Source organism: Nannobrachium achirus (assembly GCF_963921795.1).
Source record: "Nannobrachium achirus genome assembly, chromosome: 16".
NCBI classification, from domain to species: Eukaryota; Metazoa; Chordata; class Actinopteri; order Myctophiformes; family Myctophidae; genus Nannobrachium; species Nannobrachium achirus.
The window spans coordinates 58,728,436-58,844,479 of record NC_137823.1 but is presented as its reverse complement, the minus strand read 5'-3'; the positions used below and the strand labels follow the sequence as shown (position 1 = coordinate 58,844,479).

The window sequence follows — 116,044 nt, the reverse complement described above, 5'->3', positions numbered from 1 at the left end:
ACAAACACGAGGTCAATGTAAAATTCTAGTCAAGGGTACATTCTTGCATAAGGAGTGCAAGGCATGTTTAGAGTAAAGTCTTAAAAAATATTATTTTATTTAAACTGATCATAACACAATGTCACTTATATCTCTCACTCTAGCCACAAATAAATACATTTATACAAGTGGGTCAGCTGAGTTGTAGTTTGTGTTTCCCAATACAGTGTGCCCTGACTTCATGGTCATCTGAAAATGTAAGATTACCAGTCCAAATTACCATAGATTTTAAATAGCCTAATATAAGGGCTGTAATATAAGGGGCGGCAATGCGGCATAGCTCAGGGGTAGAGAAACCGTGGGAGGCTCTCTCCATTCCGACATGTCGCCACTCCAAAATTGACTTCTTATTGTCGGAGTGGCGACACTCCCATGGGCCTAAGGTTTAGGGTTAGGGTTAGAGATAGGGTTAGTGTCGGAATGGAGACATGTGCACTAAGGGTTCCCAGTTCGAATCCGGGCTCCCCCTGAGTTAATGTCGAAGAGTCCTTGAGCAAGACTCTGAACCCCTAGTTGCTCCCGGTGAGCTCTGCCACCGGTGTATGAATGTGTGTGTGGATGGGTGAATGTAATGCACAATCTATGTAAAGCGCCTTGGATAAAAGTGCTATATAAATGCACCATTTACAATTTAAAACCATGACCACAATGGAAACAAGACCCCCAGGGCTTTTTGTGTACTTTTAACAATCATTCTAAAATCGTACCTCTGTACTATTTGCTAACTGTAAATAAAGTATTCATTCAATCAATCAATCAAAACAACAAAACAATAGACCAATAGAACCAAGGCTACATTATCGAGAACAAAATCAAGGGAGGTATCTGTACAATGCAACACATTTCAATGCAACAAGTATCATTTTCAGTGTTTAGACAGAACAATCATACACAACTCATGAAACAATATAAATAAATACTATGGTGATGCAGCCAGAAATCAGACTTTTTTGTTGCTTGTTCCGTTGCTTGTTCCGTTGCTCTCGGGCAGAAGTACAATACGCTGCTGACTCCTCAGAGCATCCTTCGCTTCTTTTTTCTCTTTGGCCCTGAAGAGAAATGAGAGAACACATTATGAGACAAAGCACGCCTGATAATGCATGTCATGTATCAGCATGCATGTTATTCAGCATGTGTAGTAGGTGTTGATAATGAATGTCTTTAGTAAAACCAAAATGTTTTCGGGAGACTTTAAAGGGCCGTGTATAGTTCTGTACGTTTGATTTTGTGTTGGACCGCTACTCACTGAGTAGCCCCCATCTCTCCAATCTGGTGATTAATCAATAACCAACAGGATTTAATATTTTCCGTCTTATGTAGACAATGTTTACATAAAAAGGAAACTATGATGGGGTCTTTTTCAACATGTTAGGCTAGACTCCATCGAGGCTCACTGCCGTTTCACATTACCATGGGCTCTTGATGAGAACGCTGTTCACGGAGCTTTCCATGTTTGTACCATTAGAGGTATGGCTGATATTTACAGACGTTGAAGAACGACATTTTTCCACTCTTCTTTTACAGAGGAAAAGTTATTTTCCTCACTACTGGCCCCCGGGCCGCGATTCTGTTTACATCGGCCCGTAATCGGGTAACGCCGCCGCCGCCGACTCCAATACAAACTCACATCTTTAGAGACCTTTTTCTCTGAACTGTGTTCCCAGGGCAGCGACAACGTTTTTTTGCGGCTAAATAGCTTCAGATCGGGCTTCTAAAAAATAAAGAAGCCGATAGCTAACTGTTAGCTAACTTCCTCCGGTTCACTCTCATAACACTCATTGCAGTAAAAAGCCAAGCCAGTTCTGCCTGGATACCCGGATGTGATAGTGAAGGCTTATGGGAGAATGTCTGGCACTCTAGCGGCACCTTGTGGCCCCTGGCATTAAATCAGTTAATACATCGGTTGGGTGTTGTCCCACGGACAGGGAGAAAGAACGGACAACAAACGGACCAAACGGAATGAAATCTCTCTCCCCTCCGTTTCTAGTGTAGACCTGCGGTCTTTGTGTATTACTATGCTTGGTACTTTACCTCTCAGGGTTCTCAATGTCGTCGATGGTGTCGGGCAGTGGGACTCCTCTGGTTTCAGGAAGCAGCAGCACCATCCCTCCTGCCAGGATGGCCAGGGAACCTGCACAAACACAAACAGTTATTTGCATTGCATTAACTCCTAGTTTGTTATACCATAGTGGTTCTCAAACTTTTCAGGCTGCGACCTCCAAAATTATCCTATTTTAACTGGGGACCCCACCACCCCAACGAGTACTAAGAGTTGAGGCATTACATTTAACACGGTTCTATTGAAATTGTGAAAATAGCAGATCTACATGGTCACAACGCCTTGCGTTGCGAGCATGTAGATTGTCTATTTTCACAATTTCAGCCTCTTAATATTTGACAATTTGGCCAATGTTTAATTTGTTATTTTAGAGGTATTAAAAAGTCCTTAAATTGTCACTTTAGAAATGTGCAGATACCCTCTATACACTTAAACTTTATGTTGGTTTGTTTACAGTTGAGTGAGAAAACAATGTTGCACATTAAGTTAATCATCTGGGGACCCCCCAAAATAATTTGGGGACCCCCCTGGGGGTCCCGACACACAGGTTGAGAACCACTGCTGTAGACCACATGGTCTCATGATGGAACCCTGTAGACCACATGGTCTCATGATGGAACCCTGTAGACCACATGGTCTCATGATGGAACCCTGTAGACCACATGGTCTCATGATGGAACCCTCACATACTGTAGACCACATGGTCTCATGATGGAACCCCTCACATACTGTAGACCACATGGTCTCATGATGGAACCCTCACATACTGTAGACCACATGGTCTCATGATGGAACCCTCACATACTGTAGACCACATGGTCTCATGATGGAACCCCTCACATACTGTAGACCACATGGTCTCATGATGGAACCCCTCACATACTGTAGACCACATGGTCTCATGATGGAACCCCTCACATACTGTAGACCACATGGTCTCATGATGGAACCCCTCACATACTGTAGACCACATGGTCTCATGATGGAACCCTCACATACTGTAGACCACATGGTCTCATGATGGAACCCCTCACATACTGTAGACCACATGGTCTCATGATGGAACCCTCACATACTGTAGACCACATGGTCTCATGATGGAACCCCTCACATACTGTAGACCACATGGTCTCATGATGGAACCCCTCACATACTGTAGACCACATGGTCTCATGATGGAACCCTCACATACTGTAGACCACATGGTCTCATGATGGAACCCTCCATACTGTAGACCACATGGTCTCATGATGGAACCCTCCATACTGTAGACCACATGGTCTCATGATGGAACCCCTCACATACTGTAGACCACATGGTCTCATGATGGAACCCTGTAGACCACATGGTCTCATGATGGAACCCACCAAAGATGATGAGTGGGAGATCCAGCCAGATGACTGCCAGCCTGTAGAGCATGAAGGGAGCTACGATCCCTCCCACGTCACACAGAGTGGAGCACACGGACACGCCAAAGTTCCTGGATCAAAGAAAAGAGTTGAGATGTTTCATTGGTTCATTTTAATTACCGCATACATACATACATACATGCTTTCAAGATTGCATTATAGTTATATGTTTTGATAGGGGGGGCATAGCGCTATCGGTAAGTGATAAACACAATTAATCATCCAGCATTGATTGTTACCCTCATATCTCTGCTGTCTGGCCGAAACCTCCTAACTCCAAAATGTTCATTTTCGGGGAAAATGAGCTCAAGTGGAGTTAAGAGGTTTTGACCGAAGGGCTTTTTACTACTTTTCATTGGTTCAATATTATTTTAACCAACACACAGACGTAAAGGGTCTTCAATAGCACATATTTATGAAAAAAAGGGTCGATTGGGTGGAGTTAGCTGGCTTGGCAGAAAGTGTGGAGTTAGGAGGTTTTGTCCCAAGCACTTTTTACTACTTTCCATTGGTTCAATATTATTTCAAACAACACTCAGATGTAAAGGTTGTTCAATATCCCTGATTTATGCCCAAAAAATTAAAAACCTCATAAATGGAGTTAAGAGGTTTTGGCCAGACAGTGATGATATCCGAACTCTGCAAGGACGATGCCCACGTTCACATCTATACAGTACGTCTCTCACCTGATGAAGGTGGGGTAGAGTTCAGTGTTGACAAACACCACCATCTCAAAGGTCATTGTGATCCCCAGCCGGCCGATGCAGGCCACTGCTGTCTTGAACCAGAACATATCTGATGAGCAAACAGAGAGAGAGGTGGGTTTGTAAAAAAAAGTAGGATGTTGTTGCCCCTATAGATGCATCCGATCTGCACTGATTAGCTTCTAGGCCTGGGGTCTTCAACTTTTTCAGGCCAAGGACCCCTTAGTTGAAAGAGAGATGAAGCAGGGACCCACACAACCTTTTCATAGATTCCATATAGTTTCATTGTTTCATGACAATTTGTGTTTTCAGATATTTAACCACTTGAACTGTCAATGCTTAATAAAGTTGACCTTTCACTCTATACTTAGTCTGCTCTTTTCCCCCTCTACACTAAACTCTTTCTCAGAATAAGGACACTAGGGTTGAAGTCGTTAATATAAAAAAGGAGACATATTTTCTATTATTTGGAGGACCCCCTATAGTAACTCTGAGGACCCCCTAGGGGTCCCGGACCCCCTATTGAAGACCCTTCTTCTAGGCTGCTTTCCAGAGAATTCAGAAAATTGTTGACACTTGTTGATTCTGGACTGAGACCTGTGTTGTCTTTACCTCTTTCTATCCTTGGTTTCTTGTCTAAAAATAAAATCCCAAAGCGCCAAGGGTTTTTGGCATGTCACAGGTTTGTGAGATGAATGGAAAGCTTCTTCGTGATCCATCTTATCTGATCTTTAGGCTCACCTTCGGGAATTAATATGATGATGAAGCAGGCGGCTCCGGCTACGAAGTTGGCCGTGGCAAAGGGAAGACGGCGTCCGATGCGCTCGATGGTGAAGAGGATGAGGAAAGCAGCGGGGAACTCCACCAGCCCTGCGATCAGGAAGTCTACGTAGACGTTACCCCCGAGGATGCCCAGTCTCATGATCAGGCCCTGGTACACCACAGCACTGGTGAACCTGGAGGAGGTGCGGAGAGGAGGAGCGGATCGCAGTCAGGGGCGTCACAAGGGGGGGATGTGGGACTGAGTTACTAGGGCCCAATGTGGCCTGGAATTATTTTATACTTTAGCTATTGAAAAATAGCAGATTTACAGGCTCATAGCGAGCTTGTAGATCTGCTATTTTTGAAAAGTCGTGAAAATGTGTGCAAATCTTTGAATATAATTATGTATTTTTTAAGTGAACATTTGTAACTCAAATTTTGCTTCAGGGGGGTCCCTGGAACTACATATTTTGAGATGGGGCTCCGAGGCCAAATACATATCATTTTGGGGGTCCTTCACATGAAACAGTTTGAGAACCACTGACATAGAAACATAGTCTTTTCAAAAAACCTTAGAATGATTTGAAATATTCAAAAATAGCAGTTTTACAAGCTCGCGGCGCGGCACTCTGTGCCGTGCTGTGAGCTTGTATATCTGCTATTTTGTAATAGTTAAAGCACAAAATAATGCTTAATAATGCGTTCCCAGTTCCCCCTATGAAGATGGGGCCCACAGTGAATCCTTGTACCCAGGGCCCAGCATTTGGTGCGACACCCCTGATCGCAGTTATTTGAGATAATCACAATCGTTCTTGTACTCATAATCGCTTCAATATTGAAAATGGTGGGACCTCGGACAGAAACGCTCACCAGTTGAAACTGAGAATGAAGGTGTGTTTTCTCATTTTGGGAGTTCTGATCAGGTCCATGAAGGAGGCTCTGGAGGAATCCCCCTCTGCGTTATCGTCTGACATATTCTGGAAGCACAAAAGCATTACTTGTTTAGGGTATGGTTTTTTTGTGTCTATTTTGGTCTATTTTCTGTAATTGATAGCTGACCGCTTTTGCCTCTTGAAAATCATTAGCCTATTAAATAGCTAATAGGTGTGAAGGTGTTTAATCAGAATGACTGTAGTGAATATTGTATTATATAATTATGGTCAACTTTTTGCCCTTTTCATTCACCAGTGACTTCAGTTGCTTTTGAGAAAGCTGACACAATATTGTGTTAGCAAACTCCTCGTGTGGACAAAGAAACCGTGCCTGTGTTTGAACTGGCATGAGGTTTAGTGACAGACAGGATGATTAATGTTTGGAGGAACTACTGGTATGTCCTCAACCTCAATGTCCTTGGAGAGGGTCTTCTTGTTCTCCCTGGCCATGTCCTCAGTGATCCTCACAGCTTTATCAACCTGGTTCTGAGAGAGAAGCCACCTGGGAGACTCTGGGATGAACCTGTGGGACAACATTTAGCAGCGCTAAAATACTGCATGAACCTTGCAGACTGAAGATTGAAGGTTAGAAATATAAGGAACTCTGTCTGTCTGTCTGTCTGTCTGTCTGTCTGTCTGTCTGTCGCCCGCCCAACCACACACATACGCACACACACACACACACACACACACACACACACACACACACACACACACACACACACACACACACACACACACACACACACACACTAGAGCTGGGATACCCGACCGAAATCCGACGGGACCCGACAAGCCCGACGGGCTCGGGCTCGGGTCGGACGCATTTTCACAATTAATTGTCGGACGTCGATTCGGGTCGGACATAATTTTGATTCATAGAAAATAAAGTGTAAAACGATACAACTATCGTCTCTGTGTGTGCTATTTCCTTGTCTTTGGTGCACTGCACGAGACTACGCTCAGTGCGTTGTCTTGACAACCATGCACATGTTCATGGGGAAAAGGAAGGAGTGTCATATGTGACAGAGAACAAACAAACAAACAGATACACACGAGAAGAAAAAGCGAATGAGTGAGAGATAATGTTGCCGCCAGCCGAGATAAAAGTTAACTTGTCTACGGGAAAGTTTAAAGCAATTGAAAACGAAAGAGGGAATCAGCGGTATGGACGCATTTCAACGTAGTTGTCAACGCAGACATAATTAAAAAGTCCGATGTTGAATGTAGCCTAAGCCTAAAACCTATAAACCATAATGGTTGGATTAATAATAGTTTTTGATTAAGAAATACGGCCAAGGCCGCTGTTACGTGGACTGGAGTTTGTGGACGCTGGATATTAAAAGCAGATGTCAGATTTGTCTATGCTGGTAAGACTATACTTTATTATAGTCTATACTGTGAATACTTTATTAACAGTTTGTAAAAGAGGATTTTAAGTGTGTGACTGCAGCGAGTCACTGACTGCAGTCAGACCAGAGTCACCAGACGCGCAGTGCACGTTATACTGCGCTACTTAGTGCAACTTAGCCTACTTTAATATGTAATTATCTAAAACACTTTCACAAGCCACAATGTGGCTTAACATTATTAAGGGTAACAAACAGGCACGCTGCATGCACTCACTGCACATTATAACACGTTTGCTAGTGAGTGTAAATCAGTGGCTTCCTCAAAGAAAAAGAAACGAGGCGAAAAAGCGTTGAAAACATAAGGTTCGGGCCTCGGCTCGGGTCGGACGCTTTTTCATCATAAATGCTCGGACGTCGACTCGGGTCGGACAGAAAACTGTCGGCTCGGACAGAAAAAATGGGCCCGATCCCAGCTCTAACACACACACAAACACACACACACACACACACACACACACGCACGCACGCACGCACGCACGCGCGCACACACACACACACACACACACACACACATCGTCATAGGACCCCCTTTTTTCACTCTCTGAGACCTAAAATAATCTGAATAATCAATACACTATTTTTTGTGATTTCACTATTGAAGCAATAAGCCACGCAAGGCATGTGGTTACCTGGTATTTTATAACTGCTGAGAGGCCGTTATACAGGTAACCACATGCCTCGCGTGGCTTATTGCTTTTCTAAAACGGTTACAATATGGCAACATGGAAAATCATAGATATGTACCAATTAAAACTGTTCTATTTCACAAAAGATTCACAATGTCTGCAAGAAAGTAGTTCCCTTCCCAGCTACAAGAAAGTAGTTCCCAGCTTTTTTGCCAACAACACAGGTGCAGATAATTGGTGCACTGTGGAACACTGTGGAAAGAAATAACGCACCTGGGTTTGATATAAACTGCTTCAAGGTGTGGATTATTGTCTCATATACCACAGTAATTAAAGGGAAACCAGCCAATCAGAATCAAGGAATGGAACTAGCTGTTTTAGAATGATCAGTTTACAGCAGGTCACTATATTGTCTTTCAAAAAAGAAGGTGTTTGCTCACCAGTAGTACGTCAGGAAGACAAAGTAGGGTGCAGTGATGGCTACGTTCAGCCAACGCCAGTCAGTGATGAAGTAGGCCAGGAGAGGGAGGAGGAGGATACCAACGCTGAAGAACATCTGGTACAGGATGCCCACCGTCCGTCTGTACTCCACCCCAACTAACTCTGTGACTAGACAGAGAGAGAGAGAGTTAAGCCTCTATCAGAGTCCAGGGTGAAGAGCTATTCACTTCACCGCGGTGTAGTTTTCTAGCTATCACCTAAAAATGTATAACAAAGCCTAGGTGATAGCTAGGAAACTACAACGCGGTGAAGTGAATAGCTCTTCACCCTGGACTCTGATAGAGGCTTAAGTCTGTACTCCACCCCAACTAACTCTGTGACTAGACCGAGAGAGAGAGAGAGTTAGAAAATCAAAGAGGAAAATGAATGGGGTCCAGTGGAGAAAAGATCTTTTTGGTACCTCGCGGGGGGAAAACAGCGCAACTAGCGGCCAATCACAGGATCTTTCTCTTCCCGGGAAAGCTTCATGAATAATCCGGCCAACAACACCCCTGGTTCTGTCTGTTTGTGTGTCAACCTTTTCATGTCAAGGACCCCCAAATCGACTCTAATTAGTGTACAAAGAACTGGTCCATTTGGTTCCATTTGTACACTCTCCGAGTTATATACCCGGGGGTCCATTTGGTTCCTAACTATCATTTAGCTCCCTCAAGGAACCCTGGGGTCCCCAGACCCCACTTTGAGAACCAATTATGTATGTCACTCTGTCTACCTGGAGTTCAACTACTCAGCTGAACCATCCCCTGCTCTAGGTTGATGAACATATGAAAACAGTGTGTTTACTCAGCACGTATCCGGCCACCCAGCCTCCTTTGACGCCGAAGCCGTAGAGCGCTCTGAACACCAGGAGGGTCACGTAGTTGGGAGCCAAGGCCACCATGATGCCTGTTATACCGTTGAACAGGTTGGACATCAGGAAACTCAACTTTCTGCCGAACCTGCAGACATAGATGCAACAGTATTATTTTTGGTTTTTTGTTAAAGGAGTAGTTCACCCCCAAAATGACTTTTTTTCTATTGATTACTCATGCCATGGAGAGTAGAGTTCAATAATATTTTTAGTTTTTTGTCACATTCCTAAGACATAAATGTGATAACTACCAGTAAGACTCCCTAATCGGGAGATAAGCGACCGTAGGTGGCTTATCTCCACAAATAGGGCAAAAATGTGTTTTTCCAAAATCTTCCTGATCCATGTTGATGACATGAGTGTAGACATGCTGTGTAGTGATATTCGTGATTTTAGGGCAAAAACTGTAGGAGCAGTGTCCAAAAATGTGTTGTAAAAAAAGTTACGGCATTTTATGTGCGCTGCAGTGGCAGGGGTCCTCCACTGGGGGCGCCACCACTTTTGCATCCGTTCTGGAGCACCAGGAGTCGGTGGTCCCCGGGAATTCCCCGTGAGCAGCCCCGTTGGGGTGGTCATTTGGTCATTTTTGCACATTTGGTCATTTTTTACATCTGGGGGTCCCGGGGTCCCTGGGGCTCCGGGGGTCCTTGGAGGTTGTAGTTTGGCAGGCAAGGAGTGTGTGTGTGTGTGTGTGTGTGTGTGTGTGTGTAAAATCTGGCATGGATCGGGTCAACGGGTGCGGAGATATAAGCAGGGAAAAAGTGTGACGTGTGACGCGTGAGCACATTTGGTCATTTACATCTGGGGGTCCCCCAGGGACCTGGGGGTCCCTGGGGCTCCGGGGGTCCTTGGAGGTTGTAGTTTGGCAGTCAAGGAGTGTGTGTGCAAAATTTGGCATGGATGGGGGCAACGGTTGTGGAGATATGAGCAGGGCAAAAGTGTGACGGACGGACGGACTGACTGACCCACGGACAGCCTGTGGAGGTTTCTACAGTAAGTAGCTCCCTACGGTCGCAATAAATTTACCCCCATTCATTTCGGATGGTGACCCGTTTCGAAACGGGTCACCATCCGGAATCAATGGGGGTAAATTTACTGAAATCAAATTTTTGTCTTAGGAATGTGACAAAAACCAAAACATCTTATTGAACTCTACTCTCCATGGCATGAGTAATCAATAGAAAAAAAAGTCATTTTGGGGGTGAACTACTCCTTTAAGCCAGAAATTGTTTGACAGATTTCATGTCCAGGTGATCAATAATAGTGCTGCGAAATAAGGAAGTTATGACATTTTACACGACGATTAATTGTCCCTCAAATAATTGCGATTAACGATTTGTGTTTTTATCGTTGACAATTACATTTCTGTTTGGCTTTTAGGCTTTGAAGTTAAATATATATACCAGTAAGACTCCCTAATCGGGAGATAAGCGACCGTAGGTGGCTTAACTCCACAAATAGGGCAAAAATTTGTTTTTCCAAAATCTTCCTGATCCATGTTGATGACATGAGTGTAGACATGCTGTGTAGTGATATTCGTGATTTTAGGGCAAAAACTGTAGGAGCAGTGTCCAAAAATGTGTTTTAAAATCGGCCTGAAGGTGGCGCTACAATAGGGCCATGTGAGAAATGAGGGGTGGGGTCTCCGCGTTGCCTTGGCGGACGAATAGGTACCGGCCCCGGCTCTCCCGGACGCTCCTAGCCCGAGTTACGGCATTTTATGTGCGCTGCAGTGGCAGGGGGTCCTCCACTGGGGGCGCCACCACTTTTGCATCCGTTCTGGAGCACCAGGAGTCGGTGGTCCCCGGGAATTCCCCGTGAGCAGCCCCGTTGGGGTGGTCATTTGGTCATTTTTGCACATTTGGTCATTTTTTACATCTGGGGGTCCCCCAGGGACCTGGGGACCTGGGGGTCCCTGGGGCTCCGGGGGTCCTTGGAGGTTGTAGTTTGGCAGGCAAGGAGTGTGTGTGTAAAATCTGGCATGGATCGGGTCAACGGGTGCGGAGATATAAGCAGGGAAAAAGTGTGACGTGTGAGCACATTTGGTCATTTTTTACATCTGGGGGTCCCCCAGGGACCTGGGGGTCCCTGGGGCTCCGGGGGTCCTTGGAGGTTGTAGTTTGGCAGTCAAGGAGTGTGTGTGCAAAATTTGGCATGGATGGGGGCAACGGTTGTGGAGATATGAGCAGGGCAAAAGTGTGACTGACTCACTGACTGACTGACTCAGCCACGGACAGCCGGTGGGAGGTTTCTACAGTAAGTAGCTCCCTACGGTCGCAACAAAGAACTTACTGACATATTTGACTTTATACTTAAAATCGAACATTGATAGTGGAAATAGACATACCTTTTGAAAGTGTTTGAAACCATATTAACATTTCTCAACATGGAAACGATTATGACGATTATGCAAAATAATTGCGATTACCTCAAATAATTGCGATTAGACGATTATGTAATAATTGTGACAGCCCTAATTCAGGAAAGGTTTGGGATGCTCATAGGTCTGAATCATCTGGTTTGTCCCAAATATGGGGGAATTTTATTCAGTATGTCAAGGGAAACAATCTTTCCTATCTGATGGAGGAACCAGGAGTAGGGTAGTTGCTTTTTCTTTTGGATTTTTTTTCTCTCTACGGTCATTTGGCTGGCCTTGTGGTTTATGTATCGGGATGTTGATGTGTTGTATGTGCTCTTTGTGTCATGATTGTTTTGTGTTCTTCGGGTGTTTTTTTGTTTTGTTTTGTTTTGTCTGAACTTTGATTTTATTGTACTGTATATGTTTCTTTGTATGTCTAAAAAAGAAAATAAACATATTGTTTAAAAAAAAAAAAAAAAAAAAAGTCAAAAGTGGAGGAACAGACAAATAAAGATAGAAACCAATCCTGGTCCTACCTGTCAGCCAGGTAACCAATAGCGACGCTGCCAACTAGGAAGCCCACATTGAGAGTGGCCTGGAACATGTCCACCCACCAGCCGTCTGCACACACCAGGTTAAACTAGGAACACACACACCAGGTTAAACTAGGAACACACACACACACACACACACACCAGGTTAAACTAGGAACACACACACCAGGTTAAACAAGGAACACACACATACTGTAACGTGTGCCAGGAACAAAACATGTAGAGGATATTCTGTATGTAATATGAAATATCAGTGTACTGTAAATGTAACCAAGGAGAATGTAGAGACAGGAAACCAAGGGCAGAGAGAAGATTGGGGTTGGATTTGAACATTTATTAGGAGCATAGAGTATTGTCTGTGGACTAACTGGCCAAACCACCAGGCACCACCCAGGGTATTATTCATCTTACCAGTACTTATATTTCCTCCTGCCAAGGTAGTGTGTTTTGTAAGAAAAACATACTCTAGTCTAGAATGTGTACTGATTTGTATGAGTAAAAAAAAAAAAAAAAAAAAGTATGTAAGAGTAATAGCAAAAACTGTGTTTTGAAGAAAACACAAAGGCACAAATGGCTGGGCTCTATATGGGAGTTGTGTCTTGATCCAAGGAATAGAGGGGGAATAAAATGATGACCATAAAGGCCAAAGCATGAAGCGATCTGTTATAGCACCACCATGAGGTGGATTTGAAAAGAATGGGGGGGAGGTTCTTCCTTTGCTTGCTGGGAGAGTTTGTCCAAAGTTTCACTCTGATTTGACCAGCGGAGCCCGAGATTAGCAGCTCACAGATACACAGTCAGACGGGCACACAGACACGCATACAGGGGGAAAAAAATCATAATCCCTGCTAATAATCTACAGCAGGGGTGGGCAATTATCTTTTCCATGGGGCCACATGAACAATATTGTGGGGGGCCGGGCCATAAGGCAGTGCTCCCCGCAAGGTTTGCTCCCCACAAACTAAACACACGGCTTTACCTCCGACTTCAGTTTTTTTGATGAAAACCCGGCATTCATCATCGACTTTTCTTTTTTTAGTCACTTTAACCATTTTTGATGGGTAAGGTAAGTCAGGTCATCTTGACTTGTGACCAGTCTGACCACCTGCTTGTTATTGAGAGAACATCCAATGATCACGCGGGTGAGTGTTTTCTGCTGGTGATTCAGTCAGAGTGTATCAAAGGGTGCGTTCATAAATGCGCACCGGGTGTGGTTAGGGTTAGGGGTTATGGTTAGGTTTAGGCATAGTTTTACTGAGGTTAAGGTTAGGGTTAGGGTTAGGCATAGTTTTACTGAGGTTAGGGTTAGGTTTAGGCACTCACTCACTACACTGAGCACACCCGGTGCGCATTTCCGAACGCACCCTTTGATACGCTCGGACTGAAACACCAGCAGAAAACACCATCCCATGATCACGCACACATGCTGATGTACACATTGAGTCCATATGTACGTGAATAAAAAAACGTAAAAATAAAATAAATGCAACTTTAGTCCATGCATGAGGTAAAATTAAAAATGTGATTATTTTGTAATTTGCCATTAACCCTACAAGGGCCAGTCAGAGTGAACCAAAGTGCCGCATATGATCCCTGGCCGCACAATGCTTAGGTCTGATCTACAGTGTAGCTCTGGCAAGTAAAAGGGAAAACATTAGACAGCCCTGTCTTGATCCGTATTGTGATGGAAGTATCAGGAGTTAAAGCCATTGGTGCGTACGTAGATACTCCAAGCCACTCTACCTAGTCATGCAATATTTTGTGGATATAGCAGAAAATAAGCAGAAAAAGTCCACCAAATTGGAATGAAGAACAATTAAAGCTCACACGTCCTCACCTCGGTGACAAATGACTCCCTTCCTTCATAGTCGTACTCCCAGCCGTTCTTGCAGGAAGCCATGGGTGCTCTGCTCAGGTCCATCTTCTGCGTGTCGCAGGTGAGTCCGGTGGCGTTCCAGTCCAGGTCGTACTGCTCACAGGTGCTGTGGAGCAGCTCTCCAGAGGTGTTGACCAGGGGGACGGTGAGCCTGCGTGAGTCCGCCAGGCTCCAGCCACAGCTCTGCCTCATGTCCGCCACGGCCGGGTCACGGCACCAGTGCTCCGGGGTGAAGCCCTGGAACACGATGCCAACGTACACGCCCGCCCAGGGCATGGAGACCATGCACAGCAGGAGGAAGATGCGCTTCTGGCAGCGGCCGAACTTTCCGGCCTCCTCCAGGATGTCATCGAACGTGGTCATGGTCGTGCTGTGGAGCTCTTTAATGCGTGTGTATTGTGGCTTGCCGGGTGTGTGTGTGTGTATGCGTGTATGCAAACAGATTCCTCTCTGTCTATTCCTCCTTCATTAAGTGAGGCTACGGTATGTTGCCGTCTTGGTAATGTGTGTAAGAGTGTGGAACCAGTGTGTGCAGAGACAAAGGACTCCAGGGCGGATGCTGAGCGGGGGTCTCTGCTGTGTGCCCGGTGCTGCTCACAGAATTTATAACAGGCCCATGTGGGGCCCATGTGGGGCAAAGGTCCACCGTCCGCCGTCAGAGCTGACCTTGGCTCAAGATCTGACCAGCGATGCGTTAAGATGTCGCCATCACCAATTCAGACGTCAGACACAAACGCACTCAAAAGACCAAAAAATAGTGTGCGGACGCCTATACACACTCACACCCTCATTCAATTATTGACTGACATCCTCAGAGAAGGATCCAACAAAGGTCAAGTTTTAATGGTTTTTGTCTGATTCACGTTTCAGCATGTTTCTAACACACCATGTGAGACCAGTGGTTATTTTAACTCTAGTGCTCCTTCAGTTCTTGCATTTTTTACAGAATAATTGTGAAGTTGACTGTATTCACCAAACAGAATGACATGTATATGGTCACTTGTACCAGCATTGTTCTATTTCTATCATCATACTGTATACCGTATGTGCTTGAAGTAAATTATTATACATTATTATATGTATGATAATACATTTGTACACAAACAAAAACAGCGGACATTCCACTAGGAATGCAGGGTGAAAGGTCGACCTGGGCCTCAGTGAATAAACATGTGAAGGGAGTCAGGACATCTGGATTTCGCACGCACACGCGCGCGCACAGCCACACACACACACACACACACACACACACACACACACACACACACACACACACACACACACACACACACACACACACACACACACACACTCTTGATTTGTTTAGGTTACTGTAGACAGACTAACGCACACACCTCTCATGCACAAACTTAGAAGATGCATGCATGTGCATAGACACTGGGTATAAAAGCTAACCCAAATCTCTGCACTTTGGTCTGTTGTAGTCAGCTCTCATGTGGAGCTGTGGAGCTGGGGTCTGTTGGAGGGATCACCATGGAAACTACATCTGTCTACCCTGAACTCCCCGTCTCTTCAATAAAACCAACTATTGATGGACAAAGGACTGGACTTTTACATTTGTTTCCGTGGGCGCAGAGAGGCCCCAAAACCCCCCACAATACACAACATGCTTAACAGGTTGAGATGGTTTCAAAGATTTGCATCTAAGTGTTATCCAAATAATGTATCCAAGTAAAGCAACAATCATGTTAATAACTTTTTTATTTATTATTCTAAAACGGCTAGTTCCATTCCTTGATTCTGACTTGCTGGTTTCCCTTTAATTGCTGTGGTATATGAGACTATAATCCACACCTCGAATCAGTTTATATCAAACCCAGGTGCGTTGTTTCTTTCCACAGTGTTCCACAGTGCACCAATTATTGTTGTTGGCAAAAAAGCTGGGAACTACTTTCTTGCAGACCTTGTAGTGAATTATTAGTGAAATAGAACGGTTTTAATTGGTACATGTCTATGATTTTTCATGTTGCCATAGTGTAACCGTTTTAGCCACGCAAGGCATGTGGTTACCTGTATTTTATAACGGCTGAGAGGGTTGGAGACACTCGGCTTCGCCTCGTGTCTCACCACGCCTCTCAGCCGTTATAAAATACCAGGTAACCTCATGCCTCTTATTGCTTCATTAAGCTATAATCCTGCTGTTTGGTAGAAATAAAATACAAATCACATCACTTTTCTTTTTAACTACATGTTTACAAACTGATGTTTGGGTGTTAGCCTTAATTGAATGCTACTTATTATTATTATACGATCAGTTGCATTAGTAAAATGTGTCCTGACTGTTTAACCTCAATGAGTTCAGGAGAATGCAATGCTTGTGTTATGAGACGCTCAAAAATCACAAATAACGGTGATTACTCTTTATGTTTACCAGTGAACCACAACCTAGACAACTGCTGATCTTCTTATTTATTCAATAATAATGCAATATTTTGTACATCAACATTTTCTATAAATAGGAAAACAGGCAAAAAAGCAGTAAAACAAGAGAACATAACTTACACCAAATAAAATAAGTATGAAATGAACAACAAGTAAAACAGGATGGCTTCCCAAGAGTACCCAATTCACAGAGAAGCTCGGATGCTCTTATTTTCACACTGCTTCACAACCAGCGGCCATGAAGGCCTCATCTCTCCTGCCATCGTCTTAAGTCTGTTAACCTCACCAGTGGTTCTCAAACCTTTTCATTTCAAGGATGCCCAGAACTCACAGAGTACAAATGGAGCATTTGAAGTAGGGCTGTCACAATTATTACACAAACGTCTAATCGCAATTATTTGACATAATCGCGATTATTTTTCATAATCGTCAAAGTCGTTTCCATGTTTAAAAATGTACATATATACTTTTTTGGAAATAGCCGTTCTACAAGCTCATAACGCGTGAGCTTGTAGGTAAAGTAATTTCTTTGTACATTTAGGTTATGTGTCATATCTGCCATGTGCAACTTCAAAGCCTGTAAGCCAAACAGAAATGTAATTGTCAATGACAAAAACACAAATAAATCGTTAATCGCAATTATTTGAGAGAAAATTAATCGTCATGTAAAATGTCACAATCGTGACAGCCCTAATTTGTACACCTCTCACATACAGAGCTGTAAGGGTCCATTTGGAACCCCCTTCAAGGAGCCCTGGGGGTCCCTGAACCACACTTTGAGAACCACTGCCATAGATGTTCAGTGAGGAAGACTAATTAATGACAAGTAAAGCCTGATTTGTACTTTTGCGCGTGTCTTGCATAGAAACTGGCAGATCTACTAGTCTCATGTAGCCAGATGATCAGAGTTGTCCATCTACAGACACTGTACTGTACTGTACTGTACTGTACTGTACTGTACTGTACTGTACTGTACTGTACTGTACGTATAGGGATATCTACATTCAATGAATGGGGCTTGGACAAAGAAAACCAGTGCTGCTAACCAACCTATGCCAACTGAAAAGCAATCCTGAGACCAAAAAAATTAATAAATCCAACATATATAAGATCAAAAGGCAGTTGCTGCTCTGAATAATCTTAAATGTGCAATCTAGGAGAGACTAGTTTGCACAATAAAGATTATTCGGAGCAGCAGCAGCTGCCTGTGTAGACTTTTATTATTATACAGTGTATCATTGAATAGAGATGTCACCAGGCTATCTCCGATCGTCTGGCTACGTGAGACTACAGAACTACGAGCTCACGATGTCTCGAGCTCGTAGAACGGCTATGTTTCGGGCGAGACCTGTGCACGACAAAGTATAAATCAGGCTTCATGAAGAAGAGGCCTTTCTAGATCAAAGGCAACATAGCGCAGCTGAAATCACTCAGCCTCTGACGCACGGACAAGAAACGGAGCACTGGAAAACCTGGCCGTGACTGAATGGTAATGTACATACAGTACCCGGTGCTTAGGTACTCCATACAGCAGATATAGACATTACACATTAACGAGCAAAGGAGCGGGCATTCACACACCAAGCATGACGTCTGATCTCTGTTATCCACTCACTCATGTACACATACTGTACATACAGTAGATGATGAATCTACGGTTTCATTCTCAACATGTCCCAACATGTAAGATCATTCAATTGTTTGCCAGTAAAGGGCCTCGTTTATCAAGTTTACATGGTCTGGGACATCGTTCTTTGGACTGACATTTGCTTCCATCGTGACACTGGACCATTTGAAGATCTCATCCTTGACATTCCATTGGAAAGTTTTCTCTCACTTTCTCAACAACTTGACTCTTAGAATTATTGAATGCTTTAACCAGTGAAAAAATAGCAGATATACAAGCTCACAGCGCGGCACCGAGTGCCGCGCTGCGAGCTTGTGGATCTGCAATTTTCGTGAAATCTGCAAAAAAAAGTCGTGAAAATGTGTGCAAATCTTTGAATATATGTATTTTCAAAGCGAACGTTTGTAACTAAAATGTTGCTTCTGGGTGGTCCCTGGAACTAGATATTTTGAGATGGGGGTCTGTGGCCAAATAACAATAATTTTGGGGGTCCTTCACATGAAAAGGTTTGAGAACCACTGACATAGTAGTCTCTCAAGAACAGACTAACTGAGCTCCAGTTAAGTGAAAAGGACCTTTTCTTTGACGATGGCTTGCCAGATTGCTGACATAGAAACATAGGGTTTTTCAAAAAAAAACTTAGAAGGATTCAAAAGACACTTATAGAATCGGGTCAAAATTCTAATTTTCAAGATTTTTCAAAAAATAGCAGATCTACAAGCTCGCAGCGCGGCACTCGGTGCCGCGCTGTGAGCTTGTGTATCTGCTATTTTTCAATAGTTAAAGCATAAAATAATGATACACAATAATGTGTACCCGTTCTGAATGGGTTATAAGAGAGGATTCTGTCCGACTGGGGAAGGACGCATTACGAACAGAGAGGTATACTGTAGAATCAGATGTCTTGCCCAAGAGATGCAAACAACTGACCTTCACATTCAAAATCAGTATCAGTCATCATCTTATCCCAGATTCATCACAGAACAACACATGAACAAGGCTTCATTCCACAATTAACACACACTGTCGCCTTAACTCTTTCACCTCACACAACAGAAATAAGTCTGAGATAAACCTCATCATTATGATCTCACACACAGCGGATCTCAGTTCATTTTGTGATCTCAGATACACGGAAATTCAGGATGAATTAATGAGGTTATATTTATAGCAAATGGATGGCAAGTGATTTCAGTTTTCATAATTATCAACTCAAAACGTTTTTTTTTTTTCCAACCCGACCAGCCAGTTCCTAATCGTGAAACAAATGCATTCTTTTTTAGTGAGTAGTGATGATCGAGGATCTCCGTGTTACAAAAGCTCTCATCTTGGTGTAACAAATCTTGTGTACAAAGCTTTATTTAGAAATACCCTGAAAGGAGAAAACCTATTTTTTTTGTGTTTCTTTTTTTTTAATTGAATACCTATGGCTGTGCCTGATTCAAATCAATAATTCATTTTCAATGACATCGCGTATGATTTAACATTTCTTCAGCACAGACTGCTATAAAGCGGTATGAGTTCAACTCAAAGAGAGAGAGAGCGGTGGTGATATTGCACAAAAGCGGTTAAAGATGTGCTGATATCCATCAAGTGCCTGCGGGTTCTATGGTTCTATAAATCTGTTCTCACAACAACTTCCTTCCAAGCTGCTGAGGATTAATCCCTGAATTCTGTGAAATCACGTCACAGAATCTGCCTTCTTTTACCTCCTCGTTTCGTACCGTAGACATTCACAAAAGCATTATACGCTCAATGGAATAAATAATTAGCCAGCAATTTGTGGTGCTACTTCTGTGCAAGAATGTCAAAAAGAACATTACAGTTACATAAAAATGAATCTATTCATTTCAGCAGAGAGGCAATTAATTAATACTCACATAGGGATGATTTATACTGCGTAGGCTTAATGACACTGCGAATACACCTAGAACTAAATTATTGGAAGATTGGAGTCGGTTTCACATGTAAAGAATCAAACGACATGTCTACAGAACATATACCTCTGCTGAGATGTAAAACCGATCGATATTTGACCAGTTTGTAAAACAGATCGAGTGTACTGTATGTAATGTACTGAATGTAATGCGAAAGTGACTTGGATGCATTCTAGATAATATTCATGGCACAACAGCAGTCATGTACATCTGTTCAACTATGACATGCATTTGGCAAAAAAAAAGGAGGAGGAAAAAAAGTGTTTCAACAGTACAAACAAGATGAGATTGTATTGCCTGACATGTCCTACTGTACAGTCAGGCAGAACACTGAAGCATGAAGCTATGTTGCATAACTAAGCTTGCAGATGGAGCTGTACTGTACTGTACTGTACTGTACTGTACTGTACTGTAGGGGAGTGTGAATGGACGACCAACATGACGACTTCATACATCTGTGGTGGTTTCTGTCGTATAAATATGGCTTTGCCTGGATTGGGGGAGGGGAGGGGGAGGGGTACTCAAAAAACTAAACAACCACAAACAACTTTTTGTATCCAAATTATATGGATGAGAACAACTTAGAAGCTCTGTTCTGATTGGCTACCCATTCATACTTAAGGCCATCTTTGAGTCCGCTCATTGCACTCATCATTACCAGAACAGAGATGCACATCGTGGCCAGTCAAGCTCAAACAATTAAATAAGAAATAACAAATAAAAAAAGAAATAAACAAGTACGTGAGCAATTCATCATCATCGAGGAGGACAGGAAACCACATTAAAAAGTCCACTGAACAGAACATCCTCTGTGTGTACATCATCATCATCACCGACACTCAAAGCCAGACAAAAAAATATCAATCCGTCAGTTAAAGTGATTCGTTGAAAAAAAGAAGAAAACTTATGTTTGTAATCAGGAAGGCAACGCGCTTTCTTTTCGGGGGTTGGAGTGGCGTGGGGCGGTGGGAGAGAAAGATCTGTAAACAGCACTAAAGAACCAACTGTGTCCTCATTCCCTTTAGAAACCGCAGAAGCTAAGAACACCTCGGGCTGCCGGCGTCCGCAGGGCTAAGCTTTCTAAACTGTTCTGATCAACAAGTAGATCGACGAACCATGCGCTAACGTCCACCGTTGTGCATTTTTACGGAGTTTTGGTGAGTCCATTTTGGTGGACCTTTTGGAGGTATCAGCGGCGGCGGCGGTCGACGACCTGGTGAAGGTGTAGTCCAACAAAATAAAGTCCAGAAAAAAAGGGGGGGGGAGGGGGGGGGGGGGCCGTACCCGCGTTCGTCAAGTAGTCGCGGCGGTCGCTGCGCGGGTTTTTGTTTTTTTTCTGTTTTCTCACCGTTGCCGTTTGCTGCTGTGGAGACATTCACCCAGAGATAGCAGGGAACGAGTTCTGATTGGACGGTGTGGAGGAGAGAAGGAGGAGGAAGTGACGTCACACCCTGAGGAGGTCCTCGTCACTGTCGTCCTCGTCTGGTTTCTGATTGGCTGCCGTGTCGCTGGCGGTCGGCCATGATTTGCTTTTCCTCTTCCTGTCGGAGTCGTCCAGGAGGCCCACGAGGTCTTCATCGCTCTCCTCCTGCAACAGAGCACAGCCAGTTAGATAGTCCTTAGTTAAGTCTTGATTCCGCAGAGAAGAATCATGATTCTGCGGAATTCTGCGGAGAACAATTCTTGATTCCGCAGACATCAAAAAACAACCTAAAATGACCAGTTAATTCTAATAATCAATTATAACACTTCATGAAATATGAATTAATTCTAATCAGTGGTTAGAATAATCAATAAATATTCAAATAGTTTTTTGGGGAATAAAAATCTAATAATAAATCTATCATTGTTTTTAATATCTAATTTTTGTTGCAAAGACTATATTGTCATCCAAACCACGCCCATGGTAATTACATTTTAGAGGATATCTAGTATGGGTGTAATATTTATTCTCTTCTGCATTAGCGAATAGCAGAGAAATTTCCCCGATCACGGAATTGCGGATTCCTGGGGGGACTAGTTAGTAGCCGTTTCATCAAGTTTTTTTTGGATAAAGGAGACCCTGATCTACTACTGTATCTACCTGTTTATCTAAACGTTATCGACCGTCTTTCGCTACCTTTGCTTTCCCAAAATACTCTTTAATAAAGCAAAAATGTCTCGGAAAACATTTAATTACATAAAATGCATGCAAAATACACCAGCAGTTTGTCTTCTCCGCATCGCTGTAGGATCCAGACAATCAACCCTGCTGTACCCAATGCTTCGCTCTAACCGTCGCAACTTTCTCAGACTCTGAGAGACCGAGACCCACCTGCAGGAATGCGCTACGGAGCGCTGAGGAGCGGGCAGAGCCCCCTCCGGTGGTGCTTCTGGGAGGTGCTGCAGACGAGGAGGACTTGACCACGCGCACCCCGGGCACGCTGAGCACTTCGTCCTCACTGTCGTCGTCCTCCGGGTCGGCCAGGGAGAAGGACCGCAGGCCGTCCGCGTTCACACGCTTGGTGGTGATGTGGCCGTTGCCATGGTGACTCTTCTTGCCGCGGCGGGAAGAGCCGGAGCTGGAGGAGGTGGGCGGAGCCTCGAGTTCCTCCATCAGCCACTCCATCTCCTCCTCGCCGCCCTCCTCGTCCATGTTGACCTGGGAAGGCATAGGAGAAGTGTCTGGTTGCTGAGCCGCATGGTTGGAGCGTTCATACAACAAGTCTCTGGTTGTTGCTGAGCGCATGGTTGTAGCGTTCATACAACAAGTCTCTGGTTGTTGCTGAGCGCATGGTTGTAGCGTTCATACAACAAGTCTCTGTTTGTTGCTGAGCGCATGGTTGTAGCGTTCATACAACAAGTCTCTGTTTGTTGCTGAACGCATGGTTGTAGCGTTCATACAACAAGTCTCTGTTTGTTGCTGAGCGCATGGTTGGAGCGTTCAGACAACAAGTCTCTGGTTGCTGAACGCATGGTTGTAGCGTTCAGACAACAAGTCTCTGGTTGCTGAACGCATGGTTGTAGCGTTCATACAACAAGTCTCTGTTTGTTGCTGAACGCATGGTTGTAGCGTTCATACAACAAGTCTCTGTTTGTTGCTGAGCGCATGGTTGGAGCGTTCAGACAACAAGTCTCTGGTTGCTGAACGCATGGTTGTAGCGTTCATACAACAAGTCTCTGGTTGCTGAGCGCATGGTTGTAGCGTTCAGACAACAAGTCTCTGGTTGCTGAACGCATGGTTGGAGCGTTCAGACAACAAGTCTCTGGTTGCTGAGCGCATGGTTGGAGCCTTCCTTAGCTGAAGACACACTGTTGCAACTCAAGAGTCAAAGCCCTTCAAAACTAGCCTGGCGTTGCTCATACTAATTCCTCACTGCGTGTCGGATATTAGTCTGGACTCACAAGCAGAATTTTCATTTCCAAGGGGTGGGTTAAAAAATGGCTCTGGACAAAATTGGTTAGACCAGACCAATGCTGGGCCCTGCTGATTGGTTCCCCCAAATTTTGGGGGAGAGGAAATGGATTCACAATTGCCCGGGGCCAGACCCACCAAGGGCAAGTTTTTTTGCCCAGACGGATTGGTCTGGTTCCAGGCTACTTCAAACCAACACATTAAAATGTGTTGTTTTGAAGGGCTTTGACTGTTGAGTTGCAACTGTGATTTGATTACATTTTCATCAAACCTGACCCAGAGAACACAAAACTATAATCTACAGCCACTGTTTTTTACACGAGATCAAAGCAAAAATGCTAAACATTTATTCAGTTATTCATCCACTGACAAATACATACCTTGGAGTATTTATATGAAACCTGGCTGCCTCGCTTGCAGCAGCCGGCCACTTTCTGAATCACCAACTCCCTGCAAAATGAAAAGATATGTACTATTGAAGCTGGGTGATGGGTGTGACGAGCTACAAAAAAGTTGAGCTGGCTTCAAATTTGTTCAGCACTCCAATGACGCAGTGAAGTGTCAATCAATCATATGTTTTTGTTTCATCATTTCCACTCCCCTTCTCTCTCCAATTCCTGCTCTGTTCTGCATAATGAAGAAAATTATGTTGTTGCAGTTAACCAGTTCCTTAGGATTTTTAAACCTTCCCTTTTCATTTACATATAGTGTGGCTTGAGCAAATCTTCAATGGCTAAGCGGCTGCAATGCTGCTGGCCACGCTTGTTTCTTTTCTAGTTTTTCACTTACAATGTGAGAGGCCGTTTCTCCCATTGACAAGGTAAACTCAAACCACCAGGCCACTTAAGTTATATGGTAGATATTAAATACTGTCGGCTGGTTTCTCAGACTCAACATTCAATGTCAACATTCAGAATAAAAATGAATAAAGGAATAAGGACGAGTGAACAGCTAAAAGGCATAATCATGGGATGAGAAGGATTCAGAGGAACTTGAAATGGAATGGGAAAAGATTTTGTTCAAACTTCAAACAGGGGTAAAGTTCCTGCCCACCACCACTTGGGCTGGGCGTTCCAACAAACAAGTCAAAATAACCAGCAGTGATGACCAGGGACGTGCTGGCCATTGGGAAAAGTGGGACAACTCCCGAACGGCCGGTTCATTCCCGGCCGGTCCAGGCCGGCAATTAAGAAAAAAATCTAAATAAAATGTCGGCCTTCGTTCCATTTTGGGGGCTGGGCAGCCAACAAAGTAAATCGTCACTGTTGGGCAGAAACCTCGTATCTCTTTCGCAAAGCAAAGCCCTGCTTCACCATACAAGGCCGTTGCACAAAAGTAGTGAAAACAGCCGATCTACAAGCACACAACGCCTCGCGGTGCGAGGCGTTGTGTGCTTGTAGATCTGCTGTTTTCACTAGTTTAAATCATTTTTAAAATGATAAATACAAAACAAACGGTTTTGGACATACAAGGTTTCCACCCGACAATGACGAAATATAACTCATGTAATTGGCCCACTGGCTTGTCACTTGTCATGATCTGAAATGGCAAATCTTTGAGTAGCAGCAGCGCTATAGAGAGATCTCTCTCTATAGCACGCAATGAGGGCCTCTCCAACTATTTTTCCCGGGCTGAATCAGGGGCCCAGCACGTCCCTGGTGATGACTCTGCTAGTGATGCTAGTGATCCTCACCTCCTCTCTCTCTTGTGCAGGAGCAGCACCAGGAGACACAGGCTCAGGACCACCAATAGGAGCACTAGCACCGCCCCCACAGCCTGGCTCCGCCCAGACAGAGCCTCCCCCTCCCCTCCGGTGTCAAACGTCTGTCCGCCAGTGTCCACAGTGCTGCAGAGAGAGAGAGAGAGAGAGAGAGAGAGAGAGAGAGAGAGAAAATGTCTTACTTACTTATACGATGCTCAATGCATTCTCCTGATACAGAGTGGTTCTCGACCTTTTCAGACCGCGACCCCCAAAATAATCATATTTTAACCGGGGACCCCCCCACCCTGACAAGCACTAAGAGTTGAGGCATAACATTTTGCCAGGCGTTGTGAGCATGTAGATCGTCTATTTTCACAATTTCTGCCTCTAATATTGGACAATTTGGCCAATGTTTCATTTGTAATTTTAGAGGTATTAAAAAGTCCTTCAATTGTCACTTAACACATGTGTAGATACACTCTATACACTTAAACATTGTGTTGGTTTGTTTACTGTTGAGTGAGAAAACAATGTTAATCATCTGGGGACCCCACAAAATAATTTGGGGACCCCCACAGGTTGAGAACCACTGTGATACAGTGTCACTTTGTGCGTCATCCAAAAACAAAGACACCCTGCCACTGCGCTCCCTACTCACGTCAGACCACACACAGCGTTGGTGTGCCAGATGAACAGATACTCACGTCAGACCACACACAGCGTTGGTGTGCCAGATGAACAGATACTGGCATCCGTCCGTCTCCAGCATGAACTCTGGGATGCCCATCCCCGCCGTGGGGTTGCAGTGGAACATGATGGTGGACGACACCGTCTTGGTCTTCTCGCGGCCGCACACCGACTCGGAGGGCACCGTCACGTCCAGGTTGCCTCCTGGCAGAGGGGCCAAAGCAGGCTGTCACTCAACAGCTCAGTGGTAGGCATTAGGAATACAGTAATGAGTAGTAAACGGCCTTACAGGTAGTACTTGGCTTTGCTAGGGGAGTGTGTACAGTACCTCTGCTTGTACTTGATGGAACTAAACTCAATGTTCAGCAATGAGTATTAGGCCATGTTTACACCGTAAGACGACAAAGTGCCGTTGCGTTCTCACTTTTTATTGTGTTTACACGGAGACAACAAAGTGTGTATGCCACATAGACTGTAAAAAACTATGGACAGTGGGAAGCCATTGGTTTCTATGCTGGGCAAATGAAGCTTTTCTGGCCATTGTATGGGTGCCGCCATCATTGTAGAAATCAACGTTCATTGGTAGAAATGGTAACATCTCGAATGCAATTGGCTGCCAATGGTCACGTGCCACCGCAGGGATACATGGGACATTGTCTTGAGCTTGCCGAAAATAAAGCACACGAAGAAGAATCACAAGCCCACTGTATGATCACAAGTCCCTCCTACAGCATACCCTGCTATAACATCAATATAAAATAAATTGGACCATATTCTTACAAAACGCCTTGATGATTGAAACGAGGCTTTAAACTAGCGACAGGAACCATAAAGTATTTATGACAATGTGTATTAATGTAAGAAAATCAAATGTCAAAGTTTGGGGGAATAGAATGGAATCCTATGGAGAACATGTTGCTTCTGGTGCCAGAACAGCACAACTAGCGGCCAATCATAGGAACTTTTAGTTCCGTGTTGCTTCATTTTAAATCGGGACAACAACACCCCTGGTATGCCAGGTGGCAGTGAGACACGCTGCCAGATAGACCAGTCACGCATGCGTAGAACCACTTCTGTTCCACTTCCTATCACAGCTAGCTCATAATGTTTACGCGTAGCTCGTTTTGCTTGTACGGTTCTCTCTCGTCGACCTCATGGTGGCGCTAGAAGAAGGGCAGGTGAGAAATGAGGGGTGGAGGTTGTGGTTTGGCAGCCAAGGAGGAGTGTGTGTGCAAAGTTTGGCATGGGATCGGGGCAACGGTGGCGGAGATATGAGTAGGGGAAAAGTGTGACTTGACGGACAGACTGACGGACAGACTGACTGACTGACTGACTGACAGACAGCCGGTGGAGGTTTTGAGAGTAACTGCGACCTGACGGTCGCAATAAATCACCTTTGATGAAGTACTTGGCCTTGCTGGAGGATCCGATCTTGCGGTTGTAGTCGGACTTGAGTTTGACCTGGCAGATGTTGGCTCCCAGACAGCGGGACAGAGAGCTGTTGGTGATGCCAGACAACTGGATGTGGTAGATGTAGCTGTCCCCGTTGGGACGGATGTCCCCGGACGCCTGGTGGTGGCTGCATGAGGGGGACAGAGGGGAGACATTAAAAGACAGCTGGATGTGGTAGATGTAGCTGTCCCCGTTGGGGCGGATGTCCCCGGACGCCTGGTGGTGGCTGAGGGGGACGGAGGGGGGAGACATTAAAAGACAGCTGGATGTGGTAGATGTAGCTGTCCCCGTTGGGACGGATGTCCCCGGACGCCTGGTGGTGGCTGAGGGGGACGGAGGGGGGAGACATTAAAAGACAGCTGGATGTGGTAGATGTAGCTGTCCCCGTTGGGACGGATGTCCCCGGACGCCTGGTGGTGGCTGAGGGGGACGGAGGGGGGAGACATTAAAAGACAGCTGGATGTGGTAGATGTAGCTGTCCCCGTTGGGACGGATGTCCCCGGACGCCTGGTGGTGGCTGAGGGGGACGGAGGGGGGAGACATTAAAAGACAGCTGGATGTGGTAGATGTAGCTGTCCCCGTTGGGACGGATGTCCCCGGACGCCTGGTGGTGGCTGAGGGGGACGGAGGGGAGACGACGGAAAATAACACATTTAGAACAGGTACACTATATTGTGTATCATTATTTTATGCTTTAACTATTGAAAAATAGCAGATATACAAGCTCACACACTGCGAGCTTGTAGATCTGCTATTTTTGAAAAATCGTGAAAATTTGAATTTTGACCCGATTCTATAAGTGTCTTTTGAATCCTTCTAAGGTTTTTGGAAAACCCTATGTTTCTATGTCAGCAATCTGGCCAGCCATTGTCAAAGAAAAGGTCCTTTTCACTTTAACTGGAGCTCAGTTAGTCTTATTTTTGCACACATTTTCATGACTTTTTCAAAAAATAGCAGATCTACAAGCTCGCAGCGCGGCACTCGGTGCCGCGCTGTGAGCTTGTATATCTGCTATTTTTCACTGGTTAAAGCATTCAATAATTTCTAGGCCTACATGGGTTAAAAGACAGCAGAAGAAGGGCGGTATGGGAGACAGAGATTAAGCACTTGAGTCCTTTTAAAATATTTTCAAAAATAAGCCAATCTAGACGCTCAAGTTTTGGGAACATAAACGTTAAGAGACACCAATGTGAAAGTGGTCCTTTAAAGGGCAATTCCTGGCTAAACCATATCCCCCTTAATTTTTTAAGGTTACGCTTTTAGCATAACTTACGCATCTACCAAAGGTATTCTACATGCGTAAGTTAACCGGAAATCGCCTAAGCTCTGTGGAAAGTAAACACAACCGTCTGCTCATGGATTACCGCAAGTGGTGGATCTAACAGCACATCGATTCGTCTCTTGGAACTATAAAAAGAAGATTCATGAAGAGAAAAGTAACTTTGGAACCGGAGAAAATTGTGCTTTTGTCTGTGTATATTTAGCTGCATTTTCGCTGTGAGGATGGGGTCGGGACAACTCGGGAGATCTATGAAGAGGGGAGACAATAACGGAAATCCACCAAACCAGGTGATAAAATATCATGATAAAAGGAAAATTAAGCCTGGAGTATCCCTTTAAGTGTGAATTACCTGAAGTACAGTGCACCCAGGCTGATATTGACCCCGGTGTCGGGGACCCGGATTGTTCCGTTGACCATCTCCACCTCGCGCTGTTTGACGGCACACGCTGCACGAGTCTCCCAACCAATCACAAACTCACATGTTGCCTTGTCCACACTGCCACACACACACACACACACACACACACACACACACACACACACGCACACGCACACGCACACGCACACGCACACACACACACACACACGCACACACACACACACACACAGAAAAAAAGATAGTTGAATCGACACCTTCATGTGTTCATGTCAGTATATAAATGGAGGTATGCTCTGAGTGAGACTGCAATCTGTATGTGTACATCACAGCAAAGCATATCTCTGCCGTCGGGCTGAAACCTCCTAACTCCAAAATGTTAATTTTTGGGAAAATTAGCTCAAGTGGGCTTTTTACTACTTTTCATTGGTTCAATATTATTTTAACCAACACACAGACTTAAAGGCCAGATGTTCAATAGCACATATTTATGAAAAAAAGAGAGGGCCAATCGGGTGGAGTTAGCTGGTTTGGCACAAAGTGTGGAGTTAGGAGGTTTTGTCCCAAGCACTTTTTACTACTTTCCATTGGTTCAATATTATTTTAACCAACACTCAGATGTAAAGGGTGTTCAATATCCCTGATTTTGCCAAAAAAATCTAAAACCTCAAAAATGGAGTTAAGAGGTTTTGGCCAGACAGTGACGATATGTAATATGTGCATGTGTGCGTTTGGCTCTCTCTCTCAATACAACTTTCAATGAAAACCGAAGATGATCTTTCAAGGAACTGCAAAGGAGGCAGAGGAAAACTTTAACTTTTTTAAGACAAACAACGTTCTGCTAGTTAGGCATCCCACTGCAATGTGCACCATAAGTGCAGAGTAAATTAATGTGTGTGTGGTTTAGATTATGGAGAGGCTGTTTTACATGATGGAGGAGGTTTACTGAATGAAAAACGGCACAATGCATCTTTCCATTGCACGTGAAGCTATTTGGCATGAACTCAAGCAGCCTGAGTTACTAATTACTATTGTTTGCGACCGAATGTCGCCGTTTACTATGAGAAATGTCACAGCTTGTCTCCGTGTGTGTACACATTTTTACAGTCTATGGGTTGGTTCCCTTGACACATCACTGTGACATCACATGTGATATCACAGGTGACATCACTTATGTAAAAGTCCATATATGCGTATTACCCAGAATTCCCCTTTTATGCCCATATATGAAGATCCCTGATGTCATCGATATATATCACTGGCCAGATGGCCAAGACATGGCCCATATCTGTGTGGCTGGTTCAGATAGGGATCTCCATGTATGGGCATAAAAGATATTCTATGTTGTGATGTCATGGGAACCACTCTAACAGAATCCCTTTTATGCCCATATATGGAGATCCCTGATGTCATCAATATTAAGCCCATATCTAACAGGACTTCATATGGGAATGCCCATATATGGAGGAAGACAGCCCATATCTGTGCGGCTGGTTCAGACATGGATCTCCATGTACTGTATGGGCATAAAAGGGATGTACTATATAGTACATGGATCTCCATATATGGGTACCTGGACCGATATACATCAGTGGCCAGATGGCCAAGAATTGGTGCAACCTCGCCCTTTAGGCGTCTTACTAGTATTAAGACAGTGTAAAGGCTGGGGAAGGTCTTAGCTGGAGCCGTTTTTATCAGCTTGAATTTCCTTTTCATGATAAACCGATGCATCTCACTCCAAATTCCTGTTAAGTCCCCTCTGACAATGTATCATCTATTGGGAGTTTCTGTTGTGCTCTAGTTTATCCAATCACATCGCTGCACTCTCTTAACCCTAGGGTAGGCCTACTCTATAGAAAACATTAACACATTAAATGCCCACGTGGTGCCCACGCGCCAATCGCTTTGATGTTTACGTGTGCCCATCGACGCGTTCGACGCGTTGTACAGTAAACTATACTGTACTGTAGCTACTGTACTTGGCTACCGCGGTGATGAAACAAACTCCATTTTCCAAAATGCAGCGCGAAATCACGTGACCAGGACGTGCTGTCTGTCTCGTTGACTTCCTGTTTAGCGGCTGCACAAACTTGCAGTTTTCTCCGGATCTTTTCTTTTTTTTCTTTTCACGTTCAAAACGCGGCCTTCTCTACCGGCCGTCACACAAACGCTAAACGCTTAAAACATGCCTAAAACGTTTGGGCATAAGGGGTGAGGCGACGCGCAAGATTAGGGCCTCAAAGTCTCCAACTTTAAATCAGCTCTCACATTGTTGTCACACACAACATTACAGATTGAATCAGTCCAATGACAAAGGAAATACAAATCTAGAAAACAATTAATTGATTTTTAAAATACGTATAAACATTAAAAACAAACAGAGTTCAGTGGTTACCTGATCAGCATAGGGTGTCCTACAGTGCAGTAGTTACCTGATCAGCATGGGGTGTCCTACAGTGGAGCCACAGGTGAGCTGGATCACCGTCCTGGCATTCTGGCCGTTGTCACAGACAGCGTCTCCCATCGCGTAGCTCACCAGGATCTTACCATCTGTAGTATAATGTACTGCATCAGATCTCTATTCAGATACAGTACATCATGCACCACATTAACCACTTGAACCCTAACCTCGCCCACCAGACTAGGCCGTTTGGTTTCCGCCTAGAGCGCGGAAACCACTAGAAGAAGCGGCGTCGCTTTGATTAGGTTCTCCCCGTTTGTTTCCCCAATCCCTATTAAAATGCTTGAGTAGCCTAGTGTAGTCTTGCCAGTCGCTAAAAGTTGGACTAAAAGATGCATATACCAAACGAATTTTTCAAAAGCAAAACTACTCCGCATCAAGGAGTTTATTAGGTAGGCCCTAAAAGCGTGTCCTTGAGCGCAGGGGAATATTTTGGGTTAAAACTGAATCCGGTTTGATCTTTCCGGCAAATTGTAGTCCTTTTAGTACTACAACATGACGTTTTGTGGTTTCCGCTCCCGACCGGTTACAAACCCGAAAAGTGAAGTGATCCCAGACTACTTGAACCCTAGCATCTAGGGGTGTAACGATATAGTAGCTGAATCAAAAAATCTATTTTAATTTGCAATGATCTACTATATCGATATGCAAAAGCATATATTGTACCGTTTTGGCTTTGTATCATATCGGTATCGTTTAAAATGCAGATAATCTGTATCGAATCGTTTTGCAGTGCAATATGGAAACTAAGTATTTGTGCTTTGTATTTAGCAATTTTAACCTCTTGAACCCCATTGCCCCCGCCGGCGGGGGCAAAAGGTGTTGACCTCTGAACAGCTGTCAATAAATCAATAGAGACCAAATAAAAGTACAATTTCATTGTTGATTATTGTTACAGTGGTCCTACAGTATAGTAATCAGCTGCCATTGTACTTTTCATCCATACATTACTCATATTACAGTATTATTACTACTTATTGTTACTCGTTTTTATCATTTTTCACCCTATACTTTAACATTACTAATATTACAGCACTACTCTCACTAAAACATCTGTAGAGTTTACATAGTTTGGAATATATTCATACAATTTTGCCTATCAATTGATGACACCTTGGTGAACAATTTCTCTATTCAATATTTATGTTTTCAATGAGGTCTTGAGGCTCATTCACTATTCAGAAGGCAAATTTTCCATAGGCGGAGGTCTTTTTCAATCATCTTTTCCTAGCTAAATAATCACAGCAGGACAATTTGGTAAGAGAAATGTGATGTTTTACACTGCATTTGTGAATTTTCAGGGGTTAGCTGACATTTGGTGGGACAAGATTAGCCACAATCATTGTAGTTTTGTGTCCACAACTGTTCCAATTTGGGCATACATTTTAGGCGAATTTTTCCCCTGGACCCCCCTGGGGCTTAAGAGGAGAAGGAAAATGAAAAAGAGGGGGTTGATTACTTTTCCGTTCCATATAGCTACTCTTGGTCTATCGATAAATGTGTGTAATCTTTGTGTTCATGTCAAGGTGTGGGTGTCTTGTGTCTATATGTGTTGAAATAAAATGTCCATGTATTTGATTTTTGAAAAATCGTGAAAATTAGAACTTTGACCCGATTCTATAAGTGTCTTTTGAATCCTTCTAAGATTTTTTGAAAAACCTATGTCAGCAATCTGGCCAGCCATCGTCAAAGAAAAGGTCCTTTTCACTTAACTGGAGCTCAGTTAGTCTGTTCTTGAGAGACTACTATGTCAGTGGTGCTCAAACCTTTTCATGTGAAGGACCCCCAAACTGATATTTATTTCGCCACGGACCCGCATCTCAAAATATCTAGTTCCAGGGACCCCCCAGAAGAAAATTTGAGTTACAAATGTTCGCTTTGAAAATACATATATTCAAAGATTTGCACACATTTTCACGACTTTTTCAAAAATAGCAGATCTACAAGCTCGCAGCGCGGCACTCGGTGCCGCGCTGTGAGCTTGTATATCTGCTATTTTTCACTGGTTAAAGCATTCAATAATTCTAGGCCTAAATGGGTTAAGTTGTAAATGAACTGTAATTTTTTTAAAGAAAAGTTTAAAGAGTTTCACCAAGTGAAATGTGTGACCCACCAGCAGAGCTCATCTTCTGGGTGTAAACACGGCCCAGGTTCTGGGTCTTGCCCGCTGCGGTGCGCCGGCACACGGTGGCGTCCTTTGGACAATCTATCCCACCGTGGATCCCCTGACACAGGTTGAAGTAGTAACTGCACAATCAGGACAGAAAAGAAGACAAGAGAGACAACAGGTGACTGAGAGCGTAACGGTAGTATAAATAAAATAAAGACAAGAAGATGCATAAAGTCAGCCTTACGCGTCTCCCTGGTAGCTGAACTTCCATGGTTCTGTGAGGGAGGAGAGGGTGCGGAGGTCGTAGGTCTGGTGCAGGCTGACCAGCCTACACTCCATCTTCCTGGGCGTGCACACCGCCTCGGTGCGCCACAGGAAGCTGGCCGAGCAGCCGCCCGTCTCCGCCAGCAGGCGGGGGGAGCCGTGGCCCGCCTGCGGGTCACACTCCAACAGGATGGACGAGTGACGCTTACTGGACACTGGGGGGGGGGGGGGGGGGGATGTCACAAGGGGGGGGGGGGGGGGGAGTGGGACTATATTAGTAGCTTATGACTAGTATAGTAGTATTTTTTTTATGTCCAATGCATTTGTATTATATAACTAAATGCGTTTGAAATTAAATCAAAATGTTACATTTCAGGATTCCAATTAAAAATAACAAAAAAATATTCAGGATTCCAATTCAAAAGAAGCAAAAATAGCCGATCTACAAGCTCAAAACGCATCGCGCTGCGATGCGTTTTGAGCTTGTAGATCGGCTATTTTTGCTTCTTTTGTATGAGATACTAGAATGACAAAGTAGAACGTATACAGGTAGAACAATAAAAGTCTGCACACCGATTTTTGCTCCCAAACATTAAGTTTACTTGTGGTAACGTTTCGAGCCTAACGGCTCTTCACACCTGAAGTATGACGTAGCAATATGCAATGTGGCCCTCTGGAGTGAAGGTGGAAATATAGTGGCCCTCTGGTGTGAAGGTGGAAATATAGTGGCCCTCTGGAGTGAAGGTGGAAATATAGTGGCCCTCGCCATCATCAAAGTTGCCCACCCCTGCTTTAGCTATTGAAAAATAGCAGATATACAAGCTCACAGCGCTGCGAGCTTGTAGATCTGCTATTTTTGAAAAGTTGTGGAAAAAGTGTGCACATCTTTGAATATATGTATTTTTTAAGCGAACATTTGTAACAAAACTTTTGCTTCTGGGGGGGGTCCCTGGAATGAAATATTTTGAGATGGGGGTCCGTGGCCAAAATACATATCATTTTAGGGGGAGAACAGACATGCTTTTCACTTTCTCCAACTGCTATAAAGTGAAAAACTTGCATCCACCACAGGGTTTGCGTTTCAATTACGGAGGACAACTGTTTTTTTGTACAACAATGGCTCATATTTTAATATTTTTTGGTAATTAAAGAAAAGAAAAGATAAGTGTTAAAACATTTTCATTTACTGCTTTCTATCGTTTTAGCGATTTTAATAATTTTGATTTCAGTGGGTGGAGGCATGCGTTCAAGTGGCTAAATATCTCTTTCTAGACACAATAAGCCCATTCCCAAGATAGACTGCAATCATGTGCAGATGTGACTTATGGGGGCTGGTAGTGTTACTGTAAATAAATAGTAATAAAGAAATCGGCAGCTTATTGTGTCTAAATAGAGATATTTTGCCACTTGTACGCATGCCCCCACCCACTGAAATCAAAATCGCTAAAATGGATAAAACATTTGAACACTCATCTTTTCGTTTCTCTAATTACCATCTAAAATATGAACCCTTGTTGTAAAAACCCAAAGTTGTCCTTTAACCCACTTAGGCATAGAATTATTGAATGCTTTAACCAGTGAAAAATAGCAGATATACAAGCTCACAGCGCAGCACCACTTGTAGATCTGCTATTTTTGAAAAAGTCGTAAAAATGCGTGCAAATCTTAAGCTCAAAAACCCTAACTCAAATTTTGCTTCTGGGGGGTCCCTGGAACTAAATATGTTGAATGGGGGTCTGTGGCCAAATAAATATCATTTTGGGGGTCCTTCACATGAAAAGGTTTGAGAACCACTGACATAGTAGTCTCTCAAGAACAGACCAACTGAGCTCCATTTAAGTGAAAAAATACCTTTTCTTTGACAATGGCTGGCCAGATTTCTGACATAGAAACATAGGTTTTCAAAAAACCTTAGAAGGATTCAAAAGACACTTATAGAATCGTGTAAAAATTCAAATTTTCAAAAATAGCAGATCTACAAGCTCGCAGCGCGGCACTTGGTGCCGCGCTGTGAGCTTGTAGATCTGCTATTTTTCAATAGTTAAAGCATAAAATAATGATACACAAAATGTGTACCCGTTCTGAATCGGTTTTAATGCAACATTCAGGGAAAATCCGTGTTGCCACCATTGAGCCACGCACAACAAGACTCCTTCATTCCGTTACCTTTGGCGCAGAATCCCGACTTCTTGTCGGCAGGAAAGTTAGCGGTGGTGGCGCACCACTTCCTGCCGTCCACCTGTCCGTCTGCCGTGCACTCTGAGTACGTCCTGTTCATGTGTGTGAAGGGGAACACACACTGCTCCTCCTGCTCCGTCACTACAACACACACACACACACACACACACACACACACTTGAACATTTGAAATGTTTATTTATGACCACATAAAGAGAAGTACAAGGATGCCTCATACAAAGGTCATAAACAATGACAGTGCAGTCAGAAAATATGAAAGAACAGCCAGTTACAAAGAGCCTAAACGGCAGAACATTGATACTCTACATACAGTATAGATGACATACTTGTCAGACACGGCGGACATAAATCATGGATAAAGGAAACAACGTCTCCTCCAGATTGAGCGGCTTCCTATAATGGCTGACACTGAGCAATATTTTGCTAACTGTTTGGCCCTCCTTTTGGAGAGGCCTGCCATTTGTAAGCCCCTCACAACCAACTTGTACACATGCCCTAGGCTCCCAAAGATAAAAACCAAAAGTGTACATCTGTAGCCTAGCTGTGAGATGGTCTGCACACACACACACACACACACACACACACGCACGCACACACACACGCACACACACATAAATAGACAGTAGGCGTAATGTAATTATATATATTTTTTAAACGGAAGATGTGTTATTTAATTATTTTTTCCGATACTTCTTGCTCAGAACATCTTTTGTTGTGCTGCTATACGCTTGCCAGTGCATGCAATTGACATCATTCGCACAGATATTGGCTGTCTTCCTCCATATATGGGCATTCCCATATGAAGTCCTGTTAGCTATGGGCTTAATATTGATTAAATCAGGGATCTCCATATATGGGCATAAAAGGGATTCTGTTAGAGTGGTTCCCATGACATGCATCAGAGATCTTCATACAGTATATGGGCATAAAAGGGATTCTGGGGAATACCCATATATGGATGTTTACATTGGTGATGTCACCTGTGATACCACTTGTGAAGTCACAGTGATGTGCCAAGGGAACCAACCTATAGACTGTAAAAATGTGTACTGTACACACACGTCTACACGGACATTTCTCATGGTAAACGACAATTACATGTTCACACTGGGTAAAGCTTCAGTGTTGCTACTGTAACATGTTCTCACCTGGCGGGCAGGGGTCTCCTCCTCCGTACTGCATCAGAACAGCCTTCTCCTCATGCCTGTAGTCCATGCTCATCACCTGGGGGAGGCCGAAGGAGGCGGTGGTTGAGCTGCTAACCTGACACACTGCAGCCTTACTGCAGGCCGGCTCCGCCACCGAGCTGCACACGTTGATACGGTACTTTGGAGACTCCGGTACCTACAGCAAGCGCACACACACATGCACGCACACACGCACGCACGCACGCACACGCACACACACACACAAACACAGACACAGGTGAGCATGCATAAGAATTAAGAATATGGGAGATTGATTGAGATTGATTGGTCTTAATCTGTTAAAACCAGTACTTTTAGAATTTAGCTACTGAAAACTCTTAGGCTGCATTCACACTAAAGAGTGATATACCCTTTCCTTGTCCTTTGAGAATGAGGGGGGGTGGGTGTCGTCCAATTAATTCTCTATGGAAGTCACATGGTTTCATGCCTCTTCCAAGCCTCTTGGCTTGAATCCAAGCCAAGATGCCCTAACCCAAGGGTTAGAACCTGACCCTAACCCTTGGTGCTAGCGAAGGGTGTAGCGTAGCGAGAGCCGTAGTTTACCTGGAGCTCCCCGCTGAGGACAGAGAGGTCAAAGGTGAACTGGAGCTGCTGGTCGGTGAGGTGGCAGCCGCTGGTGGAGGTGGCATCAGGACACACCACGGGGGAGGACCACTCGAACATGAACACACAACCCTGCTGCCGCAGCATCTGAGGAGAACCCTGGAATACACAATATGAACACACAACATGAACACACAACATGAACACACAACCCTGCTGACTCAGCATCTGAGGAGAACCCTGGGAACACACAATATGAACACACAACATGAACACACAACATGAACACACAACATGAACACACAACCCTGATGACGCAGCATCTGAGGAGAACCCTGCAGAACACAGGAGAGAGAGAGGGTGAAATAGGGTCGATTTTGACAGTAAGTTTAGTCGACAACGGTCTATAGAGAAAAGTTTTGTTGCATCCTCACTTTTTCTTTTCTTAAATATTTATCCCACGATTTTTGTAACGCATTTTTTCCACCCAGTGTCAATTGTCTAATGTAATCCTGGACACAGAAAGTCCCTTTTGCCAACCCCACCTAGGGTATGGGCAGTTGGGCACTGACTGAAAACGCCCCCCAGCGAGAATCAAACCAGGACCTTGCAGCTTTGAGGCGACAGCGCTACCGACTGTGCCACCCATGCCCCCGTTCTCGCTTTTTATTCTGCGTTTACATGGAAAACGCATCAGTAATTCAATGACTGGAAGCGACGATGGAAGGCTCGTCTGAGGACGACCTAGAGAGAGAAATGAGACAGAGCGAAACAGTGTGCGTGCGTGCGTGCGCGTGCATGTGCGCGGTACAGACCAGGTCCAGTCCCCTCTGGCAGGTGAAGACGATGGTGGAGGTGTAGTTGAGGGTGGGGTCAGACTTGCAAGGGGTGGAGCTATTGTAGGTGATTGACACCTCGTTGGCGGCCATGTTGATCTGAGGCCCTGCCGTCGTTCGCCCAATGTCCTGAGGAACGACCAGGGAGAGAGAGAGAGAGAGAGAGAGAGAGAGAGAGAGACGGTGAGAGCAGAAACCTTGGTGAATATTATTATTAACAAGACAAAGTCATTTGTGGTGTGTGTGTGGGTGTGAGTGTGAGTGTGAGTGTGAGTGTGTGTGTGTGTGTGTGTGTGTGTGTGTGTGTCTCACCACAGGGGGTCCATCGTCAGGGTCCATGCAGACGGTGACCCCAGGGGGACAGGTGACCCCAGGGATGGGGTTGAGGGGCTGACAGATGTTGATGTAGAAGTCTGGAGAGCCGTCGTCTGGGTTCACGTCGTCGTCTGAGCAGGACGACGACGGCGAGGAAAGAAGAAGTGTTGCGTCAGACGTTACACGCAGAACACAGCTTGAGCAACATGAAACCTTTCCTTCTTAAGACCTCTATTGTTTTTCGTACTAAAAGTGGCGAAAATAACTGATCTACAAGCCGACAATACATCGTGCTGTGAGATTTTTTGCTACTTTTGAACATGTTTGGGAAACTGTGAGGTCAAAACAGCGGTTTGGTTCGTCTCAGGACGTTGTGTAAACACAATCCAATAAAAAAATACTAACTTTGAAGCTAAAGAAATAACCGCACTAGAATAAAGACTATCTATTCTGTTAGTTATGAGAGGGCCCGCGAAATCTAGTAACAGGGGCAGCTGAAATCTAGCAACAGGGGCAGCTATGAAAAGAATCGTCTAAAGCAGGTATGAAGGGGTATGATGAGAGGCAGATTTAACCCTATATGTGTTTTGGTCTGAATGACTCCTTTAATGGGACACCACAAGAAGAACATAATCAGGTTTCCAGGGCTTTGCTGACCTGTAGCCGTGTAGTAACCACTGATATGGATGAGAGGAGTCAGGTCTATGAGAGAAGAGCCATTCAGCACAGAGCACTTCACCTGAGAGAGAGAGAGAGAGAGAGAGAGAGAGAGAGAGAGAGAGAGAGAGAGAGAGAGAGAGAGAGAAGGCATGAATGATTGATGATGTAACCAGTAATGCATGAATTGTACATATCTCTGCCGAAACCTCCTAACTCCAAAACGTTAATTTTCGGGAAAATGAGCTCAAGTGGAGTTAGGAGGTTTTGACCGAAGGGCTTTTTACTACTTTTCATTGGTTCAATATTATTTTAACCAACACACAGACGTAAAGGGTGTTCAATAATACGGCAGTCTATTTATGAAAAAATCACACCCATGTGAAGTGGAGCTGTGTGTGTGTGTGTGTGTGTGTGTGTGTGTGTGTGTGTGTGTGTGTGTGTGTGTGGATCATGTGTACCGATTTTTGTGACATTTGAAGAAAATATGTAGGAAAAGGAGCAAAAAGTGTGTTTTGGAGAAAATTCAAGATGGCGGAAAATCTATCATGGCGCAAATGGGCGTGGCCTATATGGGGAGATGCGTCATGACCCAAGGAATCAAGGGAAAAAATATTTTTAATTTTCCGACCTACGGTTCAAGAGTTACAGGCCAAAACGTAAAGTGGGGTGTTATGGCGCCACCGTGCGGCCAAATGACACAATCTTTTTTTATTTAATCCTTGAAATCATTATGAACCTCCTCTCCAAGTCTTGAAACTCTAGCCCCTATGGTTTGCGAGAGGCAAATAATTGAATGTGAGTTTTTGCAATTCCCATTATAAGTCAATGGGGAAAATTAATTCACTAATAAATTAATTTCAATTAAACTATAGAACCTTTCTCTTAGAAAAGTAATAGCCCACGATTCCCGAGTAAGCCGGTCGATTTGACATATGGCGCGAGTGTGTGGTGGCAAAACTGTGGGACTAGTGGCGTGCCGAAGTTTAGGAAGTTCAGGCTACATACACACACACACACACACAGACAGACCCACACGGCCACGTATAGGGAGCCTGTGCTTCACACAGCTCCAAAAAGAGAGGGCCAATCGGGTGGAGTTAGCTGGTTTGGCACAAAGTGTGGAGTTAGGAGGTTTTGTCCCAAGCACTTTTTACTACTTTCCATTGGTTCAATATTATTTTAACCAACACTCAGATGTAAAGGGTGTTCAATAGCCCTGATTTATGACAAAAAATCTAAAACTCAAAAATGGAGTTAAAGGAGTAGTTCACCCCCAAAATGACTTTTTTCCATTGATTAGTCACGCTATGGAGACTAGAGTTCAATAATATTTTTAGTTTTTTGTCACATTCCTAAGACAAAAAATGTGATAACAATAAATTTACCCCCATTCGTTCCGGATGAGGACCCGTTTCGAAACGGGTCCCCATCCGGAATCAATGGGGGTAAATTTACTCTGATCAAATTTTTGTCTTAGGAATGTGACAAAAAACTAAAAATATTATTGAACTCTAGTCTCCATAGCGTGACTAATCAATGGAAAAAAGTCATTTTGGGGGTGAACTACTCCTTTAAGAGGTTTTGACCAGACAGTGATGATATGGTAATGTTAACTATGTGACATCTGAAATGAACGCACAAGGACCTCTTGCACAATTAGGCCCAATCTGCAGTCCAACGAGGGGTCACATGTGATGCAACGGTGGTGTAAAACAATGTTGTACAAGTAGTGTTTCTGTAGTTTTCTGTTAACCTACATGAGCAAGATGAAGGCAACTATTGGTTCCAAATGTCGGTAATTGGTTCTAAAATGTTGATACATTTTCATTCGATTGCCCAGCCCTAACGGGTACACATTATTGTGTATCATTATTGCATGATTTAACTATTGAAAAATAGCAGATAATTATACGAGCTTGTAGATCTGCTATTTTTGAAAAATTGTGAAAATTAGAATTTTGAACCGATTCTATAAGTGTCTTTTGAATCCTTCTAAGGTTTTTTGAAAAACCTATGTTTCTATGTCAGCAATCTGGCCAGCCATCGTCAAAGAAAAGGTCCTTTTCACTTAACTGGAGCTCAGTTAGTCTGTTCTTGAGAGACTACTATGTCAGTGGTTCTCATACCTTTTCATGTGAAGGACCCCCAAAATGATATGTATTTGGCCACGGACCCCCATCTCAAAATATGTAGTTCCAGGAACCCCCCAGAAGCAAAATTTGAGTTACAAACGTTCGCTTTAAAAATACATATATTCAAAGACTTGCACACATTTTCACAACTTTTTCAAAAATAGCAGATCTACAAGCTCGCAGCGCAGCACTCGGTGCCACGCTGTGAGCTTGTATATCTGCTATTTTTAATAGTTAAAGCATCCAAGAATTTTAGGCCTAAATGGGTTAAAAAAAGAAACAAACAAAAAAAAACATTGAGCCAGAGTCAAGTGTAAACTTGACCAATAGAAGGGACTTGTGTACATTAACCGTGCAGACCGTGACCTTTAACCCTGGACTACTGTGCGTCATGGATGTATTATTGGTTAGCTGCACAGCGCCGTTAGCGTGTTAGCTAGTTCCTGCAATAAGTAACAAGTCTAGACTGCAAATGATATCACAGCTGGACATGTACACATATGCGCGGGCAAACACATGCTAGTGTGACGAATACTCTACAACTGCAAGCAAAGAGTCGCGCGCGCACGCACGCACGCATGGCACACACACACACACACACACACACACACACACACACACACACACACACACACACACACACACACACACACACACACACACTTGGCTTTCATTTAACTTCTCAGCCAATCTACACCTGTGAGGGTAATTTCTTACACCCTTAAATGTTTTGCATTAGAATTAAGTGAATATTCTGGTTTTTGCCCAATGTTATTTTTTTTTTCTTCTTTTTTTTTTAAGAACACACACCCCGTACACACACACACACACACACACACACACACACACACACACACACACACACACACACACACAGACACCCCGTACACACACACACACACTCTTACCAGGTGTTCGCAGGCCAGGACTGTGTGCAGGGAGAAGAAGTGAGTGCAGGTGTCAGGGTCGGAGTCAATCAGGACGAGTTCGGTAGAGCCAGACCCGGAACCGGCAGACCTGCAGCGGAAACCCAGGGGAAAAAAAAGAATTACATTCTAGTAAGAATACAAGAATGAATAACAGAGAGCAGGGGTCTTCAATAGGGGGTCCTCGGAGTTACTACAGGGGGGTCCTCCAAAACTGAGTGATAGAACCTTTTCCCCCTTTTTTATATTATTAACCACTTGAACTCTAGTGTCCATATTCTGAGAACCTTTGCCAAAAATAGCAGATCTAAAAGCGCGTTGTGAGCTTGTAGATCGGCAAAAAAACTAAGTAAGTACAGAGTGAAAGGTCAAGTTTATTAACCGATTTAGTGCCATTCCCGAGATATCTCGCGAAATTCCCTTTGATGTTCGCAGTGCCATTCCCGAGATATCTCGCGAAAAGTAATATATTACTGTAACGGCGGTTATCCTACCGGGTACATGCGCGGAAGGTCCCGAGACGATCTCCCTCGCTGATTTATCATCATCACGGATCCACGAGCACAAAATAGTAATCCCATAATATTGAGGCAGACGGGGAATCTCATCTTTAATGTCCATTATCTCAAAACAACACTTTCAAAGCGAGGATGGAGGCAGATGCTCGCTTATATAACACATGTTGAAAAGCACCGATCCGATCCGCCATTACACCACGTAAACAATGATCGATTCCGGTGAAGGACGTGATGACGTCAGACCGGAAGTGTTTACGCTATGGACTTCTGGCCTTCAAAATAAGACAACGCTAGTGAATGCAGCCTGAGGGAGGCATCGTGGACATTTTAATCTGTTAATTTCTGGGGCACAAAATGGGTTAAGTATTGACGGTTCAAGTGGTTAAATATCTGAAAACACAAATTGACATGAAAACAAAATACACTGATGAAACTATATGGAATCTATGAACAGGTTGTGGGGGTCCCTGCTTCATCTCTCTCTCAACTAAGGGGTCCTTGGCCTGAAAATGTTGAAGACCCCTGACAGAGAGAGAGAGAGAGAGAGAGAGAGAGAGAGAGAGAGAGAGAGAGAGAGAGAGAGAGAGAGAGAGAGATAGAGACCTGCAGATGAAGCTGATGACACTCTTGTGTCTGAGGTTGGTGTTGGCAGGACACTGGTCTCCACCCATGTAGGTCAGCTCCAACACCTGGTCCTGGTAGGACAGCTTCTTGTTCACCTGGCCTGCGCTCACTGCGCTGCTGCGCCCTTTAATGCACACTCCTGAAACACATGCACATACAGTTTAATGCACACTCCTGAAACACATGCACATACAGTTTAATGCACACTCCTGAAACACATGCACATACAGTTTAATGCACACTCCTGAAACACATGCACATACAGTTTAATGCACACTCCTGAAACACATGCACACATAGTTTAATGCACACTCCTGAAACACATGCACATAGGGTTAGGGTTAGCTCTAACTGGAGACTTTATTGTACTTACTGTAAAAACTCCATTAGCAGTTTTACATAGGATTTTGGTTTGGTCCTTTTATTTCCTCTTGCTTTTTCTAATTGAACACAAGATATCATAATATTCACAACACCAGAGGCAGCTCCACTAATCATCATCAACGTAGATTTAACACTAAACAAGGCTCTAACTCGTTCTCCTGCTACACCATCAACATGTGGAACGCCCTTCCACAAGCCTTAACCCTGCAAGGCCCAGCGATGCTTTTTGGTAACATTTTTTCAACATTTTTTTTTAAAATATTATAATTAGTTTTCCTGTTCCTTTTTCACATTAACATAACCATTGGATCCTATTGTTTAGTATTACAATTCCATTGGCCACGATATGTGCATATAAATACCCCACACAGAGGCTGACATTCACACAACTTCAAAATCTCTGGAGTCCAGAGTCTGGACGAACAACATCTCACTTTTTCACTGAAGCTATTCCTCACTAAAACATAAGTAAATGCCTGTAATATTTGTTTTGGTGATCATTAGAATGTCTAGAACATGTCTATATGTTATTATTGTGAAGAAATATCCCCAAAATGAAATTAGAGCATGATTTATGATTTATGGCTATAAAACCTTACAAAAACATTATACATTTTTAAACATTACATTTTCCTCTGATTAGGACTCCTACAACACCATCTGATAAAAAAATGGCAAGTAGAAATTAATTCAGGTCTTGTAGGGAGAGCAAATCTCTAGCCTCCTTCAAAATCGGTATGAAAAGTCACCTTCAGGTGGCTGCTACTCGAGACTTGTAAATAGACTAAGCCCCCATGCTCCCACCCACCCTTTTTTCTGCCTTTGTATTTGATGTTATGCTTTTCTTGCTTTTGAAACTGATATTATCCTAGATAAAGTACTATGTTCTATCCGTCTGTCTTTCAATGTTATATGAGATACTTAAAGTGTGGTTCCTGTGGAAATAAGCCTCGGCTTTCTAGGATCTCCTTTTAGTTGACCTTGTACCAGTGATTGGTACTGTCATGAAACTGTACTTTTTTCTATTGCAAACTTCTAATACATTCTTCAATCAATCAAAAAAATTAATGCATGCTCCATAGAGCACGGCCTTTAGCAGCACTATTAGGCCAAACACCAGAGGGGTTTGCCTCCGGGCTTTTAGACTGATAAAGCGGGAATAAAGGAAACCTTCTTTATAGACCAACATAGCAACACTACCAAAAGGGTACATGGGACTACATCTCTCACATTAGTGGAACAATACTTCACAGAACAGTTACATTCTACAGTATATTATTACTATAATTATTATTATTATATGACACGTTAACAGGGACAATTTACTGGGTTCATTTTGCCTCTGCCTTTTAGCTTAAGAATAAAGGAATGATACAACATGTGACATCCTGGTAACAATAATTTGAGGTGTGTGTCTAAGTTATCCAGCAGACTGTGGTGCTATGGAGGAAATACGAGGAATAAGAAGCCGTGACGCAAGTCTTGTGTTCCTGCATGTATAAACCATCTGAATATAAACACTGGGTCTGTCTCAGCATGCACTAATGTGTAACCTGGAGCCTCTCTGTCTGGTAGGAAACGGTTTAATTAGCAGCTTTTCTGTTAAAGGCCTATTCAACGCTGGATCGAACCATAGCTCCATAATGTTAGCTTTTAACATAGGTGGTCGGACACGTTAGCTCTGCGTTGCGTTAGAGTCCACGTTGTCAAAGATAAAAGCACAAAAAAAAGGTATTTCCCAGGTGTCTCCTTAGCTCTAGCTCAGTCGGTAGAGCATGATGACTGCTAAAACTGAGACCCGGGTTCGATTCCCCGTGACTGGTAAATATTCCAGTAAACACATGTCGGCGCATGCGCACTAAGACTCTCCGTTCCCGTCTGACGGAAGACGCTGTAAGCGTCTCAAAGCGTCGCACGGGTGAAGCTGAAAGCGAGTTGGGAACGCGTCGGGGGGGTTGAAGCAGAAGGGGTGAGAATGGGCTGTCATTTTGATGTGAAACAATCACCACTGAGAGTGGTTTTGTTGAAATGACAGGAAATCTGCTTGTTCCAGAATACTTTTGTGGACGTTTGCGGTTTTACTTTCCTGTTTGTGATAACCTTGTGATAACCTTGTGATAACCTTGTGATAACCTGCTTGGTGCCAAACACGAGTTTCCGAGGTTTTGGCCCGATCTGTCCCTGTGCCAAACACGAGTTTCCCGAGTTGGCCGGTTTCGGCATGATCGCGATCGTGAAATGCATGTTTGACTACCAGAACAGCTCTGGGACTGGGTTACCAGGGCCCAAGGTGGAGGGGGCCTTAATTCTTTTATACTTTAACTTTTGAAAAATAGCAGATATACAAGTTCACAGCGTGGCACTCGGTGCCGCGCTGTGAACTTGTATATCAGCTATTTTTGAAAAGGCATGAAAATGTGTGTAAATCTTTGAATATATGTATTTATTAAGCGAACATTTGTAACTCAGATTTTGCTTCTGGGGGGTCCCTGGAACAACATGTTTTGAGATGGGGGTCCGCGGCCAAATACATGTCATTTTGGTGGTCCTTCACATGAAAAGGTTTGAGAACCAGACGTTTTTTCAAAAAACTTTAAAAAAAAATAGCAGATCTACAAGCTCGCAGCACGGCTGTGAGCTTGTATATCTGCTATTTTTCAATAGTTAAAGCACAAAATAATGCGTAGTAAATAATGCGTTCCCAGTCTAATGAAATACATTCATGGGGGGCCCGCAGTGAATCCTTGTACCCAGGGCCCAGAATTTGATGCAACACCCCTGAAGAACATACCAGTCCCAGGGCTGCATCCAGCGTTGGCCACCTCTCCACAGATGTTGAGCCTGAACATGTTGCTGCGGTCGCTGTGGTCGTAGACGGTGTAGCCTCCGTCCACAGCCAGGGGGTTCAGGTCAAACAGATAACCTACCACACACACATACAGGGAGTTCAGGTCAAACAGATAACCTACCACACACACATACAGGGAGTTCAGGTCAAACAGATAACCTACCACACACACATACAGGGGGTTCAGGTCAAACAGATAACCTACCACACACACATACAGGGGGTTCAGGTCAAACAGATAACCTACCACACACACATACAGGGAGTTCAGGTCAAACAGATAACCTACACCACACACATACAGGGAGTTCAGGTCAAACAGATAACCTACCAACACACACATACAGGGGGTTCAGGTCAAACAGATAACCTACCACACACACATACAGGGAGTTCAGGTCAAACAGATAACCTACACCACACACATACAGGGAGTTCAGGTCAAACAGATAACCTACCAACACACACATACAGGGAGTTCAGGTCAAACAGATAACCTACCAACACACATACAGGGAGTTCAGGTCAAACAGATAACCTACCACACACACATACAGGGAGTTCAGGTCAAACAGATAACCTACCAACACACATACAGGGAGTTCAGGTCAAACAGATAACCTACCACACACACATACAGGGAGTTCAGGTCAAACAGATAACCTACACCACACACATACAGGGAGTTCAGGTCAAACAGATAACCTACACCACACACATACAGGGAGTTCAGGTCAAACAGATAACCTACACCACACATACAGTACAAGCTGACAATCCATTTCATCAGTTTTTAAATTTGTATCATTATTATTTTCATCAAATTGTTGATTAATAATCGACTGGTGTTTTGGGCATGTAATTATAGGAGGGAAAAAAGGGGGATATGGGAAAATAGCGAAAAAGGGAAAACTATCTATATATGACAACATTGTGTGACTAAGTGTAAAATAAGGCTTAACACAAATGCTGCCAAAAAAATACCCCTTTGTAGGGCTTCTCTGCCATGCCCGAGGAACCGGAAGATTAAAAAATATGAATTTATCGAAGCCGTACTAAAATAGGTCAGAACTAATGCTCCGGGATCAGTCTCTACACGGACACATTATGGAGCGGGCCGATTAACATTGAGGCCGCAAACCGGAAGCGGATGGTCCGTCCTCTATTCCGGCCCGTTATCTTTCTGTGTAAACACCACGGCTTACAGATGGAGAACGGATTGATCAATTTTCAAAATTTCAATGGATTTGAGAAGCTGATGGAATACGCGAACACACGCTGCATAGCAGTGTCCGATCGCGCACGATGGGAACTGGATTAGCGCCCGCGTTAACAGGTAGAAGCCAGCAGTGAAAGACATAGAAAAATCTTCGGTTTCCTCGGTTGTATACAACCAATGAGTTAATGATGATGGAGACCCACAAGTGTTCTGAAGTGTCCTTGAGCAATTCTCTGATCCCTGAATTTCTCCCGAGGAGCAGGTTGGTGCCTTGCATGGCCATCGGTTTATGAATGCGTGTATGACTGACCTGTAGCAGGGTTAATAACCCTACAGTTCTCATGTTGGCTGATGTTCAGAGGGTTAGTGTGTGTGTGTGTGTGTGTGTGTGTGTGTGTGTGTGTGTGTGTGTGTGTGTGTGTGTGTGTGTGTGTGTGTGTGTACCTGTAGCAGGGTTAATAACCCTACAGTTCTCATGTTGGCTGATGTTCAGAGGGTTAGTGTGTGTGTGTGTGTGTGTGTGTGTGTGTGTGTGTGTGTGTGTGTGTGTGTGTGTGTGTGTGTGTGTGTGTGTGTACCTGTAGCAGGGTTAATAACCCTACAGTTCTCATGTTGGCTGATGTTCAGAGGGTTAGTGTGTGTGTGTGTGTGTGTGTGTGTGTGTGTGTGTGTGTGTGTGTGTACCTGTAGCAGGGTTGATAACTCTACAGTTCTCATGTTGGCTGATGTTCAGAGGGTTAGTGTGTGTGTGTGTGTGTGTGTGTGTGTGTGTGTGTGTGTGTGTGTGTGTGTGTGTGTGTGTGTGTGTGTGTGTACCTGTAGCAGGGTTAATAACCCTACAGTTCTCATGTTGGCTGATGTTCAGAGGGTTAGTGTGTGTGTGTGTGTGTGTGTGTGTGTGTGTGTGTGTGTGTGTGTGTGTACCTGTAGCAGGGTTGATAACTCTACAGTTCTCATGTTGGCTGATGTTCAGAGGGTTAGTGTGTGTGTGTGTGTGTGTGTGTGTGTGTGTGTGTGTACCTGTAGCAGGGTTAATAACTCTACAGTTCTCATGTTGGCTGATGTTCAGAGGGTTAGTGTGTGTGTGTGTGTGTGTGTGTGTGTACCTGTAGCAGGGTTAATAACCCTACAGTTCTCATGTTGGCTGATGTTCAGAGGGTGTGTGTGTGTGTGTGTGTGTGTGTGTGTGTGTGTGTGTGTGTGTGTGTGTGTGTGTGTGTGTGTGTGTGTGTGTGTGTGTGTGTGTGTACCTGTAGCAGGGTTAATAACTCTACAGTTCTCATGTTGGCTGATGTTCAGAGGGTTAGTGTGTGTGTGTGTGTGTGTGTGTGTGTGTGTGTGTGTGTGTGTGTGTGTGTGTGTGTGTGTGTGTGTACCTGTAGCAGGGTTGATAACTCTACAGTTTTCATGTTGGCTGATGTTCAGAGGGCAGGCAGCAGCAGTGGACCACAGGAAGGTGTAAACACACTCCTCCACTGAGGAGATCAGGGTGGGACGAGAGTCCTGATGACAAACACATGCACACGCACACACACACACACACACACGCACGCGCACGCGCACGCGCACGCGCACGCACACGCACACGCACACGCACACACACACACACACACACACACACACACACACAGCGACATAGAATGAAGTTGTTTAGTGCAGTCCAGGGGTGCCGCGAGATCATTTGATAATATTTGGAATTTATTTGGACACTTGAAAAAAATGTTTCAAATGTGTACGTCTTTTGCCCTGCTTCATCATACAAGACTGTCGCACAAAACTAGTGAAAACAGCAGATCTACAAGCACACAACGCCTTGCGATGTGAGGCGTTGTGTGCTTGTAGATCTGCTGTTTTCACTAGTTTAGTACCTTTTAGAGATGAAAAAATACAAAACGAACGGTTTTGGACATACAAGGTTTCCACCCGACAACGACGATATGCTATGAATATAAGGTGCTGGGAGTGAAAATTATAATGTAGGGGTGCCTCGGATTAAAAAAATATTTATGGGGTGCCCTGAGAGAAAAGAGTTTGGGAACCCCTGGTTTAGTTTGTGTATTTGTGTGTGTATCAAGGTTATTATTGTGTAGTTAGTTGTAAACAAAATAATGATAACTAGAATTTAAATTAAAAAAGCAAGGGGGGGGGGGGGGGTCCTCACCACTTTATCTTTGTCACACTGGAAGCGGATGACCGTACTCTTCTTCCTGATCTTGTCTGCACACAGCTCTCCATTGGTGTATTTGAGCTGCAGCACCCCTCGGTCCCAGAGGGGGGCGCTCTCTGCCTCCCCCAGACTCACGTAGTCCTCGTTGTGCTTTAGACAGGAGGCGGAGCCTGACGGACACGCCCAGGAACCTGTCACACACAGGAAGATGGATTTAATTAAAAAATATATATATATCACTCTGATGAAATGAAATTACTTTGTGTCCAACATGTAACAATAAAACTGTATCCACGGCTTTCCAACGCCGTTGTACCGAGCTTCCGGCGCCGCAGCCGAGTGTGATTTACAAGCTCACAACGGGCTGCATCTGCGACGCGACGTGAGCTTGTATGTCTGCTGTTAAACCGGAAGTGTGGTCCAAATAATCTCCAGTAAACTCCAGCGGAAAGAGGTGGATAGGGAATAGCTAGAAGGTTGGAGAGCCGAAACGTCTGTATTCTCAAAATGCAATAAAGAAAAAAGAAAAAGCAACTCTTGCCACTGTGTGCGATCCGTTCCCTATACAGTTTTGATGTTCTAAGAGGAGAAAGAGACTGCAACAAAGCAGAAAGCCCGCAACACTCCAACTTAAATAAAGTCTTTACGGTGCACGGCTCAATAATAACATGAGACAAAGAAGAAGTCGCCAGCAGACAAGGAAATCCTTTTCACATGGTTTTAGCCTGGGTGTCAGCCTGTTCGCTCTGTTCCGTGATTTGATTTGTCTCTCCGCATCACAGTCTGGAAAGCCTCCTATCTCCGTTGACTTCCACCATCTGTTCCCTCCCCACCAAGTAAGAGTGCATCCATCTCACTGCTGTGCTGTCAAGACCAATAGCTTTGAGTTTTTCAATTAGAATAGAATGATCGACGGTGTCAAATGCTTTCTGGAGGTCCAGCATGACCATGCCGCAATATTTGCCATCGTGAATTTCACGTTTGATGTAATCATTCAAATAGATGAGGCTGTATCTGAGGCTGTATCTGTGGAATGGGACTCTCTGAAGCCAGACTGGAACTCGTAGATCAGTTTATTCTCTTCAAGATATTTCGCCACCTGTTCATAGACAATTTTTTCCATTACCTTAGAGATGGAACTAAGGATTGAGATTGGTCTGTAGTTACCAGGGTCAAGTTTACTGCCTTTTTTGTGCAGGGGGGTTACCTTAGCTAATTTGAAGTCCTGGAGGACATAACCCTGCTTGATAGATAGATTAATAATGTGGGTAATGATTGGGGCAATGGTGGCAGCTGAGTCTATGAGGAATTTGGGGGCGATTTTGTCATGGCCAGCGGCCTTGTATTGAGGTAGGGTGCGCGTTTTTTTAAACACTTCATCAGTTGTCACCGTGGCAAGGGGAGGAGGGACATAGAACGCGTCTGGAACACAACCGTGACTTCCGATTGGTCTGTGGTGCAGGGCGGGACAAATACACCAGTGTGTATTGGCTGGCTGATGACGTAGCTAGCCTAACCCTACTCTGATTCGTTGGAACAACATCCAATCAGGAACGACGTTGCCTAGGTCACAAGTGACGTTCAGAAATACGAGTCAACTGAATCATTTCCAGACTGCGATGAGGAGAGAGACAAAACAAATCGGGGGAACGGAGCGAGCAGGCTGGCACCAACAACAACAACGTACACGTTTCAACCTGGTCGGCCTTCCTCAGTGTTGTAGCGCGTTGTCAGCGCTGAGGAAGACCGACCAGGTGGAAACACGTACGTTGTTCTCTGTCCAGAGAGGTAAATAAACCAAGTGAAAAGGATTTCATTGTATGCTGGCGACTTCTCCTTTGTCTCATGTTCTAAGAGGACACCGCACCAGTCAAGTCAGAGCGCGGCGGTAACAAAAAAAGCCTATTCAGCATGTAACAACAGTCATCAAAGTTTTAGAAGACTAAATAATATATAAAACTAGAAGCAGTGCTCTTCCGAGCACAGGTCTCCACCAGGCCACACAAATTGCCCTGTTATAGCGCCACCATGAGGCTGATTTGAAAAATTTGAAGTGGCATTTCTTCCTCTACCTAGTGGGAACGTGCACGCCCAATTTTACCAAGATTGCACGCTGTGTTCATGATTTGAGGCATTTTGTTCAAAACGGAGCAATCCTGCAAACTTTGGAAGCCAATTGTAGCCAATCAGGATGGAATATGGAAAATCGGACGTATCCATGATGATCACATGACTGTAGAGATACTGCCTACCGATTTGTAGGATCTTTGGACGAAATCTGTAGGAGTAGTGTACAGAAATGTGTTTTGCAAACATCGGCCTCATGGTGGCGCTAGAACAGGGCCATTTGGTGGTGGAGACAACTAATTCTAGAAAAAATAAAAAGGCTTTGGGGCACCAGCTCCTTTCTGTGGATCAGAACGTGTGTTGCTAGGTAAACCTACCTCCCTGAGGTACCAAGGACCTGCACACGTTGATGTAGAAGCGTTGCTGCGTGTCACCAGTAGAGGGCTCCACAACCCAGTTCCTGCTGTCTATGGCCAGGGATGACAGATCGTAGGAACGGCCCTGGCCATCGCTGAGGATGGGTGAACACACACACACACACACACACACACACACACACACACACACACACACACACACACACACACACACACACACACACACACACACACACACACACACACACACACACACACACACACACACACACACACACACAGTTATTATTGAATGCTTTAGCTATTGAAAAATAGCAGACATACAAGCTCACAGCGCGGCACCGAGTGCCGCGCTGCGAGCTTGTAGATCTGCAATTTTTGAAAAGTCATGGAAATTTGTGCAAATATTTGAATATATGTATCTTTTAAGCGAACATTTGTAACTCAGATTTTGCTTCTCTGGGGGGTCCCTGGAACTAAATATTTTGAGATGGGGGTCTGTGGCCAAATATATATAATTGTGGGGGTCCTTCACATGAAAGAGTTTGAGAACCACTGACGTATAAAAGTGTGTTTAAAAAAAAAACGTAGAAGGATTTATTAGAAGACACTTATAGAATCGGGTCAAAAATTCAAATGTTCACGATTTTTCAAAAATAGCAGATCTACAAGCTTGCAGCGCGGCACGCTGTGAGCTTGTAAATCTGCTATTTTTTAATAGTTAAAGCAAAAATTATAATACACAATAATGTGTACCCGGTCTAAAATGGGTTAATATACTATTGACTACATTTATCAAAGTTGCATTTTGTCATGTTTGTGTCTGCGCTGGGTGGTTTACTTGTAGGAGCAGCTGGTGGTCTTGACGGCCACGCAGGCCAGGGCAGTGCGCCAGTTGAACAGATACGTACAGTCTGGAGTCTCCTTGATGAACTCTGGAAAGCCCTGCAATAGGCAACATACGCAGCTCACACCAATTGTCAAGAGAAACACTGATGACATTAAAAAAATATCAAAAATATACTGTATATACTTAAATGAGTAGTTTTCAACCTGTCTTCATATAATAGGTCCTCACTAATGTTCATGATAAAATATCACAATCTTTTTCTACTCAGTCCAAGTCTCCTAGGAGAGCTGTGGGAAGTTCAGAATCCATCGTCTTGTGACATCATCATTTTCCCCCCAAAAAATGTAATCAATATTTTTTTTTTTTAATATTTAGATTTTTATTATCGCGAGAACAATGGCTTCCACTTTAAAATTGCAACTTTTCAGGAATAGAAAGCCTGCAGTTTCTATAAGCTGGATTGGCAATCGATGATGTCACAAGACGATGGGTTTCTGACCTGCCCACAGCCCTCCTCTGAGGAAAAAAAAGGACCAATTATATGAACATAGGTTGAAAAGTGTGTGTGTGTGTGTGTGTGTGTGTGTGTGTGTGTGTGTGTGTGTGTGTGTGTGTGTGTGTGTGTGTGTGTGTGTGTGTGTGTGTGTGTGTGTGTGTGTGTGTGTGTGTGTGCGCGCGCGTTGCGTGCGTGCGTGTGTCTCACTGGGTGCATATCAGGGTGGCAGGTGAAGTGGATCTCAGTAGATCTCTGGTAGATCTTGTGGCAGGTCTCTCCACTGGTGTAGTTCAGAATGAGCTGGTCTCCCATGGAGGTCAGAGTCTGGGACGCCATGCCTGTACACAATGAACAGGAAAATAAAGCAAAGTTGCAATACTTTCGTGATCCCACAATATAATAACTAGTAAGACGCCTCAGGGCGACCTCGCCCTAAAGGGAGAGGTTGCGCCAATTCTTGGCCATCTGGCCAGTGATGTATATCGGACCAGTTACCCATATCCCTGCAAGACCCGAATTAATTTCTACTGGCCAAAAAAATTTAAAAAAAATCAGATTGCTGTTGTAGGAGTCGTAATCACAGGAAAATGTAATGTTAAAAAATGTATAATGTTTTTGTAAGGTTTTATAGCCATAAATCATAAATCATAAACCATGCTCTAATTTGCATTTTGGGGATATTTTTCACAATAATAACATATGTACATGTTCTAGACATTCTAATGATCACGAAAAAATATATTACAGGCATTTTACTTATGTTTTAGTGAGGAATAGCTTCAGTTAAAAAGTGAGATGTTGTTCGTCCAGACGCTGGAGTTTCAACTTCTCTGGGAGGTGTGAATGTCAGCCCCTGTGGGGGGTATTTATATGCAAATATCGTGGCCAATGGCATTGTAATACTAAACAATAGTATTTTTAATTACAATATATATATTGTATATATTAATTATACAATTTTTTTTTTTTTAAATGATTTAAGAAATGTTGCCAAAAAGCAACGCTGGGCCTTGTAGGGATATAAGGAGACCCCTGGTACCCATATATGGAGAATGAAGATCCATGTACTGTATATGGAGATATGCTGTGAGAGCCCAAACATGCTTACTCAGTTATTCGTTAAGTGAAAGTCCTATGATGTCTATGACATCTGACATCATACCCTTTTATGCCCATACATGGAGATCCCTGTCTGTAGAACCAGCCGTTAGTGTGGTGTATGTGGCTCGATGTGGCCTCCATATATGGGCATTCCCATATGAAGTCCTGTTAGATATGGGCTTAATATTGATGACATCAGGGAACTCCATATATGGGCATAAAAGGGATCCTGACTGTGGCGTCCGTGTCTCATAAAAGGATATATTTTAAAATAAATTTAGGTCAATGGATGAAGCCCTACTATTTGTTTTCTTCACAACATGGCGATTTGTGTTATATCGTCGTTGTCGGGTGGAAACCTTGGTATGTCCAAAAGTGTTCGTTTTGTATTTAGCATTTAAAAAAGTAGTGAAAACAGCCGATCTACAAGCACACAACGCCTCGCACCGCGAGGCGTTGTGTGCTTGTAGATCGGCTGTTTTCACTAGTTTTGTGCGACGGCCTTGTATGGTGAACCAGGGCTTTACTTTACAAAAAAACATACAAATTTGAAACTTGGAGATACGAGGTTTCTTCCCAACAGTGATGATATACTGTATTGCATATTGCAGGGGTTTTCAAAGTGGGTGACGGGGCACCCTGGGGTGCCGCGACGGCAGTCCAGGGATGCCGCGAGAGATTTTGATAATATTTTTAATTTATTTGGACACTTATAAATATATTTAGTATCATTTTAAACTTGAAGTAGAAAGTTATTCTCAGTCGGTTCCAACCAAAATGGCTATTATGTTGTTTTCCTCGCAACATAATCACTAAAATATGCTATAAATATAAGGTGCTGGGAGTGAAAATTGTGAATATAATAATGTAGCGGTGCCTTGGATGAAAAACATATCTATAGGGGTGCCCCGAGCCAAAAGAGTTTGGGAACCCCTGGCATATTGTACAGTATGTATTAGTGAAGGTCCATAACCTGCTATCCTGTGAGTGTTTCCCTCCACCTGACAGGAGGAGACCAGATCGCTCCCCGTGTCCTTGTTGGTGCACACGCCCCGCTTGAGGCCGCCGCACACAGACAGGTGGTACTTGTACTTCCCCACCGGGATGGGGTAGTCCCGGTCCTTCAGGGAGCTCAGGTTGAACTCAAAGCCACTGCGGGGGTCCTTCACACGACAGTCATCACCTGGAGAGGCGGGGACAGGGGAAAAAAGAACAACTTATACCACTTTCAGCCCGGCGATTATTTTTTAAAACATGAAGGTAGTAGATCTACAGGTTTGTGATGTAACATGCTGTGTGCTTGTAGATTAAGACATTTTCCCTATTTTCCCCAGTTCTGTGTTATGTCATTAATAACACAGAACTGGGGTGGGACAGAAGGGCTGTGTCCTTTCAACTCAACACTATAATAGAACACACGCATTATGAATAGCTTTATCTGAGTTGCTTACTAGCCTACCATGTTTTTAATCTGCTGCAGTTTTTAAGGGTCTCATGCCCCTTTAGGCAAGTTGCTGGAATGCATATGTTCTCATGTCGCCACTAGATGGCAGCCGTTAACTAGTTGCCACTGACTTTGAAGGGGCTGTTAAATACATTATGCAAAGTTTAACATATTTCTATTAGCTTTTATCAAAGGTTTAAGAGAGTTACAATTTCATTCACACCATTCTCAATTCATCAAACAATGTAGGTTTATTGTAATGGATCACACTGACACTGCCAACTGGTGTTGCTAAGAATATAATCATGGAATTGGATCCTGAAATGCCATATTTGCTCAGGTTCACATTGTCACAGAGATTCCATAATGGCAGTTATAATGCTCTAATTACCATGGCAGTCTGTAGAAAGCCTTTTCCAACCAACTCCAGGTCTGCAGTCACTAAGCTATCATTGACCTCTCTTTAATGGGGCGGCATAGCTCAGGGGTAGAGAAACTGGTATTAGAGCACGAAGGGTATAAATCCCGAAGGGTTCCCAGTTCGAATCCGGGCTCCCCCTGAGTTAATGTCGAAGGGTCCTTGGGCAAGACTCTGAACCCCTAATTGCCTCCGGTGAGTAGGTTGGTGCCTTGCATGGCTTCCTCCGCCACCGGTGTATGAATGTGTGTGTGAATGGGTGAATGTAATGCACAATCTATGTAAAGCGCTTTGGATTAAAAGCGCTATATAAATGCACCATTTACCATTTAACACATTGGTGCCAAACCCGAGTTTCCCGAATTGGCCTTTTTATTTTATTTTTTAAAAGTATTTGCTCTCCCTACTCTCCCTACTCCCGGTTTCTGCATGATCACGATCGCGAAATGCATGTTTGACTCCCAGAACAGCCCAAGGCAACTCTCTTTTTTTTTTGTTTTTGGGCTTTTTGCCTTTATTGGATAGGACAGTAGACTGACAGGAAGTGGGGGAGAGACAGGGAGTGACACGCGGCAAAGGTCGACCGGATCGGGAATCAAACCGGCGACGCCGACAGGCATTGATGCCGAAATGGCAATGCCTATATGGTATGCACCTGGTCCACTAGGCCACCAGGCGCCCCTGCCCATGGCAACTCTCATGGCAGCCATGTTTGTTTACATTTAAATGCCTGAACGGATTTCCAAGCGGATCTTTTTGTTTGGAAGCTGTGAATGGCGTGCACACGTGTGGTGCATTATCCGTGCATTATCCATGCAAACTTGTTAAAACACACACAGAAACAGTCATACTGTACCTTGGGTCTTCCTGATCGGGCAGGCCTCAGAGGTCCTCCACATGAAGACGTATTCACAGCCCACCTGGCGGTCAAACATTGGAGAGCCCTAAACAGACACACAGACATTAGATCAGATTCCCATTGATCGACATAAAAAAATAAACATTAATACACGTTTTAAGGACCAGGACAAATACTTTTACGATTGGTAAAAACAGCATGTCATAATTCCTTATGTCATGAACATTTTCCAGTGTCTGGCGGAGTGGAGTGGGTGGGGCTTGACTAGTCTACGGCAGTGGTTCTCAACCTGTGGGTCAGGACACCCAGGGGGGTCCCCAAATTATTTTGGGGGGTCCCCGGATGATTAACCTAATGTTCAACATTGTTTTCTCACTCAACAGTAAACAAACCAGCATAAAGTTTAAGTGTATAGAGGGTATCTGCACATTTCTAAAGGGACAATCTAAATACCTCTAAAAGGACAAAGGAAACATTGGCCAAATTGTCAAATATTAGAGGCAGAAATTGTGAAAATAGCCGATCTACATGCTCACAACACCTTGTGTTGCGAGGCGTTCTGAGCATGTAGATCTGCTATTTTCACAACAGAACCGTGTTATAGGCCTACAAAATCGAATGCCTCAACTCTTAGTGCTCATAAGGATGGGGGGGGGTCCCCGGTTCAAATATGATTATTTTGGGGGTTTGCGGCCTCAGAAGGTTGAGAACCACTGGTCTAAGGGGGGGACAACAAGACAATGCAAGGAACAATGAACACAACAAAACACTGGAGTGTAAAGATGTGAAATTAACTCAAGTAATCAGAGTGTAATGTGAGGTTGTCTTCTAGGCCATTGACAGAGTGCTCTCTCGTACTCACAGGGTTGTCGTCACACTGGAAGATGATGCGTGTTGAGTAGTGTGAAGCAGAGCCGCAGCGATCTCCATTCTGATAGACGATGCTGATAGAGCCATCCTCAGCCATCTGCGGACTGGACTGGACGTAGCCCAGGTTCACACTGGTACTGCCAACCTTAGAACAAGCTCCCAGAGGACCCACTGGAGGGAGACAGAGAGAGACAGACAGACAGAGATAATTCATTTACATTTATATGTAAATTAATCAGTGACATTAAAGGTGATACACCATGAATTTTCACTTTTCCTATTTTAAAACCTTTTTTTGGGGTCCCACTAGCACTTTCTATCCTCACAAAGTCCCATTTCTGACCATTGTGTCTTTCTCTGTTTTTGGGAAGGCTGGGGTTAAAAGCTTTCCACGGGTTCTCAGAGCAGGCTGTCCTGAATTGCTGCCGTCGCTGCCGTCAGCGACGGCCGTTTTTGAAGAAAAAAAATAAAAAATTGTTCAAAAATGTTTTTTTCTTTTTCAAAAGATTTTTTTTTTTTTCAAAAGATTTTTTTTTTTTTTTTTTTTTTTCAAAAAAATGTTGGGGCGGTGGCGCAGTTCAGGCCAAAGGTGGTACTGCAGCTGAAAATGCTCTGAGAGCCATTAAAAAATGAGAGAGGCTCTCTATTCAGGAGTGGTAATTTAGCCTCAAACCTTTTGAAAAACGTTTTTGGGACATAAACAATATGACATAAATACTTTTTAAATGCATGGTGTATCACCTTTAATGATTCAGGCAGAAGTCATGTAGTTAAGTTAAGCATGCAGTGGTTAGAAGAAGCCAGGGGACATGAAACTAAACAGAATGTTTTTTTACCAGGACAGCCGCTGATGCTGGGCAGAGGTTTACAGACATTGATGTAGAAGCTGCGTGTCTTGGCCTGGGGTGACGTATCGATGGCAATCCAGGGACTGTCCTCCGCATCCCGGGTCAGGTGGCTCAGGTCATACTCATTACCGTGGGAATCTATATGTATATACACACACACAAAGGATCCCAATTATAGACTCTAGCAACATATGACATCAGTATGTAATATACAGGGTTCCCACACATTCTTACCAATTAATTTCCAAAACTTTTCCAGAATATTTAACCTTATTTCCAGGACTATATAACAATAATTCAGCTCAATAACAGGTCGCTTACTCCTATGTGCAAAGACAGGTAGTGTATGCCAGTGGTTCTCAACCTTTTCAGGCCATGACCCCCAAAATAATCATGTTTTAACTGGGGACCCCCCACCCTTGTTGAGGCATTTTGTATAACACTTTGCGAGGCATTGTGAGCATGTAGATCGGCTATTTTCACAATGTTTGCCTCTAATATCTGACAATTTGGCCCATGTTTAATTTGTCATTTCAGAGGTATTAACAAAATCAATAACCAAAGACAACGCATAGCCATTTTTTCCAGGACCTTCCAGGACCCTTGATCAATTCCAAAACTTTTCCAGTACTGGAAAAATATTTTTCTAATTTCAAAATATTTCCAGGAATTTCATGACTGCGGGAACCCTGTTACTAGTATAAATAGACTTTTTATTTAAGTGTGAGACGTGATGATTTAGTTGGACAGTAGCCTAGCCAGTAACCTGGCAGTCTACCGGGGCAGGGGATGGACTTACCAGAGACCTGGCAGTCTACCGGGGTTAGCGATGGGCAAGGAGGGTTGTGAGCTTATGAGAAACAACTAAAATAAGACCTTAAACCCTGGCGAAAACAGTTGTGTGCATTAGCGGAAGATGACGATAAAGGAAACCGTTAAATGGAGAACATTAAATTAACTTCTGAAAAGGCTTCTAAGCCTACACTATAGCCTACTAAAAAGTAGTGAACCGCGATCTTGCCACACGTGAATAATTGTGGTTGTAAACAATAACAGACAATATAAATCCTTAGTCTAGTTGTGGGAAGAAAAGGATATCATCATGGCCCCAAATAACTTTTAAATATCTTGCAATTGGTGACGAGTCTCTTACAAAATCGGCAAGAGTGCCTCTCATTCTCAATACATAAAGGCTAAGCTATAACCTCTCCATCATCAACAATAGTCAGTGGTGCGTGCGTGTTCGTGTTCCCCACACTCCCAAGCCCCCACCATTGCGGAAATACTCGGTCGCGGCAGGGATGGACTTACCAGAGACCTGGCAGTCTACGGGGGCAGGGATGCAGGCCAGCGCCGTGGCGAACTCCAGGAAGACGTCGTGGGTGGTGTGGGTGGAGGAGCTCAGCTCCTCCCTCACCAGCCTCAGGGAGCCCGGGTGGAGGTCAGCGTTGCACACAAAGGTGATGGTGAAGGTGTTCCGAGTGCCTGAGGGACGACACGTTACTGATTGATTGATTAATCGACTGATTGATTACTTTATTGGCAGTTTGCACAGCAAAAGCACAAGACAGTACAGTTCAGAAGGTCTGCTAATAGGGTTTAAATCCAAGAGAGCACAATGGCTTGTTTACACTGGGGTCCTTTTGTACTCAACTCATAAAGGGAGAGGATTTAAGTCTGTGTCTTTCTTGCAATTTCTCACCTTTCAATGACAGTTTAACCATTTGAACCATTATGAGTTCATGTTCTAGGGGCGAATATTCGGCTAAAATAGGAGATCTACAAGCTCACGTCATCTCGTGAGGTTATAGATGAGCTATTTTCTGCAATAGGTGTAGACTCTACACCTATTGCAGAAAATAGCTCCTAGTGCTTTCAACCAGTGGTCTGGGGACCACCAGTGGTCCTTGAGGGGGTTCCAGGTGGTCCCCAGCTAAATGATGGAGAGTTGGTAACCAAATCACAGGTGTAGAGGGAAAACAGAGCAGATCTGCAGTCTATGGTTACCTGTGGGTACGTCCAGGGCTCCTTTGTATGTGAGGGTGAGCAGTCCATCGGTGGAGTACTGCAGGCTCCTCTCCACCCCCACAGGGCTTAAGGCCTTGCCATCTTCCAGCTCACAGCCTGCGGCCCCCGGCCCGCACGCCCCCGCCTCCCCACAGATATTCACCTGCATGAGAGTATAGGGATGGGACCATTATCGTTATTATCGTGATTAAAAAACACTCACAATAATCGTATCGTGGATATTTAAAGTTATCGTGAAATTACTAGGATCAATTCACCTTTTATTTGTGGAGCTCCATATCGGGTACCATTTAAATTTAAACTCTATAATTGGTCAAACGGACCTGGAAATAAAGTACCTGATACGGTCTCTTTTTTCACTCACTACCAAATCTCTTTGCCAAAAAATAGCCGATCTACAAGCTCACAATGTGCCACGTTGCAATACGTTGTGAGCTTGTAGATCTGCTATTTTTTTTAAACATTTTCCAAACATCTTTAACAATTGAGAACATTCTCTTATCGGGGCCCTTGGGACAAAATCTTTTCAAATGGGTGGCCAAATAATACATATACATTTTGAAATCCTTGACATTGAAATGTTTGAAAACCACTGGCTCACAGTATGAGTAGCTCTCCTCAACTGTATTGATACAGCTCTTAATCACTGTTACACCCACAAAGGGCTTTACAGGCCCACGTTTAACAAAGTAAACAAACAACACACCCTGCCCTAGAAGGAGTAGACAGGTGTGCAGTAGATGTTGACTGGGCAATATACAAAACAACTGAGAAGAGCAATTCCAACCTGATCTACAGTATGAGAGATTATGGAAACATGTCATTTTAAGCTTCACCAGCCAAAAGTGAATCCTCTCTACAGGCCAGCCTACTGATTATTATTCCCACCAAGGTCCATGACAATCTGTCCATCTGTTAAAAGTTATTTTGCCGACAGACAAACGAACAAACTGAATGGAGCGGCGGAAAAATCTATTATTTAGCAACTCAACTTGCAGACAGACGTATGTGCATGCACATACAGTGTGTGTGTGTGTGTGTGTGTGTGTGTGTGTGTGTGTGTGTGTGTGCGCGCGTACCATGAACGTCTTGCCGTTGCCCGTGGCGGTGTAGCCCTTCTCAGAGGCCAGGGGTTGCAGGTTGAACTCAAATCCAGTGTTGGGGTCCTCCACCGAGCAGCTCTAGAACATGCACACACACACACACACACACACACACACACACACACACACACACACACACACACACACACACACACACACACACACACACACACACACACACACACACACACACACACACACACACACACAAAATTAAATCATCAAACTTCAACTTGCTCGTCTCACTGAGGACATCAACAGCCCATCATATATATATGTGACACTCACACTGTTCAACAGAACATCATATATTTGACACTCACACTGTTCTGGGTGGTTCTGATGGCACAGGCAGCGCTGGTCTCCCAGATGAAGTTTGCAGTGCAGTTCTGGTAGATCAGGAACCGTGGAGGCGAGGACTGTAAAAATTCACCACAGACGGGTCAAATTGGAACATGCCAAAGATTCATGTTTATATACGAGTACTGTACTGTGTTGTGATGCTTGTAGCGTGACACTCTTGTAGGACAAAGTAGGGAATTAATTTACAGGGAGGAAAATAAAAAGTTGAAATATAGAAATTACAGTTTAAATTACATAATAAAATCTCATTACTGAAAAAGGTTTGTAAGTCGCTATTTGTGAAAGTGTTAAAGGAGGCCCCTACACTAGCAATGTTTCCTAAACACAATATGTACATTTATGATCATCTTGGATTGATTGAATACTTTATTAACACGATTAAGAATACATTACCAGTAAGACTCCCTAATCGGGAGATAAGCGACCATCAGGTCGCATACACAAACTTTGGAAGGCAATGGTAGCCAATCAGGAGGGAATATGGGAAATGGGATAGATCCATGTTGATGACACGACTTTAGAGATACTGTGTACCTCTTTGCATGATTTTAGGGCAAAATATGTAGGAGCAGTGTCCAAAAATGGGTTTTTAAAAAATCGGCCAGATGGTGGCGCTTGATGGGACAGATGCATTTTGATAACATGACTGTAGAGATACTGTGCACCGGTTTGTGTGATTTTAGGGAAAAATCTGTAGGAGCAGTGTCCAAAAATGTGTCTTGCAAGAATCGGCCACATGGTGGCGCCAGAAGAGGGCCATGAGAGAAATGTGTTTGCAAAGTTTGGCATGGATTGGGGCAACGGTGGCGGAGATATGAGTAGGGGAAAAGTGTGACGTGTGACATGACTGACAGAGGGACTGACAGCCGGTGGAGGTTTTGATAGTAACTGCAACCTGACGGTCGAATACTTTATTAACTGGATGTGTATCAAGTGAAGCACTGACGCTGACGCTGCAGACTCACCACTGCCCCCTTGTTGCAGACCAGGTGGATGCGTGTGGTGTAGGTGAGCTGCAGGCCGTCCGATTCGCAGGCCGAGCCGCCCGTATACTCCAGCAGCAGCTTGTCCCGCCCCTCGATGATGGGCCCGCTCTTGGCCACGCCCATGTTAGAGACTGACAAGGTTTCTGCCAGAACGCCCTGAGAGACACAGAGAGAGAGAGTCACCACTGGTGTTATTAACTCCACACCTTATTTACTGACATTTTGTTAGAAAACATTTGATTGTGTGTATTTTGGCATCCACAAGGGAGCGGTTTGGCTCTAATGTGGATGTTGGACTTCATGTGGCCAGCATGTCCATGACAGTGAATCAACTCCTGTTATAAATTAAAAAAGATCTTTCAAAAAGTAAAACACATAAAGCACCGTATGTGAAACAATAAAGTAGTGGAGGTACTTCTGTGGCCTACTGGCAATGTTCACAAGAAATAAGAAGCTCATCGGTCCATCAGTTTGCAGACCCTCTTCTAGATTAATGCAACTCCCTTCATGTTGGTATATTAGACCAGTTGGCTCTATTAGGCGTCTGCAGCTACTGTAGTGCAGAATGCTGCCGCTCGCCTCCTCACTGGCAAGAACAAATGCGACCACAATACTCCAGTCCTGGCTCCCTGTCCATTATAGAATATATTTTAACATTTTACTGTTTGCTTTTAATTATTTATTTATCAGAGCTCGTAAAGCCGTACGTCCCAGCCAGAGCGCTGAGGTCAGCTGACCAGTCGCTCCTCCTGACTGAGCTCACAACCAGTTGTAAGACCAGAGGTGACCGGGCCTTTGCAGCGTCTGGCCCTAGACTCTGGAATGACCTGTAGCCCGTTCATATACCCTCTGCTCCTTCAGTAAAGGCCTTCCTTCAGTCTCTATTGACGAGTCACAATGTAAAGTAGCTATACGGTAAGTACAGTAGCTCTTTAAAGGTGATACACCATGCATTTAAAAAGTATTTATGTCATATTGTTTATGTCCCAAAAACGTTTTTCAAAAGGTTTGAGGCTAAATTACCACTCCTGAATAGAGAGCCTCTCATTTTTGAAAGGCTCTCAGAGCATTTTCAGGAAAAAAAAAAATCTTTTTGAAAAAAAAAAAACATTTTTTTTTAAAGGTTTATGACGTCACAAACGGCAGCACATCTGGACAGCCTGTTTTGAGAACCCGTGGGATGCTTTTAACCTCTACCTTCCCAAAACCAGAGAAAGACAACGGTCTGAAATGGGACTTTGTGAGGATAGAAGGTGCTAGTGGGACCCCAAAAAAGGTTTTAAAATAGGAAAAGTGAATTTTCATGGTGTATCACCTTTAAGTAACTAACTTTATCCTAAACACGCAGCATATACAGTACGTAGGCCACTGTTACAATGTGCTGAACACTTATTGTATAAAAGAATTGGCCCAACTTTCAGTGCACTCAGCCACATAACACATGACAAGGTAACCTCGGGTCACAGCAGCCTCAGCAAGCTGAGGAAATGATTATGTGACATGAATGACATTTGGCTGCGAAACAAAAGTGCGACGCTTTGGCAGAACTTTGGCTTTGGTCCTCAACGATGATGGAGAGTGCAAAAATGTGGATGACGTACAGATGTCAACCAGTCAACGATTGGAGCACCAATAAGACGACCAATAAGAACCGCTTAAGTTAAAAAAACTGGGAGGACTAGAAGCAGGTAGGTAATTTGAAATACTTAAGCCCTATATCAGGACTAGAATAGGGAATTCACGAATAGTGATTTTTAGTATTCGAATTATTCGACCTCAAAGTATTCGAATAGTCGAATATTCGACAGGACTGGCCAAACTGTCAAATATTAAGTAAGCAAGAGGCGAACATTGTGAAAATAGCCGATCTACATGCTCACAACTGCTATTTTCACAATATTTATCTGCGGAACCGAGTCACATTAAATGTAATACCTACAATTCCAAGTGCTTGTCAGGGTGGGGGTCCCAGTTTAAATATGTTTATTTTGGGGGTCACGGCCTAAAAAGGTTTGAGAAGCCCTGGTATAGAGCATTAACAAATTCATCCACCAGGAGCATTGACAACTCATTCTTATGAAGCCAAGCTTTATAAACTATATATTTTTTATAGAGAAAACAATAAAAAAAATAAAGATAAGCGAATATTCGACTTCGGTGAACAAGGTCGAATAGTGACTTTGATATTGATATGCCAATACTTGGTGAATGCCCTAGACTGGAAGCAGGTAGGTAATTTGAACTACTAAAGCCCTATATACCTGGTCGTGTGATGAATAGCTCACCTATAAGTACGTAAGGCATGGAGCTCACAACACGTTGCATTAGGGTGAACTGGTGATTCCCAGACAGTCTCTCCACCCACTAAGCTACAGCCACCCCTGGCTGTATTGTGAATAGATCATGGCTACACACATGGCTATGGTGCTGTTGCCGTAGAATGCCCACTGTATGATAGAATACCATATTATATCACAAGGACTCTCTTACGTATATCACTGCTTACGTTGTAAACCAAAACCCAGTGTGCCAGTGGTCATTGCAATTAGACAAAGATGAATAGAATGCTTGCAGCAGTAGAGGAAGATGAAGCAAAAGGCCAACCGATAGAGAAACCTGCAATGAATGCATTAACCCTGCAAGGCCCAGCGTTGCTTTTTGGCAACATTTTTTAAATCATTTTTTTAAAAATGTTATAATTAGTTTTCCTGTTCTTTTTTCACATTAACATCACCATTAAATCCTATTGTTTAGTATTACAATGCCATTGGCCACGATATTTGCATAAAAATACCCCCCACAGAGACTGACATTCACACCTCCCAGAGAAGTTGAAATTTCAGCGTCTGGACGAACAACATCTCACTTTTTAACTGAAGCTATTCCTCACTAAAACATAAGTAAAATGCCTGTAATTTTTTTTTTTCGTGATCATTAGAATGTCTATAACACGTGCATATGTTAATATTGTGAAAAATATCCCCAAAATGCAAATTAGAGCATGATTTATGATTTATGATTTATGGCTATAAAACCTTACAAAAACATTATTAATGTTTTAAATTTACATTTTCCTGTGATTAGGACTCCTACAACACCATCTGATTTATTTATTTTTTAATTTGGCCAGTAGAAATTAATTCGGGTCTTGCAGGGTTAAGGGCTTAATATACTTTGTTGTGCGTGGTATTCACACACAGACAATACCCAATAATCTATAAGCTCATAACTTAGTACAAATCTGTATTTACAATATCACACTAACTTCCCAATGTCCCCAGTCTCACGCAGGGCCACACCAAACCACACTAACTTCCCAATGTCCCCAGTCTCACGCAGGGCCACACCAAACCACACTAACTTCCCAATGTCCCCAGTCTCACGCAGGGCCACACAGAACCACACACCTGCTGCATCTCGTACTTCATCTGGCACACAGACGCCTCACGGTCACAGCCCACAGTGGCCACCAGGGGCCGACAAACGTTGATGTAGTACTTCTTCAAGCTGTTGGGGTCTGACAGGTCCATGGTCTGCCAGTTCTTACTGGAGCCCGGACGAGACAACCTGGAGACAGAGAGACAGACAGACAGACGGGAGAGAGAGGGATGGGATTGGGGGGCGAAATAGAGAGAAAGCACAGTTACTTTTCCATTCCGTACAGCTACTCTTGGTCTATTGATAACTGTGTGTAATCTCTGTGTTCATGTCAAGGTGCAGGTCTGTCCATATGTGTTGAAATATAATGTCCATGTGTTTGATAGAGAATCACAGCGTTTACTTATTTATATCCATAATAATAGATCTGTCCCTTAAAAACATGCACTATTGACAAGTTTCACACAGATTTAATTTCTTTGCTAAATATCGATTATCAAGGTTTCTACACAAGCAAGCACAATACATGTTTTTTTTATTGAATATAATTCCAGTATCGAAGGGAACTTTTGTTAGTTTATTTAACAGAAGGTGTCCTATCCTTATCAGAATGTTCAATAAAGCTGCCTTACTGCAATTTTTGTTTACATCTAATATCGCGATATTGATATATCAATATCGAAGATCATGTTATTTGGAGAATGTCAGAAAGTAACCACCCACCCCAGCAGTAATAGCACAATAGATATTTCAGCAGGACTGCGTATTGTTCAGTGTTACCTGGACAGGTGGTATTGTTCAGTGTTACCTGGACAGGTGGTATTGTTCAGTGTTACCTGGACAGGTGGTATTGTTTAGTGTTACCTGGACAGGTGGTATTGTTCAGTGTTACCTGGACAGGTGGTATTGTTTAGTGTTACCTGGACAGGTGGTATTGTTTAGTGTTACCTGGACAGGTGGTATTGTTCAGTGTTACCTGGACAGGTGGTATTGTTCAGTGTTACCTGGACAGGTGGTATTGTTCAGTGTTACCTGGACAGGTGGTATTGTTCAGTGTTACCTGGACAGGTGGTATTGTTCAGTGTTACCTGGACAGGTGGTATTGTTCAGTGTTACCTGGACAGGTGGTATTGTTCAGTGTTACCTGGACAGGTGGTATTGTTCAGTGTTACCTGGACAGGTGGTATTGTTTAGTGTTACCTGGACAGGTGGTATTGTTCAGTGTTACCTGGACAGGTGGTATTGTTTAGTGTTACCTGGACAGGTGGTATTGTTCAGTGTTACCTGGACAGGTGGTATTGTTCAGTGTTACCTGGACAGGTGGTATTGTTCAGTGTTACCTGGACAGGTGGTATTGTTCAGTGTTACCTGGACAGGTGGTATTGTTCAGTGTTACCTGGACAGGTGGTATTGTTCAGTGTTACCTGGACAGGTGGTATTGTTCAGAGTTACCTGGACAGGTGGTATTGTTCAGTGTTACCTGGACAGGTGGTATTGTTCAGTGTTACCTGGACAGGTGGTATTGTTCAGAGTTACCTGGACAGGTGGTATTGTTCAGAGTTACCTGGACAGGTGGTATTGTTTAGTGTTACCTGGACAGGTGGTATTGTTCAGTGTTACCTGGACAGGTGGTATTGTTTAGTGTTACCTGGACAGGTGGTATTGTTCAGTGTTACCTGGACAGGTGGTATTGTTTAGTGTTACCTGGACAGGTGGTATTGTTCAGTGTTACCTGGACAGGTGGTATTGTTCAGTGTTACCTGGACAGGTGGTATTGTTTAGTGTTACCTGGACAGGTGGTATTGTTCAGTGTTACCTGGACAGGTGGTATTGTTCAGTGTTACCTGGACAGGTCGTATTGTTCCAGCGTGTTGGGATCGGTCACCACGCACTCATGGGGCCTCTCTGGACAGGCGTAGGACGTGTACCATTGGAAGATATAGGTGTAGTTGTCCTCTTTCTGAAACGCATTTATACACACAGTTTATTACTTTATGCTGAAGAGAAGAGAGGAGAAGAGGGCTGTCACGATTATGACATTTTACATGGCGATTAATTGTCACTCAAATAATTGCGATTAACGATTTAATTGTGTTTTTGTGGTTGACAATTACATTTCTGTTTGGCTTTTAGACTTTGAAGTTGCACATGGTAGATATGACACATAACCTAAATACACAAAGAAATTACTGACATATTTGACAACTTTACACTTTAAAAAGAACATTGATAGTGGAAATAGCTGATCTACAAGCTCACAACTCGTCGCATTGCGACACATTGTGAGCTTGTAGATCTGCTATTTCCACTACTTTTTGAAAGTGTTTGTAACTACGGTATATTAACATTTCTCAACATGGAAATGATTATGACGATTATGCAAAATAATTGCGATTACCTCAAATAATTGTGATTAGACGATTATGTAATTATTGTGACAGCCCTACTTTAAGCTGAAGAGAAGAGAAGAGAAGAGGAGAGGAGAGGAGAGGAGAGGAGAGGAGAGGAGAGGAGAGGAGAGGAGAGGAGAGGAGAGGAGAGGAGAGGAGAGGAGAGGAGAGGAGAGAAGAGAAGAGAAGAGAAGAGAAGAGAAGAGAAGAGAAGAGAAGAGAAGAGAAGAGAAGAGAAGAGAAGAGAAGGGAAGGAGAAGGAGAAGGAGAAGAGGTTCACCTGGAACTTGGGCTGTCCGGCCCCAGCATCTCGGTCACAGAGGAAGGTGATGAGCGTAGAGCGCAGGGTGTGTCCTTCGTTGTTGTACTGGGAACCATGAGAATAGGTCAACTGGATCACCTCGTCATAGTAGGACAGGTGGGAGCTGAACTCCCCCAGGCTCCACGACTTCAAGCTGAACCAGAGAAAAAGAGACGTCAACGACACAAGAAATTTATATCGCACAGCTCCTCAACACCGATTGATCTTTATTTACCAAGGAGGTCGCACAGCTCGTAGCCACGATGCAAACGTATTTTATTTAAAAGGGAAACCAACGTTTCGTCAAGAATAGTTTTCCTCAGGTTTCGGGCAAGAATAAGTACCAACTTCACACTTAACCACTTAAAGGGACTACACCATGAATTTAATTTCTTCCAATTTTCATGTATTTGTTTTTATGTCCCACCAGCACGTTCTATCCTCACAAAGTCCTCTCTCTGACCATTGTGTCTTTCTCAGTTTATGGGCAGATCTATGTAGGCAGGTCTCAGAACGGGCTGTCAGATTTTCTCCCTCTGGTGACATCACCAGAGGGACCTACTGCTACTGCTGTGCTGAGTGGGGGTTGGGGAGGGGTGGGCAGGCCTGAGAAGGATGTACTTCAGCTGAAAATGCTCTGAAAGCCAGGCAGAAATGACAGGGCCTCTGTAACTCAGGAGTGGTAATTTAGCCTCAAACCTTTTGAAAAACGTTTTTGGGACACAACCAATGATATATCAATTATTTTTTAAATGCATGGTGTAGAACCTTTAACCATAGTAACAGGTCATAATACGGCAGTTGAATATATTGCAAAAATAGCCGTTATACACTGTACTGTAGATCGACTATTTTAGCATTTAACCCCTCTGCTCCCTGGGTGCTGGGCCATTAGAGCTCACTTATAGTTGCAGAGCAGAACATTTCACGGATGTGCAAATATACAGTGAATATATTACGTTGTAAAGCGCTGTGTTATGAATTTAACCAGATGGACCCGTTATCACAGAGAATGTTACTGTGTTTAGGGCTGTCACAATTATTACATAATCGTCTAATCGCAATTATTTTGCATAATCGTCAATGTTAAAGGACAACTCCGCCCTAAATCACTTCTAGGCTCATTTTCCTACTTATATTGATCCATAAATACTGTCCATTAGGCAGACATGCTCCTGTTGTCCAGTTTCCCCAGCAGAACCCAGCAGCTCTCACAGCATAGAGTGGAGCATATAAGCCTATCGCTTTTACACTATTTGGTGCGGTCAAAAGTGATTTCTTTTTTCATGAATGTGTTACTAGTTGTTATTACAAACACATCCATGCCTTGTTTGCTCCACACAAGCCACCACAGTCTCATAAATCATGTTTTGGGGTGAGCATTCGGCACAAATGCCAATCAAATTGACTGTACTGGCCAATCACAGGGCATCTTTTCCGGGACTTGGTAAAACACATAAAAGCATAACATCTGTTTAGAAGAGTGTGATGGCTTTTGTGGGACAACGATGACATGGATGTGTTTGTAATGACAACTAGTAACACATTCATGAAAAATAAAATCACTTTTGACCACAACAAATAGTGTAAGAGTGATAGGCTTATAGGCTCCACTCTATGCTATGAGAGCTGCTGGGTTCTGCTGGGGAAACTGGACAACAGGAGCATTTGTGCCTAATAGACCACATGGACAGTAATTTTGGATCAATATAAGTAGGAAAATGAGCCTAGAAGTGATTTAGGGCGGAGTTGTCCTTTAATATAGTTTCAAACACTTTCAAAAAGTAGTGGAAATAGCAGATCTACAAGCTCACGACGCGTTGTGAGCTTGTAGATCGGCTATTTCCACTATCAATGTTCTTTTTTAAGTATAAAGTGGGCAAATATGTCTGTAATTTCGTTGTATATTTAAGTTATGTGTCATATCTACCATGTGCAACTTCAAAGCCTAAAAGCCAAACAGAAATGTAATTGTCAACGACAAATACACAATTAAATCGTTAATCGCAATTATTTGGGTGACAATTAATCGTCATGTAAAATGTCATAATCGTGACAGCTCTGTCCTCACCTCTTGTCCACCTGACAGGCGCCCGTCTTGGCGGGACAGGAGGCGGCGGGGACGGTGACGGGACCGCACACGTTGATGTAGTAGTCGTACACGTCACTGGACAGGTTGTAGAAGCCACCGTCGGGCTTGGACAGAGGGGTCAGGTCAAAGGTGAAGTCTGGAGCAGGGGAGAGAGAGGAAGGTGAGAGGAAGAGGGACAGAGAGGAAGATGAGAGAGCCAGTGGCAGCCTGGGTGTCCAATGATATCAAGCACACCTACACTAGTCTGGGATCACTTCACTTTTCGGGTTTGTAACCGGTCTGGAGCGGAAACCACAAAACGTCATGTTGTAGTACTAAAAGGACTACAATTTGCCGGAAAGATCAAACCGGATTCAGTTTTAACCCAAAATATTCCCCTGCGCTCAAGGACACGCTTTTAGGGCCTACCTAATAAACTCCTTGATGCGGAGTAGTTTTGCTTTTGAAAAATTTGTTTGGTATATGCATCTTTTAGTCCAACTTTTAGCGACTGGCAACTTTTAGCGAGCATTTTAATAAGGATTGGGGAAACAAACGGAGGGAACCAAATCAAAGCAACGCCGCTTCTTCTAGTGGTTTCCGCGCTTTAGGCGGAAACCAAACGGCCTGTTGTGAACGAACACCAGGCTTTCTCTCAGAAAGCCTGGTAGGCTAGGTTACACCTACACAGACACACGCCTACTTAGAACCTTGACAACCTTGCATACAGCATATACATGCACCTTAACTCATTGGTTGTTTACAGCCGAGGAAACCGAAGACTTTTCTATGTCTTTCACTGCTGGCTTCTCCTACCTGTTAACGCGGGCGCTAATCCAGTTCCCATCGTGCACGATCGGACACTGCCATGCACCGTGTGTTCGCGTATTCCATCAGCTTCTCAAATCCTTTTAAATTTTGATCAAATTGATCAATCCGTTCTCCATCTGTAAGCCGTGGTGTTTACACAGAAAGCTAACGGGCTGGAATAGAGGACGGACCATCCGCTTCCGGTTTGCGGCCTCAATGTTAATCGGTCCGCTCCATAATGTGTGTAGAAACCGATCCCGGAGCATTAGTTCCGGCCTATTTTAGTTCGGCTTCGACGGATTCTTATTTTTTAATTAAAGCTTATTAAATCTTCAGGTTCCTCGGGCATGGCGGAGAAGCCCTACAAAGGGGTCTTTTTTTGGCAACAGTTGTGTTAAGAGCTTGACAACTGCTTTAAAACTGTTGCTATGGGATGTTTATGTGCACATAACGTGCGTGTGTGTGTCCTACCAGACTGTGGGTCTTGCACCTTGCAGTCGTCTCCCTCGGCCTTGGACAGCACGCAGGCCACGGCCGTGTACCACTCAAACTCGTACATGCAGCCGTCGGACGACACGCTGCGCATGATGGGAGCGCTCTCCAGCTCGCCTGACGGGAGGACGGCAAGAACCGACCAAAGACAACAAAACACGAAAATATGACCATGTGAGTCTGGAATAGAATCCACTGTGACAGCCAGAAACTAAATGCATGTTCCACACACACACACACACACACACGCACGCACGCACGCACGCACGCACGCACAGGAGAATATGGGAATTTTATTTTCACAGATGCACGTGGTATGACTTTCAGGGTTCCCACACATCTTTACCAATTAATTTCCAAAACCTTTCCAGAATATTTAACCCGATTTCCAGGACTATATAACAATAACGTGTCGCTTACTCCTATGTGCAATGCCCAAAGACAGGTAGCGTATGCCAGTGGTTCTCAACCTTTTCAGGCTGTGAGCCCCGAAATAATCATATTTGAAGAGAGTTGAGGAATTTTGTATAACACGGTTTTATTGTGAAAATAGCCAATCTACATGCTCAGTAGATTGTCTATTTTCACAATTTCTGCCTCTAATATCTGACAATTTGGCCCATGTTTAATTTGTCATTTCAGAGGGATTAACAAAATCAATAACCAAAGACAATGCATAGCTATTTTTTCCAGGACCTTCCAGGACCCTTGATAAATTCCAAAACATTTCCAGTACTGGAAAAATATTTTTTCTAATTTCAAAATATTTCCAGGAATTTCATGACCGTGGGAACCCTGGATTTAGTGTGCGACACAAATGACATTTGACTTGAGACACACGCACACACCTGGTTTGCACTTGAGCGTGATGATGGTCCTGATGTTGGTGTTGGTGTCACACTTGTCCCCGTCAGTGTAAACCAGCCTGATGTCACCTCCTGGCTCGCTGGTCGGTACCGAGGACAGGAACAATCCCAGACTTTTGGATTTGTTGTGCTGATCTGAAGTAACAGAAGCCACAGAAGCAGCAGGATATGCTTAAGACATCAGCAGGACACTAGGGCACGTGCATGGCTAAATCCCACTCTTTCTTTTGTTCTTAGTTAGTGAAATCCCTAGCTCTGGTCCATAGCGTTTAGTGGAGTTCTCCCTAACGCTATGTTCGTCTACCCCCCAAATCCTTGGCAAATCCGGAAAGACCCGTCGTCTGGTCCGAAAATAACAAAAACTGTTTCGCCCCTCACCAAACCAATGGTATCAGTGGACAGTTGAAAGCTTACTCTACTTAGTGGACGCAGTCTGAGCCCCCCACCACACGATTAAAATACATTTCTAGTGCAAAATGAAAAATATTCCACCGGATGGAGACTCCATTTCTTCTAGTTTTTCACTATTTGTCGTCACCATCACGGTATCAACTCACTACTGCCGCGCAGGTCAGAGGACCTGAAATGCACCGCATTAACAGAGCATTAGTCTCATTGGGTGTTATTCAGTTCTGCGACGTTGGAAGCGCTGTTTCGTAAAAAGAGTATTCAACCAGGAAGAGTGTCTCCATACGGTGGAATATTTTTCATTTAGCCATAGTATTTTAATCGTGTGGTGGGGGGCTCAGACTGCGTCCACTAAGTAGAGTAAGCTTTCAACTGTCCACTGATACCTTTGGTTTGGTGAGGGGCGAAACATTTTTTTTAAATTTTCGGACCAGACAACGGGTCTTTCCAGATTTGTCAAGGATTTGGAGGAACATAGCGTTAGGGAGAACTCCACTAACGCTATGGACCAGAGCTATGAAATCCCTTGCTTTTCCGTGCGTCTGTCCTCACCTACGACGCAGATGGCAGAGTCCTCTGGGCAGCGCGTGGCCGCTCCTCTCTGGATGACTCTGCGACACATGTTGAGGTAGAAGCGACTCTTGTCTCCCTCCGGCGTGCTGGCGTAAACCGCCTCCCAGTTCTGGGCCGTTTCAGACTCTGAATGAAGACAGGGAGAGAGAGAGATGGATTTTGAGACAGAACACAGATTAATTAATGCAACCACAATGGCTGATATTTTAGCATGCCAACATTCCAGGAATAGAAAGGCCGTATTGTTTTCATGAGCTACTGTATGTAGCAACGGGGTGGGAACTTGTATATCTGCTATTTCCGCCTTATGACATGACCAGAATAGGGTTAACCCATTTAGAACAGGTACACATTATAGTGTATCATTATTTTATGCTTTAACTATTAAAAAACAGCAGATCTACAAGCTCACAGCGCGGCACCCTTGGGATAATAGGTATCTATCTATCTATCTATCTATCTTGTAGATCTGTTATTTTTGAAAAATTGTGAAAATTTGATTTTTTTTACGATTCTATAAGTGTCTTTTGAATCCTTCTAAGGTTTTTTGAAAAACCTATGTTTCTATGTCAGCAATCTGGCCAGCCATCATCATCAAAGAAAAGGTCCTTTTCACTTCACTGGAGCTCAGTTAGTCTGTTCTTGAGAGACTGCTATGTCAGTGGTTCTCAAACGTTTTCATGTCAAGGACCCCCAAACTTATATTTATTTGGCCACGGACCCGCATCTCAAAATATCTAGTTCCAGGGACCCCCCCCCCCCCCCCCCCCCCAGAAGCAAAATTTGAGTTACAAACGTTTGCTTTAAAAATACATATATTCAAAGATTTGCACAACTTTTTGCACAACTTTTTCAAAAATAGCAGATCTACAAGCTCGCAGCGCGGCACTCGGTGCCGCGCTGTGAGCTTGTATATCTGCTATTTTTCAATAGTTAAAGCATTCAATAATTCTAGGCCTTAAAGACACAGTCCGTCTCACCAGGGTATCGCGTGAGGGGCATGAGGTCGTAGTGCTTCCCGTGGTTGGAGACCCTGCACAGAGGGTCCTCCGTTCCCTTCACACACGCATAGAGCGTCGCCCAGTTGAAAGAGTAGGTGCAGTCAGTCTCACCCACGAACACAGGAGAGCCTTGACCACCGTTGGCTGAGGATGAAACACACACACACACAGAGAGCAGAGACAATGATTGACAGGCAAAATCCCTCAACAGTGACACCTGCAGGCAAACTTTTATTTTTCATTGCAACTGAAAAGGCCTCAGAGACAAAAAAAACTTTTATGTTTTGTAAAAATAGCAGGTCATGAGCCCTTTAAGATCGATGAAACTGTAAGTCTTGCACGCTTTAACTATAACTATATCTGTCCTCTTCCATAGGTTTTAAACGGGGGTCTCACCTGCGGTCTTGTTGCATTCAAAGTTAATGATGGTCATCCTCTGGAAGCCCGTGGAACACTTCTGTCCGTCAGGGTAGATCAGAGTTAGGTCTCCATCAGAATAGCTGGAGAGAGAGAGGAGAGAGAGAGAGAGAGAGGAGAGAGAGAGAGAGAAAGAGAGAGAGAGAGAGGAGAGAGACTTGAAAATCTCTAAAACAGCCCACTGGTTGAGATAGATAGTCAAGTCAAGTCAAGTCAAGTCAAGTCAAGTCAAGTTTATTTATATAGCACATTTTAAAAACAACAATAGTTGACCCAAAGTGCTTTCCGGAGGCAAAAGAACAACAGTTTACAAAGCAATTTTACATGTGAATTGTGAAACCAAAAACAACATCAATAAAAACAGGAAAAACAGTTCACGCAACACCAAAAACATAGAATCATACTATATTAAAAGCAAGGGTAAAAAGGTGGGTCTTCAGATTTGATTTAAAATGTTCAATGGAGGGGCTAATTTTTATGTGTAGTGGGAGATTGTTCCAAAGTATCGGTGCCGCTACGGAGAAAGCCCGATCACCTTTCGTTACCAAATTTGACGGGGGGACTTGGAGGAGTTTCTGGGTGGATGACCTAAGTAACCTAGAAGCAGGGGGATAGTGTATTATAGATAGATAAAGTAAACCACAGATAGTTGGCTGGTTTCTCTCTCTCCTTACCGGAGTGTCTGGTTCTGGTATCTTCCAGCGACCTTCTTGACGTCTCCGCTGGCTTTCACCTGGCAGGCTGACACGTAGTTCTCATCTCCACAGATGACCGAGCCGATCCCCCCGCACACGTTCAGGTAGAAGACGTAGTCGTTCCTCGGATCGCCGGACTTGGTCTCAGCATAGGAGAGGTTGGACGAAATGTCTGCTTGCACACACACAACGCACGCACGGACGCACACACAGAGAAATGAGTCTAATAGTACTTCTAAAATGGTATTTACATAGATTGCAGTGTTGATTTCGTCGACTAAAACTATGACAAAAAATGTTTGTCGACTATGTTTTTTTCACTGACGAAAACTAAATAAAAACTAAACTATGATGACTAAAACTAAGACTAAATATATTGCCAATTTCGTCAACAAAATAAAAAACTAGACTAAAACATTAGGGAGGGACTAGTGGAGAAGACAGTAATTTTATGTTTCGTTGCTCTCAGGTGTTGCACGCTGAAAATAGCAGATCTACAAGCTCACAACGCGTCGTACAAGCTCACAAACCGTCGCAGCGCGACACGTTGTGAGCTTGTAGATCGGCTATTTTCAGTACGCAAACCAGGTGTAAAATCAGTCATTACGATGCCATCAAGGCCTGCCAAAATACATCTTATGATATTTAGTCGACTAAAATTAGACTAAAACTAAAAGACATTTTTAATTCAAAGACTATGACTAAAACTAAATCAAAATATGCTGTCAAAAACAACACTGATAGATTGTGCATTACATTCACTCATTCAAACTCACATTCATACACCAATGGCAGAGGAAACCGTGCAAGGCACCAACCTGCACCAACCGGGAGCAACTAGGGGTTCAGAGTCTTTCTCCAGGGCACATTGACACTAACTCTGGGGGAGCCCGGGATCGAACTGGGAACCTTTCGGTTCTCCATCCGGCAGCTCTACCCCTGAGCCACTGCCGCCCAACTACAACATTTTGCTTAGAAAACCAAAACAAACATAAATTATGCTATGAATTAATGACTATCCACTGTTTGAAGATGAATATAACATTACAAAGTAACGGAGTGAAGAAGTCGCCAGTCCAGTTTCGTTGTCAATATGTTCAAATGATGTACAAATAAGTATTGCTTTCTATTCAATAACAGCCGTGTTAGTAAAGCTTTGGATTTAACTCATTTGCTGCTATTTTAAACATAGGCTGAACTGTTTTCCTGCCAAATTGTCCTTACCTTTTAATGTGGGCACGTGCACGCATAGTGCACGATCTGTGCGCGACTCATGTACAAGAATCAAACCGCTTCCAAATAAAAAAAAACGTGTGAAAAAAGACGATGATATGACCGTGCAGCTCCTTCCTTTGTTTACAATGGAAACCTATGGGACCGGAGCTATCAATGGGCCTTAGACCGGATACGGAAACCTAGATCCGGTCAGAACCGGAAATAGGGCCGGATACAGTTAGAAGGCGGGCCTGTAGAGTTCGAATCGGCTATAAAGAGCGATCATACTTTTAATTGTTTCATAATGATTAAAGCTAATTAAATTTCCTGGATCTACGGGCATAGCAGAGTGGTACAGCGGGAAATCTCCGGTTTCGACGGCGATATCAGGAAATGAGTTAATTTGGTCAGGCTCACAGAAGTGCACACAAGTGGGGGGGATTTTGAAAATATATAAAAATAAATATGCCCAAAATAGGAACACTAGGGTTAATGTGGTTAAGCGTGATCAAACAAAATGTATCAAAGCAATCATTTGCCTATTCAGTTCAAGAATACACGAACATGTGTATTGCTATGCTAATAGTTGTTTTTTAAATTAAAATGTTCAAAAGTTAATTTCAAGAAAAAGGGCCAAGGACACTTGAATGTGAATATTTGAGGAAGCTTTACAAGGATAGTTTGATGTGCTGCTGATACATGGACTGATTAATGTGTTGAGTCACCATGTGCACAGAGGGTGACAAAGCACGTGATATGACTGGAAATAACAATGAGCAGCAGTAGGGCAAGCTGGGAAGGTTACGGTCACTTAAGATTATTCATAAACTTAACTTCCCTCTTTATAGAGGCTAAAAATACGTCCTCATAGCTCACATAGCAACGGCCGGCCTGGACAGCAAGGCACACGCTACTGTGTGTGTGTGTGTGTGTGTGTGTGTGTGTGTGTGTGTGTGTGTGTGTGTGTGTGTGTGTGTGTGTGCGTGCGCGTGCGTGCGTGCGTGCGTGCGTGCGTGCGTGCGTGCGTGCGTGTGTGTGCGTGTGTGAGTTAGGGCATTAACGACTTGTGATTTTTGCAAGTCGACTCGATTCAGTAAAAGGTTGAGTTGAAGTCGACTTTATCGTTTGATGACGTCATCACATCACACACGACCCCCCAATTATTTTGGGGGGTCCCCAGATGATTAACTTAATGTTACTTAATGTCACTCAACTGTAAACAAACCAACATAAAGTTTAAGTGTATAGAGGGTATCTGCACATTTCTAAAGTGCCAATTTAAGGACTTTTTAATACCTTTAAAATGGCAAATTAAACATTGTCCAAACTGTCAAATATATAGAGGCAGAAATTGTGAAAATAGCCGATCTACATGCTCACAACGCCTCGCGATGTAGATCAGCTATTTTCACAATAGAAAGTATTACTTTTTTTCAACTTTGACTTTCTCTGGTGGGAGTCGACTTGTGTAATGAAATCGACTGAATCGACTTGTCGACTTTTTCGTTAATGCCCAAGGGCTCTATTATGATCCAGGTCTTATGCCTTATGCCTTAACTTCTTTGCCTTTTTTTTTACTATTTTGAAAAACATTTTTAAATACTCCAAATGCTGATCTACATCTGCACATTGTGAACTTGCAGATCAGCTATTTGAAATATTAAACAAAATATGTATATAGTAAAAAAAGGCAAAGAAGTTAAGGCATAAGGCATAAGACCTGGATCATAATAGAACCCCTAGTGTGAGTGTGAGTGTGTGAGTGCGTGCTCTCACATTGGTGTGTGAGTGGAGTGAGGTCTATGGAGACGTCATGCTGGTCACTGGTCAGTTTGCAGGTGTGACTCTCCAGGTAGTCTCTGTGACAGGCGTACTCCGTCCCCCAGGTCACCTCATAGCGACAGTTGGTGCTGGCTGTGACCTTAGGATCTGACCCCTGGAGAGGAGAGGAGAGGAGAGGAGAGGAGAGGAGAGGAGAGGAGAGGAGAGGAGAGGAGAGGTTTAAAAGAATGAGACAGTATTGTAAAAGGTTGGGGACCCCCCAGACACCATGGGAAATGAGGATATGGAAAACGATGACTGTACAGTAGTAAGTTGAATGATTTGAATAGGCAGAATGGTTTGTAGCTCGGCTATTTCCGCTATCAATGTTCTTTTTTTAAGTATAAAGTTGTCAAATATGTCAGTAGTTTCTTTGTATGTTTAGGTTATGTGTCATATCTACCATGTGCAACTTCAAAGCCTAAAAGCCAAACAGAAATGTAATTGTCAACGACAAAAACACAATTAAATCGTTAATCGCAATTATTTGAGTGACAATTAATCGTCATGTAAAATGTCATAATCGTGACAGCCCTATAATGAACCCCTGGATGAAGTTAGATTTCAATCTGAACCCAAATGGAGGCGGTAGAGCGGAGACAAACTAATCTATTGATAGCAACAATCCATGACCGCAGAATGCTGAGATGTGAACTCTGGTCTGTTAACTCTTACTGTGCCTATCCCGAACTAGTTCGGCTTTATTTCGGCCTTTTTATCGTCCGGGGTGCCTATCCCGAACTAGTTCGGCTTTTTATAAAAAAAAAAAAAACACATCCAGAGGCCTTACCGAAGCACCGGGCTAAATTTTCGAGCCGGCCGCCGGCCACGATCTGTTTACATCGGCCCGCGAGAGGGTCGCGCCGCCGATATTTGCCGTCCACTCCAATGCAATCCAGGATCTTTAGAGCTCATTTTCTCTGTTCCATGCATATCCATGAGGTGCGCAAGGTTTAATCACTGCTAAATCGCCGAAAATAGGGCTTCTAAAATGCTTGGTAGCCAATAGCTAACTTCAAGCTAACTTCATCCTGTCCCTATTCATGACACAAAGGAAAGTGTTCAGGCGCGTCATGGCTGCGCACGGCTTGTGCATATACAGCGTAAGTCTATGGTGGATTCTCTGGCCATTGGGCGCCCTCTAGTGGAGATTCCTGGCGCTGGATGAGTTAACTGTGTAAAAGGAAAACAATTCACCCCAAGCATCTCCCTCTCTTTCACTGTGGCTCCTCAGAAGCCTGACTTTCTAATGTCAACACTTATGTCAATACGATCGGACACAGAACTATTGTTTGTTTTATTAAAGCAGTTTAGAGAAGATGTAACATTTGGTCTTTTAACATTTTTTTGTCACGTCAGGCCCACTTCCATTTGGGAGAAAATGAAACGTACTATATTTTGAAGACAATCAAATTCGGGACAAGATCCAATAAGTTAACCTGTAGCGTACGTGGACTTGGGAAGTGCTCCGAATGATGCGTTATGATGGCCAATTCATCAACGGCCATTCATTTTTATTGTGCTGCTTGTTCGGTGTGGATATGCGTGCCTGCGTGTCTCACCTCCTGTCTTCCCGAAGGGCAGATGAAGGTGACGGTGACAGCGGGAGTGTGTCCATTACAGAAGTCTGGAACAGAGTCGGTATCGAGCTCATACCTCAGCTGCAATCTGAGAGGAGAGGAGAGGAGAGGAGAGGAGAGGAGAGGAGAGGAGAGGAGAGGAGAGGAGAGGAGAGGAGAGGAGAGGAGAGGAGCAAACGTTGATGAACAGCAGTGAGCAGACAGTGAAGCTCTGTACAGACCGGCGAATTAGCAAAAGCTAAACTACATCCTCAAGTGATGATGACCTGGCCGTGGTTGTTATCCTATTAAATAATAATAATATCCAGCGATTTATTTTAAAACATTAGTCTTTTTGCAGATATAAATTAACAATAAAACATACATAAACCATGCTTTTACCAGTAGACATTCGAGTACTTTTTCCAAGCAGCCACACAGACGAGAGACACGGAAAAGAAACACTGTTCCCCTCGGCCTCAATGCAAAGGGAAGGTCCCTTGACCATGCTCTCTCTCTCTTTAAGTAGGATAGAGTGAGCTTGATTTAATACAGAGAGAGAGAGGAGTTCACCAGCGAATGTTCGCTAAATTCACCGGCGGTGTGTACGGACCTTGACACCCAGACTCCTATCCTTCCTCTGCTTTGAGGCAAATGGACAGACCGTTAAGCATCAGCCCTGATGGAGCACCACTACTGCTGCAGTCAGGGTTCACACACATTTTTACAGATGGATTTCCAAAACCTTTCCAGAATATTTAACCCAATTTCCAGGACTATATAATCATTCATTCATTGAGCATTCATTCACGAGTCCCTTACTCCTATGTGCAATGCCCAAAGACAGGCAGTGTAGCAAAAATAAAGCATAGAATCTTGCGCTTTGCGAGCTTGTAGATCTGTTCTTTTTATCACATACATTACATTAGGCTGCAATCACACAGCCTGTTACGAAAAATGAATGTTATACGTGTTTTAGAAAATGTTTTGTATTAACAAAATCAATAACCAAAAACAATGCATAGACATTTTTTCCAGGACCTTCCAGGACCCTTGATCAATTCCAAACCTTTTCCAGTACTGGAAAATGATTTTTCTCATTTCAAAATATTTCCAGGAATTTTCCATGACCGTGGGAGCCCTGTACAGTATATGGACAGTATGTGTGTAGCATAAGGCAGGGGTTTTCAAAGTGGGTGACGGGGCACCCTGGGGTGCCGTGACAGCAGTCCAGGGGTGCCGCGAGATAATTTGATAATATTTGGAATTTATTGGACACTTGAAAAAATATTATTTAGTATAATTTTAAACTTGAAGTACAAAGTTATTTTCAGTCAGTTCTAACCAAAATGGCTGTTATCTCAACGTTTTCCTCGCAACATAATCACTAAAATATCGTCACTGTCAGGCAGAAACCTTGTATCTCCAAGTTTCAAATGTGTACGTCTTTTGGTAAAGCAAAGCCCTGCTTCATCATACAAGACTGTCGCAAAAAACTAGTGAAAACAGATGATCTACAAGCACACAATGCCTCGCGATGCGAGGCGTTGTGTGCTTGTAGATCTGCCGTTTTCACTAGTTTAGATCATTTTATAGATGATAAATACAAAACGAACGGTTTTGGACATACAAGGTTTCCACCCGACAACGACGATATGCTATAAATATAAGGTGCTGGGAGTGAAAGTTATATTATTGTAGGGGTGCCTCGGATTAAAACAATATTCATGGGGTGCCCTGAGACAAAAATGTTTGAAAACCCCTGCTGTACAGTACATGGACAGTAAGTGTGTAGCATGTACAGTACATGGACAGTAAGTGTGTAGCATAAGGTTTATCATTATCTGGGTTACCTGTCATCAGAAACCAGCTCCAGCCTGTGTGTAGGAGAACCCATGCTGTAGGAACCCTGCTTGTTCTTCAGACACGCCGCCGAGTCCCCGGGACACTTAGTGTCTGGACGGTCTGGGAGGAGACAGAGAGGGGGAGAGAGAGAGAGAGAGGGGGAGAGAGAGAGAGAGAGGGTGAGCGACATTAACCCATTTACACCGGGTACTCATTATTACGCAATATGTTATGCTTTAACTATTAAAAAATAGCAGATTTACAAGCTTGCAGCGCAGCACCGAGTGCCGCGCTGCAAGCTTGTAGATCTGCTATTTTTGAAAAATCGTGAAAATTTGAATTTTGACCCGAGGATTCAAAAGTGTCTTTTGAATCCTTCTAAGGTTTTTTGAAAAACCTATGTTTCTATGTCAGCAATCTGGCCAGCCATTGTCAAAGAAAAGGTCCTTTTCACTTAACTGGAGCTTTAATAGCTCGAGACACCACAATGTCAGTGGTCCTCAAACTTTTTCATGTGAAGGACCCCCAAAATGACATGTATTTGGCCACGGACCCCCATCTCAAAATATAGGCCTAAATGGGTTAAAGAATGAAGACTCTTGGATCAAAACGTTTTTCCGTGTCAATCCATCCATAATGTCCGTACTGAGGCTGCGGCAGACGTTGATGTAGAAGTCCACCTGGTCATCAGAGTCGTCCACCAGGTACCCATCGGTCAGTTTGATCAGTGGGGTCAAGTCGTGTTTCTTTCCGTCGGTGTCGAACACGTAGCAGGGCACCTGGACACAGGCAAGGAAAGTCAAAGTATTTAACCACTTTCAAATCCTCTAAACTTGGTAAACTGGCCCCAAGTTGGCCCTGTACTTGGGACTACTCTACTCTACATCAAATCTCTACATCCTTACGCGTCGCAACGCAGAATGCAAAGTGAGCTTGTAGATCTGCTATTTTTTGGCTAATGTTCCCACCAGAATAGGGATGCTGGGGTTTAAGTGGTTCATAGTAATACATAAGGACCGCAGGTCTACACTAGAAACGGAGGAGGAAGAGAGATTTCCCAGGCTTGTGCTTTAATTGCTCTGTTCTGCTCTCGTGTGCTCTGTGCTGCGAGGCGCAAATGTGGCGCGCGGCTCCAAAGGGAGCAGAATTGGAGCGGAGAGCGGGTCGGCACGCACAAACCGTAGACGAACTAAGCATGTCGACGCAATTACTGCACGATCTCTCTCACCCAAAACGTACACAAAATCAAAAATACGGAACTATAAACGGCCAGTGTGTGTTATGTGGCTTTGAAAATGATTGAAAATGTAAAGAAATCTTTACAAAGGAGGGCCCACAGCTGAATACACAAAATGTAGGGTTCTTCACATGAAAACGTTTGAGAACCACTGGTGTATTGGACTGTAGGGACGTGCAGAGAATGTTAGAGAGGCAGGGGCTGGAATTTCTAAAAAGGCCTTTTGGTGGAAATATTGAAAATAGCCGACCTCAAATCTCTGTGAGCTTGGAGGTCTGCTATTTTCTGTGCTTGATACGACACTGAACTAAGCATAATCAAGATGTGAGATCGAGATGTGGCGTAACGGCATGGATTTCTACCTACACAGAGAGGGCAATTCTTTCAACATAAGATGCTGCGTTCAAGTTCAGGAGAGTTTGGACAAGGCAATTCTCTTGAATGCTGCCTTCAGGTATGACATGGAAAGGAGGCATTTGCGTTTCTTTCACCATAGTAAAAACTGCATTCATGGTCTGGAGAGGGCACTTTTTAACAGACAGATAAAAGGGCAGGGGCTCATGCCCCCTTTGATGTCTATGTGTGCACGTTAGGGCATTCACAAATAGTGATTTTTAGTATTCGAATTATTCGACCTCAAAGTATTCGAATAGTCGAATATTCGACAGGACTGGCCAAACTGTCAAATATTAAGTAAGCAAGAGGCGAACATTGTGAAAATAGCAGATCTACATGCTCACAACACAACGCCTCGCGTTGTGAGCATGTAGATCTGCTATTTTCACAATACTTACCTGCGGAACCGAGTCACATTAAATGTACAGTAATACCTACAATTAGCCGATCGCTATGCCCCTCCTAAAGCCGTGCTTGCCCAATGCCACGTTTAGCGACAGGTTACTAAGGCGGGTGCCTTGGCAAGCTGCCATGGCGGCGTGCAGCAATAGCACCCAGCTGCAGACTAACCTGCCACAAACGTCCAGGAAGAAAACAATAGCCTATACTAAAGTCAGATTAACATACAGTACACAAGTGTTACCAGTTATATTTTCTCATGAAGTGCTCCTAAATTATTCCCGTGGGTTGGTTTGTGTAGGTCAGTGCAATCCGTTCTGTTTTTGTTTCAGTGTTTGTGACACGGAAGCGAGTGGGTGGGACGTTCGCGAACGAATCGAGTCTTTTGAACGGCTCTTTGAAATGAACGATATGATTCGGTTCACAGTAGGGAGCCGTTCCTTTCTATGAACAGTGGTGGGAAAAGTACTACATTTCTTTACTTAGGTAAACATATCAATACTGCAATCAAGTTTGGAATGTTATTAATGTAGGCTACTAGAGTAAAAGTAAAATAGTATTGGTATCAAAATGTAGGCTACTTAAAGTACCAATATTAGAACGTACTCATTATGCAGAATGTCCTGTTTCACAGGTTTTCTAATGAGTAAAATGTAGAAAAATCATTTGCAAATAGCTGATCTACAAGCTCACAATGCATCGCAACGTGACACATTGTGAGCTTGTAGATCACCTATTTTCAAATGCCAGAAATGTATCCAATGGCCAAAATGTACAGGCCTATTTGGGTGGAAGTGATTTACAATCATAATCAAAATCTACAAAGTAACCAGTAACTAAAATGAGCCAGTCTTTTGAACGGCTCTTTGAAAGGAACGGATCTCAGAGATCCGGTTCACTTCAAAGAACCATAAATCCCATCTCTATCTAGCAGCCAGACTAGCGGTACACCGATGCGCGCCGCCATGGCAGCTTGCCAAGTCTGCTGCGTTAGTAACCTGTTGCTAACTTGGCATTGGACGAGGACGGCTTTAGGAGGGGCATAGCGATCGGCTAATTCCAAGTGCATGTCAGGGTGGGGGTCCCCAGTTCAAATATGTTTATTTTGGGGGTCACGGCCTAAAAATGTTTGACAGGTTTGACAACTGATTCTTATGACTTCCTATCTCGCCAAGCTTTATAAACTATATATTTTTTTAAAGAGAAAACAATAAAAAAAAAAAAGCGAATAATCGACTTTGGTGAACAACATCGAAAAGTGACTTTGATATTCGAATATTTGGTGAATGCCCTATGTTGGACTGTAATGTGGGCCGTCTCTCTGCATGGACTCATGTGACAGTCTTACCTTCCACACTGTGGAAATGCATCTCACACGCTCCTCACACAGAGACACGCGCACACCGCAGCCCACAAAGGCACACACACACACACACACAGACATGATGCATATTTCCTACAGTCAGTTGGTCTCGCAAAAAAAAGGCCTACAGTACCTCTTTATGTGGTTTGAACTTGCCACTCTTGCAGGCCAAGTAGCTTCTCCACTCAAAGTAATGAACACACTGGGACGAGGTGACGAACTCTGGGCTCCCCTGAGGAACAAAGACAGATCTTTAAATATACTTTGATAGATTAGATAAATTAGATTAGATAAATACAGTAGACAGACAGACAGACAGACAGACAGACAGACAGACAGACAGACAGACAGACAGACAGACAGATAAAGTATATATTATAGTATAGTATATATAGTATAGTATATACTAGTATATAGCAGGGGTTTTCAAAGTGGGTGACGGGACACCCTGGGGTGCCTCGACGGCAGTCCAGGGGTGGCGCGAGATCATTTGATAATATTTGGAATTTATTTGGACACTTAAAAAACATTTAGTATCATTTTTAACTTGAATTACAAAGTTATTTTCAGTCAGTTATAACCAAAATGGCTATTATCTCAACGTTTTCCTTGCAACATAATCACTAAAATATCATCACTGTCAGGCAGAGTTTGTAGTACAAAACTAGTGAAAACAGACGATCTACAAGCACACAACGTGCTTGTAGATCTGCTGTTTTCACTAGTTTAGCACATTTTATAGAAGATACATACAAAACGAATGGTTTTGAACATACAAGGTTTCCACCCAACAACGACGATATGCTATAAATATATAAACGTGCTGGGAGTGAAAATTATAATGTAGGGGGGCCTCGGATTAAAAGAAACATTTATGGGGTGCCCTGAGACAAAAAAGTTTGGGAACCCCTGGTATATAGTATATATTAAATCTTAATTGACCCAGAGGAAAATTCAGTTCAGCAATAAAGACAGTTAATGGTAGAGAACAACAACAAGTACAGAATAAATAGTAACACCAGTAAAAAATAGGATCACAATATAATATAAAAGACAGCAAAAGTATTGTCTTAACATAACATCTGATCTGTGTCGTCTGCAATGCATTCTATGGCCAGTATAAACTCATCACTTTTAATCGTCACAATCGTGTTATTAGTCTTTTTGACAGAGAATCGAGCGCTTTAGGCAGACTTTCATTTCGTCTGTTGTAGGCTTAACCTTTAGTATGAAAACCAGCATCTGACAGGAAACATACATTGTAAGAAGACAAACACACAGTGCAGCCCACTGAACCCACTGTGGCAGGAAATACATATTGTGTCAGTGTCAAGTCAACATCTAGTTTCCAGTGAGACATCATTTCAAACCCAGGTGTCAGGCCTACTTCATCATTTCATACCCAGGTGTCACTTCTCACACACACTGAATCATGGGGAGTTCATTACCGCCACAACGCGTCGTTTCTGTTCTTCATTGCTCACATTTGCCTCACAATTATGCAAACACTCATTTGATGAATTCAAATTACCTATATACAATAGGGAAGTATACATAGGGCTTAAGCAAAAAAAGATTGCATGGCTACAAGTAGGGCTGTCACAATTATTACATAATCGTCTAATCGTGATCTTTTGACATAATCGTGATTATTTTTCATAATCGTCATAATCGTTTCCATGTTGAAACATTTTCCTATATAATTTTTAAAAGTCAAAAATAGTGGAAATAGCAGATCTACAAGCTCACAACGCGTCGCATCGCGACACGTTGTGAGCTTGTAGATCGGCTATTTCCACTATCAATGTTATTTTTTAAGTATTAGGTTGTCAAATATGTCAGTAATTTCTTCGTGTATTTAGGTTTTGTGTCATATCTGCCATGTGCAACTTCAAAGCCTACACTTCACAAACATTAATAAAAAATAAAAAAAAATAAAAAAAACACAATTAAATCTTAATCGCCAATTATTTGAGTGACAATTAATCGTCATGTAAAATGTCATATCGTGACAGCCCTAGCTACAAGCTTGTAGATCTGCTATTTTCCGTATTTTCAAATAGATTATACCAACAGTGTTTCTGCTGTGCAGATCAGAGTCAGACACACTCATCACACTCGTCTGTTTTGTCTGTCTACAGCTAATCTCCAAACTACTGCGTAAAGCGGTGTCATATTTGTTGTGCGAGGCTCAAGCACACCAAGGACCTAAATTCCAGATAATCTTTTATGTACACCATTGTCCCTCCTGGTAACAGAATACATATCCTGAGTGGTTATAGAGCAAAACTAGCTATTCACCAATGGTCACTTGTATTCCCTCCGCCATTAGACTTTTTATTTCGATGGCCAGCCGCTAGACCTGGACTACTAATTCGTTTTTTGGGCCTATGCAATGGACTTTTTATTATCCCCATGGTTACCTTTTTAAATGCTTTTTAATGTTTTTATGTGTATTCACTCTCTGTTTTTAACCTGTGTCCAACTCCTCTTTTTGTGTTCTGTTTTTAACTAATATGCCTATGCCTGTATGTAGCTATGGGAGATCTGAATTTCCCCTCGGGGATCAATAAAGTATCTATCTATCTATCTATCTATTCAGGTGCAATTTGTCCATCCGGCTTATGGGACCTACAGTACAATTACAATGCTCCTGTCCCTCTGAATCATGGGATGTACAGTACCTACCTAGGGCTGTCACAATTATTACATAATCGTCTAATCGCAATTATTTTTCATAATCGCAATTATTTTTCATAATCGTTTCCATGTTGAAAAATGTTCATATATTTTTTTTAAGGTAAAAAATAATAGCAGATCTACAAGCTCACAACGCATCGCGACGCGTTGTGAGCTTGTAGATCGGCTATTTCCACTATCAATGTTATTTCTTAAGTATAAAGTTGTCAAATATGTCAGTAATTTCTTTGTATATTTAGGTTATGTGTCATTATCTGCCATGTGCAACTTCACTTCAAAGCCTAAAAGCCAAAACAGAAATGTAATTGTCAACGACAAAAACACAATTAAATCGTTAATCGCAATTATTTGAGTGACAATTAATCGACATGTAAAATGTCATAATGGTGACAGCCCTGACAGCACTGTACCTCTACTAGTCATTCGCACTTTTGCAGGCATTCAATTTGCCAGCGCAAACCAAGGCCAACTCGTCAATGCTGCATTGTAGTTGATTGCTCAGTCACATCAACACTGTTCTTGTGAAGCAGTTAAAGAGTATAAAGATCCATTATACAACAGGTAGTCGGGCTCTCAATGGAAAACAGGCTCTCCAACCGTGCATATAACGAGCACAGATGCACGGTCTCTCATCAAGTAAAGAAATCAGCTGCGTTGGTCACGAAATTCCTATCGAATATCTTAATTACAATGAAATTAAGTTGACGTGTTTTTTTTTAAGGGCAACAGTTGTATAATTGCAATATTACACTCGAGGGTACGGCTCGTTCCTGACCGCATCACTGTCGTGCAAATAATTCAGTTATCCCACACCCTCTCGTGTAATATTGCTTAATTTAGAGTAGGGGTGAGCAACTTTGATGACGGAGAGGGCCACTACATTTCCACACTGACTCCAGAGGGCCACAATGCATAGATTAGACATAGCAAAAATAGCAGATCTACAAGCTCAAAACGCGTACTGCGACGCGTTTTGAGCTTGTAGATCTGCTATTTTTGAATTGGAATTTTTTATTTTTTTTATTTTTAATGCATTTGTATGTTATGTTAACTTTATGAACTTAAATACAAATACATTGGACATTGAAAAAATAAAATAACATTTTAATACTAGTCATTAAGCTATACTAATTTAGACTGAAGTAATTAAAGCGGTACATTTTTCCATGTTTGGAATTGTAACAGCTGAAATCAATAATATATCAGTATTCCAATATCAACCTGCGGGCCGCATTAAGTGAAGGTGGGGGCCGCGTGTGGCCCCCGGGCCGCCAGGTGGCCATGTATGATTTAGAGGGATACCTAATGGAAAAAGCCGTGGAGTTGCAGTGAAGCAGGCCATTTTTTAATTCGCAACCTCTCATTAAAACACAAACTCTGCCATCAAAATACCCCTTTGTACCCCTTCTCTGCCATGCCCGTAGAACCCGTAAATGTAATAAAAATGTATTAAAAAACATTTTTTCATCGAAACGCAACTAAAATAGGCCGGAACTAATGCTCCGTGATCGGTTTCTACACGGACACATTATTGAGCGGACAACTTTAACATTGGAGTCCCTGAACCGGAAGCGGAAGTCCGTCCTCTATTTTGGCCCAGCTTACTGTCTGCACTCCGCGGCTTACAGATGGAGAACTTATTGATCAATTGAAAAAGTTTCAACGGATTTGAGAAGCTGATGGAATACGCAAACACACGAGCAGTGTCCGATCACGCACGATGGGAACTGGACGAGCGCCCACGTTAACAGGTAGGACTCGGAGAAGCCGGCAGTGAAAGACATAGAGAAATTAACGGGCTTTACGGCCGTAAACTACGAATGAGTTAACTGCTGATGACCAGTAAGACTCCCTAATCGGGAGATAAGCGACCGTAGGTCGCTTATCTCCACAAATAGGGCAAAAATTTGTATTTCCTAAATCTTCCTGATCCATGTTGATGCCATGAGTGTAGACATGCTGTGTAGTGATTTTCGTGATTTTAGGGCAAAATCTGTAGGAGTTACGGCATTTTATGTGAGCTGCAGTGGAGGGGGTCCTCCACTGGGGGCGCCACCACTTTTGCAAACGTTCTGGAGCACCAGGAGTGGGTGGTCCCCAGGAATTCCCCGTGAGCAGCCCCGTTGGGGTGGTCATTTGGTCATTTTTGCACATGTGGTCATTTTTTACACCTGGGGGTCCCCCAGGGACCGGGGGGTCCCTGGAGCTGCGGGGGTCCTTGGAGGTTGTAGTTTGGCAGGTAAGGAGTGTGTGTGCAAAATGTGGCATGGATGGGGGCAACGGTTGTGAAGATAGGAGCAGGGCAAAATGACACCTGGGGGTCCCCCAGGGAGCTGGGGGTCCCTGGAGCTGCGGGGGTCCTTGGAGGTAGTAGTTTGGCAGGTAAGGAGTGTGTGTGCAAAATTTGGCGTGGATGGGGGCAACGGTTGTGGAGATATGAGCAGGGCAAAAGTGTGACGTGTGACTGACTGACGCACGGACAGCCGGTGGAGGTTTTGATAGTAAATGCGACCTACGGTCGCAACAACATACCATATTTAATGCAAGTCATTAACCATAACCAGAACACTAACGCTGTTTGCCTTGTCATAGTCGACTCCAGTCATGATTAAGTCTTACCAGTTTCAACATGGCCTCCATCATTTCCTACTCTGGCCATTTGTGAAAGCCAAGATTTCCATAGTTTGTTGATAAATGCCACAGATCCTTTTCAGGACACTAATCACATTCTCTTCTCACATTACATATCAATAGATTTTACTGTCCTGTTTGTGATAAATTGCCAGATAAAATAATGCAAAGCTCCTTGCATTTGTCAAGTCTAAAGATAGAGCAGCTGAAGCAGCTTTTCACTGCAACAGCGCATATCGATTTGAAACGGTTTCATGCTGGTACGTGAATGCTAAGGTACCCAACGCAGACTGACAACAATTTGAGCTTCACATGCCCAGGCTGACATAATGTTAATGCTTAGCAACAAAAAGGTTAAGTTCTGCTGTTCTGTTGCATGATTTCGGTTCCAGCAGAGTCTGGTCTGTGTATGCTATGTCTTGACTTGGGCTGTCACAATTCTTACATAATCGTCTAATCGCAATTATTTGACATAATCGCGATTATTTTTCATAATCGTTTCCATGTTGAAAAATGTTCATATATATTTAAGTCAGTATATATAAGTCAAAAATAGTGGAAATAGCATATCTACAAGCTCACAGTCACAACGCGTCGCATGTGAGCTTGTAGATCGGCTATTTCCACTATCATTGTTCTTTAAGTATCCACCTGTTTCCGCAAGACTTTACTGTAGCATTATCTGCGGGACACTTCCGGTTAACAGCAGACATACAAGCTCACGTCACATCGCAGATGCAACCGTTGTGAGCTTGTAGATCACACTCGGCTGCGACGCCGGAAATGCCGCTCGCCTTCTGCGCAATGCACGATGGGATGTTGGAAAGTTGTGGATAGAGTTGTCAAATATGTCAGTCATTTCTTTGTATATTTAGGTTATGTGTCATATCTATCGTGTGCAACTTCAAAGCCTAGAAGCCAAACAGAAATGTAATTGTCAACGACAAAAACACGATTAAATCGTTAATCGCAATTATTTGAGTGACAATTAATCGTCATGTAAAATGTCACAATCATGACAGCCCTAGTCTGGACATTAACATTATAACATCATGTTTGTCCTAGTGATGACAATATACCATACTATTGGTTGTTGTTTTCCCTCTATACAGTATGACTCCCCTGGTTGTACCATAATGATGTAAATGATGTAATTAGTGCTTGATAATAATAATATTATAATAATTCAAGCACTTTGTAACATTGTTTAAAAAAGTGCTATACAAATAAAGTTATATATATATTAAAAATCACACCCGTGTGAACTGAGCGGTGGTTTACCCACCAACCCTGTACTGTACTGTACATATTCTGTGTTCTATATCTATGAATTCTATGTGTTCTAGATCTATGAATTCTGTCTCCCCGCCCCCCCCCCCCCCCCCCAGGCTAGTCTCAACAGCACCCTCTTCCCCCTCCCCCTTCCCCCCTGTGTGTGTGTGTGTGTGTGTGTGTGTGTGTGTGCGTGTGTGTGTGTGTGCGTGTGCCTGGCCTGGCCTGGCCTGAAAACAGCGCCCCTCCCTTAACATGTGTTGTCATAAAAGGTACTGTAGGCTACATACAGACAGACAGACAGACACGGACGGAGACAGACATACCCACACACACGGCCACGTATAGGAGCGTTGTGACCACCGCTCAAAAATATAAAGTATTATATTATTATCATTATTTATTATACTGTACCTTCCCTATGCATCATCACCAATGCATCATCATACATCCGCACACAATCCCAAGAATTGTAATCATCACATGCCACAGACTGTGCGCTCTAAAGAAGAGAGTACCTTTCTAGTGACTTTAGAGCAACGATTAGAACAATTTCAATAAACATTTCTAATTTCCTCAAGCTTAGATAATTAAGATGTCATGGGTTCATATAGGGATCGATAGCCAATAAATCCATAGAGAAAGCAAGCATGCACGACGTGCTTGCATGCACGCACACACACAGAAAAAAAAATAGGCTTAAACGCTAAGGTCCAACAATATGTAACGCAGCCTTGCATGACCTACAAAACAGGCTGTATTCAACATATCATCTGTCCTTCTGGTAATTTCCTAGTTGTCTTATCAGCTACAGAATGAGTTCATTTTAAAAGTCAAGCCATTAAAAACCGAAATGAACTTTTAACTGAGGTTTATGTAAATTACAAAGCCTCTCTCAACGTGCCACTTGTTTTGAAGTTAATATTATACATTTTCATGACAGCCAGCAACATTTGATACAAGACACAAACGTTGGATAAATCCAACTAGCCTCGTAAACCAGTCTCTCTTCCTGCGGAGGAGTCAGTTTACTAGGCTAAAATCCAACAGGATAAAGTTAGCGTTAGCATCACACTCTGGACCAAGTAGGATGTTTTAACAATCCTCAATTTATCCATTTGTAGATTCTGTACACTCAGAGTTAACACTGAGGGGCACTGTTGGGGCATCTGGTACGGATGCGCCCCGAGCGCCTTCCTAGGAACTAGGAAGGTCCTCGATGCACGTCCCACTGGGAGGAGACCCCATGGCAGACCAAAGACCAGATGGAAGGATTTTATCTCCAAACTGGCTTGGGAACACCTCGGTGTACTCCCTGAGGGAGTGGAGGAAGTTGCTCAGGATAAGGAAATCTGGAGGTCTCAGTTAGAACTGTCACCCCCGCGACCCGATTCCGGATAAGCGATTTAAGATGGATGGATGGATGGATGGATGGACAGCACACATCCCGCCTGGGAACTACCAATGGTCACTTGAGTGATAATTCTGTTATTTTCTGCTAATCGGGCCTAAATGGGTAGAGATTTATTTTTGTGTACACGGTTAACCCCACCCTATCCCTAATTGGGGAGGGACAGTGTGACTGACTGACATTCTGAAGTTATGATAATGATACCCTTATTGTGTTCTCTGTCTACGACAGCTAACAGAATGGCCTCTAGAAGTAGAGGCCGACACTCTGTTATTTATGCATTTAATCAGTGAACAAACAGTGTGAATTATGCCACAGCTGTTGAGAGACTTGGACGGCTCGGGCCAAGCGTCCGTGCTTGCTCCCTCGTAGAGAAAGAAAATCAAACCTCGGTTCGAAGTGGAGCGGTGAATTTGAGCAGTTCCAGGTAAATATATATATATATATAATTGAACTCAAGTGTCCATGGCATGAGTAATCAATTTGAAAAAAGTCAACTCAATCTGAGTTCCCAGAGGTAATTTCTTCCGCCACTAGGTGGCGAAAACAGTTCAAACTCAACCAGATAGTTGTGGGACACTGGACACTTTGTGGGACACTGGACACACATTGCTGCTCATAGCGGAGCTGTGCTTCACACCGCTCCAAAAATGTGCACACGAGCAACTTCAACATGTGCATGTAGGGGTGTCACGATTATGACATTTTACATGACGATTAATTGTCACTCAAATAATTGCGATTAACGATTTAACTGTATTTTTGTCATTGACAATTACATTTCTGTTTGACTTTTAGGCTTTGAAGTTGCACATGGCAGATATGATACATAACCTAAATATACAAAGAAATTACTGACATATTTGACAACTTTATACTTAAAAAGAACATTGCTAGTGGAAATAGCCGATCTACGATGCGACACGTTGTGAGCTTGTAGATCTGCCATTTCCACAATTTTTTACTTAAAAAAAAATATATATGAACATTTTTCAACATGGAAAGGATTATGACGATCATGAAAAACAGTCGTGATTATGTCAAATAATTGCGATTAGGCGATTATGTAATCATTCTGACAGCCATATATTTCCTTGCAAGATGAAGTGTGATGTGCGATTCTCACCAGGGTTTTCCCACACAGGAAGTTGATGCTGGTCTGCACGGTGCTGCTGCTGGTGGAACAGTTTGTGGAGGTGTTGTAGTTCAACACGTAGCCAGAGGAACTCCTCAGTGACAGGTTACCTGGTCAGGTAAAGGAACAGAACACCAGGGTGTTAGACAGACTGTTAAAGGTGATACACCATGAAATTTCACTTTTCCTATTTTAAAACCTTTTTTTGGGGTCCCACTAGCACCTTCTATCCTCACAAAGTCCCATTTCTGACCGGTGTCTTTCTCTGGTTTTGAGAAGGCGAAGGTTAAAAGTATCCCACGGGTTCTCAAAACAGGCTATCCAGATTTGCTACCGATTGTGACGTCATCTGCCGATTGTGACGCATCATCACACAAAAAAAATAAAATAAATAAAAATGTTTTTCAAAAACAAAATTATTTAAAAAAAAAATGTTTTTTTCAAAAAGATTTTTTTTTTTGGGTGGGGGGGGGTTCAGTTCAGGCCAAAGGTGGTACTGCAGCTGAAATGCTCTGAGAGCCATTCAAAAATGAGAGAGGCTCTCTATTCAGGAGTGGTAATTTAGCCTCAAACCTTTTGAAAAACGTTTTTGGGACATAATCAATATGACATAAATACTTTTTAAATGCATGGTGTATCACCTTTAACTCCTCAGTGACAGGTTACCTGGTCAGGTCAAGGACAGAACACCAGGGTGTTAGACAGACTGTTAACGCCCCATTTAAATAAATACAAATCTAAATGTACACTGTACAAGCAGCTTGTAGGGAGGCTATTTCTGAAACATTTTGATGCCAAGGTTACGGCACTTCGAGCCGCGTTGTGAGATTGTAGATCAGCTATTTTCGATGGCAGCGTCCCCACACAGGCTGGTAAAATCCTTCCACACAGCTGAAACAGACGCCATGCTTGCACGGCTAGAGGAGTTGCCTAGAACTGGAGGATTGATTTGGGGGTTTGTATTGTAAAGTACAACTTGATGACATCACACCGTTGTACTTTACAATACAAACCCCAAAATCAATCCTCCACTTCTAGGCAACACAGAAGGGGGGGAACTTTTTTTCTATTTCCACACAACTCCTCTAAGTTATATTAATGACATAGTTCAATATTGAAAATGGGTGGTCTTCCCCTTTAAACCATATCGAAACCTGACAGTGATCAGAGACACATTTGGTCTAATTATTAATAGACTAAACTAAATCAAGGTGTCTCCAATCTTCATACAACAACATGTTGAAGACAGACAAGTAAAACGGTGACAGGGAGACCAGACCGTAATCGTAAAACTATATCTCAGAGGACAGCGGAGTGTAATGTATGCCACAATTTACATAACCCGCAGTCATCTGAGTCATTTGACACTTTCACTTCTCCATAATTCTTATGAAGAAGTGATATGCAGGCAGCGATATGCATTTTGCGTGGGAGAGGGAGTACAGAGTTCAATGTGGGGACTGGGAACACATTTCAGGCAAACGTGTAATCTGGTTAAATCATATCTGGACCCAAAATATACAGACAGACACATATTAATGGCTGGTGTGAATGATATCATCAAGTGCAGGCAGACATGTTCTCTATCCACGAGTTTCCAACGCCCCATAGTGCACTGCGCAGACGCTGTACCGAGCTTCCGGCGCCGCAGCCGAGTGTGATTTACAAGCTCACAAGCGTTGCATCTGCGACGCGACGTGACCTTGTATGTCTGCTGTTAAACCGGAAGTGTGGTCCAAACAGGTCCAAATAATCTCCAGTAAACTCCCGCGGAAACAGGTGGATAGACTCTGATCTAATCAAATTCTAGTCCAAGTTACAGAGAGTCAAGTTGATCTTGTGACTTCAAAACAGTCAAAACATCTCTGGTTTAGTAGGATAAATGGCAAATACTTGGTCCCTAAACTAATACTTTATTTATATTCTGTTGTATGGTGAGCTCCGTAAATATCAGATATCCACAAGCTCACAACGTGTCAAGATGTGACGGGTTGTGAGCTTGTAGATTGTCTATTTCGCGTGAGCGACACCATCGTACAGAAAAGCATAAATCAGGTTTAAAGTCACAATAAGAGCAGACAATGATCCGTGCATCACCAGATGCTATGCAGGTAAACGGTTCACAACTCGATAGACCAGGGGTCTTCAATGTTTTCAGGCCAAGGACCCTTTAGTTGAGAGAGAGATAAAGCAGGGACCCAAAAAGCAGGGACCCCCACAACCTTTTCATAGATTCCATATTGTTTCATCGTTTGACAGCAAAATCATCAGTGTATTTTGGATTCATGTCAATTTGTGTTTTCAGATATTTAACCACTTGAACCGTCAATACTTGACCTTTCACCCTGTACTTAGTCTGCTCTTTTTCCCCTCTACACCAAGCCTCTCTGCCGAAAATAGACAATCTACAAGCACTTGTAGATCTGTATTTTTGGCTAAAGTTCTCAGAATATGGACGTTAGGGTTCAAGTGGTTAATATAAAAAAGGAGAAAAAAAGTTTCTATCACACAAAGATTTGAAGGACCCCCTGTAGTAACTCTGAGGACCCCCTAGGGGTTCCGGACCCCCTGTTGAAGACCCCTGCTTTAGAAGCAAACGAAGCAGGAATATCAGTCACAAAGCAGCCGTTTCCCATCGCCTTCCCCTCTGACCTTGCTATGTGTAGCCATGATGATGACAGCATGATGTTATGACTGGATGATGGGTCGCAGCCTGTCTACAGTAAGGTCACACTGTGTGTGTGTGTGTGTGTGTGTGTGTGTGTGTGTGTGTGTGTGTGTGTGTGTGTGTGTGTGTGTGTGTGTGTGTGTGTGTGTGTGTGTGTGAGTGACTGGTAAGGGAGGGGGAGGTCGGCCAGGTCAAGACATTATTCTGCCAGGCTGTCTACTGGCGTCCTATGAGATAGTAGAGGCTCAGAGACACACACACACACACACACACACACACACACACACACACACACACACACACACACACACACACACACACACACACACACACACACACACACACACACACACACACACACACACACACACACACACAGTTGGAGACAAGACTGTCTCTATGTAGTCATTTTATTATTATTATTAATATTACTTTTTTGTCCAAACTAGCTACCATTACAATTTCACATTCAATAAAAGCATATAAATGCATTTTGTTGGCTAATTAGACAGCGTGGGGCCTTTGAAATGCACGTTTTTAAACCGCTACTTGACTGTCAGTCATTCATTCATTCATTGTATTTTTTCCAAATGTAGCTGTAAGTCCACTGCCTCTGTTTTTTTATGAAGACATTCAGTAAGAAAGCTGATAGACAGACAGTGCAGGACACAGTAGGAAAATACAGTCTCAGAGGGAGACAGTAGGAAAGCTTGGTCTGTTTGTTTGTTTGGTTGTTTGTTCAACCACCACACCAGTGATGCATGAATGAAAATCTTTGAGGATAACAAGTTTAATGTGGTCCTCATTAACACAATGACCGCCATTTTAACATACCTCCGTACTCCCACCTGCCATTCGTCTCCATAGACTTCCATGTAATTGGGTGTGCACGGATCATGCACACCCATGCCTAGATAATGCACCACGTGTGTCCACATTGCTCACAGCTTTCAAACAAAAAAATCCGAATGGAAATCCGTTCAGGCATTCATGAGATAACAGACACTATGTTTAACAAAGATGGCTGCCAAAATGGCTGCCATGCTTGAAAGATGGGGTTGCTATGGGGGTTAAACATGCAATTTCAAAAAAAATTGAAAAAAAGATTTTTTTGAATTTTTTATTTTATTTTTTTTTTTATTTTTTTTTAATTCTCGGGACTATCGGGCCTGGCGGGGAAAGACATTGGAATAATCTCGGGACTATCGGGCCTGGCAGGGAATGAGTTAATTGCATATGGTTAGGGCTGTCACGATTATGACATTTTACACGACGATTAATTGTCACTTAAATAATTGCGATTAACTATTTAATAGTTTTTTTGTCGTTGACAATTACATTTCTGTTTGGCTTGTAGGCTTTGAAGTTGCACATGGCAGATATGACACATAACCTAAATATACAAATAAATGAAGGAAATATTTAACTACTTTACACTTTAAAAAGAACATTGACTATTTTTTAAATGTTTGAACATATATAAACATTTTTCAACATGTAAAAGATTATGACGATTATCACAAAATAATTGCGATTATGTCAAACAATTGCGAATGCGATTAGACGATTATGTAATAATTGTGACAGCCCTACGTATGGTTCTGGAGAATGTCATTGTCCCGATTTTCGGGCGGTCAGAATATCGAGATTTTAGCCTCAAGATTGACAGTCAACCACACATCTAACTCTCACAACTGTAGTCCTATCTACAGTCACAGCTTTGCTCTACACCGTTGCAAACAACAATGTTACAAACAACACGGATTGATCAATGTGTCTAAAAGGTCCCATTCTATGTACTATTAATTAAAACAACCAAAACCCCAGTGCCATATTTCACTGCTGAATGAAAGTGTCTGTAATGGTGGCGTAATGGTGATTAGGGTTAGATTGCAGACCTCACACACACACACACACACACACACACACACACACACACACACACACACAGTGTGAAATGTTCCCCTGGCCTAGCACTGATAAGCAACAACACACTCACTAACGTAATAGGTCTACTGTGTGTGTGTGTGTGTGTGTGTGTGTGTGTGTGTGTGTGTGTGTGTGTGTGTGTGTGTGTGTGTGTGTGTGTGTGTGTGTGTGTGTGTGTGTGTGTGTGTGTGCGTGCACCGCGCATGTGTGACAACACTGCATGTTCTCCTATCTCTAGTGGGCCATAAAGGAATGTTATTCAGCAGCATGAGGAGGACAGGCTCTGAACAACATTTGGGTGACCTACTAACCAACAGCCATTATTATACAACAGCATGAAGCGTACTAGCCCCAGACAGAGCCTGATGCACGGCCTACAGTACTACTGTATGTCCACATCATGTACAGCAGCCTGGGGTGCCGTGACGGCAGTCCAGGGGTGCCGCAAGATCATTTGATAATATTTGGAATTTATTTGGACACTTGAAAAAACATTTAGTATCATTTTAAACTTGAAGTACAAAGTTATTTTCAGTCAGTTCTAAGCAAAATGGCTGTTATCTCAACGTTTTCCTCGCAACATAATCACTAAAATATCGTCACTGTCGGGCAGAAACCTCGTATCTCCAAGTTTCTAAATGTGTACGTCTTTTGGTAAAGCAAAGCCCTGCTTCATCATACAAGACCGTCGCACAAAACTAGTGAAAACAGCCGATCTACAAGCACACCTATGCGATGCGAGGCGTTGTGTAGATCTGCTGTTTTCACTAGTTTAGTAGGCCTACATTTTATAGATGATAAATACAAAACGGTTTTGAACATACAAGGTCGCACTGTCGCACAAAACTAGTGAAAACAGCCAATCTACAAGCACACAACGCCTCGCGATGCGAGGCGTTGTGTAGATCTGCTGTTTTCACTAGTTTAGTAGGCCTAGATTTTATAGATGATAAATACAAAACGGTTTTGAACATACAAGGTTTCCACCCGACAACGACTATATGTAAATATAAGGTGCTGGGAGAGAAAATTATAATGTTGGGGTGCCTCGGATTAAAATAATATTCATGGGGTGCCCTGAGACAAAAAAGTTTGGGAACCCCTGATGTGCAGAGCAGAGCAGGGACACAAGTGGCTCAAACAACCGCAAAGTAGGCTAAGAAATGCAGCGTGAAGAAGTTACGTTTATGAAAGAGAGGACGAGAAGAGAGTGGGCGTCTGTGTGTGTGTGTGTGTGTGTGTGTGTGTGTGTGTGTGTGTGTGTGTGCGTGTGTGCGTGCGTGCATATGCACGTGTGCTTTTGGCAGGGGTGTCACACCAAATTCTGGGCCCTGGGTGGGTACAAGGATTCACTCACATTTTGTGCTTTAACTATTGAAAAATAGCAGATATACAAGCTCACAGCGCAAGCTTGTAGATCTGCTATTTTTGAAAAATCGTGAAAATTTGTTCAAGTCTATAATATTTCAAATCATTCTCCTTCTAAGGTTTTTTGAAAAACCTATGTTTCTATGTCAGTCAGTGGTGCTCAATCCTTTTCATGTGAAGGACCCCCACAATTATATGTATTTGGCCCGCGGACCCCAATCTCAAAATATTTAGTTCCAGGGACCCCCCCAGAAGCTAAATTTGAGTTACAAACGTTCACTTAAAAAATACATATTATATTCAAAGATTTGCACACATTTTCACGACTTTTCAAAAATAGCAGATCTAATAGTGAGCTTGTATATCTGCTATTTTTCAATAGCTAAAGTATAAAATAATTCCAGGTAGGGGTGGGCGATATGGAAAAATACAATATCACAATATTTTCCCATGCTGTATCACGATACACGATTTTATCACGATTCTTTTTCACGTTGGTTTTGATGGTTATTTTTTCAAGTTTCAAGTTACAAAAACTAGACTCTCTGGTTTCCTTTTGGGAGGTCTAAATTGAACTTTACAAGTATGTAACTCTGACAGCATACAAATGAACCAAATGGACCCTTACGGGTCCATTTGGTTTCATTTGTATACTGTCAGAGTTAAGTGGAGACCTTGACATTTTAAAGTTTGAGAACTACTGATTTAGACCAAAATGCAGGTTTAAATTGAATTCTGCAATGAATCTCTGTATTAACGATTAAACAGGATTTTTTACAAGGCTCCCTCAATTGTATCACGATATATACAATACCTCTGAAAAGGCATATCGTGGAGACATTGTATCGTCTCAACGATAATTATCACCATATCGCCCACCCCTAATTCCAGGCCCCTCCACCTTGGGCCCCAGTAACTCAGCCCCCCCCCCCCCCCCCCCCCGTGACGCCCCTGTGTTCACATTTATCAGTTCCTTGGCGCGCTCCTCATCACGGCGGTGTCATGTGATAGGTCGGCTGCTCCGCCACACCTCTGACCCCATCCACCCTGTTTCATCACACTGAACTATTTGTTTGTTGGTTTACATCCTTCTTGGCTGCTTTCCCTTCTTCCTCTCCAAATACTCGCTAACTCATTCTCTGGGTGAGCTTTTATTTAAAAAATCGAACCTCTGTTCGAAGTGGAGCTGTGTGTGTGTGTGTGTGTGTGTGTGTGTGTGTGTGTGTGTGTGTGTGTGTGTATTGCAGTTGATGCTCAGGGCAGGCTAGACTCAACAGCACCTCTCTGGTCACCCAGGGTACTCAGGCTACACCAGAGGCTACATACAGTAGGAAAAGGAGCAAAAAGTGTGTTTTGGAGAAAATTCAAGATGGCGGAAAATCTATCCTGGCGCAAATGGGCGTGGCCTATATGGGGAGATGCGTCTTGACCCAAGGAATCCAGGGAAAAAAGAATTTTAATTTTTCCGATCTACGGTTCAAGAGTTACGGGGCAAAACGTAAAGTGGGCCGTTATAGCGCCACCATGAGGCCGAGTGATGTAATTATTTTTCGATTCATTCCTAAAATCATTATGAATCTCCTCTCCGAGGTTTGAAACTGTAGCTCCTATGGTTTACGAGAGAAAAATACTTGAAAGTGATTTCTTGCATTGTCCCATTATAAGTCAATGGGGACAATTAAGCGTCGTTTTTTGCCGATTATGTCGCCATTGTAAGGCGGATCGGAAAGAAAGTTACTAGCACACCATTCCCGGCCGAGCCGCACGTTTTGATGTATATATTGCGGGGGTGGCGTAAATGGTGCGGGACTAGTAGCGTGCCGAAGTTTAGGCTACATACACGGACGGACGGAGACCCACACACACGGCCACATATAGGGAGCTTGTGTTCCACACAGCTCCAAAAAAAAAACTTCCTGCTTCTTCTTTTGAAGTACAGTTACTGTAGCACAGGCCTAGGGGTGGGCGATATGGTGATAATTATCGTTGAGACGATGCAATGTCTCCACGATGCGTAATTTGGAATTGCACATGCGTTCTGGGCGGAGGCGTTTGATTATTGTCCACGACATTGCAAGCGGCGCGGCGGAGCGCCGCGCGAGTTACGAAGCCGTGGTGAATGCAATCGTTATATTTATGCCCAGGCCGTAAGGCCTGGGCAAGCCCACGATAAACGCACCGCCGTGCGGTCCAAGCGACCAAAAAGGAGCGCTCCCTAGCGCCGGTTCAGCCAATCAAAAGCTTCCATGGGCGGGGTTTGCCCAGAACGCGTGTGCAATTCCAAATCACGCCTCCACGATATGTCACAGTGATAGGACTTCACCGTGACTGACTATGATTGCCTCCACTTGTTTTCTCACTTTAGGTGGATAGCTTAACACCTAAAATTTGAGGTGATAGGCTCTTCAACCGCAGACTCTGATAAGGGCTTCAGGCGGTTGGCTCGGTTTGAGTATAGCAGACATCTCTCGCTCTCTCCCCCCATTACTTTCATTCCTTATACTTTGTTGTACGTCAAATAGCTAAAATAGAAGATTTACAAGCTCACAATGCGTCGCATTAAGAGCTTGTGAGCTTGTAAATCTTAAAACAGTGGTAAATCAGTCAACAACCTTGAGTTGGATGATGGACCCCGCCCACTGTTGTGTTGCAGTTGTTTTCTTTCATTTATATGGTAGAAGTGGTAGAAAAGCAATTTACCTTTCGAGGGTCGTGGGTTGTTGGCTTCGCCTCGTGCCACAACCCTGAAACAGTGGTAAATCAGCCAACAACCCACTCCCTCTCATGGTATGGCTTACTTTCACTATGTTAACTGAATGTTTACCCATCTCTCTGCTGGAGGTGCAAACAACACCGGGGACTGCCCATAAGTCCGAAGGTTCATTAGTCCGAAGGTTCATTAGTCCGAAGGTTCATTATTCCGAATTTAGTTAGGGTTACTGAGGTTAAAGTTAGGGCTAGGGTTAGAGTTAGGCATAGTATTCTTAACACATTCGGACTAATGAACCTTATTCGGACTAATGAACCTTATTCGGACTAATGAACCTTCGGACTAATGAACCTTCGGACCAATGCCATGGCACGAGTTTCTTTCACGTGTTTTGGTCATGCGGTCTTGTGTCATCATTTTGGCACTCAGTTATAAATCTCATCTTGCTTGGGGATTTCCGTCCCCAACTCGGACGGTTTGAACTGGCACCAAAAGCAATACATGGACATCACTTTTCTAGCAGCAAAGAAATGCATTACCATACATTGGGAGTCTTATATCCCTCCTACTGTTACATTCCGTCCTCTAGACAAAATTCATTACAATATTAAGAATAAACAGCAGGACTGTTGGCCACTGTTGGCCGGTTTGGCAGCAACCCCACATGGAATATGTTTACCTATTTCTGCCATGTGTTTATATTTTTTTGCAGAATATGTAAGCCTACTGTATTATGCCCAGAATATGGATGCTAGTGTTCTTCATTTTGAACTACATGAATTAATGTACCTGTCTTTCTACAGTAAGTAATAGACAGTATGATGATTTTGGTGTCTCACTGCTATTCCACGGTAGTTACAGTACTTTGCAGCTACTTGGTTTCTTGCAACTCATTATGGATTGACTAAAATTTATTCCACTTACTCTGGACCGTACAATTTCTACTGTAAGTTAAAGTGCACTTGGATGTCTATCCATGTTGAAATTGAATCAGGTATTTTTGTCTTATTTGAAAAAGGCACATTTCATCTCATTAGAATAGAAAGGAAACACTTGGAATTCCAAAAGGTTTCCCAAAAGCTCCAAGATGGAGTTTGAGCAACAAAGAGTTTAAAAAATCAAACCTCGAATTTTCATTCTATGTGTTCTAGAGCTATGAAATCTGTGTTCTAGATCTATACATTCTGTGTTCTAGATCGATACTTTCTATGTGCTTTAGTTCTATATTTTTATGAATTCTGAATGAATGAATGATTTTGTCTGGAGGGCCAAATTGTCATGTGAAGCTTGACCAATCCTCAATTCTGCATGCACGGGACATGTACGGGACAGACAAAGCCACTCCTTGAGAATCTATGGGAATCCTCAAAAAAACATGTACGGGACAGACAAAGCCACTCCTTGGAAGCGGCTTTCACCGCTTCAAAAAACAAACAAACAAGACCAAACAAACACATTTGTGGCGTTCCACTGTCTGCTTTGTTCCAGGCCGTTCCCCAGGCAGACACCGTGGTGTGAGGAAGCTAGCAGCAGCAGCTTAGGTCTCCCAGACACTTTGACACACTGCTGATTCTGATGTCACTACACATGCTCTCTGGCTGAGCGTCTTCCAACACTGAATGGTGAACTGGTGGGAAGGTCACGACCCCAGGCGGCAGGGCAAGTAGCTGTAGTATTGTTATGAAATAACTCTTCACAGACTGACTGACAGCTTTGCCAGGGGAAAAGAATTGACACAATGTCAAGTCCCGCCCATTGTCCTGCCCCTCTCCACACCCATTGGTTGCTGTGTCTTGGTGGGACATTCAGTGGGACATTCCATCCACTGCCATGTTAATTCAGTTGCTTCATATTGTTATTCTGTGTGCTCAATTCTAATTTCAAACTTTGTTTCAGTCAATTGGAGCTGCTCAGTGGCAGCATAGTGAATCAGCATGTTTTTAAATGTTTTTATTTCTCCAAAAATTATGTTTTAGCTAATTCAACATAAAAAGGTGGAACCAGGGCGGGACAAGGCAGATAGAGCCTTCTGGTTGGTCAGTCAGGGACCAACCAGGAGGCTAACAAAGGGTGAATTGACACAATATCCAGAAGTCTGTGGTTCTCAAGTCTCACTCTCAACTGCTTTTGCGAACGGACTTGAGGGTAATTATCACTAAATACAAAATGTCAAATATAACATTCAATAACTTTTTAAATATTTGAACTATTAATCCTGTCAAAACATCTGGCTTGAAATGGCCACTCTAGTGTGTCCTAAGATTTTAGTATGCCTCAGTGTGCAGCGTTTAAAACTCCATTAACGACACAAAATCTCTTTGCAGAAAATAGCTACAGTACAGCATCTATAAGCTCGCAACATGACGTGTTCTGAGCTTAGATCTGCTATTTTCACCAAATCGTTGCACATTATGACATGCCCAGAATAGGGATTCACGTGGCTGACTCTGAAAGTAAAACGTTTTAAGTATTTGTACTTGTTGCTCCAAATCTATATTTAGGCTACACATATGGCCAACTATACTGACGGTGAATAAAATATGTGATGGTACCACAACTTTCTGCGTCAGAAATGCTGATTGTGAGCAGTGTGAAATCCCTGTGTCTAACTGTGTCTAACTCCCCAAGGCCGCCTCAGAGACGCTTCCGCAACCTCACCAGGAAACCATTCATTACGGTGTTACCCAGGCAGGCAGCTGGTCTAATAGGACAGAGCTGAGTTCAGTTCAGTTAGTACTGACCTCATCACATGTCATCAATATATCTCTATATCTCTATATATCTATATCTATATCTAAATCCACTCGTCCGAGACAGTTTGCCCTCCTGGCCCCCAAGTTGTGGAATAAACTCACTGTCGCACTTAGAACAACGGACTCACTCGCTAGCTTTCGCCGAGGACTAAAGACTCACCTTTTCAGACTCCACCTAAACCCTTAGCTCTACTGGAAAAATCAATGACCATACATGAAGCTAGTTAGCATTTGTTTTTAGGTTATTATATAGTTTTTTTTTCTAGATATATATTCATTCACATTTGTTATATTGCTGTTGATGTACTGACACTTAATCTTGTTTATTATTGTGATGTTTATTTGCTTATTGTAAGTCGCTTTGGATTAAAAGCGTCTGCTAAATGCCTAAACTGTAAACTGTATATCTCTATATACTGTATATATTGAACAGCCCTCTTGTTGAAATGCGCTGTGCAACTAAACTTATCTTTCCTTACAAAGACACGGTTGATGGACCCTACAGTTCCTGGCCGGGCTTCAGCTGCCTCTGCACCATCAGCACACAGAGATGAGATCTGCAGATGCTAATACTGTACTGATAATGGGCTGACAGCTTCTCTCAGCTCCTGTGATGTCAGTACTCGGTACGAGGGTCGGCTGGGTTTCGCCTACGATTGAGGGTTAGCTCTGAGAGGAAACGACAATCTTTTACAGTTTCACGTCCTGCCTTATAGACGCATTCGAAGACCCCCTCCCCCGCCTTCCTCTTCCGCCCCTCCTTTGCTCAAGAAATCGTTTGCAATGATATATGGATCAAACATATTGTTACTGCCTGCCTGGTAGTGTTTAAACCTTACACACAACATGGTCAGATTAAAAATAAACTATTTAATAGGAAATGAAACCTACTATGACCACAGTAGGTCATTAGATGTCAACTCAACTCAGCATGGATATTAGTCATAACTTCCACACGTGGACTTGTGGCTCAATCAAACGCAACATAAGATGAGTCATAGTGAATCTCGAAGATGACTGTGGTGTGTGTGTGTGTGTGTGTGTGTGTGTGTGTGTGTGTGTGTGTGTGTGTGTGTGTGTGTGTGTGTGTGTGTGTGTGTGTGTGTGTGTGTGTGTGCGCGCGCGCGCGTGCGTGCGGCAATACATCCTACAATAGATTGATTTTAATTAAGAAGAAGGAAGTTTAATATCAAGACAATTAAATATTCTTATTTTCACTGTACTGTATCTTTCACATAAAAACATTCACCAAAAGCATGGCCTCTCCATCTCTGTTTCCTCTCCTTTAACAGGAGTATGATTTAAATAAAGACGTATAAAATATAGAGGTGAGTTGTATCATTACTTAGTTAAGAGAATGTGACAACACAACAAGGAGAGATGTTGAATATAAGCATCTTATTTGATAATTACTTTTAATTGATAATATTGCCCAACAGCTCTGTAGATCTGTCACTCCTGTGCAAGTCATTCTGGATCATGTTCCACTCATTTCAGTGTATCTGTAACTCAGTTCTGTCCCACTGTACTCACCCATAGACTGCTCCGTCTCTGCGAGGAGGTTGCGGGCACAGACAGCAGCGTCGGGTCCACAGCTGGTGTCTGGCGACGTCTCGCAGAGCTTCAGGGTGTACCTGACCCCGTTGTCCCGGTCTATGGCTTCCCATTTATAACTGAAACATGAGAGCACCACGGTCATCTTCAGTTAGAATCAAAAGCATGTTTTGTCTCAGTCAGCCCAAATGCAGGCCAGTGAGTCAGGCTGCTTGTCAATTCAATACAGCAATAAAATAGTTACTCAATGTTGGAGTAATGATGTGTGTTATAAGTTCTGCTTTTGTTCATAAGGGTACCCTTTACCCTTTACAATCCGTGTGGGAAGTGTTGGGTAATTGCGACCGTCAGGTCGCAGTTACTATCAAAACCTCCACCGGCTGTCAGTCCACACGTCACACTTTTCCCCTACTCATATCTCATTTGCCCTAAAATCACTTAAAGCGGTACACAGTACAGTGAATGTCATCAACATGGATCTGTCCCATTTCCCATATTCCCTCCTGATTGGCTACCATTGCCTTCAAAAGTTTGTGTATGGGACCTGACGGTCGCTTATCTCCCGATTTAGGGAGTCTTACTGGTATAGCTACCAGTAAGACGCCCTAAGGGCGAGAAGGCGCTGAAACAACAGAGACCGGCACAATATGTCCATATTCCTAGATATAGGCTTAATATTGATGACATCAGGGATCTCCATATATGGCCATAAAAGGGACAAGGAGGGAATTCCTTGTCCCTGACATCTGACATCATAGATGATGTCTGACATCATAGACTACATGATGAGACTGACACAATATGTACAGTATGTGTCTGTCTTGGCCATATATGGAGTGTGACATGAGGTGTGACTGACTGACTGACTGACGCACAAGAGCTGCATGTTTTCATAGTAAATGCGACCTATGGTCGCACTCACAATAATCCAATAAAAGGGATATGAACGCATCTGAAAACAGAAATGATTCCCCGTTTTGCATTTAATTCAACACAATACAGTAAAACTAGTAAATAGTACTAAATAGTAACTAGTAAATACTAAATAGTAAGTAGTAAATGGTAAATAATAAGTAGTAAATTGTAAAATAGTAAATAGTAGGTAAAGGGGAGAAAAGGGAGAAAACAGTAAATTATGACACCAGTGTCAAATAGAGCCGGGTAATTACCCATGATTAGACATTTGGTTGGCTTTAAGCCACCTCTTAAGGTGAAATTTGAAGGTAAGGTAGTTGGAGGTCTCTCTCACTGTTCCATTGATGGGAGGCTCTAACAGAGAGGACTCTGTCTGAATGGTACCTCACAATCCCTCTGCTAGTTGCCCTTGTTGTTCCATTGCTAAACTGTAAATTGATTGATTGATTGATTGATTGATTGAGTGAAGAAGACTTTATTAGAAGTTTGCATAGGAAAAGGTACACTGTTTCATGATCAGGTCAACTAAAAGGAGATCCTAGAAAAGCACTTGTACTGTCATGAAATTGTATTTTTTTCTATTGCAAACTTCTAATACATTCTTCAATCAATCAATGGCTAAATCACTAGTTTGTCCTTCCATTTACCCCCCTTGTGCTTGCTATCAAAAGCTCTGTATGCTATCAAAAGGTGTATCTACTGTATATACTTGGCCTATTCTTGCTTCCTTTTGTCAAGCTGGTCTTGCCAGTTGACAGTACAGTACTGTAAACTGTAAATAGACAGAGGAGAGTCCAACCACTTTCCAATTTAAACACAAGACCAGCAGAGTACAGTAGAGCAGGTTCTGTCTGTCTATGAGGCAGAGAAAGACAGTCAACAACAGGATCAATCATGGGAAGGGAGGGGGAGAGAGAGACTCACTGAATGGAAACAATGTAGCAGCTATAATAGAAACATTAGAAGCAATTACAGAATTTCAGGAGAACATATTATAATGCAGCAGCAATGTTGGCCATTTCCAGCCTGCGCTCTTCTTTGTTCGACTCATAAACAAACAGTCAGTCATTATGGGTGTATTTATTATTATATTACCTGCACAGATCATGGGTTTGGTACCACAAGCTGCTGTCATCTGAACCATCTGCACCGCTCGGTACCAGCAGCAGCACCAACACCAGTATCCATAATAGATCCATTCTTTTGAGCGATGCGCAGCGCTTCTGTTTGCAAGAAGAAAATCCCATGTTTTGTATGTTGTTGTCCTTAAATTTAACGCAATCTTGTTTACAGCGTTGAGGAGGTGAACTAGCAGGGCGCCGTTTTTTGCGACATGATACAGCAAACTGCTGGTCCGCGGGTCGTTGCGAGCTGAGCTGAGCTGAGCTGAACTGAACTGTGCTAGGCTAGCAGGAACTGACCCGATCACATGACTGACTAACAGCATGACAACCAGACATCACGTGCTGTCCTGACTCATCGGTTCATTATGATTATGAGAACAGAACAGGTATTCCTGTTTTAGTCCAGTTCAAACATGAAAGGTTCGTTCACATTTTCGGGGGATTATGAAAACTATGTATTTTTGGAGACTTCAGAGTATAACAAATCAGAAAATCCATGATTCCATTTGCAAAATCCGTAGGGGAATTTGTGACAGCTGCTGCAAGTTAGTGTCTCATTCACTTACTATAGGCTACACTATAGTAAAAAGGGAAAAATACCCCCAGAAAATCTGCTTTAAGTAGCATGTGAGGGGTCAAACTAGGGGTTTTTAATGATTCTGAATCCAATGGAAGCATTTGTTTTGCACAAAAAAAACTCTACTTGGGCTAAAAACGGCCCAACAACAAAACTATGGTTTAGTGATGAGTCATCACTTTTCACAGTTTCTTGGGGGCTGTTTTTAGTCCAAGGAATGTTTTTCATGCAAAACAAATGCTTCCATTGGATTCAGAATCATTTAAAACCTCCACTGGCTCCCGGTTGCGGCCCGCATGGAATACAAAACACTGATGCTGACCTTCAAAGCAGCCAAAGGTATGGCTCCTCCATACCTCCAAAACCTGATCAACCCGTACATCCCCACCCGTGCACTTAGATCAGGCAACACAGGGATGCTGACAGAACCCTTGCTAAAAACCCCAGGGCAAAAATCCACTAGTCCGAGACAGTTTGCCCTCCAGGCCCCCAAGCTGTGGAATAAACTCTCTGTCGCACTTAGAACAACGGACTCACTCGCTAGCTTTCGCCATGGACTGAAGACTCACCTTTTCAGTCTCCACCAAAACCCTTAGCACTACTGGAAAATCAATGTCCATACATGAAGCTAGTTAGCATTTGTTTTTTAGGTTTATTTTTCTTTACAGATTATACTGTTTTTCAGATTATATATTTTTTTAATTTAAAGTATAGTGTATAGTAAGTGAATGAGACACAAACTTTCAGCAGCTGTCAAAAATTCCACTACGGATTTTCTGATTTGTTATACTCTGAAGTCTGAAAAATATATAGTTTTCATAATCCCCCAAAAATTTGAACGAAATTACACAAGCGACTTGACTATTTGGTGAATTATATAGGGAGGTTAGATCAGTGGTTCTCAACCTTTCCAGGCCGCGACCCCCAAAATAATCATGTTTTAACTGGGGACCCCCCCACCCCACACCCTAGCACTAAAGGCCAGTAATTCCTACTGGGCCAGATAACAGATACAAAAATCTCTCTCCAGATATGTTTCCATTCAAGTGGATGGATACAGATAAAAAAAAATATCTGTCACAGATATTTTAGAGGTATTAAAATGTCCTTAAATTGTCACTTTAGAAATGTGTAGATAGTAGATACCCTCTATACACACAACTTTATGTTGGTTTGTTTACAGTTGATTGAGAAAACAATATTGCACATTAATTTAAGTTAATCATCCCCCCAATCATGGTTCTCAACCTGTGGGTCGGGACCCCCAGGGGTGGTCCCCAAATTATTTTGAATGGGTCCCAACATTTTTTCTCTCTCAACAGTAAACAAACTGACATAAGGTTTAAGTGTATAGACTGGGTATCTGCACATTTCTAAGGTGCACATTTATGGACTTTTTAATGCCTCTAAGATGACAAATTAAACTGTCAAATATTTGAGGAAGAAATTGTGAAAATAGCAGATCTACATGCTTGCGAGGCGTTGTGAGCATGTAGATCTGCTATTTAATAAATATGATTATTTTGGGGGTCGCGGGGCCACTGGCCTAGGGAGACCAGGGTCCAAACCCCCTGTTGTGGTGTTATGTGATGATGATTGTGTGATGTGTGTTGTGTGCTAAAGCTTACAGCCTCCTCTAGTGTCCTCTAGTGTTGGTACGAAGATATAACATGTTATTCCATAGTACAGGCTTTTATTCCATAGTACAAGCTTTTAAAGGGCTGGGATGATGTGCCCATGTTTTGCTATTTTCTACAAAACAATGTTTGTTCCATGATTTAACTTCAGTATCTTAGATGACAAAAAGGCTCACAACTCACCTTTAAACGCCAAACCTTTATTCCAACAGGAACAGCAGCTTGTAGATCGGCAATTTTCTGATGACGTTTCACAAATGTTGACACATTGTAAGTACATAGTCTTGCTTGGCCCTCTACCTGGGATTATAATATAAGTTTTAGCAGGTATGAATAAAAGTACTCTTGGTACACTGACAGTGTATTTTGGATGGATTATTATGTGATCCTGACAATGTGGACACTCTTCGCACATTAATCTTGCTGATATTAATTTTGCACCTCAATGTCTAACATCATCGTACAGGCTATGATGCACCATGTACATACTGAACCAGATGGATATTGTGTGTGTGTGTGTGTGTGTGTGTGTGTGTGTGTGTGTGTGTGTGTGTGTGTGTGTGTGTGTGCGCGTGCGCGTGCGCGTGTGCGTGTGTGTGTGTGTGCGTGCGTGCGTGTGTGTGTTCTATATGTGGCGGAGAGAGTCGCAGCCCCAGCCTGAAGCCTCAAAAGTCTAGTATCTGCCCTCATTCCATAGGGATATACCTTTGGAGGAATGGTTAAGATATTGGACTTTCACGTGGGAGACGGGGGTTTGAAGCCGGGTGGGGAAGTTCGGATCACCTCCGTTACATATACACACACACACTGGTGTCACAGAATGACAGTCGTTATCAAAGTATTCAGTGTGTGACACTATCATAGTGTTTTGTAATACAAAACACTGTGATAGGGATATACAAAATTTGTATATCAAGCTTGATGAATGAGTAGGCCTATTGTGGGTTTTTGCTTGTGGAAAAGTAAACAATATTCATCCATGTAATCAGAATGGTCAGCTACAGTTACTTTATGCAAAGGCAGAGCTGCATTTAGTTTACATACAGTATGTTCAAAGCTCATGTTTCCAGGAGCGTCACACCAAATTCTGGGCCCTGGGTACAAGGATTCACTGCGGGCCCCCCATGAACGTTAACTATTGAAAAATAGCAGAATACAAGCTCACAGCGCGGCACCGAGTGCCGCACTGCGAGCTTGTAGATCTGCTATTTTTGTAAAAATTGTGAAAATGTGTGCAAGAAACCCATGTTTCCATGTCAGTGATGCTCAAACCTTTTCATGTGAAGGACCCCCCAAAATGATATAAATTTGGCCACGGACCCCATCTCAAAATATTCAGTTCCAGGGACCTCCCAGGAAGCAACATTTGAGTTACAAATGTTCGCTTAAAAAATACATATTCAAAGATTTGCACACATTTTCACGACTTTTCAAAAATAGCAGATCTACAAGCTCGCAGCGCGGCACTCGGTGCCGCGCGGTGAGCTTGTATATCTGCTATTTTTCAATAGCTAAAGTTACTAGGGCCCCTCCACCTTGGGCCCTAGTAACTCAGTCCCACTTTCCTACCCCTTGTGACGCCTCTGCATGTTTCGCCACTGCTTTTTTCACTGTGCTGCAGGAAGGTCAGTATGGAAATACCTGGATCGTGATGAAAATATGTGTCAAAACATTTATACTGTACATCACTAGACTGTTTTAGTTTGAATGACATTTATACTGTACATCACTAGACTGTTTTAGTTTGAATGACATTTATACTGTACATCACTAGACTGTTTTAGTTTGAATGAAACACAACAGTGAATGCATTCACTCTTACCAACTCCTATACTAAAACATATGGGAGTGACTTCACATCATCCTAACATGGCAGTGAACAGCTTGATCATGGCTTGGATATCGTTGTGCCTTCTTCTCTGGATCAGCCCTGTTTGTGAGTAAATGATGTCAACAAGTCCTATAGCATATTGTGAATGTTGCTTTGTTATTTTTTCATTTGGACTGTCTGTCATTTTAAATTGTCCAATTGTTGATGTTTTTTTTGTGAATCGTTATAGCCACGAGTGACCAGAAAAATAAGAAAAACGAGAACAACTATTGCCATGAAGTCAAAAACTGCTTGACTACAAAAACAGCTATTTTGACCCTTGGTGAGACTATCACCTTTGTGAAAAGAGCTGCTGTGAATACATCTGTTGGTGAGTTTAGTAATGCACATCTGTCCTTGAAAACAGTTTGATCAATATAACTATG

The 116,044-nt window shown here is 43.1% G+C and overlaps 2 protein-coding genes across 2 annotated transcripts; both read right to left on the bottom strand.

Moving 5' to 3' along the window:
* Nucleotides 1–2,066: 2,066 nt before the first annotated feature.
* slc22a2 (solute carrier family 22 member 2) lies at nucleotides 2,067–14,446 on the bottom strand (the record flags this gene model as incomplete). Its single annotated transcript, XM_080745166.1, has 10 exons — nucleotides 2,067–2,170; nucleotides 3,466–3,578; nucleotides 4,194–4,302; nucleotides 4,953–5,167; nucleotides 5,844–5,950; nucleotides 6,314–6,428; nucleotides 8,384–8,552; nucleotides 9,228–9,382; nucleotides 12,190–12,293; nucleotides 14,045–14,446. 10 exons carry the CDS (start codon nucleotides 14,444–14,446, stop codon nucleotides 2,067–2,069), a joined length of 1,593 nt encoding a protein of 530 aa, XP_080601292.1.
* Nucleotides 14,447–16,550: 2,104 nt separating this feature from the next.
* Nucleotides 16,551–111,756, bottom strand: igf2r (insulin-like growth factor 2 receptor). Its single transcript, XM_080745274.1, has 51 exons — nucleotides 111,546–111,756; nucleotides 109,515–109,654; nucleotides 96,545–96,663; nucleotides 87,538–87,636; nucleotides 84,656–84,788; nucleotides 84,018–84,129; nucleotides 82,168–82,273; nucleotides 80,561–80,720; nucleotides 77,549–77,741; nucleotides 76,854–76,957; nucleotides 76,437–76,601; nucleotides 75,436–75,582; nucleotides 74,458–74,610; nucleotides 73,589–73,726; nucleotides 72,308–72,464; nucleotides 70,216–70,390; nucleotides 69,390–69,505; nucleotides 67,575–67,734; nucleotides 64,147–64,323; nucleotides 63,142–63,237; nucleotides 62,795–62,896; nucleotides 61,695–61,857; nucleotides 60,999–61,172; nucleotides 59,676–59,825; nucleotides 58,832–59,010; nucleotides 57,967–58,054; nucleotides 56,222–56,431; nucleotides 54,355–54,485; nucleotides 53,643–53,746; nucleotides 52,802–52,935; nucleotides 50,352–50,548; nucleotides 49,567–49,693; nucleotides 46,915–47,046; nucleotides 43,719–43,878; nucleotides 42,580–42,688; nucleotides 39,537–39,618; nucleotides 38,877–39,010; nucleotides 38,544–38,693; nucleotides 37,729–37,887; nucleotides 37,126–37,321; nucleotides 35,945–36,097; nucleotides 33,759–33,993; nucleotides 33,518–33,651; nucleotides 31,376–31,493; nucleotides 28,917–29,063; nucleotides 27,228–27,412; nucleotides 25,851–26,037; nucleotides 25,138–25,290; nucleotides 23,825–23,894; nucleotides 22,365–22,691; nucleotides 16,551–21,638 (listed from the first exon to the last, which is right to left on the bottom strand). Exons 1-51 carry the CDS (start codon nucleotides 111,695–111,697, stop codon nucleotides 21,495–21,497), a joined length of 7,536 nt encoding a protein of 2,511 aa, XP_080601400.1. The 5' UTR covers nucleotides 111,698–111,756; the 3' UTR covers nucleotides 16,551–21,494.
* Nucleotides 111,757–116,044: the final 4,288 nt, after the last annotated feature.

Excerpts from the sequence above, each read along its gene's own strand:
- igf2r (XM_080745274.1), bottom strand. The coding sequence starts at position 111,697 with ATGGGATTTTCTTCTTGCAAACAGAAGCGCTGCGCATCGCTCAAAAGA. Across the intron at positions 96,664-109,514 it reads AGAGACGGAGCAGTCTATGG|GTAACCTGTCACTGAGGAGT; the intron begins GTGAGTACAGTG and ends TTACCTGACCAG. Across the intron at positions 38,694-38,876 it reads CTGACGATGGACCCCCTGTG|GACATTGGGCGAACGACGGC; the intron begins GTGAGACACACA and ends GTCGTTCCTCAG.